The 144,179-nt window shown below is 37.1% G+C and overlaps 1 protein-coding gene and 1 pseudogene across 1 annotated transcript; both read right to left on the bottom strand.

The window, feature by feature from the left end:
* Nucleotides 1–4,919: 4,919 nt before the first annotated feature.
* Nucleotides 4,920–95,298, bottom strand: Pdk3 (pyruvate dehydrogenase kinase 3). Its single transcript, XM_047536851.1, has 12 exons — nt 94,997–95,298; nt 58,906–59,047; nt 53,578–53,649; nt 48,290–48,474; nt 46,543–46,632; nt 23,355–23,432; nt 16,605–16,681; nt 15,068–15,169; nt 14,397–14,507; nt 11,542–11,655; nt 9,909–10,048; nt 4,920–5,618 (listed from the first exon to the last, which is right to left on the bottom strand). Exons 1-12 carry the CDS (start codon nt 95,100–95,102, stop codon nt 5,588–5,590), a joined length of 1,248 nt encoding a protein of 415 aa, XP_047392807.1. The 5' UTR covers nt 95,103–95,298; the 3' UTR covers nt 4,920–5,587.
* Nucleotides 27,437–27,703, bottom strand: LOC124972188 (small nuclear ribonucleoprotein E-like; annotated as a pseudogene).
* Nucleotides 95,299–144,179: the final 48,881 nt, after the last annotated feature.

Consider the following 144,179-nt stretch of genomic DNA (forward strand, 5'->3'; position numbering starts at 1 on the left):
GTTTGGAAATGCTAAATAGGATCTCTCCCAACAAGCAGCTATTTTAACTGCAGCAGCAGCATTCAGGTGCTTTAAAGCTTTTACTGAATGATTTCAGAAGTTTAAAAACATATATTTGGAACCTATGGTAATCATGTTTTTGGTATGAGGACACTGCAGCCCACATCATTGGATGAAATTTGATTATAAAAGCTGGCTCTTCGAATTTGACCATTGCTCCCGGTGGGTTAGCAAGATCCTGTTTCAATAACTGAAACAGGGTCAGTTCCCTTAATCTACCTGAAGCTGCAATGCTGGGGTCTCAACAGTGTCCCCCAAAGAGCTGAGCATAGAACCAGGCACAGAAGATGAACACTCCAAATGGAGATCAATAGATACAAAGGAGAGACCTCAGGAACCACCAACACTTCCTCCTCTGAGGAACACACCTACCTATGATGAAAGCAAACCTGAGAATCTTTGGTTCTGTCCCTCATTTCATTTTTTCCATAGCATTCATCTCCCAACTGAACCATAAATTCACCTTATTTTGTTTCTAGACTGTCTTCCCTGCTAGAACGTGAGCCCACATGGCGGGGATTTCTGTTTGATCACTGTCATGTGCTTACAAATATTATGGTTTATAACATGTAGTGGACACTGGATATTATTAAATGAACATTAAACACTGTTTTTCTCCCTATGACTCCCTATGTGCCACTTTCACTTCATTAGTTTCCCTTACCTGAGGGTACCTGTGTTCAGTTCTTCATTTTACACCAGCACAGACTAGGGCAAAGGCTCTGATCTAGGGGAAGGTCTTGCCTTGAGTGGAGTTTGTTGTATACAGCAAGGCTGTCACTTGTTCTCCCTGATCATTATGTGGGAGCTCTGAAAGTAATGAAAGTTTGCTGCTGGTTTTCTAGTGAAATATGCTGACCACTGAGGCAAGGATGCTTCAATTCTATCAACAGGCCAAATAAAACCCTACCCCATGATCGACCTGCAAACGTACTTTTGAAACATTAAACTATATGCTTTCAGAATAGGACCCAGACCTACAAACAATTTGAATGTCTAATCATAAATAACAAAAAAATCCTGATTAAAACTTAATACCTTTTTATTTCTTAATGAACCACATTAAAAAAATGGGTTGACTGAAAAGATAGGTAAGAAAACCTGTGTTATAGCAAAGCTCTTAGAAGGGTTAACTGTCTCAGTGTAGCTCGACTACAATCTGTTAATAAAAAGAGCTCATGGCTTCTCTTGACAACTCTGATTACATGCTAGTTTCAAACATTCTATCATATTTAATTAACTAATTAATCATTGTTAATGACCAATAACTTCTCGAGTTCATTAAAATGTCACATGTCCCCTATTTTCAAACCAGAAGGTACTGATATCTCTAATTGATGGAACAGGAACCTGAGTTAAAAGTTATCTTTCCACCCAGAACAGTAAACAAAAATCTTATATTGATTAAGTTGTTAATGGTGCTTTCCTGCTGGCAATATTGGTTCCTTCTGTTTACTAACATATAGATTATGAAGGACATTATCTTCAAAGTCAATGTTTAAGCACCTGGACCACTGGGAAGGATGGCAGAATAAATGCATGTTTATATAAGTGCTCCTGCCTCTAATACACACATCCAAAAACTGAGCAAGAAGCTGTTTATAATGAAACTAATAAAAGCCACGACCCCATACCATGGACTCCAGGAGAGTGTCTGACAGATAAAACGAAAGGCACATAAATACAGTCTGGATAAAGAATCATTTCAGAAACCATGATAAATGTAGACAGAATGGTTCATCCAAGAAGTGAACTAAGAAATCAAAGAGGACAATATAATGAGCTAGGGGAAGAAATAGATAAAAAAATTAACAGATGCGAAAACCACATTACAAGCAACAAGGCCCAAAATAAACAGTATAGAAAGCTGAGTCAGTAAAATGGAGAATAAGGCTTCTGAAAAATAAAATCACAGTATGAAGGAAGACAAAGTGGTAAATAAAATCACAGTATGAAGGAAGACAAAGTGGTAAAACTCATCAAAGGAAAGATAAATGTGAAGGACAGATAACAGAGAGCCAGGAGAACAACAAATGCTCAAAGAGAACAGAAAAACCAATACAAAATGCAGTAGGGCCTGAAATGTCAATATATAATGCTCACTGTGTACCAGAAAAAGTCATCAGACAACTATCAATTCTGAGATATATTCAAATGAAGCTACTGAATTTCAAGGATAAACAAAGAATCACATGTATCCAGGGCAAGCAAGCAGGCCATCTACAAAAGGGGAAGAAAACTCCATCTGGACTTCAGACCTCTCAGCACCATCAGCTGGAGACAACCATAAAGTAATATCCCCAAAGAACCAGGGAAAAAGGATGTGATTCACAAATATGATAGCCAGCCAAGTTATTGTTCATAAGTTATGGCAACAGAAATACATTTATAAATATGTGAGAGAATCTAACTGAAGCTGTAATCCAGTCCATCAAAAGATAAAGCATTGCCTCTCAAATGTGGAGTCTTTGCATAAAAGGCCTGTAAATGAGCACTTATTTCACTCAAAAAAGAGAATTAAGTCCAAATAACTCTAGCTATATAACCTAGAGCTATACACTTTAGGTTGCCTGTCTTTGTAGGTATAAGCTGCCAAGTCCATTTGATTATCTCCTCTAACTAACTATGCCAAAATAGAAACACACACAAAAGAAAACCTCTCCTGAGTGGAATTACCTTGTATTGTAGAAAATTTTTGGTTTACAGCTTACCCTTGAGGATTAATATAGCCAAGAAAATCCTCAAAAGGGATAATGCTAATTACCTGATATATTGTTCAGAGCACTAATCCAGGAATGAGAAGACCCAGCTTAGGTTCTTCTATTCACTTACCATGCCACATTGGCAAAGCACTTAACTGCTTTGGGATTCATATGAAAAGTAGAGATAGTCCTGTGTGGTCCACCTCATGGCAACGTAAGGATCAAATCAGCTGCTCAATGCAAAAGTTCTTTGGAATATATAAGCAAAGCTATAAAACCACGTAACTGTTTGGAGGAAAAGAATCCCTGTATTATGGGCCCAAAATTATATATTCAGAGACAAAAAAAAGGATCAGGTGACTCCTGTGGATCCACCTCTACTTCCTGCCATTCCTCTACATTTTAAATCACTTCTTAGCACTATAGAAAGGCAATTCAGTACTTCCACAGCTCCTGACCTGAACCATTATTCATTTGGAGACAAGGACAATTTAAGAACTTAGAAAAATATCGCCCCCTGCCACCCAAGGTAAACGTCTCTCAGTTTCATTCTTTGATTCTATGGCCAGGAACAATTTCAAATAGTAGACATGGTTCCCAAACACTTGAATAAGTAAAAAGGCATTTCAAAGGAATGGGGAAGAATTTAGCCGAGAAGGGGTCAATGTCTATTATATTATAACCTATATGTAGAAATCTGACCATCTGCTTATAGACAAACCAAGCAACCAGCTAGAGATATGGTTAAGTTTAGAGCATCATGTATAGCTAACAAAAAGAATAAATGAGTACTTTGGTAAAGGGGCTGATAAACTGTAAGAATACAGTTCTTGTGGTTATTTAGGAATAAAGTTAAATTCTTAATGAAGAAAATGAAGATAGAAGTCCAGATTTTACTGGGGTCAGATGGATATGAGTAAGTCCCAAAGTATATTTAGTAAAAGACTACCCATTAAGTCCTTAAAATGTCAAAATAAATTTTTATTTTGAAAGACTTATAAAGAATGTGGTATGATTTGTCTATGCCATATTTTCCATATCCATCTCTTATGTGGTGATTGTTGTAAAGATATAGCAATCAATGGATGTTCCTCAAGCAATAAAAACTCTGCTTGAACAAGGCAGTAAAACAACCCAAATCTGTTGCCTCCTTTTTCCTATAGGATAACACACTTGAAAGTGTAAATGAAAATGGTTGGAAATTAAGGCCTAGTAACATATTGATATATACTATTTAATGTCTACAAGGAAGTTATGGTTTTTAAATGTAAAGGATAGTTATTTTTACATATTTTATAGCACAAGAAAATAATCATATGGAATAGCCTCACCCCCAAGACACTGACCCTGATCTCAGGTCAAGTTCACTGGTTTTTCTTTTATCTGAATGATTATATATGACTTCTCTAATGAGATCCTTCTAAGCATGGAATAGATCTTTCTAAAGATGGTGGTATAATAAAATAAATGCAAATCAGATTCACTGCAACTAAGAGAAGCAGAGATGCAATTGAGCCACACGCAGCTGGTCAGAGCACAACCTCGCTCAGGGAAAAATCTCACACTGTGGTGACAGTGGGGACAACTGCGCTGTTAAAAAATTGGACTGAAACATTTATATGGACAATAAAAGAGGGCAGAAGTCAGATATGATATATATTAAAATTATAGAGAAGAGAAACATCTTGTGGATTTGTGTAAAATGCCAGTTTTAATCTGGACTCTCAGATAACTTCTATTACTAAGGGTAAATAAAACGCCATTCCTCTTCATTTATCGCAAGTCTCTAATGTCCACTTCCAACTTCTAACAAAACATAATGATTTTGAAAATCAAACTTAGCTTACAATTCTAAAACCAGTTAAAATTAGTGACAATGAAAAATTAAAAATATCTACAGGATTTTAATAAACCAGAAAGAACTTTTCCCTTTGATGGCCGATTTTACAACTAGTAAAGTGCATTACACATAAACTTACAATTCCTTAGAAGACCACAAAGGAATATAATATGACAAAGGTACAGTATCAGATTGGCGATACTTTATAGAGCCATAAAAACTCCACTTCCCACTCATTAGAAGCTTGATATTGGCCATAAGGCAGTTTTTCACTTAAGATCTTTGAAACCAAGTTGTTAAGTGAAAAATTCCAACACAACTTTTGGAATGCTTTAATCAATGGAATGGAAGTATACAAATGAATTTTAAAATAAAACCAACACATCAATTAAGATCTAACATGAAAAGTATCATACCACACAATGAGAATACAATTAGAAAAGGCAAAAGTCTAAATCAGAGAAAGGAGGAGGGATGTATATGAGAGAAGAAAGGACCTGGGACTGAATTATCAAGACATGTTCAGCTGATGTCTTCCACTTACAGGTTCCCTGGACCCTAGCAGGAGGTTTGGGACAAATATGGTATTTGGTCACAAAGAGCAATAGCAGGATCTGCTGTGTCTGGAATGGGGAAGGAGCTCAAAATCTTGGAAAGACTTTAGACATTAGACTCTAACACACTGAGATAGAGAATATGAGGGCATGAGAGCTCTAAAGAGGCTCTGTGCTCTTTTGTGACAGGTGCCAACCACATCACAGCAAGATACCATGAAAAATTACTCAAGTTACTACTTCAGTGGAAGATCTGGTTGAAGTAACTACAGGAAGGGCTCCATGAAAAGGTCCGGCTGGTGTGGAGAAAACACACATTCAAGCACTGGGAATAACTATGGTGCCACACTCAGAGTTGGTGAAAGAAAGTTCTCTGGTTGACTTGGAGAAGACAATCTTTCTTCACAGAGAGGATCAGAGCATTCAGTTCTCTAGAAAGTTCTATTAGTCTTGATCTTGTCCCTATAAAGAAAATATTGGGAACATCATAGTGAGTTTATGAGTACAATCTCTATTTTAACCAACACTTACAGCATTTAAGTTATGGTGGTTAATTCAAAAACTGTTGCCTTAATTCGGAATTATTTGCTATGGCTACTAAAGAAAAATAATTATTATTAATTACTTATGTATACTTTAAAATAGTTCTTTACTCTCAGATAAAAACCTGATTAGAAATGGGGAGTGACTGCTAATTGACATGGGATTTCTTCTTGGGATGATGAAAATGTTCTGAAATAAGATCATGATCAGGGTTGTAAAAGTCTGTGAGTATACTAAAAACAACTTAAGCGTATACTTTAAAAGGGTGAGTGGTATGATACATGAATTATATCTTAATAAAGCTATTACTTAAAAGCTATCTAGAGAATGAACTTTCTCAGAATTCCTCATTTATAAATACCTACTTTCCCATATCTACTACTTTCCCAAGGTCTTTACCAATTACCCTATCTGTATAGTGTAATAATTTTAATTATCAAGTTAAGAATTTTAGAATTTCAAAAATTGTTTTCTGCTAAAATTCACTTTTCTAACAATATATTATAACTTAAGATTCATACTTACAATCTGTTAGGATTTTAAAATTACCTTGAAATCAATATTCAATTAAAGCTACCTTTTCATAATGGAAATAAACCTTATTATTTATAAAGATGGCTTCTGTACTACCCAAATTACTCTACCTATCAGAGCAACAGTTTGAATTAACTGGTTATACTGATGCCCCAACATGCCATCTAGCTTACAAACACAATGAAATGGAATCAAGGGGAACTGATCCAATCCAGGTATTTCAAGCTGATTAGCTTAATTTTGACTGAGAATGGTAGATGAGTGTGTGTGAGTGGAACTAAAGGAAGCAGAAATGCAATCAAGCCACGTGCAGCTCGTCAGAGCACAACTCCTCCCAGGGAAAAATCCCCCACTGTGGTGGCAGTGGGGACAACCACATTGCTACTATCATATGATTAAATGCAAAAAACCAAACTCCTCTAAATTTCATCATTTAGATAAGTGGCATAGATGTCCCTCGTGATACTCCCGTGGAAAAATTAAACATCAGTATGGATACCCTTTATTTTTCCATATCCCTCAACAGGGAAGTAGTGTTACTATAATGGTACAAAATTGCAAAGTTATATAAACTATATTTGCATACAAATATCTTTCTGTTGTATTAAGTTAAAGATGTTAAGAATCAAAATTTTCAGGGTAAGAAGAAAACATAATAAAATATATTGGGGAGAAATAATACCATGTTAAAATAGAAAAATATCAATATGAACTTATGTATGGATGTATAAGTGTGTGTGCATGTGTGTTCACACACATGTGCGCACACATACAAGTCATGTCTCTGTCAGAAAAAGGGCCTAGAAAAGATGCAAGAAGAGGGTCTCTCAGAAGAAGGCCTCTATTAGCCATTAAAAAGAAATAGGATTCCATGGGGGAAATGGCTGAATACAGGACAAGGAGCATGGAAGGTACAAGATGAGCCTAGGATATCATCTTGGACCAGAAAAAAGGAAAGCTTTCAAAGATTAGCAGGTTTTTGTCAATGGAACAGAAAATCCAGCTCAAAATAGCTTCCACTGACCAAAGGTGTGCTAATTTAAGAAGCAAAAAGGATGATAGCCACTATGTACAATAACATGAATGAATCTCATGGAAGGCAAGACACTAAAAGAGTATATGCTATACATTCCTTTTGTTTTATGTTTAAGAAGAGTACCTCTGGTGACAGAAAAATGGTTATATGTGGAGAAGGGGAGGGAGAAAAATTTGACAAGGAGTCATTTTTTTTTTTTTTTTTGCAGTACTGGGCATTGAATCCAGAACCTTGTGCACGCTAGGCAAGTGCTCTACCAGTGAGGTACATCCCCAGCCCAAGAAAGGAGATTTGGGGGCGGTGGAAATACACATGTAAAATATATCAAGCTATAAACTTAAGATTTGTGTACTTTGTGTTATACTTCAATAAAAATAAGTAGTGATAATAGTATAGCAAAGCAATAAAAATCTATTAAATCTATAATGCTCATAAAGGACAAAGCCAGAAACTCATTTGTCATCATTTAAGGAGGCTTTTAATCCAACCTCTTAGCTTGAAATTAGTCATTTAAAGGGGATTTAATTTTTCCTTTACATTTAAAGGGAAAGAGTTAAACACTCAGTGGATGAAGTGTACTTCAAGGTACCTAAATGGTCTGAGTTAGAGAAAGAGCTTAGCTTTATAGGGGAATGTCAACTAATAATTGACAAAGGAGTTTTCTTTTAAAAAAACATTTTACAAAGAGTAATAAGATTATTGATTTAGGGACAATTTGACTTCCCCTTTCCAATTTTAAAGCCCTTTATTTTTTCTCTTGCCTAACATCTGGCTAGACTTCCAGTACTATGTTGAATAAAAGTGATGAAAGTGGGTATCCTTGTCGGGCCAAAATGATCAATTATGGTAAAAACCATTGGGCAAATGGCTGATGGATAAGTATACATTTGTAAAGTGCCAAAATAACACCACACAAAGGGTTTTCTAGTGAAATGGAAAAAAATATAACTATACCATGAAAGACTGGACAACCAACACTTAAATTATGGTCTATCTTAACATCACTAATGGTAGATCAGTGAGATATCAAGTAATTCTGCTACACATTGATGGAGTATTCTAGAAAACAAAAACAAACTCCACTGAGACTTTAGATCACAGGAAATATGGGACTGGGGAATAAACTAAATGATATTTTGAAGATGAAATCAACCAAATCAAGGCAGGGCATTTTTCAGGACAACTGACAAAGACTCAACAACAACAAAATTTTCTAGATTAAAAGCAATTTAAGACGACCCTGATGTGTTATGTGGTGCTGAAATGGATCCCAGATTGAACAAATCAAGAGAATTTTAATGAGATGAAAGTTTACTGACATGGAAAAGTAGGTATTTTTAAATAAAACAAAGGCAGGTTACAAACAGTATTAATTGTATGATCTGATCTTGGGAAATATGTATATAATACAAGTAGCAAATTATCTTGGAGAACATACACAAGACAGTAACAAGTAGCTATCTCTGGGTTGTGGAAATACAGTGATTTTCTCCTTTTTTTTTACTTATTTATGTTTTCTAATTTTTTACAATGAATATATGCTGCTTTTCTATTAATAAAAGGTTATTTTAACTTAAATAAACAGAACCCCTACTCTTTTTAGTAAAGTTGGAGATTAAGGGTAGTCAGAATAAAAAAAATGTGGAAACCAAAGATTGGAATATTTTCCTTATTAACATAAAATAATAACAGTTACTATTCTATGACAACTTTTTTAATTTTTAATCAAGATAAACTATACATAACATATGACTTAATCTTCTTAACCATTTTAAGTATATAGTTCTCTGGCAGTAAGTTGTGCAACCATCATCAATATCTTCATCTAGAACTTTATTACCCCAAACTGAAACTCTACTTATTCAACAATAGCTCCTCATTTCCTCTTCCTCCCACTCCCTGGCAAATACTGTTCTTTTTTCTGACTGTATGAATTGGATTACTCTAAGAACCAGATATAAGTGAAACCATATATTATTTGTCCTTAGGGGTCTCACTTATTCCCCTTAGCATGACTTTAAGGTTCATTCACATTGTAGCACATAAGAGAATTTCCTTCCTTTTTAAGGTCAAATAATATTCCATTGTATGGATATACCACATTTTGTTTATCTTGGTGGATAATTTTAACTTCTTTATTTTTTCAGTTTCAATCCATAGAATTTCTCTGAACATTCTTCTGTCTCTAGGGATGGCAACAAAACGCAAACCTATTGCTTTTTAAATAAAATTCAGCAAGAATGGAGCAAGGAGTGACTGTATAGAGGGAAAAGAGGGGTGGGAGGGGTGGGGGGGGAGGAAAAAAATAACAGAATGAATCAAACATCATTTCCCTAAATAAAATTCATGGCAGGATAAACCCTTGTTCACTGTTGCTAATACCTCTAACTACAGTGAAAGATTTCCTAGAACAGCAGGACCTCTACTGAAACAGTGACTCTGGCTACCCAATTCTTGCTATCCTTCTGTCTGAGGTGAATAGTCTGCTCCCATCACTCTTTCTCTTGGGATTGCTTTGCTTTTCCAGTGATAAAACCTCAAAGAATATCTGGCAGAAAGTATCACTCTATCATTTTCTGGCTGGTACATTCTAGGGACAAATCAGATTCTTTATAATGGAAATCAAAGTGCTACATTACTGTTTAGCCTTGTATTTTGATGCATCCCTGGGTTCGCTGCTGGGATTGCTCCAGTCATCAGCTTCAGGCATGGTCTTGTAATGGCGCCATGCAGACTTATTGAAAACTGGCAGCCTCTCAAATGATTCACTTGAAAGAGCCTATTGGAAAAAAATATATATATATACACATACACATACCCCAAAGGTCTAGGGTGCAATTTTTCTCACATGAAATACTAATCCAAATTTTACCATTTAAAACATCAGAGACCACAGCATATACTTTTGGAATTATATTTGAGCAGCTTACTTAGACTGGCAAGGAAAAAATTAAAGACATTTTAAAGGAATGAAAATATTGGCTCATTTAAAGTCAGTATAAAGTACACATGACTAGAACAAAACACATTTTAATTCAGCTAATAATGCTTTGAGATATTCAAATGTTTTGACTGTATGTTCTTAAACCAAGACTATGGCTCACTAGGCAGCTATTTCCCCAAAGGGCCCAAGGAGAAATTAAGTCTCAGTTCTACCAGATTTATAAACATATGTCATCAAGTAATATCAAACATCACATCATTTAGGGGCTGAGAATGTAGTTCGATGTGTGCTTAGCATTCAGTAAGACCCTAGGTTCAATTGCCAACACCAAAACAAACAATTCACATCATTTAGATGCATTGGAATCTAAAAAAATACTTCAAGTAAATGGGTAAATTATGATATAGTAGCATATTATGCCGCAGTTAAAAAAGAATGAGTCACTCTTTCCTATTCTTCCCTTCTCCCCTTCTTGTGGGTTATCATCCATATATCAGTCAAAATATACTCTACTGTCATGTATATATAAAAAGAAGAAATAAAATTTTTAAAAAGAAAGGTATTAAGGGGGGGAAAATGAGCCAGTTCTATATGAACTGACAATGAAAGATTTGTAAGATATATTGGAAAATAAATAAACAAGGTGCTAAAATTTAATTTCTGTGGAAAAAGATTAGATTTGTTTATAAATACAGACTCATCTCTAGGAGGATCCATAAGAAAATAGGACCTCCTCTGGGAAGCAGAAATGGTGGCTTAGGGTCCTTAGCTTTCCCTTTTGTAGCTTTAATTTTTTATAATGTGCCTATATCACCTATTCAAAAATACTCAAAATATTCCAGAGTTTAGAAGTAAAAGTCTAATACCACCAACAAATGAGAAAAGCTATTATAGAGAGCTTTGCTATTAGATCAGCCTTTATTATATAAATATATTATTGAATTTTTATAATTAGGGAAAACTAGCAAATTTTTAAAGCAAAAGACAACTTCATATTATTAAAAGTCTGTCTTCTTTTAGATTATGTCTTTGATGGACATGCAATTCTGAAAAATCAAAATTTAGAACTATGGTTTTGAAAATCAGTATTTTATTTTATTTATTTATTTTTGAAAATCGGTATTTTAATATTTACATCTCCATGTTGTATGTTTTGCTGTGTCTAAGCATAAAATCAAGGGTGAGGTATGACATGATTTTCATGTGAAATGGAGGTAAATCTGAGTTGATTGTAAGAGATGTTACAGTACTAGTCTTGATAAGTTATTAGAATATAGAGTTTTAAAAAGTGAAAATGCCTTCATACTAACAGAAGTAAAATGCAGTACCTTCAAATAAATGACAGCATCAGTACCCACTCCTTCCATGGAATACAGTTTTAGATCTCCCTGAAAATATCTAGCATACAGACGAGAAATTGGCAAACCATAACCAAATCCAGCCTATCAAGAAAAGAAAATTAATGCAGTGAGACAAGCACAAATGCTTCATATGAGTACCACTGAGAGAAGATGAAAATAAATTACTGATTCAGATTTAAATCAAATGAATTATTGATTCAAACTTTACAATGATGTATATGCTTATCTATGGCAAATCTCTTTCACCCTGCCAAAACATGGATAATAACAGAAATGCTTCAATTTTTTATTAAACTTTTGGCATTTTAAAGTTTTTAGCACTTTCTAAATCTGATATGGAGTTTTCTCTAATGACAAAACTAAACCACATTAATTTCAAAGTTCCATTATCAGATTTCCTTGCTCTGTGAAGTGAAAATTAATAGCACCAGAGTTCACATCTACCAGTAACAAGACTAAAACTCTGAAAACAATTTCCTGAGGGGCTACTTCCTAAGGTTCTACAAATGCTACACTATATTAGTATTTTGTAGTTCATATATTTTTAGAAATAAGAAAATATTTTAGTACCTTCCTGTATCTCTATGTCATGAAACCCAGATGGTCAATAATAGGTAATTTTTAGAGACCTCAGATATTGGTGAGAACAATAAGAATAACTGAGACTAAATTCGATAACTTTTGTGTTGGTCATGGATGGCTGGGGGGAGATGCTATCCCACCCAGCTTCATCACCTCTGATTAAATCCATAAACCTAATTAAGGAAGGAGGGATGTAGAATAATGTACACATACAGTCATGGTTCCATGGGCTTTATATTCAGACCAAAGTTGAAATCTATTTTTTTGTTCAACTGAACAATTTACTCAATCTCTTTAAGACTATTTTCTCATTCAAACATGTAATAAAAAGCTTACCTGCTGTAAGGATTAAATTATAAAATAACTGTAAAGTCTTGGCACAGTGCCTAACACATAGCAAAAATAAAGAAATGGAAGCAGGTATTATGGCTACCAAGATAGAAATTTAACTGTTATGTGGCTTTCTGCCATTTTCTAACATTTCAGTATCTTCCTCATGGTTGGGTCTAACTGAAAGGGTGGGGTAACAGAACACACCCTATCATTTAAATAGAACTGGCTGAATATGATCACTGAAGGTGACCTATCCACAGTGACTAAAGAAACCATAGCAAAGAAATCAGTATACTACAGGAGGAGAGCCAAGGGAATGTACTTCTGTGTTCAAGCAAGGCCCAGTGCTTACCCTCAGGTCTAATGGGGAACAACAGAGAACCCAAAAGACTCTGAAAGGAGGTAGGAAAGCCCAGAACCCCAGAGAACACAAAGGAGGGGTCTTTATCTTGGATTTGCAAAAGTTCAGGGAAGAGTGTTAAAGCATCAATAGGAGTTAGCTGGGTGCATGCTTCCCCAACCCAGAATGCATGTGTCAAGGGCAGAGAGGTATAAAATTCTAAGTTGTTCAGGGAGGAAATTATGTTTTATAGTAGTCCATATCCATGAACCCACATTAAAGCTGAGGAGTTTACTAATTGGGAGAGACACTTGTGGAAATATTTCCCCAAAAGGAGAAGCCATATAGTAACACCAGAAAGAACACAGATGTAACCAGAGCCAGTTCTACCGTTAACTAGCTCAGTGACCTTGGGCAAGGTACTAACTTCATTTCCTTATCTATACAATGGGAGGGTAGGTACATATTTTAAGGCTTCTTGTTTCAATTCCTCAGTTTCATGAAGAAAACTATGACTTAATAGCTGTTCTCAGGATGCTATTTTAAGACCTGGAATAGACAATCTATATTCCTTTTAAATGATTGGGGAAGGTGATAGGTTTGCTTCGTTTGATATTTATTTAAGTAGGTACCAGAACCTGGTCAAGGCAATGCTTTTGATCTTTAACAAATTTTCCTGAATCCTATATAAATGACTTCCTCTCTGCTTTCTTCATGCTGAGTTAACAAATTCTGTCTCAAATAAACAATGCAAAGTGTTTGATTTTATTCATACGAATAAAATATAATCTTATGTGCTTATCAGTCAGGTAGGACTTTAAAATGAAACTTAATTTATACCCTGAACCATTTTGTAGACTGATAGATATGTTTCTGTGTTTAATGACAAAGGGTTCAACTGTTGTTTGTCAATTAGAAACACTCGGCAGGGGAAGAAAGTGTGGCCCTACCAGGATCTAACTGCTACCATGGTAACCAGAGGCTTTTCTCACTGCCTTAATAGGGCTCAAGGTTATTTCCAGAGTGCAACAGAAAAGGCTCTGAAAATACATACACCACCTATATGTTTTGTGCTTAGGTTATTTAATATGAAAATTTTAATGTTTTCATAACTGAACATTTTAATTATATAAACAAATTTGATGGTGGAGAGTCAAAGGCTTTGGGTGACTTGGACCTCTATGGTATATAGCACCAAAGTGCTCAGGACCAAACTGCAGCTATACACCCTGGATAGTCCCCTCACTCACCCGCTGGTAGCTTCCAACCCCTCCTAGGACAGTGACAGGTGGTAAATGATGCTCCAGCTGCAGTCTTAATACAGCAAAATGCTTTTTCACTCTCTTTGGGAGTTAAGGCACTCAGCTCAGAGTGTCTTAAACAAATTAGAGAAGTAATCTAAGTCCAAAGGACTCACAGAAAGCCAAGAAAGTTCCCTTCCTCCAAGTCATATGGGAAGCATCCTAGTTCAATAAGGCTAGTTCAACAACCTGGAGAGACAGATAGCTCTCTCTCTCCCTCATGTTAATTACCATTCCTTCAGCAGTGGTTTGCAACGCTTACTTACCAAAGGGGCAGCTCTTGTAGGCTCCAGACTAGGTCTAGGAGCAGTTGAATACATGTAGTTAAAAAGACGATCTATTTTTCGAAGTGGGACTCCACCACCTTGGTCACTTATCTGTAGTATAGAAAATGTTAAAAAAAAAATAGGAGTCAATCTATACTTAGTAGGAGGCAAAGAGTTTGTTAAATAAAGGACATGCCAGAGTACTCTAAAAGTATAAGGGCTTTGAACTTCCACTGAAATATAATTCCTTTGGGAACAGTATAAAACAAAAGAGATATAATAGTGCAGTAGCATCCAAAAGGCTTGAGATTGAGGTCTTGTTCAGTGAAGTTTAAATGAGGTAACTTAAGCCAAGGATCCAGCACAGTACAGTAATATGTCACTTAAAGACAGATACATTCTGAGAAATGCATTATTAGGTTCATCATGTGAACATTATAGAGCATGCTTACACAAACTAAATTGACTACAAAGTCACTAGGTAATATAATCTTATGCAAGTACCACCGTATATGTACATAGTTATTGATTGAAGTATCATAACGTGCCTCAATGTAAACACATCTACGTATTTTCAAGTAAGATGCTCAAGAAATGTCAGTTTTATTCCATTCCATCTAATTTCTCAATGTCTACATACTATTAAATCAACTGATAAATAAAGCAGTTACCTTAATGGACAAGTCTTCTTTACCCAAAGTAACAAGAGTTTTAACAGCTGGGTAGCCCTCTTTTCTGTCTTCATATAGTTCAACTGTTGCTCTCATTGAGTTCTAAAATAATAAGACTCTTTTTCAACAATACTGATGACTCATAAATCACAATTTTATTTTTTATTTATTTATGTACTCATTTGGTACTGGGGATTGAATCCAGGACCTTGAACATGCTAAAAGTATGCACTCTACCACTAAGCTACTCCCCTAATCCCACAAATCACAATTTAAATAAAAGAAACAAGCACCAGATAGTCACCTGGAAGTTCTTCTGTGGGGGCAAATATAGTTGGATTTATATGGTATTCTTCCCTCTAAAGAGCTTAGCTAAACAAATGTGTTCAGCTCAAGAAACATTTCCTGACACTTTATTTTGCATGGATTTTTAGCTGTATCCATCATACTAAATATTTATTTTTCTTTCTTTCCTTCCTTTTTTTTGCTTTAGGGTATTTAAATCATTCAATTCAACCCAGAGAAGTGTTTTTATCACAACTAATGAGGTAAAGATTAGAGGCTGATTTGTGCACTTTAAGTCCTATTTATCAGTCTGCATTTATAGAGCACCTTTCCTCTGAAGAAGGGAGACAAACTGAAAAGATTCATGCTTCCCACAAAAAATTAATCATTTGACTGAAAAAAAGTAGATTATCAGTTAAAAAGAAATTCTGAAAAAGCCACAGCTGTTGAAGAGAAATTCACAATTGAATGCCCATCTCCACCTTAAAGTGTTACATCAGTAACATTCTAATTTTTGGAAGCAAATCAGCATAACTGATTTTTCAGGTGTTCACTTTAGTATTTTACACATTGGAAGAAATAAAATTTTAGCTCAAATGTCTTGTGCCTGTAATACTGCCACTGTAAATGCCATTAGCTACTGAGTAACGAAAGCAATAGCTTAGGCTGTAGAGTCTAAAGAGGTGATGGATTTTTTTCTGTTTGTTTGTATGGTTTTGTTTAGTTTTGTTGGTTCTTTTTATCCTTTTTGGTTCAGCCCATCCACATCTTTCTCCTCTACCTCTGGAGGATCTTCTGAATTAATTTGAATATGTAAAAGGGTTACAGGATCTCTCAGGACTGGAACAACTACTAATACACCAACATAGTTAATACTCAGAAGCATACATATGCATAAATATGTTTTTATTTTGATCTGGTTACTACCAATAAAGCCTTTGCCAGGTATGCAAACTAAAAAGCATCTCTAATCTCATAACTGAAGAAAAACAGTATGGATTTTATGTAAAGTCACTAAAGTATAATTAAGTTTCAAAATCAATATGTACTAATATTCATGAAAACTATACTGTACACAGCAATTTTTCATCTCACAGTGTACAAATTATAAAACCCACAGGATATCAGAAATAGAATTTTTAAAATGGTTATGCAAAACCTTTTTCTTATGCTAATCTAATGAATCCATTATGCCCTGAATCGAAGTAATTTAAAATGAAGACTTCTTTCCATGTTTTTAAATTCCACTTACCTTGAACAACTCAAATAGCATGTGAAACAGATGTGAGGGCACATAAACTACCTGAATAGGTTTATCTGGAGCTTTGGCTGAAAACAGAGACAAAACCATCAATGAATAAGGACCAAAACTAGAATGATGTTTGCATTCTGTTTTCTGAGTACATAAAAAAGAACTCTATAAAAGACTAATTTAGGTTTCCTCCTTTAAAGGTAGCGATGAGCAAAAACATGTGCTGCAGAATCAAACAAACCTGGGGTGAAACCCAGTTCCTTCACTTACCAGCTATATAACCTTGGATAGATCATTCAAGTTCTCTGAAATTTAGTTGAGCAAAACTGGAATAGTATCATCTATTCCATGATGTTCTGCACATTATGTAAGATCATTCAAATAACACTTGGTATTTTTTAAATTAGGACACCCTTGCCACCAACCCATGGTCATTTGGGTTGACCACAGGAGAGAAAGGGGTGGTGAAGTAGACTAAATAGCAGCACTAAATTGTGTTAAGTTATGATAAGCAGGGCATATTGTACAGTAAAGTGTAAGGTTCATATAACTTCTCTACTAGTATCTAGCAGCTAAATGCCAGGAGACCTACAATCTTTTCTCCTTGCATCAGTGACCTTCTGAGGAAAATCTGAGGAACACTGAATCCCAAGTCAAGCACAAAGAACAGCGTGGGGTAGAGAGGAGGTGCTCAGAAATGTAGTCCTTCCTCCTCCTCATGACCTGAGATCACTTAAGAGATTAAAACTACGTGAACTTTCTCAAGAACACAGATATACTCATCCATGTTATAAATTCAACCTAACTACTTCCTCTAATTATGTAAATAATTAACAATAATAGAAACAGAGTTAACATTTGTTTGGTTCTTAGCAGTATATGAAGCGCTAACACACACATTATTCAACTAAATACTCATGACAATGCCTCATGGCTCATAGGGTAGGTAGTATTATTTACAGGTGAACAAATAAGCTTTGAAGAGGCTGCTCAGGGTAATAGAAGTGATGCTTAAACTGGACACCTGGCCCAAGAGCTTTTATGGGGAGATTAAACATAGGGTCTTGCTCAAGCTAGGTAAGTACAGTACCAACCACTGAGCTACGTCTCCAGGTCCCAAGAGCTTTTGATTCTAAACCCTGAACCCTTTCATAAGTTATTTAGTGTTACATACAATTGGTTTAACATTTCATAAAGAAGAAAAGCAGTTAGTAGTTCTTCTACGCTCTTCTATCTTACCCCTGTCTATGCCCAGAGGCAGCTACTCTTTGCTATTTCTGCTGTAATCTTTTGTTTGACATTTACATTATGTTTTGTAGCCCTAAATAACTATTTTGTATGTCATCTATAGGTTAAGATAAAGTTCAGTAGTGTTGGTCAAATTATAACTACATAAATGTCAATTGCTGCAATGCAGCCACAACAATGTACCTGGATGGCATTTCCTTCCCTTGCAAGTCCAATGATATGACTTGTGTCAATTGGAGGACAATGCTCTCAGCCTTAAGGTGACATGGATTTTCTTTATACTCTTCCTACTGCTCAACATCATGCTAGCCTTTTTAGGCTGTTTCATATTCAGACTTCGTCTTTCTTACACAGCTGTGTATTTTTCCTAGCATTTTTAACCACCTCTCCTCTTGGGCAACTGGACAAGAAACATGCTTTCATCACTACATCACCAAAATCTTCCAGCTGCTTCTTCTTTTGCATACTATCCATCCATTCGTAAGATTTGCCAAATTAGAATTGATTGCTTTCCAAACTTGCTGCATAGCTGCCATCCTAAAATTGATTTTGACTGAAGTTCTAGAATGTACCCCCATTTCTTATATCCATCTTATATACTTCACTGAATCAGTCAGGTAACCTATTTCAGAAAGATGTATATGAAAGATACATTTCTCAATCCTTGTGATTTACCTGCTGGAAGGTTTGACTAGGTACAGAATTATGGGTTTGAAAACATTTTCTCTCAGAATTTGGTAAGGGGAGGGTTTTCTGGCAATAACAGTACAGTTGATAAGTTTAATGACACTTATGTTTCATTCATGCTACTGACTTTGACCATGACATATCCCAGTTGTAATGTTCTTGTTTAAGAATCAAGAACTGGATTCGTCATTCAAGATAGTTAGTGTTCATTTCCTATGGGGCTCTCCCCTAGGTGGGAAAGCTGACTTGGAACTCTGTGGACCAGATGAAAACATTTCAATGGCTTCAGGACAAGCAGACAGCAAATGAAGAAGGCTTTACTTTGAAATAACATCACTCACATTATTTCTTTTGGGACTAGGGACTGAACTCAAGGGCACTTAACATCTGAGCACATCCCCAGCACTTTTTATTTTGAGACAGGGTCTCACTAGGTTGCTTACAGCCTCATTAAGTTTCCAAGGCTGGCTTCAAAACTGCAATCCTCCTGCCTCAGCCTCCCAAGTCACTGGGATTATAGGCATGAGCCACCACACCCAGCTCCCAGGTTGTTCTTAAACAAAGTACTCCTATTTGGCTGTTGGCAGGCAGAGCCTGACCAGGGTCAAGCTGCTCCCCATTATCCCTCTATGCTCTTCCTTAGATCAGCTTTCAGCTAACTCCTATCCTGTATCTTTCCCTTCCCATTCTATTTCTTTGCACTATCAGCACGGTTACCAGGGTCCCCTCAGGAAAACATTTGGCAAACTGATTTCCATCTCTGCTCCAGCCTTCTCCTTTGTGGTTGTTTTGCTCTGTCCCATCAATCAGCATACCTCCATCTGGTTACCCTTCTGCAGGAGATGGAATCAGTGGTTGTCATGGACTCAGTATGTATCCCCCTCAATTCATATACTGAAATCTAATCACAAAACTGATAGCATTAGTAGGTAGGGCCTTTGGAAGGCGGTTAGGTCATGAGGGTGGAGAGCTCACAAATGGTTTTAGTGCTCTTATAAATGAGACCCCCAGAGAGTTCCCTGGCTCATTCCTCCATGTCAAGACACAGTGAGATACCATCCATGAACCATGAAATGGGCCCTCATTAGACACCAAATTCACTGGCACCATGATCCTGAACTTTTTCACCTCCAGAACACGAGAAATAAATATCTGTTGTTAAAGCCATTCAGTCTCTGGTACTTACGTTAAAGCAGCCCAAAGGGACTAAGACAGTGGTCCACTGATAAAACCTCCTGCTTTCCTTTGGTGATTTTCTTTGGATTCCTTTACTGTTGTTTTAATGGGGTTCTGAGGAGCAAACTGGTGCTTAAGTCTATCTTGTACCAAAAGCCATGATTAGTTATATAAACAGCCTCTGAATTCAACCTTTTCATTCTAAATCTCAAGGAAATGAAAATACCTTTTACAGTATGATTTTCTTAGTTCAAACAGCATTCTCTAGGAGCCATCTAAAGGCCTGCTCAATTACTTGCACTTTTCTTTGGGAATATTATGGTTTAGATTTCTTTCTTTCCTTTTAAAGCCTTGTCAAATGTTTCTGTCCATGACTCTTTCCTTATTCTGGGTCTAGTAGCTGTTAAATATTGAATGCTTAATAGATGTTTGTTGACTTTCTAAAATAAGAGACAAACAGAATATGAATTTTCCATCTAAGGGTACATTTTTAAAAGTCAATAGAAAAATGTTTCAGGTTTTTCATGCTGAAGACTCAAGAAAAAAAATAAAGTGTCTATTTTACATAGTCAATGCTGCAAATACCATTAGTTGAAGTAGCACTTAATAAATACCAACTTGACACAGACATAAGGAATTTTATTTTCAGATAGTTCTACAGCAAGAAAAAGGAAATGGAGGCTAAACAGAAAAAAACGGTTTAAAAGAAAATGTAGCAGTGTGTTTAAAACTGGCTAATCATTTCCCAAGGTCAATGGATAAGGCTATTCATAACAGCATATGGTAGAGTTCAGTCACAGTGAGATCAAGTCCCAACTCTGTCATTTGATAGCTATATTAATATGTATTTAACCCACCTGGGTTTCAGTACTCCATCTCTGAAATGGGCCCAGTACATAGTTCATTGGGCAAATACAAGGATTAACTGAGATAATAGTGATAAACCGGTATATACAGAGTCTTCCACATAGTAAGTAGTTGATACATGTTGGCTATTGTCATTACTAATATTAATTTCTCAATATTAACAGCAACTACTAGTGATAGTTTTTGTATTGTATGGAACCACTTGATTCAAAGGAACCACAGAAGTATTCGATATGAGAAAACTAGAGGTAAAAGGTTCTATGAAAACATTACATACAATATAAATTCAATTTTCATGTTTCCCACCAAACCTGAAGCTACAAATCAGTCTCTTAATAAGAGTCTAATGTACAAATTGTGAAGAAATGCAAGGGACCTTAAATCTTATCTTTCCAAAGTCAATCTTCACTTCAAGTAGCTACCCTTTACTAAATATCCAGTGTGTCCCAGTATAATATTTGAGGAACTAGACACATTCTTCTACCTCCATACAATGCAAGCTAACCAATGAGGAAGCTGGGCATTAGAGAGCTGAAGTGGTCTTAAGGCTCATGCTACTTAAGTGTTAGAACCAGGATGTCTACCACCTAGTGAGCTACAAAGCTCACCTTTTTCCTAAGTCATGTTGCCTTATCATATGGATGGAAAAAGCTAAGGTAAAAATGTTTATTTGCTTAAGGTTTTGGCAAATGAATCAGAATAGCAAAAGAATGAGAACCAGAATGATAAAACGCTTCTGGACTTTGGAGAAACTGATCATGGGCTGCCACAAGTGGATAGTGAGAAATATCCAAAGCCATGATGGGGATGTGGCTCAGTGGTAGAACACAAGCTTAATTAGTATGTGCAAGGCCCTGGGTTTGAACCCCAGCACCAAAATAGAGAAAGAAATATCTGAAACTTGATCAAAGATAAACAAAATTGTTATTTTGAATGCTCCTGTTAAATGCACTACAAAAAGGAAAATGAAGGAAATTCACCATAGCTTGTTCCCAATATCCAGAATTATAGTGAATACTGATGGTGTTGCCACTCTGGGTTCTACATAACCCTAATTACTACTCTTTTAGAGGTCACACTGGGTAAGGGGGAAGTAACTCCCAAATTCAGAAACAAAAGAAAATATACCAAACTAGCAGAATTTCAATTTTCAGGGAGCAACAAATTGCTCTTTAATGGCAGCCTCATTCACTCTGAAGGTCAGAGCAGCAAGCACTATCATTCTGTGGTTATAGGCACCTGTTGTGTAATGGAAGCATCCTGATAGGCCATGCTATAGTTTAGATGAGCTCCAAATGTACATCCATATGAATCCTGATGTGACTCATCCCTAGAAAACAGTCAGCTGTCCTACTGTGGGAAGCACACACACTGTTTCATTATAAAGCAATGAAGGTGATACTTAAAGTGTTCAGGACTAACCTACGACCTATATCTCTAACACAGAACTTGTTAGAGCTAATGCACATTCCTTAATCATGTTCACTAAGAGCTTTGGCATTTAAGAAATTATAAATAAAAATCATAGCTACATTATCCAAGGGAATAGAAAACTAGAGCTACCTAAAACCACCAGCATTCATTTTTCTTAATGATTAGAAAAAGGGCCTCAAACTGTGATATAAAAGGGGTTAGATGATCCATGAGATAGTGCCAAAAGTAGTTTTCAAGCTCCTATCATGGTGGCTGAGCTGCCCAGTCTAACAGATTTGGCTAGGGAGGAATGTGCTGATACAGCTGGCTCTGGGAAAGCAAGAACAGGCCTGCTGCTCCAGCCTGCTGAATAAGTAAGGTTGCCATACACAACCAAGGAGACATTTGTTACTACTTGTGATTTAGGTGTCATTGTTTGGCCAATATAAATAAGGACAATTAGGTCTGGTCTGGCCTCGCCAGTAGGAATAAATACAGAGAATATTAAAATGTTTCCACTTATAAATACCAAGCCAAGTCCACTCAGTTCTGGTCATGTATTTACTCAAAACAGTCACAACTGTTCTCAGAGAATCCAAGGGACTTTGAAAGTATTTCTACTTCATACATTCTAGTAGAATGTAGGGGCAACTGTCCTTCAAGGGTGAAGTCTTTTCCCATTTTCATCTCACTGTAAGAGAAATACACTTCTGGTATTCCTTGAGAGGAAATTTGGTTTATCTTTAATTGTAAATGCTCTATGGTCATTCTTGTACATAAATTTCTGTACATCTCTATTTTCTTATAATCCATTTCCTGAAGTTTAATTTACTGTACTAAAGAAATATGCTCATTATTAATTTAATTTACTGGTCCAAAGAGAAAGGACATTGTTAGCATTTTTCAGAAAGACTAAACCAATTTAATTTATATAAGAAATGTATGTGTTGGTGACAGTGTTTTTCTGGGCCTAAACTCAAAGCACTATAATGTTTTAATGATAGTTATTTTGAAAGACAAACGTGGCATTTGTTTTTGTTTGCACTTCTTTGATTAGTAAAGTTATACTCCTCTTTTCCACATATTTATACACTGCTGTTTTTCAATTTGAAAACTACCTATTTATAACTTGATGCATCCTCTTTCTGGATTACTTCTGTTCCAAGAACTTAGCAGTCTAATACATTACACATAACTTTCAAAAACTCCCAGTTGACCAAAGGTATAGAAAAAGGTTTTGAAAGATATCAAAAAAGAAAAAGTAGCATAATTTTAGGATCTCACTAAAATATACCTCATGTATAATCAGTTTTTGAGTCAGTTTCTTTGTATTTAAGGTTAAAAGAATTTTTCTTTTACCATTGAATTCTTCAACTTCTAGCTCTGGAGCTACCAGGTAATACTGCTCACACAACATCTTGGCTGTTTCATACGCATCTGCAAAGAGAGAAGAGTTTAGCTGTCACACTTATGAGAGGCACAAATGCACAATTATGTATGTATGTATAAAAACTGTCTAAAGTGACATTTAAAATTAATCAACTTACCATTTAAAATAGCCTTTTTGGCTTTAATAAAGTTATTATGGGACTAAAACAAAATTTCTCTTTCCTTAAAGTTTCAAAAGTCACAACCATGTCATAATATTAGATTAATAAATATAGCTAGCTCTAGGAAAACCAGAGTTGTTTAACTTTTAATCATTCCTAAAAGGTATTTTTCATGAAAATCTACAACTTAAGACTATACTCTAAATACCATGCAATCTGACTAAATTGTAGCAAAAAGACATTTGCTATAATTTTAAAAATAATAATGTCAATGGTCTTATGATTTGTCTGTTACTTCTAAATGAAACATCCATTAGTATTTGCTGAATGAATGGGTTTCTGTGAGTCACACAATTTAAGTTGTTGGAGACACCACTATCACCTTAAAATGTTCTTTAAGTTAGTTAAAGGTGCCAGGTTGGGGCTAATATTTATCCAAGTCGAAGAGCAAGAGTTTACCTTTGAAAGGAAAAAAATAGGACTTAGGGAAGATCAGGGTCATTACAGAATAGCTGGAAGAGGGAATTCAGGGGGTTCAAAAGATTGGGAACAAATTCAGAAAGCAAAAGTGCCTCATGACATTGCTTTTTCTCTTGTACTACAAATAATCTTTACAAAAGAAACAATAAGAAAATAATCTGAGTCAGGATGCTTGTTGTATAACTTGCATAGAACTTAGTATAGTGCCTGTGTAGATGGTCAATAAATATTCCTTGGTTTGATAAATTTTAAACATTTTGATAACTCACTTGAAAAGTTTATTGAGCTATAATTCTCATAATTTACAATTCACCCATTTACAGTATACATACAATCCATTGGTATTTAATATATTTGACAAGTTGTATATCCATTGCCACAGTCAAGTTTACATCATTTTCATTACTGAAAAAATGAAGCCTCATGCCCATTAGCAGTCATTCACTTCCATCTAACAATTGGTAACAAAGGATCTACTTTGTCTCTAAGACATGTGCCATTCTGGACATTTTATATAAATGGAATCAGATAATGTGAGTATCTTCTTGTACTTAGCACAATGCTTTCAAGGGTCATCTATGTTGTATAATCAGTACTTCATATTTAATTGCCAAGTAAATATTCATTGCATAAATATACCATTTTTTTATCCACTTATCAGTTGATAGGCATTTTGAGATGTTTTCACTTTTCTGGCCATTATGCATAATGCTTCTGTAAACATTCATGTCTAAGTTTTTGTGTGAACATGCTTTCATTTCTATTCATTTAGAAGTAGAAAAATGCTAGATCATATGGTAACTCTACATTTAAACATTTGAGGTACTGCCAGATTGCTTGCCAAAGCAAGATTTTTTTTGAAGTTTCACCTTTACAATTTCTAAAGATTAGATATTGAAATTACATTAAAATGCTTCACAGGTACATTTGCAATGTTCTCAACTATGTATAAGCTCCTGGGAGACAGGCTTGCACTTCTTTTATATCCTCACATCAATGCTGCACAGAGAAGATACTTGTTGGAAATTCAAGAAGTAAGGAAAAGAAGGGAAGAAAACGAGGAGAGAGGGAAAATAAGCTCTACAGAATTTAAATGTTAAAATATGGCATTATCAACCTAAAATTATACAAAGATAAGATCAGGATATTTTCAGACTGTAAATTTTGGTTCTTTATCTTTGTTTACCTCATATGGCTATCAAATTAAAATTTTATATATTATTTGGCCTCAGTAAAAATTCTGATTGTCCTATTAAACTTTAGAATTAGATCACTATAAAGAACTAAAGATAAAGAAATTAAAATAACTGAAAAGATGAAATAATGAGGGACAGAAAAAATGAACTGGCAATAAGAGGAAAAAACCTTTTTTAAAATAATTGATTAGTGTTAAAATAGACATTGAAGTTGTACTGAATTTCAATCCTGAAAAGAAAAAGTTAAAAATTTAAATTATACTAAATTTTCAAGTTGTTTCTTGTTTTAGAATAGAGTGAACCTCACCAAATACCTGTAAAATACTTTTGTAAAGAGAGGAGAATTCAAGACTCACTCTTCTTGCTTTGGCTATGCCACCAAACAATGCTACATCTCCACCTAGTGACGTGATAGCTACAAAGCCGACCACGAACTACCAAGACCACACTTTGAAATCGAAAAATAATGGTTTGCTGTATAGATACAAACCAATACATCACAGAACAATTCCTCTACGTAGTTAATAAAAATATTTAAATGGTGCTTTTCCTTTCACTTATAAAACAGAAAAATAAACTAAATCCACTAAATGTGCTAATTCTTCATCATATTAGCTTTCCCAGCAGCATGATTATGATAGCAATGAAAATGTGCTACACAAATAACATGTGGAATACAGTGGAGCCCAGACAGATGCAGTCAGCTTCAAACTCAAAGACCCAGTATAGCTCCTTAAATCACATATGACTATGAATTTTTAAAGCATCACTATAAATTATAGTGTATCGATGCTATAATCAAGAATTACATGATGATCTTTGAAATACTCAAGATATCACAATTTAGGCTCTCATACACCAGCCAGGCAAAAGTATTTTGGGGGCATTACTGGTAAAATCTATATTGCTAGGCATAAATTCTCATAGCATATCATACGGACGTGACACATTTAGTAAGTATGTGTTAAATGGAACAATCCTCTGGCCCGTGATAAAATTCTCAACATGCAGTCTACTACACTGATGGCAAATATTTTTTGTTGTTGTTAGGTTAGGAACTAGAGGCCTAGAGTGGTTCCCAAACACGGCTATGTATAGAATTCATTCAAGTTAAGAAGAGTGCATATTATGATATGAACCCCTAAAGATTATTACGCAGTAGCTCTGTGTTGAGGCCTGGGAATCTACATTTTAAAACCTTAGCAGGTAACGCTGAAGAGAAGCTATATTGGGGGACTAGTTGCCTGGAAAGTTAAGGCTGGGTTACACTTAATTCTGGCATTTTCTCTCTCATTAAAGAATGATCATGGGGTACTGGGGTGTTTGATAGCATATATGTACTGGAACAGGACACATCTGTTTAAGTAAATAATAAAAATCACTACTATAACAACCAAAATTCAACTATAAGCTTATAAATTTCTTTTATATCTACAGCAAAATGCAAGCTGTGCTTACAAGTTTTCTAATAAAATTTTTCTATTTTCTAACTAGAAATAAAAATTTTAAATGATAATTACCAAATTACTTGTATGTGAGCCAGTACTTACTGCTAATCTTTAAAACAAAATATTAGGAAAGTATTATTATTGCCCCTGAACATAAGTGATAGTCACTGTTTTAAGAATCTATTTGCAAAGGTAATAAGGTGTTGATCACAAAGCAACTAACAAAACTATTGGGTGTGGCACATACATACACAAGATTCAAAATTTTAAAGATTGAGCCATAAAGAGTAAAGTAAAAGTTCACACAGCAACTAGCCCAACAGATTCAACCTAGCCACGAATCAATTCTAAGAAACAGCACACAGGAAAATTTAATAGCCTCTGTCCTAAATACATTCATTTGTTTACAGATGGGACTTTTATAGAAGTCTAGACTAGGATGAATTTGAGTGCTGAAAAAAATTTAAATAAAAGATTACAAGGTCCCTAACTTTGAGTCTAACAGAATACAGAAAAAACACAGAAGCTCAGTTTAAGAAGGTAACCATAAGTGACCATAAAAGCATTACACAGTCATGGATATGCTGCTTTTAATTTTTACTTTTTAATAAAAACAATTCCATACCATTATTGTCATCTGGTAATAACAAAAGGGTAATCAAAATAATATGAATAAATGTTTTAGAATTATACTTCCAAACAAAAGACACCTTAAAACACAAACTACTGCCTTCTCAATAAATCATGACTTCATTGATCAATCATTTCTAGTTGGAGACGCTTGGTAGCAGAGTAATCTTATCTCCTTTTGGCACAAAGTGACCCAGTTCTTTTCCTGACTGTTTCTCAATCAATTTCTTCCGCATCATCTGATTGAAGTTCATATACTTATCAAAACCAATGATTCTGCCCTCAACATGTATATTCGCTTGCTCATAGAGCCAAACCTGAAACTGGAATCTATTTTGCATGTGTCTGAAGTTGATGGGTTACATCTTCACTTTCTGCACTTTTTGACAGTCACAGTACACCAAAATGGAAGTTCACAAAGACCACAATGACCAAAGGTTCCTCAGATAGGAACTTCCAGATCTGGTACACTATTTTCTGGAAACCTTTCCAAATTAAAAAGTAATTCTAATAATCCATGTTTATCATCATTTTTCTACCAAAAACCAATCCTGAGTATGAACCACCAGTTTCTTAAGGAGTACACCTTCCCAGATCCCCAAAGACAGAGCAGACTGGAGAAGTGGAACAGAACATCTAATGTAAGGGCACCAAGATCCCTAAACTTGTAGTCACAGACAAAAAAAAAAAAAAAAAAAAAAAAAAAAAAAAAAAAGATGAGTTGCACAAATTAAATTCATCTTTTGGGAATTTAGAATGGGGACACTCAGGATGATCAGGAAGGGCAGGAGCCAAGGGGGCACACTGAGAATTATCACGATCCAGGGATGCCTAGATTGCCCTAAACAAGCTGTACCTAAGTCAGCCAGGGTACAGAAAAAAACAGGTAAATGGAGCAGGCAGGGAAAGGTGGAGAGGACATGACTTGGCCACTACAGTTGCAAAGAAACCCAGGAAAACAATCTTGTTTTCTGTTTTCCAATTCCAGTTTGTATCACTCCAATTGTTAAAGTGCTTCCTATCCTTGGATCACCATGGGACCTACTAGGTTCTTTTAATAAATCTATTTCTTGAGCTAATGTGAGTGGGTCTTTGTTTCTTTCAACTTGAAGAGCCTAAAGTGAGAGCATAAGACATTATTTCTGAACCAGAATAATGCCACACTTTCAGGAGACCATTTGTATGCTATTACACTAAGCAATAATAGCATATAGGGACAACATGGGCAAGTTAACATCACTGTGAGAGCAGACTTTTCTACTGAGTATATAAGTTTATACCTTTAAAATGATCCAACCACAGGATTTTCCATTTGCTTCCTGGTTTCTTACAAAGAAAGGAGGGAAAGGGGTCAAAATGGAAGGCACCTCCCAAAGGATAATAGAACCTGCTTTACAACACTAATTCTAGCATTCACTACCCTGAGTCTATAATTTGAAGATGTGTAAAGGCAGATAATTAATGTGCTAAGTAAGCAGCAAGAAGGCAAGTTTCAGGATTCTGCACATTCAATTAACATTAGGCAGGATGCACCCCCACTTTTACAAGCTTATACAACTGTCTAGTCAAATATAAAAGTATTGTCTCTTCCACCCAAAAGTTTTCTGTAGTCTGTCTCAAGAGATTTAAGTATGGGATCAGTGTTAGTTCACTGAATATCGTGAAGGTTTGTAAAACACACCCATGTGCACACACAGGTACATGCACACACATGCACACAAGACCTTTGAGGATGGACATTTGACTATGTTTAAACCATGGAAGATCCTCAGAGCTAGACTATCATGTATAAAGCTATCATTAATATCCAGAACTTTTACACTTTCTACATCAAGCTTCTTAAACAAAAGGGAGGGAAAATATTGGACATAGAGATGCTGTGTGAGAAGATTAACTGACAGGTCTCGGAGGATGAGGAGAGATGGTAAAAAGTCAGTGTAAAAACACCAACTACTCTAAAAAGAGGAAGGGAGTTGTAAGACCTCACTAAGAGTGAAAGGAAGTTGACATACACTTCTTCCTGTCCTCAGCAACATTCGGGGGTACTGGGGAGAAGAGCTGGGGCCTGGGTCTTATGAGGCTTTCTGATAGTTGTTCCTGGGATGTTTAGGGACACAGACTCCAGGGATTTCAGCTAGAAGACAGAAGAACTTTCAGGCCTTTGACCTTTGACATCTCTGCCTTGTTTGTTCTCATCCAGTCTTATTTTGAGCTAGAAAGAGCTTCTTCTTAGGTATTTAGACACTCAGGAAATTAAGAGTAGGGCCTGTAGGAAGTGAAGCAGAAAGTTGACTGTCAAACTTAGCTTTAATCTACAGGGAGAAAAAAGACCTTCAGGTTTCCTTTTAGACTGCCAAGCCCATTTTTGCCATGGTACAAACAGTAATTGATTTAAGGCTAATCCTCCATTGAGGAATAAAGATTATATATGCTTGACTGGAAAAACCACTTGAATAGAGATGATGAATATCACAGATCAAATGTAGGAATAGAGGACAGGACAGAGGCTATTACCGTCAGGTCTTGAATGCACCCAGAAGGTTGTATGTGATAGGCATTAGTGATGGAAATGGGGAAACACAAATACTATAAATTTCATAGAGACAAAGTATTCACAGTATTTGCAGTTGCACACTGACCCACAGATATGAGTTCAAATGCATAAAATAGTGTTCTCACTAGATTTTGAAAACAGGTAATTTTTATTCTCTTCTTTTTCCACATATTCTAAATTTTCTTCGCTGAGCACTTTCATTACTTTTGCAATATGGTATTAGTACTCTTAAGTGCCCCAAATGGGAACAGAAGCTGGATGACTAACAAAAGTATTGGCTAAACTGGGAAATCATAAACATTATCTTAAAATGTAAATTCAAATATACAATTTAGTCTGTCAATATGGTCATATAAGCCCAAAGCCTTTTCTTTGAATACGGACCAGTTTGGGCTTTCAGGTTATCTTTCTTGGATAAACACCACCACATCAATGAATTACAATTTCTATTTCTTTATAGTGTTACACAATTATAAATACTCATAAGGTAACCTGATTATGGATTTCTTCTTAAGATTTTAACTTTTTGTTGGCCTATAATTTAATAAATTTTCTTGTTCATGGTAGTTTCATTTCATTTTAAGAGAATTTCCTTTATTGAGTTTTTCCAAAGCATTCGACTTGGTTTTAATGTGAAAAGTCACTTTTCTTTAGTTTACATGACATTTAAATAAATTATGTAATCACAAAAGGCACTGTAACTTACACCAAGTTTGGATACAAATAAGTGACCCTTAGTACACACCTTACCAGGTAGAAGCAGAAGTACAAAAGCATTATAGAAAATATATACCAGACAAGAAAATTTAATGTGCTATGTGTATCAGTATGCATGATTTACAAAGGGAAAGATGGGTGTCAGAAAAGTTAATTATGTGGATGTTGCTTTATAGCATTTATGTTCTTTTTGAATCTGAAATCATCCTCTACTGCTTTTTCCCCCCCTTAAGGGAAGAAGTTGTTGAAAGATGAAAAATATTGAGAGATGCACAGGAGAATGGAAAGCATAACAGCCCCTTGTTCTTACCCCATGAGTGTGGGGGTAGAATTTACAGGTGTGCATCTGAGTGGAAATATGAGCTACAGAGAAATAGGTGAAGTGGCTTTCATTGAATGAAGTTTTGCCAGAAATCTAGGCTTCAGATACAGCAAACAAGCAGTAGGAATGATATACACAAGCAGAGTAATGCCCTTTGTTCATGGTATACTACAAGGTATAAAGTGAAAAAGGGCAGAAGGAATGACGATAAAATTGTGAAGAGATTTTAGTCCATGATCAAAACTGTGAATAAAAGAGACAAAGGTTTGGATCTTAAATGTTCCCTAAAGGCTGTGTATTGACAGCTTGTGATGCAATTAGGAGGTGGTGGAACCATTAGGAGGCAGGGCCTAGTGGAAGAAAGTTAGGTCACTGGGGGCACAATCTTTAAAGGGATATTGGAGGGATACGAATAGGAAAAGAGGAACTCAAGCTGTCACTATTTGCTGATGACATGATTCTCTATTTAGAGAATCCAAAAAAACTCCTCCAGAAAACTTCTAGACCTCATCAATGAATTCAGCAAAATAGAAGGATATAAAATCAACACACATAACTCTAAAGCATTTTTATACATAAGTGATGAAACATTTGAAAGGGAAATGAGGAAAACAACTCCATTTGCAATAGCCTCAAAAAAATAAAATACTTGGGACTCAATCTAACCAAAGAGGTGAAAGATCTCTACAATGAAAACTACAAAACATTGAAGAAAGAAATTGAGGAAGACCTTAGAAGATGGAAAGATCTCCCATGTTCTTGGATAGGCAGAATTAATATTATCAAAATGGCCATACTTCCAAAGGCGCTATACAGATTCAATGCAATTCCAATTAAAATCCCTATGACATTTCTCATAGAAACAGAAAAAGCAATCATGAAATTCATCTGGAAGAACAAAAGACCCAGAATAGCCAAAGCAATCCTGGGCAGGAAGAGTGATGCAGGAGGTTATCACTATGCCAGAACTTAAACTCTACTATAGAGCAATAGTAACAAAAATGGCATGGTACTGGCACCACAATAGACAGGTAGATCAATGGTACAGGATAGAAGACACGAAGTCATACCCACATAACTACAGTAACCTCATACTAGACAAAGGTGCCAAAAACTTACAATGGAGAAAAGATAGCCTATTCAACAATGGTGCTGGGAAAACTAGAAATCCATATGCAGTAAAATGAAATTAAACCCCTATTTCTCACTCTGTATAAAACTCAACTCAAAATGGATCAAGTATCTAGGAATTAGTCCTGAGACCTTACACCAAATGGAAGAAAAAGTAGGCCCGAATCTCCATCACGTTGGCTTAGGACCAGACTTCCTTAACAAGACCCCCATAGCACAAGAAATAAAAGCAAGAATCAATAACTGGGATAGATTCAAACTAAAAAGTTTTTTCTCAGCACAGGAAACAATAATGTGAAAAGAGAACCTACAGAGTGGGAGAAAATCTTTTACACACACACTTCAGACAGAGCACTCATCTCCAAAGTTTATAAAGAACTTAAAAAACTTTACACCCAAAATACAAAGAACCCAATCAATAAATGGGCTAAGGAAATGGGCAGGCACTTCACAGAAGATATACAGGTGATCAACAAATATATGAAAAAGTGCTCATCATCCCTAGTAATTTGAGAGATGCAAATTAAAACCACCCTAAGATTTCATCTAGGGGTGGGAGGGGAGGGGGGGAAGGGAAAAAATGGCAGAATGAATCAAACAACATTACCCTATGTAAATTGATGATTACACAAATGGTATGCCTTTACGCCATGTACAGACAGAGAAACAACATGTATACCATTTGTTTACAATAAAAAAAAAGATTTCATCTAACTCCAATGAGAATGGCTATTATCAAGAACACAAGCAATAATAAGTGTTGGCATGGATGTGGGGAAAAAGGCACACTCATACATTGCTGGTGGAGCTGCAAACCGGTGCAGCCACTCTGGAAAGCAGTATGGAGATTCCTCAGAAAACTTGGAATGGAACCACCATTTGACCCAGCTATCCCACTCCTTGGTTTATACCCAAAGGACTTAAAATTGGCATACTACAGTGATGCAGCCACATCAATGTTCTTAGCAGCTCAATTTACAATAGCTAGCTTGGGGAACCAACCTGGATGTCCTTCAACTGACGAATGGATGAAGAAACTGTGGTATATATACAAAATGGAACATTACTTGGCCATAAAGAAGAATAAAATTATGGCATTTGCTGGTAAATGGATGAAGTTGGAAAATATCATGCTAAGTGAAATAGGCCAAGCCCCAAACACCAAAGGCCAAATGTTTTCTCTGATAAGTGCATGACAATATATAAAGAGGAGGGGTGATGGGGGGAAGAGAAGAATAAAGGAACTTTGGAGGTGTAGAGGAAAAAGGGGTGGGAGGGGTGGGGATGAAAAAACAGTAGAATGAAACAGACGGTATTACCCTATATGTATATGTATGATTACATGAATGGTGTGAATCTACATCGTGTAGAACCATAGAAATGAAAAGTTATACCCCATTTGTGTACAATGAATCAAAATGTGTCTGTAAAAATAAAAAAAATAATAAAAAAGGGATATTGGGTCCTGTTAATGGTTTAAATATGAGATGCCTTCCATAAGCTCATATGTAAGACAATGCAAGAAAAGTTTAGTGTGAAATGAGCAGGTTATGAGAGTCTTAACCTAATTAGTGCATTGATCCCCTGATAGGGATTAACTATATGATAACTGTAGACAGGTAGAATATGGTTGAAGGATGTAGGTCACTGGGGGCATGCCTTTGGGGTATATATTTTGTCCCTGGTGAGCAGAGTTCAGCCTCTCTCTACTTGTCAGTTGCCATGTCCTGAGTAGCTTTCCTCCTCCTTGCCCTTCCATCATGGTGTTTGCCTCACTTCAGACCCAAAGCAACAGAGTCATCTATGGACTGAGACCTCTGAAAGTATGAGTGCCACATAAACTTTTCCTCCTGTAAAATTGTTTTTGTCAGGTCTTTTGGTCATAGTGGTGAAAAAGCTGACTAAAACAGGACTCCAGTCTCTTCCTCTCTCTTTTGCTTCCTGCCTGGCATGTAGTAAACAGGCCTCTTCCACCATGCACTCCTGCCATGATGTACTATGCTGCCACAGGTTCAAAGTGATGAGGCTAAGTGACCGTAGACTGAAACCTCTAAGACCATGAGCCAAAATAAATCTTTCCTCCTTTTTAATACCACAAAGTATACCACAAAGAGGCTAAGTGGTATACTACCAGCATAAACTTCTAGGCTTTCTTCACCTATCTATTGAACTGATCTATATAGTCTTCAGCCAGTTTTTGATACAAACTTCTGTCATTAAGAGGAGTGATGGGGAGCTGGAGTTGTGGTTCAGTGACAGAGCACTTGCCTACTATGTGTGAGGCACTGGGTCAGATTCTCAGCACCATATAAAAATAAATAAATGAAATAAAGGATTGTGTGCATTTACAACTAAAATATAAAAAAGAGAGGAGTGATGGGCAGGATGTGGTGGCACACACCTATAATTCCAGCATTCAGGAGACTGAGCCAGGAGGATCACAAGTTCAAGGCTAGCCTTGGCAACTTAGGGAGACTCTGCCTCAAAATAAAAAATAAATAAATAAAAAGGACTGGGAATGTAGCTTAGTGGTAAAACACCTCTGGGTTCAATCCCCAGTACCAAAAACAAACAAACAAAAAAATGAAGTAATGCAAAAGTATGTGAGAGTAATTACAGACCTTTAGATATTTACACCCAGGTGAGAAAGATCAACATAAGATCAAATAATGCAAGACCAGGTAATATGTACTAAATACAATAGAGGAATACAGACAGTATGTGCCATAAAAAATAGATTATTTTGGCCTTAAGCATCAAGTCACAGAAGATCCCTCCTTGAACTCTCCACAGGCCTTTGACTCATTTCAGCATTGCTTAATCTCTGTTCTACAGAAGTAGTCACAGTTTTGTAAAACTCTGGTTACTTACCAAGTTCTACTGGTTCTTGGTTAAAATCTCCCCTAAAAAATCAGTGAAAGACTTTATTTGGAAGAAACAATGAGATAATTAAAGTGAGTGTTTTCAAAACTTCATCATGAAGAATTTCAAACGTAAGGGCTGGAGATGTGGTTCAGTGACAGATAATTTGCCTACCATGTGCACATCCCTGGGTTCAACCCCCAGGACCACAAAAAGAAACCCAAAAAACATATACCACAGTACAGAACATAGTATAATGAATCCCCATGTGCTCATCAATAGCCTCAACAATTTTTAACACATACACAATCTTTCTTATCCCCCTCCCTCTGTATAATTTTGAAGCAAATTCCATGTTATTTTATATCATGCATAAATATTTTTAAATACCTCTCTCAAAGCTAGAACTCTTCTAAAACCAATATCACACCTAAAGTTAATATTTCTTTAATATCAAATATCCAGTACTCAAAATTTCAATTGCCTTCTAAAAGCCCTAAATTGCCATTTTATAGATGAAGAAACTAAGGTCCAATAGTTACATAACAGTCCAAGGTCACCCAGCTAACCCACATGCCCATCGACTGACGAATCAATACAATGTGTGACAGTCATTTTATGGAATATTTTTCAGACATTAAAAAAAGAATGCAGTGGGCTAGAGATGCAGTTCAGTGGTAAAGCACTTGTCTAGCATGAGTTTGATTCCTAACACTGCAAAAAATAAAATAAATTTAATGCAGTGCTGATAAGTGCTACAAAATGGATGACACATGAAAACATTATGCTTGATAGGAGATCCAAGACAGCAAACAAGAGGGAGGCTGCATTCCTTGTCCCTGTGACTCAGGATTTAAGCAGAGGAAACACTGTTTCTCTGGGAGGCAGCAGTTGCTGCCCTCTGATCCCCTGCTGTTTGCCCCCCAACACTGTTTGTCCACAGGGATTTACCCACCATCTTCCAGCATGTGGCCCACCTTTTGCTCACATATGGCTCACTGACCACCACTGACTGTCTGCCGTTTTGTCCACCTTTTGCCTGCCCATCGCCTACTGCCTGATATCTACCGGGCGATTGCCCATAGACTGCCTGCAGACCACCTGCAGAGTGCCCACTGTTGCCTGGAAGCCCACTATCAGAGTACCCACAAGTTTGGTTACAGGTGGCCACTGCAATCTTGGGACACCAGCCAGGGCCAAAGGGCCTGTAGGTCTGCCACAACCACAGTCACCAATGCTACCATCTATGGGCACAGTCACCTCAGTCTTGGGACACCTGCCAGGACCCGGAGATATACTGTCATGGTACCTATAGGTCTGGCTGCATCTGAGGTCTTTCTGCTGGGTGTGCTAGTGGCCACCATCTGGCTGCTGCTTTGCAGTTGATCCTTTGTGTGAATGCATCCCTGGGGGTCTCTCTGCAAGTTGGAAGGGCATTGAGATCTTAGGACTACAGCAAGGCAGCAGGGCCTGGGAAAGCTGAAACCCAGGTCTGTTAGACTGCAACTAAGTCTGCATGGGCCACTATGGGCCTGGCAAGTCTGTGAAAGTCAGAGACTGGGGGCAGTTTGAGGTGGGGGGGAGCACAGGTTGGAGAAACTGGAGAAAATCAGGTTCTCTCCAGCTCAGTGAGTACTGAAGTGTGTGGGGACAGAAGGGGTCAGTTACAACAGGTGGGAAGACTTGAAGAGGGTGTGAAAGCACCTTGCTATCAACTTGCCCAGCCACCAGGTCCAGTATCCACCAAACTGGAGGTGCTATTAAACTTCAGACAATCCTACCCATTGGCAGAGAAGGGAAACAGAAAATTTTTGAAAGTCAATGGAAGCAATGGTTCCATTTTCTACTGAAATTTTTTTTTTGCCTTCTCTCTCACATCTCGACTATCTTTGAATCCAAGTATTTTTCATTCATAAATTTATTGAGGAATGGGATATGTGAATAGTATATTACAGTTTTGTTATGTATTCTTATATTTTTACTTTTTAAAAAAATCTGTATATATTTTTCTCTTACTTATCTATCTTCCTGTATTCTTTCTCACTTCTCTCATACTAACAGTCAACCTCTATTAATTACTCCTTCACTCTAAATTTTCACATCTATTTTCTCTCCTTCTCCCTCATAAACATCACATCTTATGCTACTTCTGTTCCCTCATTGTCCATCATTTGAAACAATAAAACCTTTCAGCAAACTTACTGTTTATATTGTAGACAATAGTTGAACACATCATTTCTGTTTATGGCAAAAAAAAAAAAACTGTAGATGCCTTAACGGGAAATATTTGGTTTAAGGTTGTATATTGTTTGCACTGGGTGATGTTAATGTTGTTCTTCCCCTTAAAAGTGAGGTACTGGAAGACACTAAAAGATCACAGGGTAGAAACTGTACTGCCTCGGATCCATACCACTAGATGGGAAGACACACAAACAACATGAAAAAAGGGAATAAAGCACCTCAAACAAACCAAGATGATTCAACAATAGACTCTGTAGACAACACAGTAGAAGAAATGTCAGAGAAGGAGTTTAGAAGGTACATAGATTGATCTTCAAAATAAATGATGGTATCAGAGAGAAAATACAGGAAGTGAAAGATCACTTCAATAAAGAGGCAGAGATTATAAAAAGGAATCAAGCAGAAATCCTCAAAATGAAGGAAATAGTAAGTCAAATTAAAAATTCAGTGGAAAGTATCACCAACAAACTAGACCACTTAGAAGACAGAACCTCAGGCAATGAAGACAAAATTTATACTCTTGAAGATAAAGTCAACTGCACAGAGAAGATGGTAAGAAATCATGAACAGAATTTCCAAGAAATATGGGATAACATGAAAAAGACCAAATTTAAGATTTATTGGAATAGACAAAGGCATGGAGATACAAACCAAAGGAATGCACAATCTTTTCAATGACATAATATCAGAAAATTTCCCAATTCTAAAGAATGAAATGGAAAATCAACTGTAAAAGGCTTACAGGACCCCAAATGTACAAAATTATAGCAGACCCACATCAAGGCACATTATAATGAGAATGACTAACATGCAGAATAAGGATAGAATTTTAAAGGCTGGAAGAGAAAAAAATCAATTACATATAGGGGGAAAACCCATTTGGATCTCAGCTAATTTCACAACCCAGACCCTCAATGCCAGGAGTTCCTAGAATAACATGTATCAAGCTCTGATAGAAAATGGATGCCAACCAAGAATTTTATATCCAGCAAAATTAAGCTTCAGATTTGAAGATGAAATAAAAACCTTCCATGATAAACAAAAGTTAAAAGAATTCACAACTAGAAGCCTACACTACAGAACCTTCTCAGAAAAATATTCCATGAGGAGGAAATGAAGAAAAAAAAATAAACAATGAAAACCAGTAGAAAATAAGTCAAGTTGAAAACCAAAAATAAACCAAAATGACTAGGAATACAAATTATATTTCAATAATAATCTGAATGTTAATGGCCTACATTCATCAATCAAAAGACACAGATTGGCAGATTAGATTTTAAAAAAAGACCCAACAGTATGCTGTCTTCAAGAGAATCACCTCCTAGGAAAAGACATCCATAAACTGAAGGTGAAAGGTTGGGAAAAACGTATCACTCACATAGATTGTGTAAATGTTAGTCAGATGGGATAAAGAAGGACAGAAAAACGTATCACTCACATAGATTGTGTAAATAAACAGGGGTTTCCATCCTCATATAAGACAAAATGGACTTCAAACCAAAGTTAGTCAGATGGGATAAAGAAGGACATTTCATACTGCTCAAGGGAATCATACATCAACAAGACATAACAATCATAAATATATATGCCCCAAACAATGGAGCATCTACATACATCAAACAAACTCTTCTCAATTTCAAGAATCACATAGACCACAACACAATAACACTGGGTGACTTTAACACAACTCTCTCAACACTGGACAGATCTTCCAAACAAAAACTAAACAAAGATACTGTAGGACTAAATAATATGATCAATGATTTAGACTTAATGGATATATAGAGAGTATTTCATCCATTCTTGAGCTAATACACTTTCTTCTCAGCAGCACATGGATCCTTCTCTAAAACAGACCATATGTTATGCCACAAAGCAACTCTTACAAACACAAAAAAATTGAAATACTACCCTGCATTCTATCAGATAATAATGGAATAAAACTAGAAATCAACAATAAAATAAGAAACAGAAGCAACTCTAACACCTGGAGACTAAATAACATGCTACTGAATGATGAATGGAGAAATCAGGGAGAAAATAAAAAATACTTAGAGGTAAACAGAACACCAATACAACATATCAAAATCTCTGGGACACTAAGAAAGCAGTGCTAAGAGGAAACTTCATTGCACTGAGTTCATTCATTAAAAGACTAAAAAGTCAACAAATAAATGACCTAATATTATATCTGAAAGTCCTAGAAAAAGAACAAATCAACACCAAAAGCCGAAGATAGGAAATAATTAAAATCAGACTGAAATCAATGAAAGTGAAACAAAAGAAACAATTAAAAAAATTGACAAAACTAGGAACCCGCCTGACCCCTCACCTAGGTCGGTGCCATTACTGGTTGGTCGTAGTCGCGGAGCAAGCTGCCGCCTGAGCCAGGCTGCCTACATCTTGGAGGTAGCAGGCAGGCACCCAACGCACCTGCCTTGTGGAGCGGGTTGGCAGGTACCGCCCAACCACCAGGCCAAATAAAGACACCACCACTGAACAACGCCACCCGCGACCACCATGCCCAGGTTTGTCGCCATCATGGAGTTAGCCAGAGGCTTCTTTATAGGCTGGGGCAGGCATTTTGAATTACTCCTGAGGGCGTGGCCATCATCATTGGAAGGGTAACTCCCTTCCTGAGACACCTATAGGAGGCTAGAAGACCTTTGACAAGACCCAGGAGCCAAGAAGAGGAGGTACTGAGAGACACAGAACCAACTCAGAGCCACCAGGGAATATACCCCACCAGAAGGCCACCACCAGTAGAAGGCCAGCTTCCTAGAGGAGCACCGCATTATCAAGTTCCTCCAAGACTTCAGGCTACTGAAGGATAAGAGGTGAGTTATCTGAAATCTACAGAGACAATATTAGTCAATAGAGGAAATCTGCAATATCCCAGAGTTTCACTACTAGAGGGGTAGATACCTGAGCAATATGAGAAAACAAGGGAAGAAAATGTCCCAAACAAACCTAGATGGTATAGCAGGAATATCCAATGACAGTATGGTAGAAGAAATGTCAGAAAGGGAGTTCAGAATGTACATACTCAAAACGATCAGAGAAGCAAACGAGGAGATGAAAGAGCAAATGCAGGCATTGAAGGAGGAGATGAAAGGGCAAATTCAGGCATTGAATGATCACACCAATCGACAGTTAAAAGAGCAAATACAGGAAGCAGAAGATCATTTCAATGAAGAGTTAGAGATACTGAAAAAAAAAAACAGAAATCCTTGAAATGAAGGAAACAATAAACCAAATTAAAAACTCCATAGAAAGCATAACCAATAGGATAGAACACCTGGAAGACAGAACTTCAGATATTGAAGACAAAATATTTAATCTTGAAAACAAAGTTGACCAAACAGAGAAGATGGTAAGAAATCATGAACAGAATCTACAAGAATTATGGGATATCATGAAAAGGCAAAATTTAAGAATTATTGGGATTGAGGAAGGCTTAGAGAAACAAACCAAAGGAATGAACAATCTATTCAATGAAATAATATCAGAAAATTTCCCAAATCTGAAGAATGAAATGGAAAATCAAGTACAAGAGGCTTATAGGACTCCAAATACATAAAATTACAACAGATCCACACCAAGGCACATTATAATGAAAATGCCTAACATACAAAATAAAGACAGAATTTTAAAGGCTGCGAGAGAAAAGAATCAAATTACATTCATGGGGAAACCAATAAGAATATCAGCAGATATTTCAATCCAGACCCTAAAAGCTAGAAGGACCTGGAACAACATTTTTCAAGCTCTGAAAGAAAGTGGATACAAACCAAGAATCTTATAACCAGCAAAACTTACCTTCAGATTTGACAATGAAATAAAATCCTTCCATGATAAACAAAAGCTAAAAGAATTTACAAAAAGAAGCCACATCAATGTTCATAGCTGCTCAATTCACAATAGCCAGATTGTGGAACCAACCTAGATGTCCTTCAACTGATGAATGGATAAAGAAACTGTGGTATATATATACAATGGAATATTACTCCACCATAAAGAATGATAAAATTATGGCATTTGCAGGCAAATGGATGAAACTGGAGAATATCATGCTAAGTGAGATAAGTCAATCTCAAAAAACCAAAGGACGAATGATCGCGCTGATAAGCAGATGATGACACATAATGGGGGGTGGGAGGGGTTAGTGTTAGGGTTAGAGTTAGGGTTAGGGAGGGGGGGCAAGAATGGAGGAAGGAAGGACTGTATAGAGGGAAAAGAGGGGCGGGAGGGGTGGGAGAAGGGAAAAAATAACAATGAATCAAACAACATTACCCTATGTAAATTTATGATTACACAAATGGTATGCCTTTACTCCATGTACAAACAGAGAAACAACATGTATCCCATTTGTTTACAATAAAAAATAAAAATAAAAAATAAAAAATAAAAAAAATAAAAAGGGTTGCAAGGAAGCATCTGAGGATAATGAAAATGTTTTATGCTGATGTGGTAATGGTTTATATATTGTCAAATTTTATAATTTAAATATATGCATTTTGTTGGATTTCAATTATACTTCAATAAAGTTCACCAAAAAAATCATTAAAAAAAAGAATTTACAAAAAGAAAGTCGGCATTATAGAACATTCTCAGCAAAATATTCCATGAGGAAGAAATGAAAAACAATGATGTAAATCAGCAAAGGGAGGAACTACCATAAAGGAACAGCCAAATAAAGGAGAAATTAAGTCATGTCAAAAAAAAATGAGCCAAATGACCAGGAATACAAATCATAACTCAATAATAACCCTGAATGTTAATGGCCTGAATTCATCAATCAAAAGACACAGACTGGCAGATTGGATTAAAAAGAAAGAACCAATAATATGCTGCCTGCAAGAGACTCATCTCATAGAGATTTCCACAGACTAAAGGTGAAAGGATGGGAAAAAACATACCATGCACACGGACACAGCAAAAAAGCAGGAGTATCCATCCTCATTTCAGAAAATGTGGACTTCAAGCCAAAGTTAGTCAGAAGGGATAAAGAAGGACATTACATGCTGCTTAAGAGAAGCATAAATCAGCAAGACATAACAATCATAAATATCTATGCCCCAAACAGTGGCTCATCCATATATGTCAAACAAATCCTTCTCAATTCCAGAAATCAAATAGACCACAACACAATAATACTAGGTGATTTTAACACACCTCTCTCACCACTGGACAGATCCTCCAAACAAAAATCGAACAAAGAAACCATAGATCTCAATAACACAATCAATAATTTAGACTTAATGGACATTTATAGAATATACCATCCAACCAAGAGCGAATACACTTTCTTCTCAGCAGCACATGGATCCTTATCTAAAATAGACCATATATTATGCCACAAAGCTACTGTTAGCAAATACAAGAAGATAGAGATACTACCTTGTATTCTATCAGATCATAATGGATTGAAATTAGAAATAAATGACAGTAAAAAACAGAAACTACTCTAACACCTGGAGGTTAAATAATACACTACTGTATGATGAATGGATAACAGAAGATATCAGGAAGGAAATTAAAAAATTCTTAGAGGTAAATGAGAACAAAGAAACAACATATCAAAATATTTGGGACACTATGAAAGGAGTTCTTAGAGGAAAATTTATTTCATGGAGCGCATTCAATAAAAGAAGAAAAAAATCAACAAATAAACAACCTAACACTATGGCTCAAAGTCCTAGAAAAGGAAGAACAGAGCAACGCCAAAAGTAGTAGAAGACAGGAAATAGTTAAAATCAGAGCTGATATCAATGAAACTGAAACAAAAGAAACAGTAGAAAAAATTGACAAAATAAACAGTTGGTTCTTTAAAAAATAAACAAAATTGATAATCTTTAGGTACACTAACAAAGAGAAAGAGAGAAAACTCAAATTAAAAATTTGTAATGAAAAAGGAAATATCACAATGGCACTACTGAAAAACAGAAGATAATTAGAAAGTATTTTGAAAATTTATACTCAAATAAAATCTTGAAGAAATTTGACATCGACAAATTTCTAGAGACATATGACCTACCTAAACTGAACCAGGAGGACATAAACAATTAAAATAGATCAATTTCAAGCAATGAAATAGAAGATGCCATCAAAAATCTACCAACCAAGAAAAGCCTAGGACCAGACAGATTCTCAGCCGAGTTCTACAAGATCCTCAAAGAAGAATTAATACCAATAAGCCTCAAATTATTCCATGAAATATAAAAGGAGGGAACCCTTCCAAACTCAATCTATGAAGCTAGTATCACCCTGATACCAAAACCAGACAAAGACACATCAAGGAAAGAAAACTTCAGACCAGTATCCCTGATGAACATAGATGCAAATATTCTCAATAAAATTCTGGCAAATTGCATACAAAAACATATTTAAAAGATAGTGCACCATGATTAAGTGGGGTTTATCCTAGGGATGCAAGTTGGTTTAACATACAGAAATCAATAAACGTAACTAACACATCAACAGACTTAAAGACAAGAATCATATGATCATTTAAATAGATGGAGAAAAAGTATTTGACAAAATACAGTAACCTCTTCATGTTCAAATTACTAGAAAAACTAGCAATAGTAGGAACATACCTCAATAATGTAAAAGCTATCTATGCTAAGCCTAAGGTCAACATTATTCTAAATGGAGAAAAATTGAAAGCATTCCCTCTAAACACTGGAACAAGACAAGGATGCCCTCTTTCACCACTTCTATCCAACACAGTTCTTAAACTCTAGCCAAAGGCATCAGAGAGATGAAAGAAATTAAAGGGATATGAATAGGAAAAGAACTCAAACTATCACTATTTGCCAATGACATGATTCTATATTTAGAAGAGCCAAAAAATTCCACCAGAAAACTTCTAGAAAAATAAGTGAATTCAGCAAAGTAGCAAAATATAAAATCAATACCCATAAATTAAATACATTTGTATATCTCAGTGATGAATCCACTACAAGAGAAATTAGGAAAACTACTCCATTCACAATAGCCTCAAAAAAAAAACATACTTGGGAATCAATCTAATAGAAGAGGTGAAAGACCTCTACCATGAAAACTACAGAACACTAAAGAAAGAAATTGAAGAAGACCTTAGAAGATGGAAAGACCTCCATGCTCTTGAGCAGGCAGAATTTATATGGTCAAAATGGCCATACTACCAAAAGTGTTATACAGATTTAATGCAATTCCTATTAAAATCCCAATGGCATTCTTCCTAGAACTAGAAAAAGCAATCTTTCAATTCATTTGGAAAAATAAGAGACCCAGAGTAGCCAAACCAATCCCCAGCAGTAAGAGTGAAGCAGGAGACATCACACTACCATACCTTCAACCATACTACAGAGCAATAGTAACAAAAATGACATAGTATTGGCACAAAAATAAGCAGGTAGACCAATGGTACAGAATAGAATACAGAGACAAACCCACAAAAATACAGTTATCTCACACTAGACAAAGGTGTCATAAACATACAATGGAGAAAAGATAGCCTCTTCAACAAATGGTGCTGGGAAAACTGGAAATCCATATGTAACAAAATGAAATTAAACCTCTCTCTCTCACCCTGCAGAATAATCAACTCAAAGTGAATCAAAGACTTAGGCACTAGAAGAGAGATCCTGCACCCAGCAGGAAAAAAAGTAGGCCCAAATCTTCACCATGTTGGCTTAGGACCTGACTTCCTTAACAAGAACTCTAAAGCACAAGAAGTGAAATCAAGAATCAATAAGTTGGATGGGTTCAAACTAAAAAGCTTCTTCTCAGCAAAGGAAACAATCAATAATGTGAAGAGAGAGCCTAACGAATGGGAGAAAATCTTTACCACATGCACCTCAAATATAGCACTAATCTGCAGCACATTTGAAGAACTCAAAAAACTTAACACCAAAACAACAAATAACCCAATCAATAAATGGGCTAAGCAACTGAACAGACACTTCACAGAAGAAATAGTCAATCGACAAACATATGAAAAAATGTTCACAATCTCTAGCAATTACAGAATTGCAAATTAAAACTAAGATTTCATCTCACTCCAGTCAGAAGGCAATTATCAAGGATACAAGGATAAGTGTTGACAAGGATGTGGGGAAAAAGGTACACTCATACATTGCTGGTGGGACTGTAAATTGGTGCAACTATTCTGGAAAGCAATATGGAGATTCCTCAGAAAATTTGGAATGGAACCACCATTTGACCCAGCTATCCCACCCCTTGGTTTATACCCAAAGGACTTAAAATCAGCATACTACAGTGACAAAGCCACATCAATGTTTATAGCAGCTCAATTCACAATAGCTAAACTATGGAATCAACCTAGATGTTGTCCAAAAGATGAATGGATAAAGAAAATGTGGTGCATATACACAATAGAATATTACTCAGTCTTAAAGAAAAATGAAATTATAGCATTTGCAGGTAAATGGATGGAGCTGGAGAATATCATGCTAAGTGAAATAAGCCCAACCCAAAAGCCAAAGTCTGAATGTTTTCTCTGATAAGCAGATGCTGATCCATAATGGACGGGTATAGGGAAGAATGAAGGAACTTTGGATTAGGTTGAGGGGAGGGGAGGGGAGAGGGTGTGGGAAGGATGGTGGAATGCAATGAACATTATTACCCTATATACATGTATGATTACACTAGCAGTATGACTGCACCATGTACAGCTAGAGGAAAGAGAAGTTGTGCTCCATTTGTGTACAATGTGTGAAAATGAATTCTACTGTCATGTATGACTAATTAGAACAAAATAAAAAATCAAAAATTTTAAAAAAAGAAAATACAAATGTTGAGATGGATTGAAACCCTTATATATTGCCAGTGGATATGTAAAATGATAGTTTCCTGTTAAACAGTTTGACAATTCCTCAAAAAGTTAAACATTTCAGTTACCTTGTAATACATCAACCCACTCCTATGTGTATATCCAATAGAGCTTAAAACATATGTCCACACAAAAATGTGCACAGGAATGTCATTAGCAACACTGTTTTTAACAGCAAAGAGTAAAAACAACCCAAATGTCCGTCAACTGATTAATGGATAATCAAGATGTAGTATATGTATTGGTGGAATATTATTCAGCAATCAAAAGGAATGAAGTACTGATCCATGTTACAACACACATAAAGTTTGAGAACATTATACTAAAAGAAGCCAGTCACAAATGACCACATGTTGTAAGATTCCTTTTTAATGAAATGTCCAAATTAGGTAAATCCATAGAGGCAGAAAGTAAATTAGTGATTACCAGGGGTTGGGGTGCGGAAATGTGTAGTGACTAATAATGTATATGACGATGAATCAGCAACAAACCTAACAACATAACCCTATAACCAAGCTGCCTCCAATAAACTACAACACTATTTGAGTTACAACTGAAATATTGTATTAGTCCTTACCTTTCACCACATCAGCCACATTGCAAGTAGGATCAATACTTCCTATATGTTTAGGATGAGCAGGATTAGTGTCACCACCAAACAGAAGTGCTAAATGAACACAAAAGGGAAGAGAGAAGATTAAAACACAGCATTCTAGGATGATCGAGCAGGGAAATATAGGAGTTTATAACTGTTGAAAGGTTCCCTTTTATGTAAGAATCATTTTAGTATCCCTAGTGACTTAAAGTAATGGAATACATAAAACTGATGGAGGAGAAACTCCACCAGTCAATGAAGGAAGAAGGATGTGCTTTTAAGACTCATCAGTTGTAGTCAGCAGGTGACAGGTGTTCTCCCCCAGTCAGTGTGACTTGGATGAAGAAACTTACTTTCATCCTTAGCCAAGTTTATCCATCTTCTCAGGACTACTGCAGACATTTATCTCAACATTTGCTAAATACTTAGAACACAGTCTTTACCATTCGGACAGGCCTGTGATGTTCTTCACTGGCAGCATTTCAAAAGCTTTCATCATGGAGATTATTTTTCAATGTCGTATACACAAACAAATATTGTTCAAATATTTTTAAAAGAACATTCAGATAATTTCACCGTACTCAAGATTTGCAAAATTTTATTTCTGGACAAAAGCCAAAAGAAGCCCCAAAGAAAAAGGCAATCTCAATCCAAATGTTTTGTAGGTGCAGTTATTTTTAAATCAAGCAAAAAACTGAAAATAACTTAGATACCACAAAAAAGATACCTAAATAAAATAGGACAGATTCTGAATTATGAAAAATGGTAAATATGGGCATTAGGTCAGTATGAAAAGTTTCAACTGATTAAGGGGAAAAAAACAGATATACTATGATCTAAAAATATACACATATGTGTATATCTAAATATCCATCCATATTTAGACCCAAAAGAAATTGCAGTTATCTGAAGTACTTAAGCTGAGTAGTACTTAGGGTCTTTTCTCCTCTAAATTTCCTATAAATGTCATACATTTCTGCTTTTAAAAGATACATATTTATAATAAACCCATATTTAATAGGTATGTAACATGTGCTTATCCAAATAAATCAAATTAGTAAAATAAAGGTGCTCTGTCCATTTTCTGATTCAGCATCAGGATGAATTAGACTCTAGACATATTAATGCTTTTATTAAGAATTATGAAATCAGTCAAAGATTTAACACTAAAAATGAGCCAAACAGTTTTTGTATTGAGAGAATTTTAGTTTTCTTCATATCTGCTCATCACCTTAGAAAGAGGACTAAAACTCTCAATGCAGGATTAGGCACCTACAATTTTGCTTAATCAGATTTCACTGATAATTGTAAAATACAGGATTTATTGCTCATTCTGCCAACATGCTAATTCAATATTTCCCAGTACTCGATGTTCTTAAAACTAAAAAGGAAAACAGATAACAACTTGGACAAAGAGTATAACATACTCTCAGAGACACATAAAATTATTCAGAGATGAATGCACAACTGCCACCAAAGCCAATCCCTTTGTCCACCAGGAATGTAATGGAAAGGCTTAAATGGCAGGAAGTGGCCCTATCTCTAAGATGAACATCATCAATTAGTATTCAAGAATGCTAATTAACAGCATTTAATAGGATTCACTTAGGAAAAACTGAATTAGCAATGAAATTTCTATAGCCAAAAATGTAGGTCAGTGAAACAAAAAAACTTCGGGGAAAAATCCCTCTGGTTACCTCTTTAAAAGTTCCAACAAAACCCAACTTACTGTGCTGGTTAATAAGCATGCGGAAGGATATGCGATTGGTATAAAACCGATCCAGAAAATATTGGATGTTACTGCTAATGAAGGGGTCAAACCCAAACTTCTCCTTGTATTCAATCACTCCTTGAGCCATTGTAGGAACCACATCATTGTGCCTATTTCTGACTTTAATTAGAACTTGTAGAAAGCTGTATGGGAAAGAAAGAAAACACGGTTAGTCTTTACATTTCGTGGCTGATGCATACACTTCTCAACTCCATCCTCAGACCAGTTAATCTACTGGTATTTTTACAGATAGAGACATCATTCTCATCAAGGAAATACTCACAAGAAACTAAAGGTTTAACTAAGTGTTTGCTTGAAACTTCCTATAGAAGTCTTCCTTTCAGAGATGCAAAAAGTATGAGATCCTAGTAAGGAAAAAAATGCTCAACTACCTTATTAGGAATTTGCTGACTTTTAAAAATTCTTTTTATTTGTTCTAATTAGTTATACATGATAGTAGAATGTATTTTGACATGTTATACATATATGGAATATAACTTCTCATTCTTCTAGTTGTACATGATGTAGAATTACACTGGTCATATAATCATACATGCACATAGGATAGTAATGTTCAATTCATTCTACTGTCTTTCTTATTCTTATCCCCCTCGCTTCCCTTCATCCCCCATTTTCCAATCCAAAGTACTTCTATTCTTCCCTAACCACACTCTTATTGTGAAATTAGTATCCTCCTATCAGAGAAAACATTTGGCCTTTGGTTTTATGGGATTGGCTTATTTCACTTAGCATGATAGTCTCCAGTTCCATCCATTTACCTGAAAATGCCATAATTTCATTTTTTATGGCGGAGTAATATTCCATCATGTATATACAATACATTTTCTTTATCCATTCATCTGTTGAAGGGCACCGAGGTTGGTTCCATAGTTTAATTATTGTGAATCGAGCTGCTATAAACACTGATGTGGTAGCATCACTGTAGTATGCTGATTTTACATCCTTTGGCTTTTTGAGTAAGTAGTTACATATAATACAGATTCTATAAATGTTTGTTCAGTAAATAATTGCAGAACATGTCAATACTTATTTTGACAACGAGAAAATCCTAAAATAATCTCCAAGAATTTTTTAATGGAATTTCAAAGCAATAAATTTCATAAGACAGAAAGTTGAACTTTTTAAAAGTAAAACTTTGAAATAAATATCTTACAGTAGTAAAATATAATGAAATGTAGATTTTAAAAAGACAATTATGATAAATGTATTTGCTGGATACAGTGGTACATGCCTGTAGTCCCAGCTACTTGGGAAGCTGAGGTGGAAGAATTGCTTGAGCCCAGGAGTTTGAGACTAGCCTGGGAAACATAGTGAAACCCCATCTCAAAGAAAAAAGAAAAAGAAAAATGTATTCAAGTATTCTGGCATATTATCATAAACATACAGAAAAAATATGTTAAAATAGTAACTAAAATAGAAAGATAAGTCAATGAATGGAACCAAATAAAAAGTTTGAAATCAGGCCTAAGGTAAGTATGTATGCATAAAAATTAGCATACTGGGTAAGTGACATTGCAAGTCAATAGAGAAATAATCAAATTAATAACCAAAGTGGGCATGCACTCAAGTTAAAAATTTAAGTTAGTTCCAGTAACTTGGGAGGCTGAGGCAGGAAGATCACCCAGGCTCAGCTACTTAGCAAGACCCTGTCTGAAAATAAAATAGAAAAAGGGCTGGAGATATAGCTTGGTGGTAGAGTGCCCCTCGGTTCAATCTCTAGTAACCTCCACACACAAATAAATAATCAAATTAATTCAGGTAGCAGGTTAACAATTTAAGTCACATCCCAATTGCGAGTCTTAAACCAAATGCCAAAAAAGGATTAAAAATGTAAAAGGGTAAAATAAAAAATGATTAAAAAAAATAAAGTGAACAAGCATATAACCATGGGGTAAGAAAGGCTGTTCTAAGCTTAATACCAAAGGCAGCAACAAATGATATAAAGAAACAAATCATATGATGATGTAGGATTTCAATAATTCCTTAGGAACATACATTGTATATAGTAAAAAACAAACTGAAACCAGGAAAAATATATTTGCAAGAGTTATTACCCTTGATGAAGTAAAAGATGAGCATCCTATTAAAGAGCTAGGCAAAGGGCTGATAATCAATGGAAAATTTACCAAAGAGCAAACACAAGTGCCACTAACTTTGCCCTCACCAAAAAAAAAAAAAAAGTAAATTAAAACAATGCAATACTGTTTTCTATTTATCAGACTGGCAAAGGGTAACAAGTGTCAGTAGAGTGTGAGAGCTTAACTAAGAAATTTCTAAGGGTAATTTAACAACACATCTCAAAAGCCTGGATAAAATAATTCTAGTTCTAGGATTGATTCCAGAAAAGTAACTGGACAAGGTAAACAGCTGTTTTTAAAAACTGTTACTTAGAGCACTGTTTGTGGTTGGAAGAAATCTACAAGTCAGTCTAAGATTCAATAGCAGGTGGTCAAATTGCATGACTTATCTAAAGAAGGACTAGGAATATGAATAGTCAAACATCATGTAATAACTTTTGGTCACTGACAAAATGCATAGACAGCAGTGGTCCCATAAGATCATATCACCTAGCAATATCATAATCTTGGTTTGTGTAAGTACACTCTATGATGTTTGCATAAAGATGAAATCATACAATGATTGATTTCTCTTAATGTATCCTTGTCATTAAGCAATGCACAATTATATTATGAAACTAATGATGGTGTTCATCTATAATGTAGACACTTATTTTTGTAAAAAACTATTTTATATATACAAAAATATGCATGCTTAGGAAAAAGCATAGACAGAAGGAAAATGTTAACAGTAGTTTTCCCCTCCTAGTAGAAATTTGTGTATTTTTTTTATATGGTGCTAAGGATCGAACCCAGTGCCTCACACACACTAGGCAAGTGCTCTGCCACTGAGCTACAGCCCCAGTCCCCTAGTAGAAATTTGGAACAAGTTTTTTTATTACTTATCTGAATAGTCTTATTTTTCTCAATGATGAAATATCTTTGTAACAAATCCATACATACAATGATAGTAAAGATGAATAAATCAACTCTGAAATTAGGAGGACACAGATATTTACAAAAAATTTTACAATGGACAATTTGTCCTTCTGCAATACTCTTTCCAATGTATATACAAATTAAAATATAAATTAAATTAAAATTTCCTAAAGTGAAAGTTAATTATAGCAGTGTTTTGATTTATCTGAAGGAAGGAGACTTACTTCAATGGTTCAATTCCCAGAATACTTCCCCAATCTTCCAGGCTCTTCTAACCTCTATTATTATGATAAACATGCTTGTCTTCCAAGCTATTTTGACTTTACTAAAATGATTTCCCTGCTGGCAATCTCAATTAACCTCTCACTGAACAGAAATGGCTGCAACCATGACACACACTCACTTTTCACTCCTCTCTTCACCAAGATCATTGGGCTTCCCAAATCTCAACTCTAACTAGCTGCATGAACCTAGCAAATTACCAAAACTCACTGAGGGAGAGCTGCCATCAATATGACCTAGCACACGCTAGATTCACAGTGGCCATGTACAAAGCAGGCCTGTATACATAAATTACATCTGACTGTTAACCTCTTCCAGAAACTAAGACGGGACTCCAGAAATACACAGAAGAAATATAGTATTGTGTACTCCCACAAATTGACATCCTCAAATCTGGAGCTGGAAAGGCCAGCCCTAATTTTTAGGACATCAGTCAAAGAGTCATCAGCTAATGACTTGAGAAAATGAAGCTCCGAGAATCCACTCATTCAGTATCGACACATTAAATTATAGCAGTGGCTTGTATCAAAGAAACCACTACAACTACATTTCACGTATCCATTAGACAGAACACCAAAGAAAGTACAAAATTGGTCAGGGCCAGGCATGGAAAAACACACATGTAATCCCAGAGGCTAGAGAGCCTGAGGTAGGAAGATTGCAAGTTCAAAGCCAGCCTCAGCAACTTAGTGCAGCCTTAAGCAACTTAGTGAGACCCTGTCTCTAAGTAAAATACAAAAAAGGGTTGGGGATGTGGCTCAGTGGACAAACCCTCTTGGTTCAATCCCCAGTACCAAAAAATAAATAAATAAAAATAAAACAAGTCAGGAATTCTTCCCTTTTATACCTTAATTTTCAACTATACTTGAGTTACCTAGTTATGGCTCAAACTGCAGTTCTGGCAGTATGGTAGACTGTAAAGAATGGTGTACAAGGGAAAAGGAACCATGACTTACAGGTTCAACTCTGCTATGAACTCTCACAATCTTGAGCAAGTCATTTCACATCACTGATCTCAGTTCCCTTATCTGTGAATTCAGATGGCTGGGTTAAATACCTCCTAATGTTGTTCATATAATGTGATATTTCTCTAGTGCTTTTCATGGAACACCTGACACAGGTGCCTGTTTCACAACTATGTGGACTAGGTTTATACTTAGGAAATGCTCAGCACAACAGATGTGCCATGTGCATTCACTTCTGTATACATGAAACAGGAAGAAATTAATGTGAAGGAGATCATAATTTCTCTTGGAGAAAAACACATTCACATCTACGGTCACTGTTTTCCAGTTAAATAAAATGAAAAACTGAAATACTTTCCATCAGCATGAGAATTTAATAGTCTTTGTGCATAATGACAACAGAATTCAGGTTGCTATATAAAAAGTACATTCTTGCCAGGTGCAGTGGCCCTAAGCAACTTAGTGAGACCTTATCTCAAAATAAAATATAAAAAGGGCTAGGGATGTGACTCAGTGGTTAAGATTCCCTGGGTTCAGTTCCCTTTATGGAAAGAAAAAAGCACGTTCTTTTTTTTGCTTATCTAAAATACAGTTCCTGGGTTCAAATATAGTATCCCACTGAATTAAAAAAAAAAACTGGATAGATAATTCATGTATATATGAAGGTCACTGCATTCTTAAAACTACCACTAGATGGAACATTTACTGCAATGTTTAGAGTTAATACTCAGTTCACCTTGACTAAATGTATTAAGAATTGGGTCATGAAACATTGATTTGAAGGGTCATTATTCCTTGTACACTAACATTAAATTCTTAACTCAAAAATTTAAAAATTCAACCTGGAGCCATTAGCCCCTAAGAAAATTAATGCTTTTGTTCAAATTTTATTTCTTGGGTTTTAATGGCAGGAGTTCCATTTACCAAAACATCTTTTTACCTAGATTCTTTTTTTTTTTCAGTTAAGTGGTACCATACTTACTTATCTAAAACCTGTGGGTCTTCAGGGCTCTTATTTTCATATTCTAAAAGTTCAAGAAAACTCTGCATGTACCTAAAAAAAAAAGAAGAGTTACTGTGTTAGTTGCCTACCGGATATCCACTCCTCCTTTCCCTCTTCCCAAGAGCACTCCAATTTTTCATTCAGATTTCATCCCATTCCCACATGTAGTTCAAATGCTTCAGGAAAAGCTGATGCCTCCAAAGCATCCCCATTTTTCTCTGGGTAATCAATCCTATTTTTCTTGCTACTAGCTATTAATTAGTCCAACAATTGAGATCTAACTAAGCCTATGCTGTGCATTCCCCTGAATACAAGGACTAGCTCAGGAATGAGCATACTGCCTCAATTCTTATGAATAAAAGGAGAGAGAAAATTTGCTGGAGAAAGAAATAAACTTGCTTTGCTTTTATATAGTGTGTTTGGGAATGTGAAGTCTGGAACTGTGTAGCTATTCTGCCACCAAGCAGGAATCCAACCTGAAAACAAAGCTAACATTATCAAAAACAGGGCCTTAACAGCCTCATGAATCTCTTGATTCAAACCAAGTTCAAAAGCTTATCCTTCAGTTGGATCTTCAAATTACACAAGCCAGGTTCAGCTGCATTTTTCGCTCTTATAAACATATCCTAACTGATATTTTACAGATTGACTAACAATGTGCATATAAATTTTATCAAGCACCTGTGTGACACTCAAGTACACACCAAAAATTAAGAAACTAGAAGTAAAAAAAGCTCCTTCTCAGTGAAATTCATTTCATCAACATGTAATGGAGGAATGTACCGTAGGTCCTCAGAAACAGCTTCTGAATTAACAATGGCTGCATATTTCAGTAAGGGCCAGTACAATAAAAATGTATACAACATTAAGATCTGGAGCACACAGATAAACAGGATTCAGAAAGGCACATTAGTCTGGCAGTTATATCCGCCCAGAACTGGATGGATCTGGTATGGATTCAGATATTCCAATTAGAGGTGTGTGATCTCTGCTTTGAAATAATTATTCCTTCATTCTAATAATTTCTAACAATTAATTAGCACTAATCCTATTATAGAGGATTAGAACACTTCAGTGACTAAAAATGACATACAAACACACACATATATATATATGAGTATAAAAGCAGGTATGACATTTAATTCATCAGCCTCATATAAACTTTGTGATGATGCATCTGATGCTAAAGGAAGATCATTTCCATGTATATTTTTAAAAAGTTTCTGGGCACATAAGGTCAGGTAAGAGATATTAGAATCATTAGGCCAAAAACACCTTGAGAAGTCAAAGTTGGTCAGCCCCAGTGATATCCTCTTATATCCATATAAGGAAACTTTGGCAGGCCTCTTTTCCAAAGTATATAGTCCTTTAAAAAGCAAAGTCATATATGGAGAGGAATCAAGATTATGCTAAAAGTCCCAGCCTGAAAATCAAAAGAAGAACACCACACTGTGGCTCAGCAAGGGTACAGTCTGCTATAAATAAAATTTGCTTTTAAAAATAAATAACAACATACAAATACATGATACTGAACTGAATTCCTAAATTGGGAGATGGTCCAAAAAAAGGTACACTATTAAGACAATAAATGAATGATAACGAGTTCTACATATTAGGAATTATTACTGTGTCAATGTTAAAGTTCCTGAATATGATGACCATATTCTAGTTTTCTAAGAGTTATTCCCAGGAAATATATGCCAAAGTATTTAGGGACAAAGGGACATGATACCTACCTCAACCCAAATGGTTCAGGAAAAAAATGTATGTGTACAATATGGTAATTAGAAAATCAGAGAACAACAAATTCCATCAGTATGTACAACTATAACACACCAATAAAAAAGTAAAAAAAATAAAATAATAAAGTTTGGTTAAAAAAAGAATACAAAAGAAAATCAGAGAGATTCTCCAAAGAATACTGATGTTTATTTGGGAATAGCATTACAGTGGGAATAGTAGAACGCTGCAATGGGAATACACACAGTAAACTAGGGTGAATTCAAAGGAGTTGGAGGGCAAGGGGAAGCTTTTAAAGACAAAAAAGAAGAGGATTACATCAGATTTTTTCAAACAATAATCCTTGGCCATGATGGTTAATAACAAGATTTGCATCACTCTGAGGTTAAACAGTTGCTGGGCAGATGTCCTTGGAGAAGTACTTTTTTTTGTAAGGATGTAGTAGCTTCTATATAAGTTTATGGGTTCTCTTGTGGTAGTTACTATCAAGCACACACATAAAAACCCTTTCTTTATAACCTCCTAGCTTTATTCATTTTTGTTAAGGTTGACACAAGTGACTCTATTTTGATTCTGAAAACTTTTACATTTCTTTCATATATACACATGTATGTGTGCCATACATATGTGCACGCACGCGCGCGCGCACACACACATAGAGAGAGAATATGAATATGAATCATAATGGTAGAACAAATGTGTCCAAATGTTAACAATCAATTAATCTGAGTGAGAACATAGGGGAATTCTTTCTACTAGTCTTGCAACTCTTCTCTTAGGTAGGAAATTTTTGTTTAAGAAACAAAAAGGACAAAATGGCATGTATGTGTTTGGAATACATAATGGAAAAAGAATGGTGTAGAGATAAAAAAAAAGGAGTTGATGCACCAATTTGTTTGAGTCTATACTGTGCTGGTGTGGTGTGCTGTGCTGGTATGTATGTATAACACAAAAATACATTGGGGGGCTGAGGTTGTAGCTCAGTGGTAAAGCACTTGCCTAGCAAGGTTGAGATCCTGGGTTCAATCCTTAACACAAAATAAAAACAAATAAATTTATGATTACACAAATGGTATGCCTTTACTCCATGTACAAACAGAGAAACAACATGTATCCCATTTGTTTACAATAAAATAAATAAATAAAAACAAATAAATAAAATAAAGGTAAATTTTTAAAAAATGCATTGGGTATTTATCCCTGGTTCTTAGCACTGTTTTAAAAGCCTTAGAATATCCCGAAAGATAGGAGTATCGTTTGTTGTTCATTAGGAGCCCCTTTCAAACACACCGGAGTTTATGCTAATGAGGTTGACTGAGGGTGGAGCAACTAGATAGCCTCAGAATAGGGTTATCAGAAAGTTCAAGTAATTAGAGCACTGTCACTTTTAGACCCACCCTGGACTTCTGGGATGGGAAGGGCCAGGAGATTAAGCTCTATAAAAACTCTTGAAGGGGAAGATTCTGAAAGCCCCTAGGTTGTTGAACACATGGAGGTGCTAGAAGGATGATGAACCCAGAGAGGGTGTGAAAGCCAAACACACTCCCACCAAGCTCTATGCATTTCTTCCATTTGGTTGTTCCTGAGTTGTACCTTTTACAATAGACCTGTAAACATAAGCAAAGGACCTTTCTGAATTCTGTGAGTCATTCTAGCAAATTACCAAATCTGAAAAGAGAGCTGTGGAAACACAATTTACAGTCAGCCTGTAAAAAGTACAGGTGGCCCAGGGACTTGTGATTGGTATCTGAAGTAGGTGTCAGTCTTGAGGGACTGAGCCCTTAAATTGTGGGGTCTGTGAAAACTTCAGGTACTTAATACCAGATTGAACTGAGTTGTTCAACACCCAACTGGTGTCTGAAGAATCAAACAATTAGTTGTTAGTATTGGAAAACACGGCAAAGCCAGCAATTCACTTGGAAGCCACTGAAGTAACTACCACAAAAGCAATAGAAAATGCTTGACCATTACCACCACCAGGCAGATCTGAGAACCTGACCTTGCCTACCTAGAATACTGGAAAATCTCTAATAATTACCTTGAAGCAATAAAGGAGCCTTGTGCAAACTAGTACTTGCTGTTCCTTCCTTTTAAAACAAACTAAATCCAGAGCAGAATGTAGTTAACCATGCTATCAAAGCCACGGTCACTGGTCTGTCCTGCATTCAAAGGATTCTGCCTCACAGTCAGTAGCTATTGCTTTTTGGGGAAAGGAACTGACACTATACCTCTAATACTATCCAATATAGTGCATCTCAGATGATTCATTCTTAACCCTAGGAAATTATTACATTATTATTATTGAGAAATGACTGCTGAACGTGCATTCTCTGTTAGTAGCCTGGCCTCCATGAACCCTCTAAATGCAAGCTAATTACTGGTTCTATTCTCCTTATATTTGTCCACAGTATTCCCTTCTAAGATGTTCTCCCAGTCACCTTTATGGGTCAATTCCACCCACCCATCAAGGGTCAGTGAAGGACCACAGTGGGCAGTTTTTGCCCCTCCTCTGTGTTACCATAGCACTGAGTCTGCTCCAAGACCACTCGAGCCACCTAAGCTCCCAAACTCCAAACTCCTCCACCCTTCTCCAGGGACTTCTACCTTGCTTTTACAACACAGAGTAAACCTGCAAATGTTTATCAAATACATGCAAACTCCTCTCTAAAAATCACATCTTCTGTTCTTACATTCTACCACTCACTTATCTCACCCTGCTTACCTAGTAGGGAGTTTCATCACAAATTCAACTTCCTCAATTAATAACATCTGTTTTATTCACCAGAGCTATATTTGATTTAATTCTTTTGTGGGGATACTAGGGATTGAACCTAGAGGAGCTTTACCACTGGGCCACATCCCAAGCCCTTCATATTTTTTGAGACAGGGTTTCACTAAGTTGTCTGGCACCTTGCTAAATTGCTGAGGCTGGCCTTGAACTTTTTGCTCCTCCTATCTCAGCCTCCCAAGTTGCTGGGATTACAGGCATGTACCATGGAACCCAGCTATATCTGATTTAACTTTAAGTTATAGTCTGTTAAGATTTTTCATGCTTTTCACAGGGCAGATGAAGCACAGCAGGGAGTTGATATTTTTCCAATCTGAGGTTCCTCTTTAAATGACTTCATGTGTTCTACAAGAAGCCTTGCCTTCAAGGAACGTTGTTAAAAGGAAAATAAAAGCAGCAAAGTTTAAATCTGATAAATTTGGGAAATATCTTCCTATCTGAAAGAAGGCAGGTTCACTCTCACAGGCTATTGCCTTGCTACCCTTTATATTGTTCTCTACTTTCCAATGTTTTTCAATGACCAGTCACATCTGTAAGCAGAAAAATTAAATTTGAAAAGTCAAGAAAGTGTCTATTATGCCTTAGAAATATTTTTATTAAAGTTAATTTAAATTGAACAGTTCGAAAAGAACCCATCTTTTAATAGCACGGAAAATCCAGCTACCCTGAATGACTCATTCCCACATAGGCAGTATGTGTACTTTTATGGAGAATGGTTCCAAAGCCAAATGTTCAGAGCATTGTGGAAAGATCCATTTCAAGCCACATTATTTACTTACCAACTCTGAACCAATCCCACTGAAGGGCGGTTCAGTAAGTTATCTGGCAGAAGATTAACTTCTCTCATAGTGTTAGCCAGTCGCACAGGAAGCTCCTTTCGTAGAAACATGTATGAAGTTTTCTCACATGCATTATCTCTCCCTATAAAGAGATAAAAATGTTCCATGATTTTACAACTTAAGAAACGAAGAAATAAAGTATTTTCATGATAACAGTTACTACTAGTCAGAGAGGAAAAGTTAAATAATCTGCAGTCTCTAGTTAAAATTTTATCCTCTGAAATAGCTAGTTTAATAAAATAACTTAATTAGAAGAGAAAAAGAGCACTTATTCCATGAGGCAACCTTGAAAACAGTTTTTTTTTTCCTTAACACAAATATGTTCCCAATGTTTTACCAGCAGCAATATAAAAGTGACCTGGGATATAATCTGAACTTGTTTTCAAATAAACATTGTGGGAAAACTGCCAAGTACAAAAGTAGAACATGTAAATCTATCACTGTGCATAGGGGTTTACAGGAGGCAACAGATCCATTCATTCCGTAAATGTTCACCTACTGTGTGCCAACTGTTTCCCAATATTTTCTTCAAATTTGTTTCTTCACAAACCATAGCTCTGTCACTCTGAAAAATAGCCACAGACTCAGGATGCTCTGTGATTCCAAACGTGGGGCTGTGAAACGAAGGGTTCATATGTGCCAGAGAAACCAGCTCATGATGCCCCCGTGGGCAGAATGGTCTACTATGGCATGTTGAAAAATGGGAAGGTACAGTGTTGACTATAAACAAAGAGGCTGACAGTAAAATGAATCAGATATACTTTCCTATGTTCATATGTGAATACATGACCAGTGAAACTCCACATCATGTACAACCACAAGAATGGGAAGTTATACTCCATGTATGAATGATATGTCAAAATACACTCTACTGACATGTATAACTAAAAAGAACAGAAAAAAGAGGTTAGTGAATTAAGTCAGGCACAGAAAGACAAGTATCACATGATCTTATTCATATGTGGAATCTAAAAATATTGATCACACAGAAATTGAGAGTAAAATAATGATGGTTACCAGAGGCTGGGAAGAGTTGCATATAGGGAGGAATGGGGAAAAGTTGGTCAATGGATTGTAAGTTACCATTAGATAGAAGTAAGACATTCTGGTGTACTATTGCAAAGTAGGTCAACTACAGATAATGATAAATTCTACATTTCAAAAAGTTAAAAAAAAAGGATTTTGAAAGTTTTCACCATAAAGAAATGATAAATGTTTGAGGAGGTAGGTGTGTTAACATGATTTACAAAATGTATACATGCACTGAAATATCACATGGTGCCCCATAAATATGTATGGTTTCATGTTTTCATTTATCAGCTAAAATATAAAATAAGAGATCAGGGAGTCTTCAGGAGATTGCTCTGAGCTGGTTGTGCAAAAAACTAACATAAATAGGGCACAAGGAAAGAAAAGGTGCCTCAGTCTCTCTTGCCTGCTGCCATGTGGTCAGAGTAGTTCCAGAACTAATCTTGCCTGCAACCCTGCTATAAACTCAATGATGGCTATAGGATAGAAGGCATGATAGAGAGGACATAAGCTTTGGGGACAAAAATATCCTCCAGTTCCAACTCCTCCATCTTGGAAATATGAAACTTTTGTTAAGCTGCTTCTTCATCATTCCTCTGAATTTCAGCTGCCTTAATTTGGAAAATGGGGATCAAACTTCCTAAAAACTAAATGTGATACCATGTGTGGAGCCTGAGATGGAGCCTATGACCAATAAATTCTGGTGCTTCTCCAGCTTTCCATGATACTTATGGGTTCATCCAATCTTCCTCACACTAGTTAGGCCCCCACATGCTCCATGCTCCCTGGAAGCTGTTCTATAAGCAGAGCTTATCAATTTTTGTCTTCAAACTCACCTTATTCTTCCTTACATGACAAAGGCAGCAAATAAGAGATTCAGAAACTCAATTTTCGAATACTTTCAATTTTATTCCAGTTTCTTCTTTTCCTCTTCCTATCAAGTAAGACTTGCAGTAGACGAAACCCACTCTTGAAAATCATCTGGAGATTCTTTCCTCCTGTCCCTAGACCCGTTCTTCATTTTCAAAAAAGTTAGAATAAAGATTACAGTCTTAAATAATCTGTCCCTCATTTCCTTCATTCTGAGTATACTGAAGGCCTTCAATAGGTGTCTCTTTCAAATGAAGGATTCTTTTACTTAGACTATGATAGGTATTTTAATCTTTAAAACTCACTTCCAAATAAAGGGAGAAGGGGTGTAAGACTCCAGAAATAACCATCCGACTTTCTATATGATCCTGGATGTTTTGCTTCAAATAATATATATTATCTCTAAAAAGTTCTATATAAATATAATCTTGACTTTAAATGGACTAAAAATACAGCTATAGCCAGGTGCAGGGGAGCTTGCATATAATCCTAGTTACTCCAGAGGCTGAGGCAGGAGGATCTCAAGTTGGAGACCAGCCTCAGCAATTGAGGGAAAGCCTCAGCAATTTAGTGAGACTGTCTCAAGATAAAAAATAAAAAGGGCTGGGGATGTCGCTCAGTGGTAAAGTGCCCCTGGGTTCAATCCCTAGTACCAAAATAATTAAGCAAACAAATAATGCTAATATTTGTCACAGTAAATCTCATAAAATTAAAGGCTTACTATCTAAGTTAAAATATAAATCTAGATTTTCGCATGCCAGAAGTACTTTATGTCCTGGTTAAATAGACATTTTTTTAAAAAGCACCAAAAAACACACACAAAATAAATGTTCTACACAGTGGTGCATGCCTGTAATCTTAGCTACTTAGGAGGCTGAGGCAGGAGAATTACAAGTACAAGGCCAGCCTGGGCAACTTATTGAGACCCTGTTTCAAAATTTAAAAATCAGAGAAGTGTTGGGGATGTAGCTCAATGTTACAGTGCCCTTGGGTCCAATACCCAGTACTGGAAAAAAAGAAAAGAAAGGAAATGTTCTTAGTAGGGGAAAACAAAGATTCTCTCCTTTGACCAAACTTGAATCAGGCTCCTCTGATTAGGCACTGACCTTAAGTTCTAGTTTGACCTGTTTAAGCTAGTGTTATCAAGAATCCTGCTAGGGCTGGGGATAGAGCTTAGTCGGTAGAGTGCTTGCCTTGCAAGCACAAGGCCCTGCCTGCATTCAATCCCCAGCACTGCAAAAAATAATAATAATAATAATAAATAAATAAATAAATAAAATCTTGCTAAATCATTTTATCAAAACCCCCATACCCTCTGTATCTGATCACTTTTGATATCTGATTCTATTGCTCATCACCTACCTTGGATATCTAATCACTCTGGTCTGCCTTCAGCAAGAATCCAGTTGAACTGATCTACGAAGAATCTCCCCAGCCTTGATTCCCTTTATAATTTTTCACCCACTGACCCCCACCCAGGCTCCTTGGCTGTAAATCTTCACTTGTTCTGGATGCATTTGGAATTGAGCTGGATCTTGATCTCTCTCCCCTATTGCAAAGGCCCACTACAGTGGTCTATCTTGAAAAAAGTCTCCCTTGTCATTTTCAAAAAGGATCACTAATAATTTCATCTTTAGCAGGGAGAAGGAAGTTCTGGAATAGGGAAGAAGCACAAGAACCCTGTGGTGTTGAACTGAAACTGAGAGTTTCAATATGAACTCATGATTTTAAAAAATTATTTGGGTTTTTTTTAGTGGGGCAGTGAAAATCTACATGCTTAAATTTCTCTATCCATAGCTGACTAGCAACAGATAAAGAAGCACAGGGATGTGGCATGTGGCAGGAGAAAGAGGTGGTAAGCAGCAAGAGCAAGCTGGCAGGTCCATATCTTGTCTCTGAATCCACAGGGCCATATGGTTTCAGAAGTTAAAGGTTTTCCTACTTTAAGATGGTAAAAAGGATAGCAAACTTGTGTAATGCAGGATATTATAATACAGATACAATATAGCCATGGTGAAATATATGAACATTCACACTAAGCAGGATAGAGACTTTCACCTCAAGTTAGTTCACATCAAATTTGTCAAAGAATGAGTTTGAGCACCAGATATATGAAAAAGAAATTCAGTTTTTAGACCGTAGAATTCAGATAAATGACTGGTCCTGTAGGAGCATAATGATAAGATCAGACACTGGAGTAAGACTTGGGTTTGAATCCTAAGCACTCACTAGCTTCATAAACACAAAGAAGTTTCTTTACACTTCTGAATCTCACTTCAACCATCCATAAGATAGGAGCAGCACCTTCTTCATAGAGATTTGATGAGGGTTAAAATGTGCTTAACATTGGATATTGACACATTCTTAAAGCTCAGAAGAGAGGACTCATTAAATAGCAATCACTAAGGACGACAAATGATAATCAAGCTGAATGGTACATGAGGCCATATACAAGATCAAACAATCTGATACTTGGTCAGCCCTGAGAACAAGACTTCATTCTGGATTAGCATGGTCCTCTGGGCTCATTTGGTGCTTCTTTGTAATTAAAAAAGATGAAAGTATGCCCAGTGCCCCTACCATTCACTATTTAAAAATAAATATCCTTGATGATTACAGAGGTCAACTATGTACTATATGGAAAACTTAACCATTAGGCATGGTCTAAGAGAACCAACCTCAGGAAGCATTTTACTCTGTGTCTGTAGATTATCAGCCTGTTAAAGAAACATGAAAAGAAACTTTATCTGACTCTATATCCCTACAGTACCTGTTATAGTGCCTCGTCTATAGCTTCTCCATGATTTCTTGGGAGACTAGCTAATGCTTGCAGAAGTTTGTATTCTTAAAAAAGAATAGCTGAAAAATCCCAGGTTTTGCCTCCTACATTCTAATTTAGCTTTAGGGACAAATTCTTTGTACTTAGATACCTTAATTATATATCAGCTTAAACAGAAGGATAAGTCTTTTTTAGTTAGTTAATTAGTGAACCTAAAAATAAATCTGAAATGCTTGAATTTTGTAACCTTTCTGTGGCTTTCCTCATATACATTGAAGTATTTTATACTAGGTATTAATACTGAATACTCAATTTAAATCAAAGAGTTCTTACAATCTTTTTATAATAAACTAATCCAAAAAACTTTGAGTTTTAAATAAATGACCTCTCAAAAGGATTGTTTTTTATAAGTCTTCTGGCATACTGAATATTTTTCCATTTATTCTTTCCAATTATTTGACTTCATTTTTCCCCACTTACTTGGCTTCTCAACATTCCTTAATTTTGATTTTTATTCTGCATTTCTCTTTATACTTCCTCTTATTCAAATTTACCAATTCATTTTTTCCCTAGTATTTATTCAGAAAATAACAAAGAGGGAACAGGTGAAGGGGTTTGAACAATTCTGACTTAGTGAATGTAAATAAGTCATTAACTAAAATAACACTCTGATGTATTCAGTTTTTCTTGTTTGATGACCTTTTAATTCTCTTCTGCTTCTGTTTGTTCATTTGTTTTTGGTGCTGGGGATCAAACCCAGGGCCTCATGCATACTTGTTCTACCACTGAGCTATATCCCCAGTCTCTGTTTTCTATACTTTGCCCTTTCATAAGGAACTTGTAGATAGTTACTACAGGTACAAATGGTCTGATTTGCCTTGTCTAGGAAGGTTCCATATAGCTTCACATTCACCAAGACTCAGGATGAATAGACAGAAATACAAACAACTTGCAGTTTAACACAGGGAGCCCTTCCAGTGGTAGAACCAAGAGGTGACCAGCAGCATTTGCCTAGCCACCTGATGGCAAGAGTTTACAGGCTTAGGATTTTTTTATATTTTGTTTCTATAGTGGCTGGTATTTCTGGTGAGTCTTTAATCCTATTTTTAATTTGCAGAAGGTAGAAAAAATAATCATTTCTTCAGTTAATGAAATCACTTGCTAATAAGTATCTTATAATTAAACATAAGACTAAGGACATAATTTGCGCTCTCTTCCATCAATGGGGATAATGCCCCCTAAAATGTAGAGTCTCCTCTGTTTGGATTACTTTAAAGGCTATCTTCGTCCATATCTTTCAGCTTTCACACTTGGTGAGGGTTGATTTGAGAATGGCAGTAAGAGGACAAAGGAGTAGAAATGAGAGCAGTAAATGGAAAAATTTACTAGCACCAAAAACGAACAATGATCTAGCTCATTCTGATAATGCTACCTTTTTGTTAAAATTTGTAACTAAATGTTTGAGTTTCCCATGTATTTTTTCACTAACCATGTTAAAATGGATAATGTATAACTGAGAAAATACTATTTGGATTTATTTTCTCCAGTTGAATTTATAAGATTTCAAATCTTATGAAAGTAATGAATTTTAGATTCATAAATAATTAATGCTTGGATTTTCCAGGATTAAACAATGGTTAATTGAATAGTCCTTCAAAAGGAACAATCTAAAGTGTGGATGGAGAACTACCAGATGATTTGAAGGTCCTACAAAAGAACCACTTCATTTAGACTTTCAAAATGTTTTATTTCATTCCCAGTAGTGGTTATTTCACTATCTGAGAAGCTTAAGACTTTTCCTTTGTTCGGGAAAACTTATTCCTGAATTTAAGAAGAGACCATGACATTATGGAAAACAATACGGAGGTTCCTCAAAAATTAAAAATAGATCTGCCTCATGATCTAGGAATACCATTACTGAGTACATATTCAAAGAACATAAAATCAGTCTGTTGAAGAGACATCTGCACTCCCATGTTTACTGCAGCATTATTCACAATAGCCAAGAAATGGAAACAACTTAAGTGTCCATCAATGGATGAATGGATAATAAAAATGTGGGATATGCAATGGAATACTATTTGACCATAAAAAGAAGGGAATCTTGCCATTTATGATAACATAGGTGAACCTGGAAGACATTAGTTAGGTTAAGTGAAGTAAGCCTGGCACAGTAAGACAAATACTGTATGATCTCACTCATATGAAATGTAAAAAAGTCAATCTCATAGGAGCAGAGAGCAGAACAGTGGCTACCAAAGGCTGGGGAGGGAGAAGAGAAGGAGGGGAAGATGCTGGTTGATGGGTACAGAGTTGCAGTTAGATGAGAGGAATGGGGCTAGTGATGTAGCTCTGTAGTAGAGTGCTTACCTAGCGATGTGTGTGGCCCTGGGTTTGATCCCCAGCTTCAAAAAAGGTGGGGGGATGGATGGGTTCTGGTCATTCTATTGCATAGACTTACGGTTGACAATAATACACATTTCAAAATAGATGGGAGAGGGTATTTTGATGTTCTTACCACAAAGGAGTGATAAATGAGGTGATGGATATGCTAATTGCCCTGATTTGAACATCACACAATGTATATACATATAATGAAATATTACACTGGACCCCTAAATATGTACAATTATTATCTGTCAATTAAAATTTTTTAAAGAAGGAGATAAACATAGATAGCAGATTTGGGATATGCCAAATTTAGGGCTGCCTCCATTAATAGGTCAGACCATGTTTGGGTTATTATTATTAATTATTGACCCAGAATCTTCAGAGCCAAGGACTGAGGATTTCACATACATCTGATTCCCTACCAAATTCAATGCCCCAATACTATACAGATATTACCCTACTTCTTGTCAGCCCAGTGTCTACTTTATTATGCTCAAAGATGCTATGAGTTGGGAATTCACACAGGATACAGAAGAGATGGCTTGTCTTGACTTTATCTGATAAAAGTGGAAGGCTAGGAGGGGGAAGGGTTACTATCTTAGGGCTGAAAGCATCCCCAAACTTCTTCACTCACAAGTCTGACGCTCGCACCAAATTACCTGATGACTAGGATTGCCCAGCCAAGCAATTCTGGAGGGCTCTGGATGGGCTTCCTCAAGGATGGCAGTTTTTCGACTACTTGGATTCTTACATGGATTTGACAAGAAGGTGGAAGCTATGTGGTCTTTTGTTTTTGTTGTTGTTCTTTTAGATATACATGATAGTAGAGTGTATTCTGACATATTATATATACATGAATTCGCATTAGGATCCCATCCTTGTGGTTATACATGGAGTTTCACTGGTTGTGTATTTACATATGAACATAGGAAAGTTATGTCTGATTCATTCAACTGTCTTTCCTAATCCCATTTCCCCCTCCCATCCCTTCTTTCCCCTTTGTCTAATCCACTGAACTTCTATTCTTTCCTCCTCTTTTGACTCAGTTATCCCACTCCTAGGTATATACCCAAAGGACTTAAAATCAGCATACTAGGCTGGGGCTGTAGCTCAGTGGCAGACTGCTTGCCTAGTACATGTGAGGCACTGTGTTCAATCCTTAGCACCACTTTAAAAAATGAAACAAATAAGATAAAGGCATGCTGTCCATCTACAACTACAAAAAATTTTTTAAAAAATCAGCATACTACAGTGATGCAGCCACATCAATGTTTATTGCAGCTCAATTTACAATAGCAAAGCTATGTGGTCTTTTGTGATTCAGCCCTGGAAGTCACACAGCTGTTCAGGACCCTGGGTTCAATCCCTAACACCAAACACACAAAAAGAATTACATAGCAGGCCCACTTCTGCCACACCTGATTGGTATAACAGCCACAGCCCACCCAGATTCCAGGAAAAGAGAGTTAGACTCCTCCACTGTTAGAGGAGTGCCAAGGTAACACTGTAAAAAAGCACTGTCATGGCCACATTTGGGAAATGCAATCTTCCCTAAGAGGTTAACAAGGAACTGCAGATGATGATTTATTGCTTAAATTACATTTCAAATCACTCTTTAATGCCTGAATTTGTTTTTTCTGAGGTCCATTTGTCTTAGTTTCTCTCTTTCTCAGAGTAGCTTCCCTCAGATGTCTAGTGATCCTTGGTTGTTCAGTCAGGTTTGGCAGTAAGGTAGCCTAAAAGTTGGCTGGAAGCCTTATAGGGCTAAGGAGCATTGCACTCTCCAAATACCTGATCATATGGGGTTTTTTCAGTGGCCCCTAACATCACACCAGCTTCCTGATTCTTCTTAAATAATTTGTTGAGTGTCTAGAGAAGAACCCCCTTTTGTCCTTTGCTTTGTTTAGGCAGGTAACTGTCTGCTTCTAATGTCCTCATGGCCAAGGTACAGCTTGGCGCTTCTATTTGCAGACTACCAGTTCACTCTCCTCTTTACATCTATCAAGCTCTACTTGTCACTCCTACCCCCTGCACTGCTGAGGTGGAAGCCCTTTCTGGACTCCGCTATAACTTGCCTCCTTAGCCACAAAAGCTACGAAGTGTGTTCCAGGCTTGAGCTGTCCAATACAGGAACCAGTTGCCATTAGGGGCAATTTAAATACTCAGGTTTTGTTGAGACAGGATATCATGTTGCCTAGGCTGGCCTTGAACTCCTGGGTTCAAGCAATCCTCTGGCCTCAACCTCCCAAATACTTGGGATTACAAGTGCATGCCACCATGCCCAGGTGAATATTGAATTTTATTACTGTATCAATGATAAATTCTCTAAGTATAATAACTATGTTAGGAGACCACTCTTATGCTCAGGATATAAATAAGTATCTAAGGATAAAGAGACATGATGTGTACAACTTACTCTTAACTAGTTTGGCAAAAAATAAGCTTATGTGTGTGAGAGGGAAAAAGAGAAAGAGACTGGGCTAGGGATGGATAGAGGAAAGAGAAAGCAAATATGGCCAAGTAACTGGTGAAACTAGGTGCTAGACATAGGTGGTAAGTGTACAATTTTTTAAACTTTTCTTAAGGTCTGATTTTCTCCAAATAAAGGATTTTTTGGGGGGGCCACTGAAAACAACCTAAATGTTCAACAATAATGGAACTTTAAAATAAATATTAACATTGTATATTTACATGGAAAAACATGCAGCCATTACAAAGAATGTTTGAAAAAACTCTCCTCTAAAAATATCCTCCTAGAACTACAGTCATTCTAGTCTAAACAAGAAAAAACATACTATAGCCATTCTTTTTTTAAAATATTTTTTAGTTGTCAATGAACTTTTATTTTATTTATTTATATGTGGTGCAGAGAATTGAACCCTGTGCCTCACACATGCTAGGCAAGCACTCTACCACTGAGTTACAACCCCACTATTACTATAGCCATTCTATTCTAAACATTTTCAAAAACCTCATACAAGACATGCTGCCATATGCAGATCTTTCTAAGGGGGTCTAACACCCATAGTTCCTTTCATGTAATGATTTTTGTTCTTCTGATTAGGAAAAGGGAATACAAGGTAATCACAACAGGATTCTTAATTAAAGTAGGTGAGGGTTATAGAATTCTTCTCTGCATGACAGCATTGTGTCTGTTCTGAGAAAAAATAGTAATATCCACTAACACCTTGATCATCTCTCTTTAGAATTCCTGTTTGTTTGCTCTTTTTAAACATATATCTCCATAAGCAGACTAGTGAGAAACCTATCTCTATATCAGATAAAGCCAAAGTAAGTTGTGAATTAATTTCACTGTGGGCCCAGAAGTTGTGCCCTCGCCTTGAGGAACACCCCCTTTATCACTGTCCCAATCACTGAGTTCTATGTCCTGTGGGTCCCAGGATTCCTAAGAAAATTGAAGATCCATTAGCACAATACCTGGAACACTGCAGGTATTCAATAGTATTCTCTGATTGCAACTGAAAATTAAAACACCTAATAAGTTTAAATATAAACTTACCATAGCAAATAAGAGTCAGGGGTTCAAGATAACATTTGCTATGAATGGTAAATTTCTTTTGTAGATCAACTTCATTCTATGTATTTGTTTAAGGCTATTAAAATCCCTAAAATTAGGAGAAGAAGAGTCAAAAGGGAGATAGGAAAGTGATAATACAGTGACAGTAACATTGAATGTGGTGTGGGGCCAGAAAGCAGAAAGAGGACCCATGGATACATGTAGAACCGGTATCACAAACAGTTGTGACCAGATAGAGCACATAAGTAACAAATGCCACATAGCCAAAGCCACCACACATCTACATCAACCTAATTCTAGTAGGCAGTTAAAGATCTAGTCCTAACAGTAAATCGGTGAGTTACAGGATGCCTTATTGTCATGGAAGCAGGGATGGTCAGGTAAAGGTCACACTGTACCCATCTTCGAGGTTTATCAAGGCCAAATGTTTTTAGTTAACCATGTTAGTGAATAAAAGGAGTCCGAAGTCAGTCACACTCATAGCATGAATGTGCTGAAAGTGCTATATTTCTTAGAAAATGATCACTTTGTACAGTTGAGACCTTCAGCCAGCAAACTTGAAGAAAATTAACATTCAACATTAAGAGCTCCTCCCCAGTTTTTATTCTTAGCAGGAAGTAGATTTTATCCAGGAAACGCTGTGTCACTAATGATCAATTCATAACCAACATCTACTGAGTACCTACCTTGTGCCATCCATTGTGCTACATGTGTCTCATCAATGCAAAAATTCTTAGTACTATAGTTTCTATTTTGTAGCTAAGAGTACTAAAGTATAGTGGGATAAAGTTATTTGCCCAAACACACTGCTGGTAGGCATCTGAGATTAAGACCTAAAAATCAGTCTGCATTTACTGCTTCTCACATTCCTAGAGACAAGAAGGGAGACTAACAAGTAGTAGTCTTCGGATTCAGAAGAATTGTTTCAATGTAAATACATCTCAATCTAATGATCTTGAAATGTTAAAAAAAAGGTAAGTATTACATTATGTCATTTCCTGATTGTCTAACAGAACAAATTCAGACCAAACCAAATCATAATGGAGATATTTGCTCTAAAGAACTGCATTGGGGGTAATGGTATATTATATTGAACTGAAAAGAGCATAGGTGCAAAAGCTCCAACTACCTGTATTTTAACCATGGTTTTGCCTCCAAGTTTGCTCAGGTAAGAGGTTTAAACCACTTAAGCAAGCTTCAGTTTCTTCATTTTTCAAAAAATGCAAACATCTACTTCATATGGATACTGTGAAAATTACAGCTAAATCTACTATTGTTTCTGGCAGAGAATGCTACACAAACATAAGTTTGTTTGACCTCCTAGAAAAAATAAATTCTGGTTCCCTTTGGAAGAGGAGGCCAAGATGTTATGTCAACAATCAGCTGGTGGTTAGGACATAACCATCATTATTCAAGATAGACCTATCACTATTCAGGGTTTCTACTTTCTCCCACATAACACTAGGAAGTTCCAGATAAGGTTTAAGCTCAAACTTCTACTGAAAGAAGCTAAGAAGATAAGTTTTGGTTTTTGTCTCTATGCTCACAGTTATTTATCCTACACCAACCTCACCTACTAAAATAAAAGATAATTTTGGAGAGCAGTGTTAGGAGTAAACGAAACAATCAAGGAAATAAGGTGGAAATCAAGAAAAACTGCATACACATTCACATTTGTTCTTTGTGTATTCATCTAGAAAGCCTCCAACAACACTTGGACAAAGTACAAAAGGGTCAACACCTCCCACATTCCCAGACACCACCACTATTTCAAAAACCTTTAAGGTAGCAGTAAGGACAGAAAAAAAAAAGTCCCATAAAATCACAGGATTCACAAATTTTGGCTAGCACATATAAATTTATGTATTTGTCTCAGTTTCCCATTTACCTCTGAGCTCCTCAAAGGCAATGACTGCGCCTTGGCAATTTCCCAGTGTTTCTCAGTTTCCATTTCATTCCAAATCCAGAATATTCAACTAATGCTGACAGACTCCTTAACGACTTGTTAACCTTCGGCGTCTCAGACTGCCTCCTAAAGTGATTCATGGTTCTTGGGCTTGGGCAAAACCCTTGCTGGATTTAATACTGTGGTTAACTCTGGAAGCACACTGCAATCACTGGGTAACTCAAAAGTACCAGTACCTAGACCCTATCACCAGAGATTAAGTGGTTGATGTTGGGGACAGGCATTGCCAGTTTTTAGGAACTCCCCAGATGATTGTCCTGAGCAGCCAGGACTGATAACCACTGGCTAGCATCTAATAACAGACAATTAAATAAGGGAAAACAAATCAAAGAATTCCTTAAGCTGAAACAGTATCTAGTAAGCATATTCCAAATTTTTTCTATTTTCTCATGTGTTTTAGCCATCGTTTTCATGATTTTGTTTCAGGCTCTTATAAAACTGACCACAAACACCTTCAAAGTCTGCTAAGACTCTTTTTTTCCTTTCTCTTTTAGATGATCCTAAATGGAGAAGATTAAAAACTGAACAAATTCATGAAGGAAATGGCTGTACTTCAGGATGTGGGAACACTTCACAAATGGTGACAATGAAATTGTTAGTTCTTTCCTCAAGTTTTGTGCACACACTGCACCCAATCTATCACCTAATTTGTCAGGTAAGATGACCAGATAGACAAAAACCTGACACCCTACTATGTGAGGGTAATTTTCACCTTCTCAGAACTTCAGTTTCCTAATTTGTAAAATTGGCAACACTGTCATGAGAATTAAATGATACCAGATTTTATACCAAGCATTGGTAAGTACTCAGTAAATTATAGTACAATCTATTGAATCTTTTCCAGTTGCCATATAGGAATCATTTTAATTTCCTTCTCAGCTAGCTTCACTGAAGCCAACCTCAGGTCAAAGCAGCAGAAAGACTGAGGTATGTAGCCCAAAGATGACATCTATCCTGTGTAAAGAGCACCAACCAAAGAAGTAGTACCACATCCAGGAAGGTCAGTTTCTAGAGAATAAGAGACTCACTGTGAAGCAAGCAACTCCCTCCCAGAAGGATTTATTATAAATAACGTATTCACTTGAGCACATTATATGACAAGTATGAAATGGTAATATAGCAATAACCACTTTTCTCTCTATTTAACTGCAGAATCAGGAGAGAAATCAATCCAATATATACAGTCCCCAGTCAGGTATCAAGAAATATCTGCTACCAAGCTTAAGAAAACATTGTACTCTACTAGAACAGATCCAGGAAAAGGTCACATCCTAGAAAAGGTTTAGATAGAAGCCTGAGAGTGCTCTGGTCTATGAAAATAAAACAGTTATTGGAGAAAGATATGTAAGTTACAAATTTCAAAGAGCTCAACTGTTTTCTGGCCAACAACACATGGGAAAATATTTAACTTCATGATGTGGGAAAATGTTAGCGAGCTGATCATTTATTCTCAACAGTAAAAAGACTATTATGTACTGACCTCCATTCACTAATAAGAAAGAAAGCAACACTGGTATAACTCAAATGTTAAAGCAGAATCCTAGATCAAGTATAAGAATGAAAATAAAATCACAACTAGTGGTAAAACCCTTAGGGAAATAATATACTACTGTGTTAGAACATAAAATATTCAATTAGAGGGAATATAAATATTGACCTGTGTAAATGTAATTGTTTACTATAATTTTTATACCATTTGTATGGCAGATGGTACATTTTCAGAGTCAAAATGAAACAATGACCTAGCAGCAGGATTCTCCTTGACATATATGAAGGACACCTACCATGGGTCATAATCAAACCTGGTTCTACCAGGAAGGGAAATATGGAGGTAAAGTAGCCCTCCCTAGCATAAAAGCCAAATAGGCTAACTGGAGAAACTTAAATGCTAGTTTCAATGTCAGTTTACATGAAAATGGTGGAAAGCCTAGGAACATTAGGTAGCCTACCCACAACACCCTTAGCACATTTTTGATAATGTGCTAGTCAATAAGTTCACTGACTAATTTATCAGTATACACAAGGAATTCAGGCAACTGATCGTCCAGGGCACTTTACACACAACAAAAATGCGGACAATAACCCTAAGCAGGAAAAAAGAACTTCTAATTTCTATGTTACCTATTATACAATTAAGATAATAAAACCTCATTTTGGTAGGGCTGTGGAGAAACTGGTACACTTACACTTTGCTAACAACTTTTTAAAGTTGTAGAATCCCTCAAAGCTGTACACATGAATTTCACCTTTATGTCTGTCTATAATGCACTAATCTTAAAAAACTACAAATATAGAAGAAAGACTGGTAGAACAGAAGAGAGAGAACGGGGGAGGGAAAAGGGGAGGAAAATTAGAAGAACTGGGGACTGAATTGGAGCAAATTATATTCCATGCTTACATAATTATGTCAAAATTAACCCCAATATTATGTATAACTATAATGCACTAATAAAATAACTTTTTTTAAAATGAAAGAAAAAGGCATGGTGGCACATGCCTATAATTCTAGGGGCTCAGGAGGCTGAGGCAGGAGGATTGTAAGTTCAAAACCAGCCTCAGCAACTTAGTGAGACCCTAAGTAACTTAGTGAGATCCTGTCTCTAAATAAAATAATTTAAAAAGGGCTAGGGATGTGGTTCAGTGATTAAATGCCCCTGGGTTCGATCCCTGGTAACAACAACCAAAAAAAAAAATGCAGAAAAACACCACACCCACATTAAGAATATAGTACAGCATGATCAAGTGGGTTTCATCCCAGGGATGATTCAACATATGCAAATCAAGAAATGTAATTCACCACATAGAGTTAAGGACGAGAATCACATGATTATCTCAACAGATGCAGAGAAAAGCACTCATTCATATTTAAAATACTGGAGAAACCACGAATAGAAGGAACTTACCTCAACAGTATAGAGGTTATACATGACAAATCCAAAGCCAACATCATCCTGAATGGAGAAAAACTGAAATCATTTCCTCTAAAATCAGGAAAAAGACAAGGATGTCCACTCTCACCACTTCTATTCAATATAGTTCTTGAAACTCTAGCCAAAGCAATCAGGCAAGAGAAGGAAACCAAAGGGATACAGATAGGAAAGGAGGGAGTCAAATTATCTCTGTTTGCTAATGTCATGATTTTATATGTAGAAGATCCAAAAATCCTAAAAGAAGATTTTCAGAGGTGATAAATTCAGCAAAGTAACAGGATGCAAAATCATCATACAAAAATCAATAGCTTTCATATACTTCAATAACAAATCTGCTCAGAAATCAGGAAAACTATCCAGTTCACGATAACCTAAAAAAAAAAAAAACAACAACAACAACAACAACAACTTGGGAATAAATCTAACCAAGGAGGTGAAAGAACTGTACAATGAACACCATGTAACACTGAAGAAAGAAACTGAAGACCTTAAAGGATGGAAAGACCTCCTATGTTCTTGGATAGGCAGAATTAATATTGTCAAAATGGCCATACTACCAAAAGTATTGAAGAGATTCAATGCAATCCTCACCAAAATATCAATGACAAATGACATTCTTCACAGAATTATTAAAAAACAGTCTTAAAATTCGTTTGGAAGAATAAAATACCTGCGATAGTCAAAGCAAGAAAAGCAATGCTGGAGGTATCACAATAACCAATCTCATATGTCACTACAGAGATATAGTAACAAAAATAGCATGGTATTGGCACCAAAACAGACATGAGGACCAATGGAATAGAAGAGAAGACACAGAGACAAATCCACATAGATACACTCATCTGATACTCAACAAAGGTGCCAAAAACATGTTGGAGAAAAAGACTTTTGAACAATTGGTACTGGGAAAACTGGATAGCCACATGTAGAGGAATAAAACTAGATCCCTTTCTCTCACTCTGCACAAAAGTCAACTCAAAGTGGATCAAAGACCTAGGTATTAGACCAGAAACTTTGCAACTGCTAGAAGAAAGCACAGACTTAACACTTCAACATATTGGTTCAGGCAGCAAGTTCCTTAACAAGACTCCTAAAGCTCTAGAAATAAAATCAAGAATCAATAAATGGGGCAGCATCAAATTAAAAAGTTTCTGTACTGGAAAAGAAACAAGAGAGCCTACAAAATGGTAAAAAAAAAAATCTTTGCCAGCTATTCCTCCTACAGGTGATTAATACCCAGAATGTATGAAGAACTCAAAGGACTGAACCCCCACCCTGCAAAAACACCCAAATAACCCAATCAATAAATGGGCAAAAGAACCAAACAGACATTTCTCAAAAGAAGAAATACAAATGGGCAACTACTACATGAAAAATGGTTAACCGCCCTAGCAATCAGGGAAATGCAAATTAAAACCATACTGAGATTTCATCTCACTCCAGTCAGAATGGCAATTATTGAAATTACAAATAATAATAAATGCTGGTGAGGATGAGTGGGAAAAGGCACATTCATATATTGCTGGTGGTGTACTAATTTTGATTAGTACAATCACTTTGGAAAGCAGAATGAAGTCCTCAAAAGATTAGAAATGGAACAAGCATGTGACCCGGTTATCTTTTGGTATTGGTATTTATCGAAAGAACTAAAATCAACATACTATAGGTATGCAGCCACATCAATATTTATAGCAGCACAGTTCACAATAGCCAAGTCATGGAACCAGATGACATGCCTGATAGATGAATGGATTAAGAAAATGTGATATATAAACAACGGAAGTTTACTCAGTCATAAAAAAGAATGAAATTATGGCATTTGCTGGTACATAGATGAAACTGATCCATGAGAACATCAAGCTAAGTTAAATAAGTCAGACTCAGAAAGTCAAGGACAGGATTGAATATTTTCTCTTATATGCAGAAGCTAGAGAAAAATAAGGAAAAAAGCCAGGGGGTGGGGGACTCATGAAAATAGAAGGGAGATCAGTGGAGTAGAGGAAGGGGATTGAGGGGGAAAGAGGAGGGATGGGAAAAGGAAGGAACGGATGAATGAAACTGACCCACATTATGTATGTACATATATGAACATAGCACAGTGAATTCCACCTTTAGCTATATCTATAAAGTGCAAATAAAAAAACAATAAATAGAAGAAAGATACAAAGCAGAGAAAGGGGAACAAGGGGAGGGAGGAGAGAAGGGAAAGAGGAAGTACTAGGGGCTGAAATGGAGCAAAGTACATTCTATGCATGTATGACTGTCAAAATGAAACCCCACAATTACATATAACCATAATGCACTAATTTAAGAACAAATTTTTAAAAATCTTACATGTGGACTCATGTTGCCAATTTTCATTATGATTTTCTGAATAATTTTTAAAAGCAAAAAAGTCTACTAATTGAAAAACAAACAACAAAAAATAGGTAGCCAGGCTTTTCATCTCACATTCTATCCTAGACAGAGGTACTCCTCAAAAAAGGATTACAAAAATAAAATAACTGAATGCTTACACAATATAAAGGAAAAGGAAAAGTAGTGATATTTTATGATTCCATCCAGTAATAAAACCAGGATTTCCCAAATCTTGCCAAGTTCTAATCAATTTCCCAAAAGATTTAAGGGAGGAAAACACCCAGACATCAATGGGTCAGTAAGTGTAGCTATATCTCCCCTTCAAAAGCACAACAACTTGGAAATAAATCTAACCAAGGAGGCGAAAGACCTAACACAGTCAAAGACAAAATACAGTCAAGTCCTGCAAAGGCTGTGAAGTCAAGGCTACAATTTCAGATGTCTCAAAGATGCTCTAGAGGCTGATAAACCAAGTCATATGGAAATCCAGTCCTATCAGACCTTAAAGGTCCAAATGGCCAGCTCTTTGTTTAAATGTAAATACTGATCCAAGATATAACTAGCCAAGTTAGATCTCTTTATCCTCAATAAATTTATTCTGTTTCATTTTAATTCTGAATAGTTGGCTTCTCTCTCCAAAGAGGTTGGTCTAATTTTTGGCAACTCCTCACAGTTGAAAAACTTCAATGCTTACAGAAAATGTATATTGGGTACACATGTAAAGGTACAAAATAAATATACTCAGAAACAGAATAAGATTGTTTTTCGTGGGCTGAAGTTGTGGCTCAGTGGTAGAGTGCTCGCCTAGCATGCGTGGGACCCTGGGTTTGATCCTCAGCACCACATAAAAATAAAATAAAGGTATTGTGTTCACTCACAACTAAAAAAAAAAATATTTTTTAAAAAGATTTTCCCTTTCCTAACATAATCTTTTTAAAAACTTCTTCATCTTCTCCAGGAAGAAAATCACTCTTCTTCCAAGTGGTAATTGGGCATCAAGGAGCAAAATGACATAAAAACTGAGACTTTGGAAAGAGCAGTCCTTTAGAACTAAAATCAACTTTTCAGTGGGTATTAGAATCTTCCTTACTTTCAAAAGGGAAACAGAAGGTAACCGGGCCCTTAAATCTCAAGAATAGTAAGAACAGGGGACCTGGCTGCTGTCTCCTAATATCTAAAGGCTCTGAGGTTCAAAGAGCCAGCATGATTAGGGTAGAAGTAAAAATAGGAGGTTCTGTGAAAAGATAGCAGGATGGTCAAACAACCTGCCTTCTGGGGGTTTTATCTGGGAGATCTATATTTAAATGTGGGGACATTATGGAAGTTTAAGTTTATATAACAACTGACTAAATGAAAGTGTCATAATGTTTAATGACCTCTATATGGAGTAACTGCCATTTATGGAGTGTCCACTCTGTGTGCAGAGCAAAATGAGCTGAGGAAGCTGAGAGAGGTTACAAAAAGGTGAGTGCTCCCCCTCTGGAAAGAGATGACTGAGGATGAAATAAAAGGAGACAGGAGCAAATAACTTTAATATAAGTGATGCTATGCAGAAGTAACTAGGAAATAAAACAAGTGGGAAGTAAGCCTATACAGAGGGGATGAAAGTATAAAAGTGGTTAATGAGAGAATCAGAAGTGGACAAAATGAGGCTGAAAGATGAAAAGCAAGTACAAATGAAAATATGAATCATTTCCTACCAACTCATTCAACATTCAAAAGGTTCCATCTTTAATTTATGTCATAAAAGTCCAAGTTCTCATTTTTTTAAACCTCTGAGTTATATCCCCAGGACTTCAGGTGTGCTAGGCAAGGGCCCTACCAATGCACTACCACCGCCAGCCCTTTATTTTTTATTTAGAGTGTCTTGCTAAATAGCTGAGGCTGGCAGGGAGTTGAGGATCTTCCTGCTTCAGGCTTTGAAGTTGATGGGATTACAGGTGTGCATCACTGCACCCAGGCTCCTTTTCTTATATCATTAAGAGAACTTTTTCCAACTGTCCGGAGGATTCAACCCAGGGTCTCACACATGCGAGGCAAGTGCTCTACCAATGAGCTTTAGCCACAGTCAAGAGAACATTTAGTTCACAGCGGTGACATAAGACAAAGACAAAACTCAAATTTATATAAATGTAAAAAGGAGCCATCATAACATTAACTGCTATTTATAAACAATAAATTGGTCCAAAAAGTCAGAGAGCTTTATAGAAGAAACAATGGAATAAGATATGCAAAAGTTATATTAAAAATAAAATCAAGGATTGGCAGACTAGAGGGTGACTGCATGTCCTGTCGCTCCAAAACTCAGGATTCAAGAAGTGGAGGTATTGAGAGACTCACACCAACATAGAGCCGCGGGGTGAGACTCTCCCATCGGGTGAAGCTTGGCCTGGGTGGCAGGCCTGGACAGGGGCAGCTTCTCAGAGCAGGGCAGGGCAGCGAGAGACTTCCCCAGACAGCCCTGTTCCCTCTGGCGGCAAGCGGGGTCCACAGCCAGGTTCTCAGAGCAGGCCCGATCAGTGAGAGCTTTTCCGCACAGAGCCGACCCCAAGCCCTGAACCCAGCGGCGGGCCCTGGACTGCAGGCAGCTTCTGGGACCAAAGCAGGACAGGGAGAGGCTTTCCCCGAGCAGCGTGGCTCCCTCAGGCGAGAAAAGGCCCTGTCTATAGCCAGCTTCTAGGAGCAGGACCGCCCAGTGAGAGGATTTCCACGCAGAACCACCCCAAGCCCTGGACCCAGTAGCGAGCTAGGGGAAGCTTTCTTCGGAAGCACTGCATTATCAAGTTCCCCCAAGACTTCAGGCTACTAAAGGCTGGGAGGTGATATACTGATAATCTACAGGAACACTATAAGCCAATAGAGGAAATCTGCAATATCTCAGAGTCCCACTGATATCTGATCAATATGAGAAAACAAGGGAAGAAAATGTCCCAAACAAACCTAGATACTATATCAATAAAACCCAAAGACAGCACAGCAGAAGAAATGTCAGAAAGGGAGTTCAGAATGTACATAATTAAAACTATCAGAGAAGCAAACGAGGAGATGAAAGGGCAAATGCAGGCATTAAATGATCACACCAATCAACAGTTAAAAGAGCAAATACGGGAAGCAAAAGATCATTTCAATAAAGAGTTAGAGATACTGAAAAAAAAAACCAGAAATCCTTGAAATGAAGGAAACAGTAAACTAAGTTAAAAACTCCATAGAAAGCATAACCAATAGGATAGAACACCTGGAAGACAGAACCTCAGACATTGAAGACAAATTATTTAATCTTGAAAACAAAGTTGACCAAACAGAGAGATGGTAAGAAATCATGAACAGAATCTACAAGAATTATGGGATATCATGAAAAGGACAAATTTAAGAATTATTGGGATTGAGGAAGGCTTAGAGAAACAAACCAAAGGAATGAACAATCTATTCAATGAAATAATATCAGAAAATTTCCCAAATCTGAAGAGTGAAATTGAAAACCAGATACAAGAGGCTTATAGGACTCCAAATATACAAAATTACAACAGACCCACACCAAGGCGCATTATTATGAAAATAACTAACATACAAAATAAAGACAGAATTTTAAAGGCTGCGACAGAAAAGAATCAAATTACATTCAGGGGGAAACCAATAAGAATATCAGCAGATTTTTCAATCCAGACCCTAAAAGCTAGAAGGGCCTAGAACAACATTTACCAAGCCCTGAAAGAAAACGATGCCAACCAAGAATCTTATACCCAGCAAAACTTACTTTCAGATTTGACGACAAAATAAAATTCTTCCATGATAAACAAAAGCTAAAAGAATTTACAAAAAGAAAGCCAGCATTACAGAATATTCTCAGCAAAATATTCCATGAGGAAGAGATGAAAAACAATGATGCAAATCAGCAACGGGAGGAACTAGCCTAAAGGAATAGCCAAATAAAGGAGAAACCAAATCATGTCAAAAAACAAAAATGAGTCAAATGACTGGGAATACAAATCATATCTCAATAATAACCCTGAATGTTAACGGCCTGAACTCATCAATCAAAAGACGCAGACTGGCAGATTGGATTAAAAAGAAAGAACCAACAATATGCTGCCTGCAAGAGACTCATCTCATAGAAAGAGATACCCACAGCCTAAGGTGAAAGGAAGGGAAAAAACATACCATACACACAGACACAGCAAAAAAGCAGGAGTATCCATCCTTATTTCAGATAATGTGGACTTCAAGCCAAAACTAGTCAGAAGAGATAAAGAAGGACATTACATGCTGCTTAAGAGAAGCATAAATCAGCAAGACATAACAGTCATAAATATCTATGCCCCGAACATTGGCTCATCCACGTACGTCAAACAAATCCTTCTCAATTCCAGAAATCAAATAGACCACAACACAGTAATACTAGGCGATTTTAACACACCTCTCTCACCACTGGATAGATCTTCCAGACAAAAATTGAATAAAGAAACCATAGATCTCAATAACACAATCAACAATTTAGACTTAACAGACATATACAGAATATACCATCCAACCAAGAGCGAATACACTTTCTTCTCAGCAGCACATGGATCCTTCTCTAAAACAGACCATATTTTATGCCACAAAGCTACTGTTAGCAAATACATGAAGATAGAGATACTACCTTGTATTCTATCAGATCATAATGGATTGAAATTAGAAATAAATGACAGAATAAAAAAAACAGAAACTTCTCCAATACCTGGAGATTAAATAATATGCTATTATATGATGAATGGATAACAGAAGACATCAGGAGGGAAATAAAAAATTCTTAGAAGTAAACGAGAACAAAGACACATCATATCAAAATCTCTGGGACACTATGAAAGCCGTACTTAGAGGAAGATTTATTTCATGGGGCACATTCGACAAAAGAAGTAAAAATCAACAAGTAAATGACTTAACACTACAGCTCAAAGCCCTAGAAAAAGAAGAGCAGACCAACACCAAAAGTAGTAGAAGAAAGGAAATAGTGAAAATCAGAGCTGAAATCAACAAAATTGATATAAAAGAAACAATCAAAAAATTAACAAAATAAATAGTTGGTTCTTTGAAAAAATAAACAAAATAGATAAACCCTTAGCCACACTAACAAAGAGAAGGAGAGAGAAAACTCAAATTACTAAAATTCGGAATGAACAAAGAAATATCACTACAGACACGAGTGAAATACAAAACATAATTAGAAGTTATTTTGAAAATCTATACTCCAACAAAATAGAAAACCTCGAAGACATGAGGACATCAACAAGTTTTTAGAGACATATGAATTACCTAAACTGAACGAGGAGGACATACACAACTTAAATAAATCAATTTCAAGCAATGAGATAGAAGAGTTCATCAAAAGCCTACAAACAAAGAAAAGTCTGGGACTAGATGGGTTCTCAGCCGAGTTCTACAAAACCTTTAAAGAAAAGCTCATTCCAATACTTCTCAAAGTATTCCATGAAATAGAAGAGGAGGGAACCCTCCCAAACTCATTCTATGAAGTCAATATCACCCTGATACCTAAACCAGACAGAGACACATCGAGGAAAGAAAATTTCAGACCAATATCCTTAATGAACATCGATGCAAAAATTCTCAACAAAATTTTAGCAAATCGCATACAAAAATATATTAAAAAGATAGTGCCTCACGATCAAGTGGGTTTTATCCCAGGGATGCAAATATCAGTTTTAAATTTAACTTAAACTAATTCAGTTTCTCAGCTACCCTAGCCACATTTCAAGTACCCAAGAGGCTCATGTGGCTGGCAAGTTTTGACTATACCCAACAAAGTCTAAAGAAATGAAGTAATAATCATAAAGCTGACTGCTGGAAACAAAAGTTCAAATCTATTTATTAAAAGAAATATGGTAAAACAAAGACAATATATAACATCGAGAAAAATAAGATATTAAAAACAAAAACAAAAGGTAACTACAGATGCTTATTATCATTAAAGATGGCAAATATATCAACAAGTATACACAGGTTAAATTTATCAAATACCTCCAGGTTTGGTTACATGTGGCCGCCGCCATTTTGAGACAACAGCCTGGAATTGTAGGATCCCTGGCTGGACTGACTGAACCCCGTCTCCAGGAACCCTCAGCCCAACTGATCACTCCCTGCTTCCGGGGTCCTCACATCGACTAACTGCTCCCTGCCACCAGGATTCCACAACCAGACCGACAATACCCCAACCCAAGGACCCCTGCCCAACCAACCGCACCCTGCCTCCAGGACCTCCAGGCAACCACGCCCACACCCCAAGTTACAGTTCCCCATTTGCCGACACATTTAGAAGGTAGAGTGGTCATCTTGGATAATCCTGGAAGCTTTATCTCCCACCTTTAGGTGGGGCAAATCCCATCCTGAGACGCCTGCTGGAGACTGGAAGCTCATTGTCAGGTACCTCTCATACATCAGACTACTGAAGACTGGGAGGTTTGAAGACTATATGACTGTTATAATGTAGATTTTCTTTTTTCTCCTTATTGAAAAATTTTAAGTTTTTATTTCTTTACTTTTCTCCCTCTTTTTTCCTTTTGTTTACCTGTTCCCTCAAAGTCTCTTTCTCTTTTCCCATGCTAATAATTGACTTCTTTTGATAACACTATCATGCTTTCTAAGATGTAGAACTTCTATATATTCTTTCTTATCCCATTAACAGCTACATCCTACACCCCTCCCCATCCTTTGTCCTCCGTTAGAAACTGTAGACCTTATTGGAAATCTATTTGTTATACTGAAGATAATAATTGAACTCATTCTGTTTATTACCACAATATTGTTAACGTCCTCATAGGGGCAATTTGGTTTCAGGTTGCACACTGTCTGAACTGGGCACTGCTAATATTGATCTCCCCCTTAAAGAAAAGGTTTTAGAAACCTATAGGGTCACTATAAGCCTATGGGGAGGAACTGCAATATCCCAGATCTGCACTGCTAGAGGGGAAGATGCATGAACAACATGAAAAAACAAGGGAAGAAAAATGATCCAAATAAATCTAGATTCTATATTAATAGAATCCAGTGACAGTATGACAGAAGAAATGTTAGAAAAGGACTTCAGATTATACATGATTAAGATGATTCATGAAGCAAAGAATGACATAAGAGAGCAAATGCAGGCAATGAAGGGTCATACCAATAAGCAGTTGAAAGAGCAACTGCAGGAAGCAAAAGATCATTTCAACAAAGAGAGAGAGATTCTCAAAAAAAAAAAAACTAAATGGAAATCCTTAAAATGAAGGAAACAATAAACCAAATTAAAAAATCAATGAAAAGCATCACCAAAAGACTAGACCACTTGGAAGACAGAACCTCAGACAATGAAGACAAAATATTTAATCTGGAAAATAAAGTTGCCAAAATAGAGAAGATGATAAGAAACCATGAACAGAATCTCCAAGAACTATGGGGACATCATGAAAACACCAAATTTAAGAATTACTGAAATTGAGGAAGGCACAGAGATACAAACCAAAGGAATGAACGAACTATTCAATGAAATAATATCAGAAAATTTCTCAAACCTGAAGAATGAAATGGAAAATCAAATACAAGTGGCTTACAGAACACCAAAAGCACAAAATCCAACAGATCACACCAAGGCACATAATAATGAAAATGCCTAACATACAAAATAAAGATAGGATTTTGAAGGCTGCAAGAGAAAAGCAATCAAATTACATATAGGGGGAAATCAATATGGATATCAGCAGATTTTTCAGCCCAGACTCTAAAAGCTAGAAGGACCTAGAACAACATATTTCAAGTTCTGAAAGAAAATGGTTGCCAACCAAGAATCCTACACCCAGCAAAACAAACCTTCAGATTTGAAGACGAAATAAAATCCTTCCATGATAAACAAAAGTTAAAAGAATTTACAAATAGAAATTCTGCGCTGCAGAATATTCTCAACAAAATATTCCATGAGGAGGAAATGAAAAACAACAATGTAGGTCAGCAAAGGGAGGAACTACCTTAGAGAAAAACCATTCAAAGGAGAAACCAAGTCAAGTTAAAAACCAAAAATAAGCCAAAATGACTGGGAATACAAATCATATCTCAATAATAACCCTGAACATTAATAGCCTAAACTCATCAATCAAAAGACACAGACTGGCAGATTGGATTAAAAAGAAAGACCCAATAATATGCTGCCATCAAGAGACTCATCTCATAGATAAAGACATCCACAGACTAAAGGTGAAAGATGGGAAAAAACCTACCAAGCACATGGACTCAGTAAAAAAAAGCAGGGGTTTCCATCCTTATTTCAGATAAAGTGGACTTCAAGCCAAAGTTACTCAGAAGGGATAAAGGAGGACATTTCATACTGCTTAAGGGAACCATAAATCAGGACATAATGATAGTAAATATTTATGCCCCAAACAATGGTGCATCCATGTACATCAAACAAATCCTTCTCAGTTCCAGGAATCAAATAGATCACAACACAATAATTCTGGGTGACTTTAACACACCGCTGTCCCCACTGGATTGATCTTCCAAACAAAAACTAAACAAAGAAACCACAGAACTCAATAACACAATCAATAACTTAGACTTAACAGACATACAGAATATTCCATCCATCAACGAGCAAATTCACTTTCTTCTCACAGCACATGGAACCTTTGTGAAAATAGACCACATATTATGCCACAAAGCAGCCCTTAGTAAATGCAAAAACACAGAGATACTGCCTTGTGTTCTATCAGATTATAATGGAATGAAATTAGAAATCAATGACAAAATAAAAAACAAATTACTCCAACACCTGGAGACTAAATAATATGCTATTGAATGAAGCATGGATAACAGAAAACATCAGGGAGGTGATAAAAAAATTCTTAGAGGTAAATGAGAACGACAATACAACATATCAAAATCTCTGGGACACTATGAAAGTAGTACTAAGAGGAAAATTCATTGCATGGAGCACATTCAAGAAAAGAATGAAAAGTCAACAACTAAATGACCTAACATTACAGCTCAAAGCCCTAGAAAAAGAAGAACAGAACAATACCAAAAGTAGTAGAAGGCAGGAAATAATTAAAATCAGAGCTGAAATCAATGAAATTGAAACAAAAGAAACAATTCAAAAAATTGACAAAACTAAAAGTTGGTTCTTTGAAAAAGTAAACAAAATAGACAAACCCTTAGCCACACTAACAAAGAGGAGAGAGAAAACTCAAATTACTAAAATTTGTGATGAAAAAGGAAATATCATGACACCACTGAAATATGTAACATAATGAGAAGCTACTTTGAAAAACTATATTCCAACAAAATAGAAAATACTGAAGAAATTGACAAATTTTTAGAGACATATGATCCTCCCAAACTGAACCAGGAGGACATACACAATTTAAACAGATCAATATCAAGCAATGAAATAAAAGAAGCCATCAAAAGTCTACCAATCAAGAAAAGCTCAGGACCAGACGGATTCTCAGCTGAGTTCTACAAGACCTTCAAAGAAGAACTCATTCCAATACTTCTCAAAGTATTCCAGAAAATAGAAAAGGAGGGAACTCTACCAAACTCATTCTATGAAGTTAATATCACCCTCATATCTAAACCAGGCAAAGACACATCAAGGAAAAAAGATTTTAGACCAATATCCTTGATGAATATAGACGCAAAGATCCTTAACAAAATACTGGCAAACTGTATCCAAAAACATATTAAGAAGATAGTGCACCACAATCAAGTGGGGTTCATCCCGGGAATGCAAGGTTGGTTCAACATCCGTAAATCAATAAATGTAATCCATCATGTCAATAGACTTAAGGATAAGAATCATATGGTTATTTCAATTGACGCAGAAAAAGCGTTCGACAAAATACAACACCCCTTCATGCTCAAAACACTAGAAAAAATAGGGATAGTAGGAACATTCCTTAACATTGTAAAGGCTCTTTATGCTAAGCCCATGGTCAACATCATTCTTTTTTTTTTTGGGGGGGGTGCTGGGGATCGAACCCAGGGCCTTGTGCTTACAAGGCAAGCACTCTACCGACTGAGCTATCTCCCCAGCCCCCCAACATCATTCTTAATGGAGAAAAACTGAAAGCATTCCCTTTAAAAATGGGAACAAGACAGGGATGCCCTCTTTTATCACTTCTATTCAACATCATGCTTGAAATACGAGCCAGAGCAATTAGACAGACTAAAGAAATTAAAGAGATACGAATGGGAAAAGAGGAACTCAAGCTGTCACTATTTGCTGATGACATGATTCTCTATTTAGAGAATCCAAAAAGCTCCTCCAGAAAACTTCTAGACCTCATCAATGAATTCAGCAAAACAGCAGGATGTAAAATCAACACACATAAATCTAAAGCATTTTTATACATAAGTAATGAAACATCTGAAAGGGAAATGAGGAAAACAACTCCATTTGCAATAGCCTCAAAAAAATAAAATACTTGGGACTCAATCTAACCAAAGAGGTGAAAGATCTCTACAATGAAAACTACAAAACATTGAAGAAAGAAATTGAGGAAGACCTTAGAAGATGGAAAGATCTCCCATGTTCTTGGGTAGGCAGAATTAATATTATCAAAATGGTCATACTTCCAAAGGCGCTATACAGATTCAATGCAATTCCAATTAAAATCCCTATGACATTTCTCATAGAAACAGAAAAAGCAATCATGAAATTCATCTGGAAGAACAAAAGACCCAGAATAGCCAAAGCAATCCTGGGCAGGAAGAGTGATGCAGGAGGTTATCACTATGCCAGAACTTAAACTCTACTATAGAGCAATAGTAACAAAAATGGCATGGTACTGGCACCACAATAGACAGGTAGATCAATGGTACAGGATACAAGACACGGAGTCATACCCACATAACTACAGTAACCTCATACTAAACAAAGGTGCCAAAAACTTACAATAGAGAAAAGATAGCCTGTTCAACAATGGTGCTGGGAAAACTGGAAATCCATATGCAGTAAAATGAAATTAAACCCCTATTTCTCACCCTGTACAAAACTCAACTCAAAATGGATCAAGGATCTAGGAATTAGACCTGAGACCCTTCACTAAATAGAAGAAAAAGTAGGCCCGAATCTCCATCATGTTGGCTTAGGACCAGACTTCCTTAACAAGACCCCCATAGCACAAGAAATAAAAGCAAGAATCAATAAATGAGACAGATTCAAACTAAAAAGTTTTTTCTCAGCACAGGAAATAATCAATAATGTGAAAAGAGAGCCTACAGAGTGGGAGAAAATTTTTTCCACACACACTTCAGACAGAGCACTCATCTCCAAAGTTTATAAAGAACTTAAAAAACTTTATACCCAAAATACAAAGAACCCAATCAATAAATGGGCTAAGGAAATGGGCAGACACTTCATAGAAGAAGATATACAGGTGATCAACAAATATATGAAAAAGTGCTCATCATTCCTAGTAATTAGAGAAATGCAAATTAAAACCACCCTAAGATTCCATCTCACCCCAACTAGAATGGCAATTATCAAGAATACAAGTAACAATAGGTGATGGCGAGGATGTGGGGAAAAAGGCACACTCGTACATTGCTGGTGGAACTGCAAACTGGTGCAGCCACTCTGGAAAGTAGTGTGGAGATTCCTCATAAATAGCTAGGAGTAGCTATCCTACTCCTCGGTTTATACCCAAAGGACTTAAAATCAGCATACTACAATGATGCAGCAACATCAATGTTCACAGCAGCTCAATTCACAATAGCTAGGCTGTAGAACCAACCTAGATGCCCTTCAATGGATGAATGGATAAAGAAACTGTGGTGTACATATACTCAATAGAATATTACTCAGCAACAAAGAAGAATAAAATTATGGCATTTGCTGGAAAATGGATGAAATTGGAAAATATCATGCTAAGTGAAATAGGCCAAGCCCAAAAAAACCAAAGGCCGAATGTTTTCTCTGATAAGTGCATGACAACATATAACAAGGGGGGTAATGGGGGGAAGAGAAGAATGAAGGAACTTTGGATGGTGTAGGGGAAAAAGGAGTGGGAGAGGGTGGGAATGGAAAAACAGTAGAACAAAACAAACAGTATTACCCTTTATGTATATGTGATTACGTGAATGGTGTGACTCTACACTGTATGCAACCATAAAAATGAAAAGTTGTACCCCATTTGTGTATAATGAATCAAACTGTGTCTGTAAAAATAAAAATATTTAATTAAAAAAATTTATCACATAAAAGAAATGAATTGATTCACAAACCTAAACCCAACTTTATATTTAAAGACATATTTAAACCTGGGGGTGGGAGGGAGGCAAGAATGGAGGAAGGAGGGACTGTACAGAGGGAAAAGAGGGGTGGGAGGGGTGGGTAGAGGGAAAAAATAACAAAATGAATCAAACATCATTACCCTATATAAATATGATTACACAAATGGTATGCCTCTACTTCATGTACAAACAGAGAAACAAGATGTATCCCATTTGTTTACAAAAAAATAAATAAAAATTTAAAAAAGACATATTTAATCCAAAATAATTCAAACAGATTGAAATAAAAGGATAGCAATCCTGTACCAGGAAAGAGAAACAAGAAAAAGATAACTAGATTTCAATGTCAAATAAGGTAGATCCAGGCCAAAAACACATTCAATTAGTAAAAGGGCAGCACTCTCTAATGCTAAAGGGTGCATCTCACAATGAGGACATAGCAGTCAATGAACATCAAAAACAATATTAATGGTCATAAAATAAAAACCATAAGAAATATATGGAGAAATAGAATCATATTTTTAGGAGACTCTGACCTCTTATGTTTGACTCACGACAAATCAAGTGGATAAAATATAAAGGTATATAAAACCTAAGTAACATAATATGGTAGATTTGATGTAATAAACTCTATAATCTGAAAGCATAATCTTTTTTACTGCCCAAGGAACTTTCGCAGGAAATGATCACATAGGGGGCTAAAAACTGAACATCAATAATTTACCAATTATTTTCTGATAACAATGCAACCAAATTAAACAATTAAAATACAAAACGTGCCTTTGTTTGAAATTTTAACATTTAAACAACCCTTAGTTTATGTAAGAATAGACATCTGAAAATGCAAAAGGGGGAAATCATCAAATACATACATCAGTTGCTAAAGCAGTGATCAGAGGAACAACTCTAACCTTAAGTACTGAAGTAAACAAGAAAACAGAAAAGAAACTATCCAATTTTTTAAAAAAGAACAAAATAAACCTGAGGCACAGGGAAATAATAAAGGCAAAGACATTAATGAACTAGAAAACAACAGCCATAAAGCTAAAAAATAAATCCAAATAATCCATCAACTAACCTAATCAAGAAGTGGACAGGGAGAAAAAATTCAAAATTACAAAACAAAGGAGAAATGCCCACAAGGATAATTTAAGGCTGTCAAGAAACTACTATCTCAGCTGTCCATACTGACTAAAAACCTCCATGACCAGGATAATTTTCTGGAAAAAAAATATTAAAACAAACTCTAGAAGGAACCGAAAACCTATATAGAGAAAGTTGTCAAAGAGCACACTAATCTTAAAAGGTTTCATACAGATATTCTACCAAATCTTTAAAGAGCATATAATTCAAGGAAAAAATTCAAAGAATTGGTATTAGTAGAGAAAAAGAAAAAATTTATCTTTCTAAAATAAATGTGACTTTTATATGGAAACATAAAAGCCTGCACTTAAACACATATCTATAGACAAATAACACATGGATACCAATATAATGAACACAGGATGAATAGTTCATCAAACCACTCTACTTCTGTATATGTTTACAACTTTCCATAATAAAAGCTAAAATATAGAAACATTTACTCAAGGAGAAAAAAATTCTAGAAAAAAAATGCCAGATACCATTTTTTCACCTATCAAAAGTTTAACAATGTGGTAAAAGTATTTAAAAAATAGGCACTCTCAGAAACTTCTATGGAAAGCAATTTGACAGTGTTTATCAAAATTATAAATGTACATCCCCACTGATGTAGAAATCCCATGTTTAGGAATTTGTCCTATATACACTTAGACATGCATGAAATTACAATGCACATAATGCATTGTAGCACTGGTTGTCATAGTAAAGACTAGAACAATCTACTAGCCATCAATAGGGAGTCGGTTAATTATATTAAATCCATATAATCAAGATCTCAGAAGTCATAAAAAAGAAAAAGGAAGTTCTATAGGCACATATGTGGGAAACTCTCTAAAGTAGTAAGTTTAAAATACAACATACAAAGGTATAAGCTGCCAGGCATGGTGGCACACACCTGTAATCCTAGTGGCACAGGAGGATCCCAGGTTTGAAGCCAGCTTCAGCAACTCAGCAAGACTGTAAGCAACCTAGTGAGACCCTGTCCCAAAATTAAAAATTAAATGGGCTGTGGATATGACTTGTGGGTAAACACCCTTGAGTTCAATCCCTGGTACCAAAAAAAAAAAGAAAGAAAGAAAGAAAGAAAAGTAAAGAACAGAAAAAAAAAAGAATAAGCTGCCATTTATACAAAAAAAAGAGGCTAGCGAACAGAAGCAGGAAGCAGGGTTTTCTGCTTATGTCTTTTTACATTTTTTGGAGTAGGAACCATATGACTATGATCAGTGGCCAAAAAAAGAATATTTCATCTTTAAAAAATCCCACCCTTTGGAATATACTACTGTATTATCTCTATAAATTAATTATCCATTTAGAACACTTGCTATTCTTGATACAATTGCTGGGTGGCAGGCCATATTTCTAAAAAAGATTTGAGTTCAAGAAACTTATTATTTAAAGGGCTTAGAAAAATACTGCATATAGATGAAAGGGGGACTGTAGATTAGAGCGAAGAGTATCTAGTTAGTAGTTTTCAATGCTTTAGAATGACCTGAGGATCTTCTAAAAACACAAATGCCTTGCACCCCACTCTCAGACCATGACATCAGAAATTCCTGGTGCGAGTCCTTGCCCTAAAAAACCACTGATCTCAATGCTTTAAAACAGTGCATCTCAACAAAGAACCACCCAGGCGACCCTTTGCTCTCCAGCAGACATTTAGCAATGACAACATGTTTGGTTGTCAAAACTTGGGGTGGGGGCATCGAGCGGAAAGAGGTGAGGAATGTGGCTAAACCTCTTACAATGCACAGGACAGTCCCCCACAACATTATGAGTTGACCAAGGATATCAAGAGTACTGAGGTTGTGAACCCCTGCCTTAAAATAAAATCATTCTAATTTACATGAATATCACTAAAATACATATTTTAGTATATGTATGTAACAGTATATTAAATGGACTGGAAGGATGCATACCAAATTATTGGTAGTGCTATCTCTGGCAGGATATTAGTGCAGTTGATTAAAGGGGGTCTTTGGCTTTACTTGCAATTTTTATGCCTTAAGAAACTAGTAGCATATAAATAAATCTTAAAAGTTAGTGATACAAAAAATTTAAATAAAATAAAATCACTGCTTCTGAAGTAAAAGTCATTTTCAGTCCTCACTCTTAAATATAAGAAATAATCTCCTTATTTACTAATGTGGGATACATTTACATAAGAAAACTATTTCAGTGGCCATAGAAACTATAATTTATTTGTTAATATGGTTATAGAAAATACTATAAACAAAAATTCTATGCACATCCTTTCTATGGTCCCTCTCTAGTTACTCTAGCCAAAGCTTATGCCCCATTTAGCTATAAACTTCTCAAGGAGAACAACATAAAGTTCACAAACTAGAAACCTGTGGCCCAGTGCAGTTCATCCACTTTGTTTACACCAAAGGTCTTTTAAAATATAAACCAAACTGGTGCCAATCAGCTGCCCTTTTTAGAGCCAGCCATATACCAGGAGTTTGCCACAATCCCCACCTGGCTGGTTTAATTCTTTCACCTACTGCTGCCCACCTGGTCCTATAAGCATTTGAGTTGGCCCTCCCCTGCAGATTTCTTCAATCATACAGGGAGAGGATCTCATTACTCCTCTCTCTCCTCCCTTTACAATTATCCGTACATCCATCCTAAATGTTCACCCAATCCCCTGTCAAAACAGAACTTCTATCAAGAGACAAAATTAAAGAGAAAAGTAGAGATGGACTTTTTTGACAACTCCCTTCTTTTAGTTTTCATGTCATTAAAGCTCAATGCCACCTGATTTGTCTCTGGATGTTACAAAGTTTTAGTTTCTAGAAAAATCCATTATAAGTATATATAGCACTTCTGTGTGTCCTTATATGGAAAAGACTTAAAATTATTATGCTTCTCTCAAGATCCTGGATGAGTGAATCCCTCTATCCCACCCCCCCAAAATAGGTCAGAAGACTTTTACAGGTAAATCAAAAGATTTCTGCAATTTTCTCTTAAAAAGCACATCCCTTTTCCTTGAAATTATCATCATATGGTTTTGGAGCTGTGCATTAGGGATTATCTGATACAATCAACACATTTTATAAATGAGGAAACTGGACCCCAGTGAGGTTCAGTCACTTAGTTAAGGCCAAACTCTGAGTTAGTGGCAGAGACAGAACTAAAATATTCATTTCCAGACACTGGCCCCATAGATATTCCACTATAACACTAACCCCCACTGTGTTTTACCTACTCAAGTAACATCCTTGCCAAAACACCTATTAACAGGGGTAGAGAGTCCCTGCCACAGAAATAAATTAACAGAAAATTCAGCCACACTTTTAAAGTTAGCACAAACTGAGGGTGGAAGGAATTGGGATTTAATTCCAGGTTCCTGTCATTGTGAATTAACATGTCCCAGTTAACCCTACCAAAAGGTTGATACCTTCAGAATAATTTTCTCTAAACCATAAATTAGAGATGGAAAATATGCCTATTTATTAGCAACAGCAACACTTTCATTCTAAACTCTGAAGTCAGGACCTGCCTCCAACCTCTAAAATTCTACAAGTAGGTAGGGATGGTAAAGTCTGACATTGAAAAGCTCTGGGGAGACAAGTTTTAGATGCAAAGATCAACATCTCACTGAATTTTGACTCTCATCATCCGTCTGTGGCAAATTGGTTTCTAAAAATTTAATTTGGTCTCAAGTTCAAACTATTCCTCCCTTCCTATCCCATCTTGTTTAAGTATAGACACCACATTTTGCATATTCCAGGTCTTTCTGGAATGTTCTACCTACTCTGTACTTTAGTTTTTATGCCCAACAGATACCATCCCTTGACATTTATATAAAATTCATTAAATGAACATTATTTTCCCTTGTGTGCTTAGCACATCTTTGCTGCTTGATTTTACTTTCCTTCAGGGATGTCAAGCTCCATTCTGATACCTGGGTGCACACTTCTGTTTTACTTTCAGGTGTTGCACAACCGCATTTAGCTGCGGTTGGAATGGCACCCTCTGGGGAAACATGATCCAGTTAACAGAGGGCGGTGGAATCTATTTCCTTCTCAGCTAGGCCTAAGGCAGGTTGGGGACCAGGGTCTTCTTTGCTTCCCCAATCTATGGAAGATGACTGCCTGCCCATTTGATGGGGGAAGATGGATGAAACTCCAAGGTTAAGGAGCTATGAGAGGTGCTGGAACCGAGGCCACAGTTGTCACAGGCAGTGCTCGGACACTAGGAACCCACACGTCGGCTCCTTCCCAGCATCAAGGAATTTGCAGTCCAGGCCTCTGGCTGCTCTAATATAACATAATGGAGACTACAGTTCGAGTCCTCCCACTCTGGCTACACGACAGCAACACCTCAGAGCAGAAAAGGAACAAAATGCCACTGCATAATTTACTCAACCTCAAGGTGTTTCTAAACAGCTCTTCGCCAAACAAAAAAGAATCTAAAATTAAAAACATTTCAAAGTCACACACATTTCGTTCTGAAGTTTTATGGGCGGTGAGGTTTGTGTCACGTACATTTAAAGCTAATGACGGCAGGTTTGGGGAGTCCCGCCTGAAATGAGAGTCCTTGAACGCAGCTTCTGTGTCTCCAGGTTAGCCCTCCGCTGGTGTGCGGGTGCCAGGCCCTACCCCTCCGCGCCCCGAAATCCAAGCCTGGAGGAGAGCTCCTGGGCATCCCCTAGCCCCGCCCGCGGTTCCCACGGACTTTGCCCAGAGGCTGCGGAGACCCAGGAAGCTGGCCGGGATGGCGGCAACCTCACATCCCGGGATCATGGGGGCCTGTGGCCCCGCACTCACCAAAGTCCAGGAACTGTTTGATGGAAAGCGGCGACGGCGAGAAGCGCGAGTAGCGCTCGATCTGCTTCGGCACTGGCTGCTTCAACAGCCACTGGAACAGCCGCATCCTCACCACAGCAGTGCACAGACCCGCTGAGACTTCCGGACCGCCGCAAGGGCTGGCACAGCTGAGCCGCGCGGATCCAGCAGGTTCGCCAGGGGCACACCTCGGCCTCTCAGTCTCAGAACCGAGGATTGCAGCCACCGCAGCAGCAGCAGCAGTAGCAGTAGCTCACGGGCCGCGGCCGGCCGCCCGCGGCTTCCCTAGGTCCCGCCCTCCTGGGCGGGGCCGGCCGCCGCACGTACACGCCGCGCGAGGGGTGCGGGGGCGCGAGGGGCACGCGGCTGGACGCGCGCGGCCCTGATTGGCCGCCGCCACCTCACAGGCTCTCATAAGCCGGAGTGAGGCATCTGAGCCTCTCTCTCTTGCTGGTGGGACTCAGCCTGCACTGGCAAGTGTCTCCGCTCCCGTCCCTGCCCCCGGCCAAATCCTCAGAGGCTGAAATGTAGACAAGGCGCTAGGAGACCAGAAGGACATAGGGAACCTATGCCCTAAACACTACTCTATGCGCCGATCAGGGCCTTTCTCAGCCCAAGGTGCCTCTTCCGGGAAGCCTTCCCTGGATCGACTGTTGCACTTTACAGTGCTTGTTGCATCCTTAAACTTTGATTTTCATGTTCTGTTTATTACCTAATTATAATGGCTGTTTCATGCCCTCCACCATTATTATCACCTTTTGACAAAATAAAATGTAAGCTCATGGTTTCTGGTTCACGTCTTCGCCCCACTATTGGACAGTATTAATTGTAATGTCACTGACTCCTTTGTTTCATGTTCTCCAACGCCCCCCCACACACACACACCTTTGGACAGGATTGTTAGGTCACTGACTCCTGCGTGGCCCTGCACCCCTTGGTCCCACCTGGGCCAATATCTTCAGATGACATTGTGAGGTCGCCTGTTCTGTTTCACGCCCCCCAACCCACCCACTTAAGTGCCATCATTAGACATGATCCATTGTAAGGTCACTAACAGTTTCGTGCCTTCCCGCCACCCACTCTCAACCCCATTGGACAGAATTACTTGTAGTCACTGGTTCTGTTTCATGCTCCCTGCCACCACTAGTACTGTTGGGAAACACCAACTGTTTAAGGTCACTTACACTTTCTTTCATACCCCCTTACCAACTTAGGACACGGACTTGATTTTGTTTCATCACCATCATATACCGCCACTTTTGGACAGGAACTTATGCTTACACTGTGTTGGGTATTGTTTGATAAGAATGAACTTGAACTCAATATGAACTCAGCATATGAAATCATTATTTCCTAATATGAATACAAGAAATAATGCTTGCTTAAACCATTTTCACCAAAACTTGACTTAATTTTTGGTAATGTGAAAACATCAACTAAAATGAAAGGTAAAATGTTCTTTAAGGAAAGTTAAAAATACAACTAGAAACCACTCCTTTGGTCTGATTGGGCTGGTTTTTCTCATTGAATAAGATTATTAGTATACAGCTATTAAGCTTTTGTGACTTCATTGGATGTTTATGCACCTAATTCTTTGCTTGCATCTTTACTCCCCTAAAGAAAAGTTACATACTGAAAGACATGCAAGAGTCTCTCCACATTTATGGATTCTCATGTACAACTTGATCATCTTGGTGGTGGTTTGTGGACTACCCTCTTTACCTTTCACAACAAAACCTAAAAAATACCAACAACCTTTTCACCTGGCAGCTCTATCAGTACAGGTAAGTACTCCAGTTCGTGTGCATCGGCAGACAAAAAGAAGACCATGGCCTGTGGTTTCTCTACTGATTTTCTCAGGTGATACCTGCAGGTGGAATGTAATTGGTATTAGTTATGGTAGTCAGTAAGCAGGAAGAAATTGGATATTGATGGATAAGGAATTTTCCCCAATCTATGCAATGAATCATTGCCAAACTTCCTGAGCTTACAAATCAGTTGTTTCATGTCTTCCTTTTCCATTACACAAATGCTACTTTAAATATATTCTGTTGATTCGATTATTTGAACCTTCATGTGCCTAATTGTATTTTTGTTTCTCCAGAAGGTGGCAAAGTCCTGTAAATTGGAAACAATAGGAAAGAGCCTGGTATAATGGAAACTTCTGGGCCAGGGCTCAAATGACCCACTCTGAAGCTTAGTTCTATAATTAACTAGCTGTGTGACCTTAGATAAGTCACTTAGCCTTTCACTTAGCTCTTTTTTAATTTTTTAGGTTGTAGATGGACACAATACCTTTATTATATTTATTACGTGGTGCTGAGGATTGAACCTTGTGCCTCACCTGTGCTGGGCAAGTGCTCTACCACTGAACTACAACCCCAGCCCCTGTGTCCCAATTCTTTTAATGTAAGATAGAGATATCTCATTTTTTCTCCCTGGCATTCAAATGAAATAAGTGACGTCTAATGTATACATAAGGTATTGTACCTCTTTTGTACAGCAATACATATATTTTTACCTAGTAGTTTCATGATAACTGGCAAAGTTTAGAAACTAAATAAATATGTTGATTTCAGTGGTGATTGTAGTTATTAGAAAAGGTCTCTTGAGAGAAATACATCTTGAACTTTTTCCATTTCCTTGTATGTACTAAGGTCTCCACTCCCAGTGGCTCCTGAAGTGAAATTCCTGGGCCAGCAAATGGCAGCATCATCTGGAAACTTTTTATAAATGCAAACTCCTGGACCCCACTGCAGCACTACTGAATCAGTCTGGGAGTGGGGCACAGAAATCTGTGTTTTGCCAAGTTTGATGGTCTTAAAGATGTGGGTACAAATTTCTTAATACTTCTCCCCTTAAGTGATATAACTTAATTTACCTCCCTTGAGAGTGGGCTAGATTCACTTCCAACATATAGAATATGACCAGAAGTGATAGCATCTCACTTCAGAGGTTAGGTTATAAAACAACTGGGATTCCACAAAATACTTGCCCAGTACTCTTCAAAACTCTCAAAATCATTAAAAACAAGGAAAGTCCAAAACACTGTCACAGCAAAGAGAGATATGATAACTAATGAGATATGATAACTAAATATAATGTGTTATCTGGAATGGAATTCTGGAACAGATAAAGGGATATCGGGTTAAAACTAAGGCACTCTGAGTAAAGTATAGGCTTTGAACTAAATTTGTTTAATAATGATGTATCAATATTGGTTCACAAGCCAGCTGCAGTAGGGTACACCTGTGATCCTTGCGACTCAGGACACTGAGGCAGGAGTATCTCAAGTTTCAGGTCAGCCTCAGCAATTTAGAGAGACCCTGTTTCAAGACCCTTGACTCAAAATGTCAAGTATTGAATAATTTCTCTCATATGCAGAAGCTAGAGAGAAAAAAAGATATAAAAAATAGATTCTTGTGAAAATTTAAGGGATATCAGTAAAGTAGAAGTAGGGAACCAAGAGGGAGGGATAAGGAGAAGGAAAGAGGAAGAATTGGGCAATGAAGTTGACCAAATTATGCTGTGTGCATGTATGGATATATCACAATTCACTACAAATATATATATATATATATATATATTTGCACAAAATATATATATATATTTGCACAAAAAAATATATATATATATAATGCACAAAATAAAAAAGTATATGAATAAATAGGAAATCCAATAGAGGAAAGGAAGGGAAAGGAAAAGTACCAAGGATTGAAATAAAGAAAATTGTGATATATGCATTTATGAATATATCAAAATGAACCCCACTATTATCTATAACTATAATCCACTAATTAAAATACTTTTAAAATTAAAATAAAAAGGGCTTAGGATAGAGCTCAGTGGTAGAGTGCTTGTTTAGCATGCACAAAGCCCTGGATTCAATCCCCAGAAGCAACATATATATCATACTAATGCTCTCCTGCCATCCCTAGCTCCTTCTCTCTCTTGTGTTATTGGAAGCTTGAAAGCTACCTGCAACTGTCTGTCATGCTGTGAGGCACATCTGTGAAATAGGCCCACCAGAGCTAGCTTGGAAACAGATCCTTCCCCTGTGGAGCCTTGAGATGATACAGCTCTGACCAACACCTTGGAGAGATCCTGAGTCAGAACCACTTGACTAAGGAGGTCCTGGACTCTTGACCCCCCCCCCCAGAAATCCTCAGAGTTTGTTGTAATAAGTGTTTGTTACTTTTGGTATAATTGGTTATACCACAATAGTTAACTAACATACAAGACCTTCAGGTGATTCTAATGCACACTCAGGTGTGAGAGCCACTTTCCTACCCCATGAAGATCTCTATTCCTTCTAGAAAATAACTCAGGTTTCAGCATAATCACTTAAACATCAAGGGAGGCCATCCCTGAATGGAAAGTCTATTCATTCCCCCTGCTATCCGACTTTCTGATTCTCTGTATCTGGTACTCTGATTCTCTGATTCTTCCTACCATAACCCTCCAAATTCCTTTTTGCAATTTAACTAATGCCTGTCTTCCACACTAGACTTAACCAATATCCAGCATAAGTGCCAGTTACCATGTAGGTTCACACCAAATATTTATGAAACACACACACATGCGCGCGCGCACACACACACACACACACACACACTCACACACACCAAAACCTACCCCAAACCACATTCTTTGTCTATAGTTCTAAATGGGGGAACAAAGGCAATGGTAGTTTTCTGAGTAAACAAGCAATAATGGAGACTGTGTTAAATCATAATATAATACAGACAAAACCCAAAGTTTAGAATGGAACAGATAAGGAAAAAGAACCCATGATTATTTCATCATTAATCAGTAATTGGTGGATCTTGTTACAAAAGACCTCCATCATCATTTGACAGGGCTGTGAGAGACTGTTTTCCCTGTCCTTTCCTCCTCTTTCCCTCATCACACTCATCTAACATTTTTGAGTACCTGTTGAGTACTCTGTGAATATACTTATGTTGTCTCTTCACAATAAATATGAGATAAATATTATACTCATTTTACAGGTGAGTGAAATAAGATATAGAAGCCTTAAAATAATTTAAGCCTATCCAGCTTGTAAATGAAAACCTGCACTTGAATCCAGGTCTCCTCACAATTCTATGGTCTTTTATAATCAGCCTGACATAAAAAACAGACCTTATTTTTTAAAGCACCTTTAGATTCACACCTAATTTACTGGAAAGTACAGGGAGTTCCCACATACCCCCTCCCCACACACAGTCTCCCACACCATCAACAACTCACACCAGTGTGGGACACTTATTATAATTAATGAACCTTCATTAATTGTGACTAATCGTTATCAAAATCCATAGTTTACATTAGGGTTCACCCTTGGTGTTCTACATTCTGTAGTATGGTATACAATGTACAAAATGACTTGTAGCCACCATTATAGTATCCTACAGAACAGTTTGACTTCCCTAAAAATCCTCTGTGCTCTGACTATTCAATACCCCTCCCCCACTGATCCCTGGCAACCACTGACCTTTTTACTGACTCTGTAGCTTTGCTTTTTATAGAATGTCATATAGCTGGAATCATGTAGTATATAGTCTTTTCAGATTGGTTTCTTTCATTTAGAAATATTCATTAAAGTTTTCTCCATGTCTTTTCATGGTTGCATGTTAATCAACTTTTTGTCACTGTCACCAAAATACTTGACAAGAACAACTTAGAGGAGGAAAAGTTTATTTTGGGTTCACAGTTTCAGAGGTTCAGTCCATGATCAGCCAACTCTATTGCTGTGGGCCTGCAAGAGGAGCCAGGAACAAAATATAATCCCCCAGGGCACACCCACAGTGACCTCCTTCCTCCAGTCATGCCCCACCTGCCTACAGTTACCACCCAATAGTCCATTCAAATTATTAATTAATCAAATGGATTTATCCAATGATGAGGTTACAGTTCTCATAATCCAACCTTTTCACCTCTAAACATTCCTGCACTGTCACATGAGCTTTTCAGGGGGACATCTCATATCCAAACCATAACATTCTACCACTGGCCCCCAAAAGCTTATGTCCATCTCACAATGTAAATAAAATACATTGCTCAAAAGTCCAAGTCCAAAGGCTCCTCTGAGTTTTAAGGCAAACTCTTAACCATGAGCCCCTGTAAAAATAAAAAATCAGGTTACATGCTTCCAATATACAATGGCACAGAGTAACATCCCCATTCCAAAAGGAAGGAATAGGGCCTAGAAAGAAAGAATGGGACCAAAACAAGACTGAAATTCAGCTGGGTAAAAAGTCCTGAAGCTCCATGTCTGGAATTCATATCACATGGTGGTAAAATGCAATCTCCAAAGGGCTTGGGGAGGTCCACCCCTCTGGTCTTGCCAGTTGCAGCCCACATGGCCTTTCTCTTTGCTTGGTTCTGCTCACTTTCTGCAACTTTTTTCAGCAGACAGTCCACATTCCTGGCATCTCTTAATTCCAGGAGTCTACCCTACAGCTTTGTCTTCATTATCACAGCTTCATGCATTACTCTCTCAGGGCTACCCACAAGGATTCTGACCCTGTACACTCTGCCTTGCCTCCCAGGACTTCCTTTGAAGTCTTGGTGAAAGCTTCCATTACCCCTTAACTCCAACATCCTGCAGAACCAGTACCACATAGATAGGCCAAGGTCTGCCACCAGCTCAAGCAGTAGCAGGACCCTCTTGGACCATGGCTGTACTGGCCTCTGAGTTCCCGGGTAACTGAGTGTGGTAAATTGAATACTGGGGAAATAGCTTTCTAGGCTGCCTAGTGCTGGTGCTTTTGTTGTAAAGCAATGTCTTTCAAACAAGTTTTCACTTTTACACCCTTAAGTCTGCCATAGGTGAGGTCTTGCCGATTCCTGAGATGCCCTCGAGGTATCTTTTCTATTGTCTCTGTGAAAAGTACTTATCTTCTCTTTTAGCAGTAAACTCTTCAGCAACCACATCTACCCTGGCCCCAATTTTAAATGTGCTTTTCTGGTCAAACTGCAAGTTTTAAAAATCTTTCTTCTCTGCTTTCAGCTTCTGATTATCAAAGTAAGCCTGGTCAAAAGCTGTCAGCAATATCCAGGCTGCTGCCTGAATGCTGTGATGTCTTGACATTTCCTCTACCAGATTAATTAGTACATCACCTTTAAATTTAGCTCACACAGTCTCAGGACATGGGCAACATGTAGACAAGTTCTCTGCCAAAATGTAACACGTATGACCTCTAGTTCAGTTTTCAATAGAATGCTCATTCATATCTGAAACCTCATGAGCACAGTTTTTATGATCACTGTCCTCATTCCTATTGGCATTCTGGTCTTCTGAGCCCCAGTCAGAATCACCCACCAAGTTTTGCTTACAACGTTCTAAGTTTTCTCCAGCCTGCATCTCCAAACTTTCAAATTCTTCCTGCAAACCAGTTCCAAAGGCTTTTGAACCACATGGTCAGGTGAGTCACAGCAATGATCCCACTTCTTGGTACCAATTTCTATGTTACTCAGCTTTTCATCACTATGACCAAAATGCCTGACAAGAACAACTTAGGGAGGAAAAGTTTATTTGGGGCTCACAGTTTTAGAGAGGTTCAGTCCATAATTGGCCAAATCCATTACTCTGGGTCTGAGGTAAGGCAAAACATCATGGTGAAAGGGCATGGCAAAGGAAAGTTTTTGTGAAAGAATCTTTCTTAGTATTCTAAGGAAGCCTCTGAAAATGCCTCTCTCAATCTCTCTTCTTCTCTCTCTTGACCTCCTCCTCATTTCAGAGTGCATACAAAGAAGCATGAAGAAGTTGGCAACCATCTTGTGACCAGGGTGAAGCTGACTTTGCAGAAAGTAGAGTAGAAATGAAAAGAAAATGGGCCCTTGATGACATTGTCAGACTACTAAATTAAACCAATCCTGAAGACTTCCACTTTTTTTAATTTTTTAAAAATATTTTTTAGTTGTCAATGGATCTTTTGTTTAATTTATTTATATATGGTGCTGAGTATCAAACCCAGGGCCTCATGCATGCCAGGCAGGCACTCTTCCACTGAGTCACAACCCAGCCCCTAAAATTCCACTATATGGGCCAGCATATCTCCTTTATGGTTTAGGACAAAATGCATATACTTGTATTACTTAAAGTAAAAAATATCCTAACTTTCACACCAAGCATTCTCCAGATACTCTATACAGGGACAAGCCCCCCAGTAATGCCTGCTATTGGGTGTCTTTGCCAGCCATGCACATGTGAATTCAAATCCAGATTTTATTTTATTTTAAAAAATAAACTAATGCTTCTTGTGCCCAAGGGTTATGAAACAAAATCATATCCTATAGTATCCAGAAGAAGGAAAACAATAATGGAAAATAGTTACATAAATCATGGCACATACATACACTCAGTGGACCATTATACTGTGATTAAAGATTCATTGTATGAAGTTCATATTAAAACTTGAAAATGAAAGTATTTTAAGTGGGGAGATAGCAAGATACCAAATTTTTTATTAAATTTTAGCTCACCTATGAAGAGATCACATAAACTTTTTAAGAAAAAGGTGTGGAAGAAAATAAAGGAAAATACTAAAAACACAACAACCACTAAAGAATGCTTTGAGTGATATCATGGTTAGATTTGACATTGAGGAAATCCTAGAGTCCCTAGGTTGGAATGTGTTCTAAAAGTACGGCCACCAATAACCTTATTCAGTTCTCCTTGACCCCAAAAGATGAAGGTTAATTATACAAAGATTTGTCAGAATCCACTGCTCTTTTGTTTTTATCCAAAACTTAATCTTAGCAGTTTCTACTACTACTTACTTAGCCCCATAATTAATTGAACAGGAACCATTATTTACCGTGAACCTAAGATGCCACCAATTATCTAGAAAACTTGGCTTTTCTCACATTTGCAAGTCTGGTAAAGTCTTCATCCATCCAAGCTCTTTTCCAAGGTGCAGTCTCTGCCCCCATCCCCAACCATCCTGTCCACTGATATTAAACTCAGTATGGGTCAATTTCCACCTTAATATGATTTCCATCAGAGAGGGTTGTGTGGCTACCAAGAGGGCCTTATCCCCAGACCACTGAAGTTCTATGTCAGCCCCAACTCTTCACTCTCCCAGCCCTCCACTTACCTTAATTTTATATAGATTTGAAAGTATTAAGAAAAAAATAACTATTCCTTACAAGGAATTTTGGAGTTCCTGCTCTAGCATAACCCATCCCTTGTGTTATCTGATGCATGGAACAACCATAATTTAGTGATATTAAAGGAACAAAACTGGAACTGTATATCTCCCACAGTTTGTAATGTGCCATAAAATAGAATAGAATAGAAAAGGCTGGATTTCAAAATCTAAGGAGGTTCAACCTTATTATAAGTATTAGAACTGCACTACCCAATACAGTACCATTGCCACATGTGGCTATTGAGGTCTTTAAACATGGCAAGTTCTAATGGAGATGTGTTATGCATGTAAAATTCACACTGATTTCAAAGACTTCACATGAAAAAGAATGTAAACTATCTTAAATTTTATATTGACTACATGTTGACATGATAACCTTTTGTATATGTTAGTTTAATAAGGTATGTTTTTAAAATTGATTTCATGGGACTGGGGTTGTAGCTTAGTGGTATAGTGCTTGCCTGGCACATGTAAGGCACTGGGTTCAATCCTTAGCACCACATAAAATTAAATAAGATAAAAGTCTTTGTGACCATCTACAACTAAAAATTGATTTCATTTCCTTCTTTTACCCTTTTTTAAGCATGGTTTCTAAAAATGTAAAATTATGTCTGTAAATTGCATTTCAGGATCACATTGGAATTCTACTTGACATTGCTGCAGTAGATATGTTGCAGAGTATCCCTTATTCTTCTTTTATATGGGAAAATAGCTAACACTTGGGCTTCTTTGTGCCAGGGTTATGTTAGTACAATTACTTCTTTTAATCCTTATATTAATCCTGTCAGTAAATTTAACACTGGATGATTGTTCAGAGTGTTTTTCAGTTGCCAAGCCTTTTCTCTCTGCTATGATTTGAAGACATACACATGCAGAAAAGACGATGCCAAACAAAAAATAAATGAGAGGAAATAGGTTATCTAAAATTAAAATTGCTTTGCACAGAAGAACCTCACTAAAAAAAATACATAACTACACCTTCCTAGTCCTTAATGCTAAGTTAATGAACATATGACTGGTGATGAGTTATGTAGCACTGCTTTCATTTTTATCTAATCATAACTTAGAACTTTTGAGTGGTACTGTTGGTTACCTGGATTCTCCCCTACTCAAGAAAGAAAGATTCCTGTAAGTATTTGTCTATAGTTTTAGATGTGGTGGGAGGAAAACTTTTTCTAGATAGTCCTCTAATTCCATTTTTTTTCTCAAAGAGCATCTTGGATAAGCTTAGATATACAAATTTGGGATTGGAGCTGTGAATAGAAGAATTTGAAGCCCCCAGGGTGCTCATGGAAGGGAGAGAGGAGAAACAGAAACGGGAGGAATAATTAGGGTGGGGTGGGGAGCTTTAAGAAGAGTTCAGTAGCAGCCATGTGAAACAAACAGCAGGCAGCAGGGGAGTTTAAGAGGACATAATACTGAAAACTGTGATGGGCTTTAGGATTTGAAGGGAAGGTGGGAAAGGGCAAAATAGTAAATGGGAGCAGGATAGGACACTTTCACCTCAATTCCTCAGGACATGAGGAACCTCTAGCTAACACCTGTATGATACATAATACTGAATTATTAGTGAAAGCAACTAGGTGAGTGCCTATTTTAAATGCTTGAAACTGGCTCTCCCATTAGTATTTCTAGAGTTCCATGTGTCACACTGAAAATATCACCATTAGGATCTTAGATATGAGATTAGTTTGGTTTTTCCCTAAAGCAGACTACTGTATCCCACAGAGGCCAATGTTTCAAAGGCTTAGTCCTCAGCTTGTGGCATTATAGGGAGATGGTAGAGCCCCTAGGAAGTGGGGCCTAGTAGGAAGAAGTTAGGTCACTGAGGTCATGCCCTCAAAGGAACCCTGATCTCTTACTTTCTTTCTTTCACTTCCAGTCATGGGGTGAGGTCTTTCACCATCAAGCATTCCTACCATGATGTACTACCTCACTGCAGGCCCAAAATCAATAGGCCAACTGGCCATGGACAGAATCCTCCAAATTTGTTAGCCAAAATAAACCTTTCCTGGGTTGAGGGTATAGTTCAGTGGTACAGTATGTGCTAAACATACACAAGGACCTTGGTTCAATCCCCATACCTCCATAAACTTCTGACTTATTTATTTTGTGGTGCTGGGGATTGAACCCAGGACCTTGGGGATGCTAGGCAAGCACTCTACCACTGAACTACATCCCCAGCTCACTTCTCTTCTTTAAAAAAATGATTATCTCAGGTATTTTATTACAGTGATGGAAAACTGACTTAAAGATTATATGCTATTTGTTTATTTAAGAGATGAAGCCAAAACACCCCTCTAGAATAGTAGAGGGACAAGTCAATTAAGGGCTTGTGATCACACAAGTTGCCAGAAGTAGCTGGAGCGTCACCCTGCCAGGGAATACACAAATGTACATCTCAGAGTTATCCTACCCAAGAGGCAAGAAAACCGGGATATTTGTACACCAGGTTAGTGGTTAGGGTTGCTCCTGAAAAGGAGAGGCAATTGGCTAGCAACTCTGGCCTGCCATGTACACTGCCCTGAATTTTATCCTTCTCTGGATCTTCTGAATTATAATTTTATCACACACATATGCATGCTTATATTATTTCATTTCAGTTATTTAGAACTTAAAAAGAGAGTATTATACTATCAGAAGACTTCTGGAACTAGTTTTGCACTCAGTATTTTATTATAAAGATTCATTTTATGTTACATGTGCAGATGTAGGAGCATTTAGGTTGTTTTTGGTTTTTCCTCCCTCTCTATCCAGCTCTCTCCCTCTCCCCTTGTTCCTCTTTCTTCCTCTCTCTCTCTCTCTCCATTCCTTCCTTCCTTTATCCATCTTTTTTTTTTTGCTACTACAAACAGTAAACAGTGCTGCTGTGAACATTACATTTTAGTATTTTAGTAGATTTATGGACCTAGAAATTGAATGGTTATATCAGAAGATATAAGAATATTTAACTTTTAAAATTGATTAAACTTACTTCTACTCTGACAGATAAACAAGAGTTTGTTAATCCATATCCACTCTTGAAAACTTGGTATCGTCAGATCACTTTATCAAATGCTCTAGTTTTTGGTTTGGATGTTGAATTCATGGGTATTCATATTTATTTGTGTGTTTATTTATTTAAAAAGGGGTCAATCCAGGCATGGTGGCACATGTCTGTATTCCCAGTGTCTCAGGAGGCAGAGGCAGGAAAATCACAAGTTTGAGGCCAGCCTCAGCAACTTAGAGAGGCCCAAAGCAACTTAGTGAGACCCTGTCTCAAAAATTAAAAAGTAAACGGGCTAAGGATGTGGCTCAGTGGTAAGGCACCTCAGGGGTTCAATCCCCAGTACCAAAAGAAGGAGAAGGAGAAGAGGAAGAAGAAGAAGGTGTCCAAGTATGGACCTGTTTCCCAAGCCCAGGATTACTACCGATTTAGTTCTATGCAACTATGAACTCACTTTCCAAATTGGATAAGTTCTATAAATGCATGCTATCAAGTTGCATAAATACCACAGACCAATTAGGGAGCTCAAGATCCAGACTCATTCTCGAGACAGTTCTGAGGGGGGCAGGGTCTGGTTCCACTTTTGCACTTCTTTTTCCAGAGACCTCTTTTCTTCACACTGCCTCCACCTTACGAGTATCATCCTACTTGGACTGAAGAGTTTTCCAAGGACTTCTGATAATTCCCCTTCCCAGTGCTAAGAAAAACATAACTCTTCAGTGTCCCATTCCCACAAGACTTTGCTTTTTTCTAGCAGTGATCCAAGTGCAACAGCTACAACAGAGTTAGATCCATCATTTCAGTTGGGTGGAACTTTGGGCATTCTTTAAGCCGCCAGGAGGCTATCACCAGATCAGCCCTAGATACCCACAATCCCTTCTTGGTCATCTCTTAAGATTAAGTAGTTCTTCTACTTACTGACTGTTTGGTCTTCGGTGAGTTATCTAACATCCTGAGGTTTGGTTTTCTCATCTGGAAAATAGGATATTGGAGTAAATGAAGCCCCCTCTATAGGTTAGTTGTAAGGACTAGAAATAGTACCCTTCAGGCCTCAGTCAGATTTCAATTAGAGGAGCCACTGCTGTTTTAATACATTCAAGCATGACAATGTAATGTAGATAGACACCTAACCTTGAAATTCCAGGCCTAGATCTGCCACTCACTAACTCTGCAAATTTGGGAATATTGCTTCATCCTGTTCCTTATATGTAAAATGAGAGGGCTGGACCTCAGCTGATCTCTGCAAGGGAGATCATGAGTCTATGAGAGGAGCATTAGCTACAATAATAAATTATTCATTCATGCCAATGTAGTCACCCATGGCTTTTGTTCCTCAAGTACTAACTTATTTGGTAGATCCTGAGGGAAGACTTAGGACAAGAACTTTCCCAGGGAACAAGAGGAAATAATTTTATTTTACTTGAGAGAACAATTTCCAAATCTGAAGGGCAAAGGAAATAGTAAAAGAGGATAAAATAATACTCTAAAATTTACAAACAAAAGCTGTGTTTGTGTTCAAAACATTATTCAAAACTGAGTTCAGAACTCTGATGTTACTCACCAATCACTCCAATTATTTTTTCACCACCTAACAAAGAAAGCTTATTACATGAGTCAGGACTGTATTCTGTTTCTGTGTATGACTTGTTATATAACCCTTTTCTTATTTTATTCCTGTCCCTCAGAATGGCTTCATTCTTTCACTGCAATTTTTTCTTCTCAGCATTCCTGTTGTCACTCTAGTTTCAGTGAGCAAGTCACTTTGGTCTTAGGTAAGTTTTATTTGGCAGCATAACCTAAGGAATACTTATTTTCATTCTTATGTTGTTATTTCACAGGGTAGAGAAATTTTTACTCCTACATATACCTCATAAGAATTACATCTGAATTAGGCATAAGCTAAATTTCAGCAGTCAATGAAAAAGCAGAAGAACATTATCTTCTTGTTGTTTATTTATTTTACAATGCTGGAGATCAAACCCATGACTTCACACACAGTAGGTGAGCACTCAACCTACTAAGCTACATTCCCCATTCCTCTTCTCTTAAACCTTCAACCCAAGGCAATTCTTATCTTTACCAATAGCCTTCCTGGATTCTCACAGATAGGAGGCTTACCTGAAACCTCTTACACTTCTGTATGAATTCACCTGTCTAATACCCTATTATCCTCCATCTGCTCACAGGACTGGCTGTATCCATTATGAGGAACCACTGCATATTCATTGGATGAAAAGCAATTGCAATGAAATTTTGATCAACTCAGATTCTCTGGAGATACAAATCTCTCCAACAACACTAGGAGAATAAAAGAAAAAAGCAAAGGAAAGAGTGATATGAGGCAGAATAACCAAGATCTGAATCAGAGATGCTCGAGCAAGGACTGGAGAACTAAAAAGAGTAAGTGATGATGGAAGGACTCTGGCTAAAGGTGACAAGTGCACAGGAGTTGTGCTGTTATGGTCTGAATGTTGGTGTCCTTCCTCTACCCTATCCCCCACCAAAAAAATTCACATATTGAAATCCTCACCCTCAGTGTGATGGTAGGGGCCTTTGGGATTATTGCTCTTATAAAAGAAACCCCAAAGAGCTAGTGCATCCCTTTCATCATGTGAAGACAGAGAAAAAAAAGTGCCATTTATGAGAAAGTGATCCCTTACCAAATACCCAATATGCTGGCACCTTGATCTTGGACTTCCAGGTTCCAGAACTATGAGAAATGAATTTTCTGTTGTTTGTAAACTATCCAGGAAGTTAGTAGTACTTCGTTATAATAACCCAAATAAACTAAGACATGAGGTTAAGACCCAGATGGCCAGGAGTCAGATTTGTGATCTACATTTGTCTTTCTGGAATGACGTGTGCCTGTGTGTGTGTGTGTGTGTGTGTGTGTGTGTGTGTGTGTTAGAGAGAGAGAGAGAGAGAGAGAGAGAGAGAGAGAGAGAGAGAGAGAGAGAGAGAGAGAGAGAGAGAGAGAGAGAAGAGATAGTTATTGGTGGGGGTGGTGCATGTATTTCATCCCTCCCTAACCACAAACCTTTTCCTGAAAACCCCATTCTCATTAACATCTGCCAAAAACACTCCAACATGACAATTCCTCAGTTCTGTCTCCATTCCCCAGTACAACAAATTCCTGCTAAATCATCAATGATCTTCATGTCCTAGGGATACTTGTCAGTCCTATGACTATTGACCTCATGTGGGAAAATAAAAAAAACTCTTTGAGTTTAAGGTCTTCATAGCCTCCATTTTACTCTCTGCCTTTCTGGTCACTGCTATATCTCTCTTTCTGACTTCTGCTCTTCTTAAAGATCCTTAAACTTCTATCCTCATTCCTTTTCTTACTTGTTTCTCTCCTTCACTATCCTCCTGGCTTCATTTTTCCATTTCAATTCTGGCTCCCCTACATATCCGAATGTCTTCTGACCCTTTGTACTTGAATTGAATGCCTCAGTGATCCTTTCAAGTTATACATGTCCATAATTATTCTATTATTTTCCTGCCAAAGTCCTTTTATTCCAGAATTGCTTCTTTCCTTGGGAAATGGTTGTTCTGCTAACAAAGTTGCTTAAAATGAGAATCTACGAATCACCCTTGGCACCTCACTTGCTGTCATGGCTTGCATTCTATCTGTCATCAAGTGTCTTGATTCTTTGTCCTCTCTTGAATTCTCTGCTTTTATACATCCCAACTACCACTATCCTTGCCAGGACTATCATTAATTCTCATCTGGATATTACAATGTCATTATAAAGGGTCTCCCTGTATCTTCCCTTGCCTTACTCCATTCTTTCACCCACTGCACCCTATGTGATCTTAAAAAATGTAAACATGGTCATGTCACTCTCTCTCAATGGCCTCTAAGGTTATACCTGTTCTCCCCTTAGGCACCCCATTCTCTCCTGTACAACTCTAGCTCTTATTTTGTCTAATCCAGTAATATCGGATTTAATTCCTTTAAATGTAATGTTTTACCTGTCCACAGCTTTTGTCTGTGTTCTTCCTTCTGTCTGAAACACCCTTTCCACTCCTATTGACCTGAAATAACTAATCCCTACTCACCCTCAGAGTCAGCTTTAAACATCACATCCTCAGGAAAACCTTCCCCAATCATCTGGATGGGACAAGGTCTCCTTTTAATCACTCTCATAGCACCAAGCACATTGTGTACTTGAAGTTAATCCTTTATAGCACATTGTGTACTTGAAGTTAATCAATAGCAATTTTTGGTTTAATGCCAGTATTCCTCTCATGGCTATAAATTCCATATTGGAAGAGCCCTTGCCTATTTATCCACCACTGAGGGCTCAGTTGCTACCATAGTTTCCAGTTGATAGCAGAAAAATCTGCACAGTGACTGGTTCTCTGAACATTCCTCCAACTGTTATCTCCAAAGCTCTCACCAGGCCATGCTAGTTCAGTTGAAAAACACTCTGTTGAGTCCTCTTGTTTTTGTTTCCTGTTGCTGCTATAACAAATTACCACAAACTTAGTGGCTTAAAGCAGCACAAATTTATTATCTTACAGTTTTGGAGGTCAGAAAAACTAAAATCAAGGAGTAGTTGTGGGGGTTGGACAGGAAAGGAGAAAGATTGGTCAATAGGTGCAAAGTATAGCTAATAATAATATATCGTATATTTCAAAAGAGCTAAAAGAGAATTTTAAATGTTCTCACTAGAAAGAAGTGATAAATATTTAGGGTGATGCATATGTTTATTCATCTGACTTGATCATTCCACAGTGCATACATATATAAAAACATCACAATATACCCCATAAGTACATACAACTATTATTTGTTAATTAAAAATAAAATAAAAATTTTAAAAATAAAATCAAGGAGCAGGCAAGGCTGCCTTCCTTCTGGAAATTCTAGAAAATAATCCCTTTCTTCACCTTTTCTGGTTTCTGGAGACTGCCTGCACTCCTCATAGCCCTAAATCACTCCAACCTCTGCTTCCATTGTCACATCTCCTCTCATTCTTACCCTTCTGCCTCCTTCTTTATGATTACATTGTGCCTATACAGTTAATCCATGATAATCTTCACTTTTCAAGATATTTAATCATACCTACATAGTCCCTTTTGTCATATTAAGGTAACACATTCACAGGTTTTGGGCATTAAAAGGTAAACGTCTTCATGGGGTGCTATGGTCTGAATATGTCCCCCAAAATTCATGTGTTAGAAACTTAATCATCAATGCAATAGTACTGAGAGGTGTGACCTTTTGGGAGATTTTCAGGACATATGGGATTCAATTTTATGAAAGGATTAATGTAATTATGAAAAGGGAAATGGGTTTGCTGTCTCCTGCTCTTCTATGTCACTAGGACACAGTGTTCATCTCTTTTTTGCTCTTCTACTTTCTGCCATGTGAAAATGCAGCAAGAAGGTCTTCACTAGACATCAGATGCTGATACTTTGATCTTAGACTTCCCAACCTCCAGAACTATAAATGATAAATTTCTGTTCTTTATAAATGATCAAGTCCCAGATATTTTGTTATAGCAGCACTGAATGGATGGAGACAGGGAAAGGACATTATTTAGCCTACCACACCTCCCACATCCCAGATGGTACATTTTGGGCAGTTTTATGGGCCAAATTCTGAATTTCACTACCATTCACCCTTCGTATATATCATGGTATGAACCACATTGTAACTCTCTCTTATATTCTTTTGTAAATCTTTCCACTTCCATTAGTCTTTCCTTGAATGTGTATATATTCTCCACAGAGTCCACATATACACAGTTTTCAGGTACACTTCATGTATTCTTCCTGATTTCCTGTCCCCTTGGTGAGGAAGTACTTGGCATGAATGGTGTTTGTCCCCTCTAAAACTTATGTTGAAATTTGGTTCCCAATGTGACAGACCTGAGAGTGGCAGAAACTTTGAGAGGTTGTTATGGTTTGGATGTGAGTATGCCCCAAACACTCACGTGTGAGACAATGCAGGAAGGTTCAGAGGAGAAATGATTGGGTTATGAGAGTCTTAACTCATTCAGTGAATTAATCCTCGGATAGGGATTAACTGAGTGGTAACTGAAGTGGTAGGGTGTGGCTGGAGGAGGTGGGAATTGGGGTGTGGTTTTGGTATATATTTGTATCTGGCCAGTGGAGACTCTCTTTGCTTTCTGATCACCATGTGAGCTGCTTCCCTCTGCCACACTCTTCTGCTATGATGTTCTGCCTCACCTCAAGCCCTGAGGAATGGAGCCAGTCTTCTATAGACTAAGACCTCTGAAACTGTAAGCCCTCAAATAAACTTTTCCTTCCCCAAAATTGTTCTGGTCAGGTCTTTTAGTCACAGTGGTGAAAAGCTGACTAAGACAGAGGTGTTTGAGTCAAAGGGGCTTCACTTTCATATAGGGTACTTTCTAGGTTAATTCTCATGGGAGTGAAATCTCATTCTTGAGGAGCTGGATTAGTTACCTAGACAGTGGGTCATTATAAATCAAGTCATCTCTCATGTTTCACCTCTTTCACAAGCACACATGTCCACTTGCCTTTTCACCTTCCACCATGGTATAACACAGCACACCAGATGCCAAGCAGATGCTAGCACCATACCCTTGGACTTTCCAGTCTCCAGAACTGTAAGTCAATTAAACTTCTATTCTTTAGGAATTACCCAGTTGTAGGTATTCTATTATAGCAACAACAAATGAGCCACAGGAAGGGAGTGAGGCCCAGTCAAACCACTGAATTAACCCCTTTGTCTACCTTCCCAACTCCAAGTTTCCTATCCAGGTTGTCACTTTTTCAAGAAACTGGTTGAGGAGATGGTCACAAGGTGACTATCAAGAAGCTGTGGTTAAAAATTTTGAGATAATTTTATAATTTGTAGGACAATATTTAACAAGTGCACAGCTACCTCTTTGGCAAAAAAGGGGGTTCATGATGCAAATAATTTGCATTTTAAATACTTATTTGGCTTGAATGTTGAGGTACCCTGATCCTCAAAGTGCTATCTATGAAACGGAGTGGTCATTCATCCCAGAGTTAGGGTGAGTGAAAGAAAACATTTAGCCCTAAGAACAGTCTCATCTCACATTTCAGCTGCTATGACATGCTTTTCTGACAGCTGTGGACATCAAACAGAAGACATAACTTTTGGCAGCACTGAATGTACCAACTGGGATTGAATCTCTTGTTCCCATCAGGCACATTCTGGATATTTGTAGAAGCAAAGACAGATGTGGCTTTCTCTCATGGCCTCTACTTTCCTTACAGTAATCAACTTTAATTCTTTTAATTCTTTATCCCTTGCTCCCATCTAGAGGTTATCACTTTATGGATATTCTGAGTTTTTCCCAATTTCTGATTATTTTATGCATGAAAGATTTCCAAGGGAGCAAGAAAGAATTGAAAACATTTCTCTACACTCTTCTTGCCTTTATTTATTAAAATAAAAATATCACTTTCAAGGAAAACTTTAGGTAGGTTGTTCTGGGTTTTCTCTAATCCTGAGAAATGGATACACCTATGGTGTAACCTAGTTGAGATATTTTAGAGCTTGGAGAGAACTTAGAGACAAGTGATCCAACTCTGATTTTGTAGATGAGGAAGCAAAAGCCTACTCAGTTGAATGAATTGTCTACTACATAGATCAGAGCTGTTGACAGTTTCATACAGCCATAAAAATATCAATCAAAAGTCTGCATATCCAGCCAGTAACAGTTACACACACACACCTTCCATACAAGTTGTTTGATTTGGTGTTCATTGTTTTAAGGTTTTATCATGATTTGACCTGAGCTAGACGAAAGTTTACTTGAAACCCCTATGAAAGAAAAGCTTACTAAACAATTAATGGTATAAAAATATCACAAATAGTTTACCTATTTCTAGGAGTAACCTGTTTAAAGGACTTTTGCCTTTAACTATATTTAACTATTTTCTGGTTTAAAAATAAACCATTAAAATAGGCCTCAACTTAGAATCATTTTGTTAATTATTTAATCCTCATTATATAAATAATAAAAATTTTGCTTCAGACTTTTTCACTGATCTGGCCTGAGTAGTTCTTCTACTGACTCAAAATAAATATCATTACCCTATGTACATGTATGATTACACGAATGGTTTAAATCTACATCATGTATAACCATAGAAATGAAAAGTTGTACCCATTTGTGTACAATGAATCAAAATGCAGTCTATAAAAAATAAAAGTTTAAAAAATATTGAAAATATCAACTAATAAAAGACAAAAAAAGAACTAGAATTAACTGCAGGGTTTCAAAGGAAAATCAGAACCCCTGTGATGGGGCTAACTCTGCCAGACCAACTGCCCCAGTTCACCTTGAATGAATCTTGAACACACTTGCACTGATGAATGGGAAGGATGGAGTGCTTAGAAATGTGTTTTCCTTTACCAGCACTAATGTTGTACTTTTAATGGCAACCCCTATTTACATACATCAAGGATTTCCTCAGAAGAAAACTGAAAATAGGGAATTTAGTACAAGGCCTTTCAGAAGTACTTTGTCTCTCCTTTTTGCAGCCCACACACTGTTATCCTAGGCAGTTTCTGCTACCCAACTCTCTGGGAAACAGTGTATGTAACAGGGTTTGGTTTAAACTCTGAGCTCCTAGCAAGACATCCATAAATAGGCTCTTAATTTTTCTATCAACTGTAAAACAAAATTGATTTCTAGTTGGTGTAGTTTGGATATGTCCCCTAAGGGCTCATGTGTTGGAGGTTTGGTCCTCAGTGTGGTAGTGCTCAGGTGGCAAAACCTTTAATAGGTGGGGTCCAAATGGAAGGTAATTAGGTCACCGGGGATATTGCCCTCTTGAAGGGAATAATGCTGACCTCTCAGAACTGAGTGAATTTGTTCTCATGAGAGTGGATTGTTATAAAGGGAGGCCACCCCACCTGCTTGGCCCCTTCAGTACAGGACCATTTCCCTTTCTACTTTGCAACTATGTTGTGTTGTAGCCATGGGAGTGCTCATCAACAGCTGAATAGAAGGGTATAAAATTTCAGTTTTTTATTATGGAAAAATTAAGATTTGTTTCACTACAATTTGAATATACTTAACACTGCAACTGTTCACTCAGAGAGGGCTAGGATGGTAAATTTTATGTTAGATATTTTTGCCACAATAAAAAGAAATACATTGCCAGACCTCATGTCCCTTCCCAGTCACTTCCTCTTGTATAAGATAATCAATATCCCGACCTATAAAAATAGTTCATCTGCTTTGAAAAGATTCTAGTTACTAAAGGAAGAAATGTATTAAACCCCTTTCCTTCAGATAGGAAGACAGCTTCAAATACAAAAATAATTTGATAGTGCCTCTCATAGTGCCTGGCATACAGAAGCAGCTCAAAAATGGTTACTAATTCCATGTTGACTGAAGGTCTCTGGCTTGCAGTTGTGAGAGGTGCTGAGGAAAGAAAGGGCCACCAAAGAAAGAAGATGGAAATGGTGGAAAGAAATACCAACTACTTTGCAATCTTGCCTAAGGTCAGCCCTGAATATTGATTACAGGTTTAGTCACTGATGATGCATTTTTCCTTCAATGTGTTGACAACATGATCTGTAGGTTCATATTTGAATCCAACTCAAAGTATATATTTATTTTTGTTACTGTGTGCCTAACACTAACTGCTTATTTTCTATCATGGTGTTTATTGCCAATGTATAAGGCATATGACTAAATAGATGTGCTTGTTAATGCTTGCCTCCAAATTTCTCAGGGGAAAATTCTCAACTTAAAGAAATTTGGGTTCACTTCATTTTAAAACAGCCTTAAAGATTTGATTCACTGGACTTTTTTGATTATGTGCTTTTCCAAGAGGGCACCCAATGTTCCAAAGAACAAATGACAAAACTGTAAGCATTGTGATCAAGGAAATGGATAAAATTGTTATTGTAGACCACAAATAGTAGTGACTAGGGCAGAAATGAACAATCTTTTTATCATCTTAAAACCAAGGGAATATGATACACTACTCTGATGTCAAATGATAGGCAGATACACTAGGAGCCTAAGAAACATATTGTCATATGTTAAGGATTGATTATTTAGATTACTGCTAATCTAAGAAACTGCCAAAACATACAGTTTGAAAACATATAGTTAGTAACCCCCCCTTTACTAGCTGGAAATGAAATTCATAGATGGTACCACATACTTTTGCATGGAATTATTAAAAAAAAGAATGTCCTAGTTGAAAGGAAACTAATACATAATAACATACAAACATCTAAAAATACAAACTCTCAGGCATAGAAATACTAGAAGACATAATAAAGTAGTTATATGCTTATATTAATCATGGCATCACTGTGAATGACAGCTCAAGATGCAGACTGACATAGGTATGCTTGGCTGGCAATTCCAACCACAAAGCTGGACTTCCCAACATGGTGAACACTCCTGGAAAATTCTAAGCAAAACTAAATGCAAGCATCCTTCAATTTGTAAGGCACCTGTGTTGTTGGAAAATTGGGTACTTATTTTCACTTGCATGAATGTTAAAGCAGGACATTTGAAGGTCATTCAGAACATGGGACAATTTCTAATTCTAGAATTGCTGAACTTCACACTTCAAATGTCAATAGTGCTCCAAATAATTCTGACAACCAAAAAAAATGTGGATTTCTTTTTTTATCAGCAAGAAAATTTTTATAATGAATCAAGATATCCCATGAATAAAGTAGTATTATTCATTATATTATACAAAAGGATAGTATAATAGTATATATTTTTGCAATTTATAAGTTTATGTTGTTACTTTTATATCATGATTTATCCCTGTTACATTTTATAACTAAAAATAAATTTAAGGAAACAGTTTTATATCTTAATTTTTTTCAGTGCTGGGAATTGAACCCAGGGCCTTATACATACTAGGCAAGAGCTCTACTACTAAGCTATATCCCTAACAATATTTTAGTACTTTTGGGGGGAGAGCTTATACTTTTTTATTGTTTGTTCTATTTAGTTATACAAGACAGCAGAATGCATTTTGATTCATTGTACACAAATGGAGTACAACTTTTCATTTCTCTGGTTGTACACGATGTAGAGTCACACCATTCATGTAATCTTACATATACATAGGGTACTGAAAAACATGTGGATTTCTAAAATACCTTCCACCTCAGATGAGGCTACCTTCTCTTTAGAATCTCTAATTTAGAATAAAAAATAATTTGCATGTCATTTTTTAAATCTTAAAACATAACATCAATAAAAGAATACATAGTGAGCCCTCATTTGTGATTCATGTTTCCTTGCAGTTTTTAAACATTTTGATCTTTGATTTTTATAATCCTACCAAAAATGAGTTTCACAACATCTGAGGCAGTAAGATCCTGGGGTCAATGAACAAAATTACATGCTTATTTTTTTCTTGGAAACACTTTCTAAATATTTTAGTCATTAATATAATAGGTTGACAAAAGGAAAAAAGGAGAGCAAAACCTTTAAGGTTCTCATCAAGAAAAGTAATCTAATGAGAAGAAGGTGTCATACAGATCTAAGACAGCAATACATAACGTAATTATTGTTTTGTTCCATTTTTGTGTTCATTCTGTATGGTCATGCTTTTTTAAAAAATTCTCAATTTGTGAAAATTTCTTATTAGCAACATAAATATAAAACAAATATCCTACAAAAGTTCTCAGTTCCAGTCAATGGAGCACTTATCTCAGGTGGGGGTTTCATATGTCTTGGGGCCAGTGGTACTCTGAAGCTGGTTGGTACTTGCTCAAAAGAGATGACTTGACTACATGAATTTCTTCCAAACTCTGTATTCGATGAGGTCAATAGGTAGCCTGAAATCAGCAGTAATGGGAGTACTCGAACCACAGAAATGGGTAAATGCTAGACATCAGCTCCACCCCTGCTTCTGGATAGCCTATTGTTATATATTTACCAGATGCCACTGTATGGGGTGACTTGTAAGAAAGAGCAGCTTGATATAAAAGTACAAAAAAAGACAATGTTACAAACTCTTTGGAAAAGATGCGTGTACAAATTTGGTCCTTAATGTTTGATCAACTTCTATTAAAGTACTGAACAATCGCTCCTAAATGACCAGGGAACTGAAACTAAACAGAAAATGTTAATTTATTAGTATTCAAATATTTATTTAGTATCAACTGTGTGCTAAATAATCTCCTTAAATCTTTTCTGGAACAAGGCAAGATATGAAATAAGTAAGTACATTATGTACAATGGACCAATGTATATACTGCCAGTTTAAAAGAGATAAACACTGATGCTAAAATTTTTTACCTTTATCAAAAGGGATACAAACAAAATAAGCATTATGCCAAGTATTAAGCAAATTTTATCTTGTTTAATCCTCATAATCACCTATAATGGTGCTTATTAGGTTGAGCCATGCAAAATTGCCAATATTTGACCATATTTTACCTCTACAAATGGCAATGCTATAAGGTTCCACTTAATATTTTCTACATTTTAAGCTGACATCCCACCCCCATCATAGTGTCAGGTAAAATTCATCAGCTACACCAGCCAGAACAGAGGTTTCTGTGCCACAAAAGGCCACATAGAGTCTATCCCTGCAGCACCCAGGTTGCAAATGGTGTGAGGTACTTGGATTACAGCCCCTAGGAGATCACAGCAGAAGGGATCAGATGCCTGCAATTCACAGCCAGAAGGCCAACCAACTCTCTTTCCCAGTAACATATATTATTCTGAGCAGAGGTTTCTGTGCCACAGATGGCCCACACAGAGCCTGCACTCATGGACCCCTGATTGCCAGTAGCCACCAAGTGTTCAGATAGCAAGTGTTCAGATAGCACCACTCCAGGAGAGATCAGTGGAAGGGAGCATGCACCAGTGATTTACAACTGTGGTGGAAACTCACTGATGAAGATGGGCCAATTGACTCTATATCCCAATCATAGGGACTTGCCTGAGCAATATACATCAATCAGTGGATAGGCTTCTGTGCCACAGACAACCCACAATCAGATCCCACATTTGTAGACAGACACCAAGTTCAATGACACTTTTTTAAAATACCCAGTAGAGAACAAGTGCACAGCCATTGGTCAGCAGAACAGCCCTAAGAACTGCATCCTGTGCTTGCACCCAATAGAAACAGCCAACAGACACAACACAGTACTCTCCAAGCATGCAGCCTCAGCCCTATGGGCTGATCAGGAACAAAAACTGGCAGTTGAGAAATCCATAGAAACTAGAGAAGAAATTCCTGTGTCCCAGCACCTCTAGGAAGATCAAAAGCTAAAGAGTGATGGGGATCTTCTAAAGGTCTCAAATCCTGATGAAATACAGCCCAGGAAGACTCGAAAAGAATTTTCTTTCACCTTGGTGTGGTTTACTATAAATAGCTCTAATGTCAGTTTTGATCTTACATATATTACTCTTCATATAGATTCCATAGTTGTTCCCCTAGCATTCAATATTTGTGCTCACCCCAACTGATTATATTTCTTTTTATGTTTTAAAGCATTAACTAGAACCATTCTCTTTGTTTTCCTAGCCCAGGTTTACACTTGCTCCTCTTAGCCCCTCTTTTCTCTCTTATATTACCTGCTACTGCCTCAGTACACCTCATTCATTTCTTCTTTTTACCTTGGTTTGTATTATTCTTTTCTTTCTTTTGCCCAATTTTTCTTTCCTCCTCTTTTCTGTCCTAATATAATGTAAGAGTGATTTTACTATATTTAACGACTAATTTTGGAACCTATTCCAGAACATTATGACAATCATATATTTTTTATACTGGGTATTGAATCCAGGAGCACTTTAACACTGAGCCACATCCCCAGGATATTTTTATTTTTTATTTTGAAACAGGATCTCACTAAGTTGCTGAGAGCCTCACTAAGTTGCTAAGGCTGGCCTTGAACTTTTGATCCTCCTGTCTCAGCCTCCCAGTTGCTGGGATTACAGATGTACACCACCGTGCCTGGCTACAATTTTATATCTTGATTAGGTGGATTGTGGAGAACATTACAAACAAGCTTTTTGTTTTTCCTAAGGTTGATTAGTATGTGGCTTTGCTCTAAAGTGATTGTAGTTAATAGAGTTCAGTGTCTTCTCACAAAATGGTGCTAATACTGGGAATAGCAGAGAACACATGTTGAATGAAAATATCAATGCCTGGATAGTCACCCTGCCTGGAGTTCTTATGAGAAAGAAGCTCATGAGATAGTCCCTTCCATAAAAGTATAAGTGATAACCATCCCAGCAAATGAGTAGACATGCAAGCACTATGAACAAACAAGGGAACAAATCACTTCAAACAACCCACAACACTTCCACAATTCTAATTCCATTGACACCACAGTGGAGGAAATGTTGGAGAATTTAGAAATTTCATAGTTAAAATATTCAATGAGCTAAAATAAGATGTAATGAATGGACATAAAGAGAAAATATAGGAAGTAAAATATCACTGCAATAAAGAGATAGAGATCCTGAAAAATAAGCAAACAGAAATGTTGGAAATGAGCCTTAATAAATTAAAAATTCAATGGAAAGCATAACTAATAGATTATATCACTTTGAAGACAGATTCTTGGGTCTTAAAGACAAAATATATAATCTTAAAAATAAAGTTGGCAATACAGAAAATATGTTAAGAAACCTTGACCAGAATAGTCAAGAAGTCTGGGATAATATTAAGAGACCAAATCTAAGACTTACTGGTGTGGTTGAAGGCTCTGAAATACAAACTATTTTCAATGAAATAATATCAGAAAATTTTCCAAACTTTAGGAATGAGATGGAAATCCAAATACAATATGCATAAAAAGCCCCAAATAGGCAAAATCAAAAAAGATCCTCTCCAAGACACATTAAAATGAAAATGCCTAAGATACAGAATAAGGATAGAATTTAATAACCCACAAGAGAAAAGTGGCAGGTCACATTTAGAGGTAAGCCAATTTGGATTTTAACTGATTTCTCAAACCCTAAAAGCCAGGAGGGCTTGGAATAATATATACCGAGCCTGAAAGAAAACAGAAACCAACAAAGATTACTATGTCTACCAAAACTATCCTTCAAATTGATAAGCAGAAAAAATGAAAAATAAAAATGAAAACCAGTGTAGGGATGAATCACATTAGAAAAAATAGTCAATAGTCAATTAAAGGAGAATAAAGTCTGAATTAATCTTTAGAAATAAACCAAAATGGCAAGAAATTAAAATCATCTCTCTATAATAACACTGGATGAAAGTGATCTAAACTCTCCAATCAAAAGACACAGATTGGCAGATTGGATTTGAAAATAAGATTCAACAATATGTTGTTTACAAGAGACTCATATTACAGGCAAAGACATCCACAGACTAAAGGTGAACAGATAGAAAAGGATATACTGAAAGCAAGCAGGAGTAACTACTCTCATATCAGACAAAGCAGATTTCAAGCCAAAATTAATTGGAAGAGACAAAAAAAAGGTCACCTCATATAGTTTAAGGGAAACATTCAACAACACAATATAATGATTATAAATGCCCAAACAACAGTGTACCTGTGTGCATTAAAAAAAATCCTTCTCAATATAAAGAATCAAATATACCACAATATAATAATAATGGGCAATTTCAACACACCTTTTCTCACCATTGGACAGGTCAACTAGACATAAACTAAGTAAAGACATTTCAATAGACACTAAAAAGACACTAAGAAATATTGTTAATAAAACAGACTTAACAGATAACAATAGAATATTTGATCCATCAACAACTGAATTCACTTTCTTCTCAGAATAGAAATAGTACTTTCTTCTCAGTACTTTCTCTAAAATAGATCATATTTTAGGGCACAAAGCAAATATTAGCAAATAAAAATGGAGATAATTCCTTGCACCCTATCAGATCATAATGGAATGAAATTAGAAATCAGTGGCAAGATAAAAAAACAGAAGCCATTTTAACACTCAGAGATTAAATAATACACTTTTGAATGAGGGATGGGTCACAGAAGGAATCAGGGGAGAAATTTAAAATTTTTATAAGTAATATGAATAGAGATAAAGCATACCAAAATATCTGGGACAGTATGAAGGTGGCTTGAAGAGGAAAGTTTGCAGTTTTGAATTCCTACATGTAAAAGATAGAAAGATCTCAACAAAATAATTTGTTGTTATAACTCAAGGTCCTAGAAATAGAGGAACAAGTTACTTCCAAAATAAGTAGAAGACAGGAGATAAGATCAGAACCAAAATTAATGAAATTGAGAATAAAAACAATACTAAAGATCAATGCAACAAAGAGTTGTTTCTTTGAAAGGATAAAATTGATAAACCCCTATCCAAACTAACCAAAAGAGAGAGAAAAGACCCAAATCAACAAAATTAGAGATGACAAAGGATATATCACCACAGACACTTTTGAAATCCAGAGGATCATTAGAAACTGCTTTGAAAATTTATACTCTAAAAAACTAAAAAACCTGGAAAACATTGAAAGAATTCTAGACACATATGACCTACCCAAATTGAACCAGGAGGATACAGAAAACTTAAAGAGACCAATATCAAGCAATGAAATTGAAGCAGCAATTAAAAGCCGTACAACAAAGAAAAACCCAGGACCAGAAGGATTTTCAGCTGAGTTCTACCAGAGGTTTAAAAAAAAAACAAATGCCATTCCTCCTCAAATTATTCCATGAAACAGAAAGGTAGGCAACACTGCCAAATTCATTCTATGAAGCCACTACCAGGTGAAGACACATCAAGGAAAGAAAACTTCAGACCAATATCCCTGATGAACATAGATGCAAAAATACTTAATAAAATAATTGCAAGCCACAATTATGCACATAAATGATAATACCACAGTGCATTTCACCTTTATGTATATTTATAATGCATAAATTAAAAACTATAAATAAATAGAAGAAAGATCAGTATAATAGAGGAAAATGAAAAGGGAAGGAAAGGGGAGGAAAATGGGAAGTACTGGGGACTGAATTGGAGCAAATTATATTCCATGCTTGTATAATTATGTCTAAAAGAACCCCAATATTATGTATAACTATAATGTAGTAATGCACTAACAAAGTAACTTTAAACATGGAAAAAAACCCACATTAAGACTATAGTACACCATGATCAAGTGGGTTTCATCACAGGGCTGCAAGGTTGATTCAACATATCAAATCAAAAAATAATTCACCACATAACTAAAGACAAGAATCACATAATTATCTCAATAGATGCAGAGAAAGCATTCAATGAAGTCCAGAACTCATTCATGCTTAAAATACTGGAGAAATCAGGGATAGAAAGAACTTACCTCAACATTGTAAAGGCTATATGTGACAAACTCAAGGCCAACATCATACTGAATGGAGAAAAACTGAAAGCATTTCCTCTATAAGCAGGAACAATACAATGATTTCCACTCTTATCTCTCCTGTTTGATATAGTTCTTGAAACTCTAGTCAGAGCAATCAGGCAAGTGAAGGAAATTAAAGGAATATAAATAGGAAAATGAGTCAAATTTATGTTTTCTGATGACATGATCCTATATTTAGAATACCCAAAACTCCACTAGAAGACTCCTAGAGCTGATAAACACATTTGGCAAAGCAGCATGATACAAGATCAACATACATTACTCAATCATTTCTCTATATTCCAATAATGAAAGAAATCAGGAAAACTATCCCACTCATGATAAACTCAAAAAAGTAAACTACTTGGGAGTAAATCTAACTAAGGAGGTGAAAGACCTCTACAATGAAAGGTATAGAACAATAAAGAAGGAAATTGAGGAAGACCTTAGAAGATGGAAAGACCTCCCCTGTTCTTGGATAGGCAAAATTAGTACCAGAAACGTTATACAGATTCAGTGCAATCCCCATCAAAACACCAATGGCATTCTTCATAGAACTAGAAAAATCAGTTCCAAAATTCATTTGGAAGAAGAGACTCAGAATTGTCAAAGCAATCCTGAGTAAAAAGAGTGATGCTAGAGGCATCACATTATCTGATCTCAAATTATACTACAGTGCTGTAGTAAAAAAAACAGCATGGTATTGGCATAAAAACAAATATGAAGACCAATGGAATAGAAAAGAAGACACAGAGACAAATCCATATACATGCAGTCATCTGATACTCTAAAGTTGCCAAAAGCATGCTGGAGAAAAGGCTTTTTAAAAAATGGTGCAGGGAAAACTGTTTACATATAGAAGAATGAATAAATGAGATTGTACACTATCTCTCACCCTGCACAAGTCAACTCAAAGTGGATCAAAGACCTAGTGATTAGACTTTGCAACTGCTAGAAGAAAACAGACTCAACATTCCAACATACTGGAACGGGCACCAACTTCCTTAACTAGACTCCTAAAGCACAAGAAATAAAACCAAGAATCAATAAGTGGGATTGCCTCAAATTAAAAAGTTTCACAGAAAGGAAACAATTAAGAGTATGAAGAGAGAGCCTACAGAATGGGAGATCTTTGCCACCTGCTCCTTAGACAGGGGATTAATATCCAGAATATATAAAGAACTAAACCCTCCCAACCCCCCAAATAGCCCAATCAAGATATCGCTAATAAGTGGATGATGACACATAATGGGGGGTGGGAGGGGTTAGTGTTAGGGTTAGAGTTAGGGTTAGGGAGGGGGGTAAGAATGGAGGAAGGAAGGACTGTATAGAGGGAAAAGAGGGGTGGGAGGGGTGGGGGGCAGGGAAAAAATAACAGAATGAATCAAACAACATTACCCTATGTAAATTTATGATTACACAAATGGTATGCCTTTATGCCATGTACAGAGAAACAACATGTATCCCATTTGTTTACAATAAAAAAAGACCCACCCTAAAAAAAAAAAAAAAAAAAAAAAGAAGTGAGCAAAAGGGCTGAGGTTGTAGTTCATTGGAAAAGCACTTTCCTAGCATGTGTGAGGCACTGGGTTTGATTCTCAGCACCACATATAAATAAATAAAATAAACGTCCATCAACAACTAAAAAATAAAAAAAGAAGTTGGCAAATGAACTAAACAGATTTCTCAAGAGAATAAATGCAAATTGACAACACATATATGAAAAAATATTCAACATCCTTAGCAACCAGGGAAATGCTAACCAAAACTACACTGGGATTCATCTCACTCCATTTAGAATTAATAAATGCTGTAAGGCTGTGAGGAAAAAGGTACACTCATATATTGCTGGTGAGACTGCAAATTAGTACAACCACTCTGGAAAGCTGTATGGAGAGTCCTTAATAAACAAGGAATGGAATCATCATATGATTCAGCTATCCCAGTCCTTGGTATTTATCCAAAATAACTAAAATCAGCATACTATAGTAATACAGGCACATCAGTTTTTATAGAAGCACAAATTATGGAACCAGTCCAGACACCTGTCAACTGAAGAATAGATAAAGAAAATGTGTTATATGTACACAATAGTGTTTTACTCAGCCATAAAAAGAATGAAATTATGGCATTTGCTGTTAAATGGATGCAACTAGAGAACATCATGCTAGGTGAAATAAGACAGACTCAGAAAGTCAAGGGTCTATTCCTTTTTCTCATATACAGAAGCAAGACAAAAACAATGGGGGAAATAGGGGAGGTAATCCTATGACAATAGAAGAGAGATCCGTGGAGCAGAGGAAGGGGATCAAGGGGGAGGCAGGAGGGGTGGGAAAAGGGAGGAACAGTGGAAAGAATCTGACCAAAGTGACCTATGTACATATATAAATATACCACAGTGAATTTCACCTTTAAGTTTATCTATAAAGAACTAGTTTTAAAAAAATCTATAAACAAATAAAAGGAAGACCAGCAGAATAAGAGGAAAGGGAACAGGGGGAGGGTAGTGGGGAGGGAAAGGGGAAGTACTGGGGACTGAACTGGAGCAAATTGTATTCCATGTTTTATGATTATGTCAAAATGAACCTCTATTTTATGTATAACTATAATGCACTAATAAAAAAATTTAAAATTTTCTTTTTCCATTTTACAGACTAGGCGGCTGAGGTCCCAATATAGCAACTTGCCAAATGTCAAAGAGCTGGTAGGCAACAGAACCAGGATTTCTGGCAGACTGGCTCCAGATTCCCCACCAAATACTTACCAAATAAGAGAATTATTAAATGCATTTGATGTGCTGCACCTACCAGAAGAAATCTTAGAACTGAGCTGTTTTGAATTAATTCATAGTAGAAGAATTTAAACATGCATTTAACCACATAAATAAAAATGGGCTTCCTGGGTTTTTTGTTCAGAAATTATTAGGAATAATCATAGTTGCTGAAATATCTGAGGACTGAAAAACATTTTAATATAGATTACAAACATTGTTCATTTGTTAAGAAATTAAACTAACATGTATTTATACTTAAGAAACTCAATTAATGTTTAATTTATATTTGAGAAATTTTCATTTGGACTTAAGTGACTTTTAAAGAGCTATGAGGTGATGGATATGTTAATTAGTTTGAATATTTCTATAATGTATATTGTACATAGATGAAAACATCACAATGTAATCTATAAATATATACAATTATTTGTCAATTAAAAATATAATTTATATTAAAAATATAATTTAAATAATTATAATTTAATTATAATTTAAAATAAATTATAATTAAAATATAATTTATAAAATGCTATACTACTTATAAACTATCAAAGGTCTTATATTTATAATCTGTGATTTTTTGGGCGGAGTAGTAGAGATTGAACCCAGGGGTGCTTCACTACTGAGCCAAATCCTCAGACCATTTTTATTTTTTCTAAGTTGCTTAAGGCCTCACTAAGCTGCTGAGGCTGGCCTTTAACTTGCTATCCTCCTGCCTCAACCTCCCTTGTCCCTGGGATTATGGGCTTTGATTCTCAAACCAATAGAATGATTTATGCTTCAGAAAAAAAAATTATAGTCATAAATGTTTGAACCAGAGGGTATAGGAGTGTCTCTTAAATTTTTAGTGAAACCAACAGTAAAATCAAGACATAATACACATATACATATTGGTTTAAACAAAATTTCATGAACATTTTTACTCTCACTATGTGTAACATGCTCTGATCTATTCTCTTTCATTAAAAAAATACTGGTTACTCTCTATTACTATCAATCTCTAATTTACTTTCAGCAACCACTAATCTAATTTCTGCCTCTACATATTTGCCTATTCTGGACATTTCATATAAGTAGAATCATATATCTTAAAATATATAGTCTTTTGTGACTTATTCACTTCACATGTTTTCAAGAGTCATCTATCTGGTAGCATTAAATGAATATACCATATTTTGCTTATCTATTCATCAGTTGATGAAGAGTTGTGGTATTTTTACTTTTGGGTTTTGAGTAAAGCTGCTATGGACATCTGTATACAAGTTTTTGTGTGGACATATCCTTTCATTTCTCTTGAGCATGTACACAGGGGTGAAATTCTTGAGTCATGTAGTACCTCTCTGTTAAACATTTTTGAAGAACTGCCAAACTATTTTCTAAAGAGCAACACCATTTTACATTCTTCCCAGAGTGCAAGAGCATTCAAATTTCTCCATATCCTGGTCAATACTTATTATTTATCTGTCTTTTGATTACAGCCATTCTAGTGGATATGAGGTAGTATCTCATTGTTTTTGTTGTTGTTTGCTTGTTTTTTGGTACTGGGGATTGAACCCAGAGGTGCTTTACCACCGAGCTACATCATCAGCCCTTTTAATTTTTGTTTATTTTGAATAAGGGCCTCACTATGTTGCTTAGGGCCTTGCCAAGATACTGAGGCTGGTCTCAAACTTGCAATCCTCCTATCTCAGTTCCTTGGTTGCTGGGATTACAGGCTTGCACCACTGTGTTGGGCCTCGTTGTTGTTTTGATTTGCATTTCTTTGATGGCCAGTGGTGCTGAGCATCTTCTCATGGGCTCATTGGCTATTCATTTATCTTCTTTAAAGAAATGTCTGTTCAGATCCTTTGCCTATTATCATTAGGCCATTTATATTCTTTTTATTGAGTTGTAAGTGTTCTTTATATATTCTGGATACAAGTTCCCTCTGAGATAAATGTTTTACAAATATTTTCTCCAAGTCTGTGAATTGTCTTCTCCCTTTCTTAATGATGGCCTTTGAAGCAAAAAGATTTTAATTTGATGAAGTCCTAACACCTTTTCTTATTCACCCATCCCAATTTCCTCTTTAACTATTACTTTCATTTCACCTAAGTAATGGACCTTGACATCACCCAAAGTTACTGGAACTCTGTTTTCCTAAACCCCAGTGTTCTGCTCTCAGAGTCCAATCCTTCATCCTTATAGATTTCCCTCTACCTTGTTTCTATTACATCTGCTTTGTAATCCCTCTAAGATCTCCAAACCTCCAATCCCATTTTCTATTTGTCACACCTACTTCTTCCCAAACAGTTCAACTTCTACTCTTTCCTTATCCAGCCTAGACCTTACAGTATAAACTCTCTACTCCCAGAAATTCTATCCTTTTGCCTTATTATATTCTTGCTGCACTTGTTCTGTAACCTCCAACCATCTATACATCCAACCATACTCCTTTACTACTATGCTACTTAGCAGTCTTGAAAGTCATGTAATTTATACATTGATGTCACTCAGGTTTCATGGCCTTTAACATCAGCTGAAATCTCAAACTTGCCTTTGGTTCTTTCATTTGACCCCCTTTACTTCCCTCCTCCATTTCCTGGTCAACTCTACTATTCTCCCTTTCACTCATGTCATTTCGAACACACTCTTTCTTGAACAAGCCAAGATCCAATGTTTCCTTTGTGCTTGGTGTTCCTCTGCCTTGAACGCCCTTCCATTGGATCATTGAATGACTGGAAACTTCTTGTCATTCAGATCACAATTCAAATGTCATCTCTCCAGACAGTTCTTCCTAATCCACACTGTCTTCTCTTATGGTTCTTCTCCTAGTACTTTCACATTACTCTGATTTCTTATTTCCTTTATGTGTGCTATATGTCTGAAAAATTCTTTGTTTTTCTCAAACCTCTCTCTAGCTAGAGTTAGAAATTTACTCCTCTATGCTTTCATAACAACCCATGTACAGCTCTGCTAGTGGGCTGCTATTGTTTGTATATTACAGATTTGCATTCCCCTTCCAGATTCCAAACTCTTTACAGATAACTACTGTATTTATTCATCTTCAGCTCCCTTGAGGTGCCCAGCACAGAGCAAGCACTCAAGATGAAGAGAGGGTTAGGGATCAATTTCCTATGAAACATGGGATCTATACATCATGAATGAGAATGAACAATTGTTGAGAAATAATAATGGGGAAACAATGTGACACAAGCTAAATTTGCTTGGCATTATTTATAACATCAAAAAATAGAGGGAAGTGTCTGAACAGAAGGAACTAGATATGTAAACTATGGTGTATCTGCTCATTTGTGTTTCATGTTGCTTTTAAGATAATGACATCCAACAAGAGATAATAATATAGAATGTGCTTATGTCATGATAATAAAAAACAAATAAGCTGTACATATGAAGAAGAATAGGAGAATATAAACTAGAATGTAATGCTAAGTTTCTTCATGCAGTAGATATACAGATGCTTTTTTCTTTTTTCTTTTTCTGAATTCTTCTACTTTCATCTGTGTATACATTGCTTTTTTTATGTACTGGGAATTTAACCCAGGTATCTTCAACCAATGAGCCACATCCCCAGCTCTTTTTCTTTTTAATTTTGAGACAGGACCTCACTAAATTGCTCAGGGCCTCACTAAGTTGCTGAAGCTAGCCTTGAACTTGCAATCCTCCTGTCTCAGCCTCCCAAGTCCCTGGGATTGCAGACACGTGCCACTGTACAACAGTTCTATTGCTTTTATACTGAAATAAGTTCTAATATTTGTTTCTAAGATAAGAATATAGTCCATTCCTTCTTTACTTCATACAACTTCAAAAATTAATTTATTATTCAATATGCTGGAAAAACTTAAGAATGCAGAGTCAGAGTGACTTATCCAGCATCCCTCGACAAATTAATGACAGAAAAAGAAATATTGTAGTCCTGAGGTGATATTTGAAAACAAAATAATTTCTTATAGGGTGTATAACCATCAATATTGTACTTCAGATAGTTTTCTATAGACCCTTGATAAAAGGCTAACTGGCACTAGTACAAATAGCATTTAAAAAGGGAAGAGATTACAGGTGACATTTTATTCAAATGTGAGATTTAACAAGGAAATATTAAGGTGGGTATAGTTCACTTTAAGAAAAGAAAGTATGTAAAAATTCATACATGTGGGCTGATTTTACAAAATGATTCACAGGAGAGTTCAAATTCTAAATTCCCCTAATCTATTTAAAATGTGACCCAATTGATAAAACTTAACAAAAATGCATTTACCAAGTGAAAGCCTGCCAAGACCTGCTTATGATTCAGATATCAGAACAAATACCTAATACAATAAATTCCAGTCTACCAAAGAATTGGGAAAGTATCTTACAAACACAAAAGGATCTTTAAAACTTGGATAATATGCCTTGTAGCATACATGTTTGTTGGATGAGAAGCCACAAGAAGCCATACATGTTGTTTGGATGAGAAGCCACCCCAACTTTGTATTGACTTTCAAAATGAATGATTTCAAGGAAAACTAAACCTGTTAAACAAGGGAAGACAGAACATTTTTAAAAAATAGATAAAGGTTGAAGGACGTGATGGTTTGGATTATGCAAAAAGTAAGAACTGATGTAAGGATTCCATCCTTACATCAAGTAGTAGTAGTGCAAATAGTTTATTTGGGAGATTTCAGGAAACATCATTGGAGCAGTGGGGAAGTGAGACAAGGAAGAGAATGGAAGGAAGCCACTTAAGGATGTGTTGTCAAACAAGTTAGCGTCCTGGGCAAGTGCAGCTTAATGGTGTTGGGAAATTCTAGGTGACAAGTTAGAGTTTCATATGAGAAGCAAGGGCACTGTTTGAGGGCTATTCTGGTGTCTACAGAAGGTCTCAAGGCAAAGAGTAGTAGTTGCTAACTGTTGGAGATTGGGTCAGTAAGTATGAAAATGGTACCTGCTGGAGGCTGTGAGTGGGGCACCAAAGCATCTGCTATAGATGGCAAGAACAGGCCTGGGTATGAGGCTTTAGTTTGCATTAGTCTTTTTCTTCTTGGATAGTTTTGGTGAATTACATTTATGTTTGAAATTCCTTAAGGCTGACTTTCTACCTGCCATCTTCTTTTGAGTGTATGTTCATTGATCCTACCCTAATACAGGGGCTGTGCCCATGCTATCAACACAGGCTTCCTTGGTATACTGCCTTCCTGGAGGTTGTACCTGGTTAACAGCAGGGTGGGAGCCTCAGTGTTAAAGGGACTTCTTTTGGTCTGACTTGTAATCTGTTCTTCATGGATGTGGTTCAGGACCGTTGAAAACAGGGACTGGACTCCTATTATAGCAGAAGGGCCTGGTATCTTCAATGCATTTCCACAAACAACCTGATCCAGTCTTATACTTGTCAAACATGTTCCCTGGGCAAAGAACAAAAGACAAATGCAGTTAGTCACTCTAGAATGGAAACTGGTGGTTTCTGTTCCCAGAGGACTTTGTCTCCTCCTGTTTTTTTTCTCCACCCCTCGTCTTCCCACATCCTCTCTTGAGATGAAGTATTCTTTCCTAAGCAATTTTCAAAGTCCAAAGAATGATTTCACAATTTGTTACATGCAGTTTATGGCATGACAACTCTTGGCAGAGGAAGCAATAGCAGAGCCAATGCCATCTTGCTCATTCTGTTCAGTTTTATAATAAAAGGTCAAATTGCTGTCTCATGCAGAGCTGGAGAGGGCTGGGCTAACAGCTCTGCACACATCTGTGCCCTTCATAGCTCAAAGGGTGGGAGAGGTCACACCCTTCTAGGTGTCAGGAAGCTTTGAAACTGGCTGTTTTGGGATCTCTCCTCTCTATCAATCATCTGAAACTAAGCCTGTTCCTGCTTGTCCTTAATGAGGACTTTTAAAAGTGCCCCTTCCTCCAGGAGCATGTAGCCCCATGCTGGGATTCATAGCTTGGCAAGTGGGGCACAGGCTGGATTTTAGCTCCTCTGGGTTCCCTCTGCCAGGTGTCCATGTGCAAGACACAGCCCAATACTGCACATGGGAAATCTGTCTGGGACTGGAAGAAACTAGCCCCCAATCCTATCCCAGCCTGTTACTGGCCACTCCACCCCAGGTCAGTGCTACAGTATACTCTGTATCTCTCTTCTCTATAAGTGTTTGGTTCAGGATCCTAAAGAATTATTCTTTCCACTTCAGACAACATCTAACTCTTGCTTAAACTCACTTCCTTCACAAGTTATCTGAAATCCCCTGCCTCTTCATTTCAGTTAGTTTACCTAGATCATTTGGCCAGCTGTAGCAGCATCCCCACTGCAAGCTACACTGCTCCACCCCCTGAAAGTGGCATCACTTGTTGCAAGATGTCTGAGAAGGTAAATTTCCTTTAAGCTAAACAAATAAAAAGCTTAAAGGCAGAGAATGGTCAGATTCACACAGAGGTAGAGAGGGTTGGGAAGCTGTATAAGAAACCCAGGTACACTCTGGAACAAAAATAACTAAGACTCCAGTTCTGTGATTCAGTTCAGTGATTCAGATGACTCCAAAGGAGGGCCATAGGCCAGGGGGAAAGGCATAAGGAAAATGGGGTTGGCCCCCTGCACTGGATCACACTGTTGAAGGAAAGTCAGTAGGACATAAGTCTAAAATACAGCAGACACCAGACATGTGCCAACTAGGTTCTCCTGACAGCAAGCCACCATCCTCAGGAAAGAGTTGTATGGGCAAATCAGGAAGGTACCCTCTCTGTAGCTGGTTCAAGTATCATTGCCTCGGACATAATCTGGGGATCAGGAAGCGACCACTGGAACCACTGACTTCACAGTCACCCCAGGCCTATTGTAACCTACACCTGCAAAACAGAAATAACTTACCATTCCTCTTTCCCCATTTAAATAAGTAAATTCCGAATTTCTCAAATGACTGCATCTGATTGGTGGAGCTTAAATTACACAGCTACGACTGGGAAATGTAGTTTTTCTGTTCCTCTAGCCTTCTATACATAATGGCACACTGAAAATAAATTGAAATATGTGCAGAATAATCATTTCTATCATGGTTCTCTGTTTTGGAAAACTTTAGTGATTCTCCATCTAGATAGACTTGTTGAAGGGAAGCAGGGCCTGGGCCCAGGAACACAGCAGACATCAGCAATGATTTTTGCTATAGTTTGCCCCTCAAATATTCTCCTGCTGGAAACTTTGTCTCTAATGTGGTGGTGTAGAGATAGTGGAAGCTTTAAGAGGTGAGGCCTGCTGAAGGTAGTTAGATCCTTGAGAATACTACCCTTGGAAAGGATTAATGCTGCTATCATTCAGTGAGTGAGTTTTTGGGAAAACAGATAGTTATAAAAGACCAGCCTGGCCACTGAATCCCTCTCAGGCTTCCTATCTCACTGTGTGATCTCTCCCTCTCACATTCTCTCCCACCATGATGCCATCCACCATATTGCGAAACAGTCAGGAGCTCCATAACTAGAGCTGAGCAGAGGCTCTCACATCTTCAAAACTGTGAGCAAAACAAATCTCTTTATTTTTTATAAAATACCCAACCTCAGGTATATTGATATAGCAACAGAAAAAAGACTAATAAATTTACAAAAATGTGGTTTCTAGACATTGTAAGATGTTCTTGAACCTCCTTACTGAGGGCCACTTTTGATAGACTGAAAAAAATTGTGGTTTCCATATATGCTTTAAATATGTTTTCAATTTTTCAAACAAGGAAGCATTGTGAGTCAAAAAATGCAAAATCACTTAAAAACTTCTCTTCCACACACCTAACCTACAGACTCCTCTCCTCTACCTAGAAAGGGAATACGGTCTCCCTCCTCTCATGTTAATTCTTATTCATCAGCTAAAATTCATGCCAGGCAACTACTTCCCCTGCACTTGGGGATGAGTCTGTTTTATAAACTCAGGTTGGAATAGAAAATTCTCATCTGTACCCATGTAATATTCCGGGAAGTTATACTAATGATAATATTGTAACAAAATAAAATCCAGTGTTTATTGTCTTACTTGTGCCAGGTTCCATGAGTATGTATTGTATTAACCCATTTTACAAATGAGGCCAGATTACATTACCTGCCCAAAGTTACTTACTAGTCAGTGGCAGCAACGACTCAATCCCAGGCACACTCTGACTTCAAAGACCACGCTGTTAGCCACACTCTTATTTCCTGTCACCCTATTATTGCAGTGCTCACCATTCTATCTATCTATCCATCCATCCATCTCCATTTTTATCTTAATCTGTACATCTGTCTCCTCCACAAATACCAGTGTCTTTCTATGATGCTAAAAAGTTTTCCTCCCTATCAAATACACTGAGAATTCTGGGACCAGGACTCACATTGCTTGATCCTTCCTTCTCTCAATTCTCAGCTGTGTGTTAACACAGGGACTATTTTCTCTTTCAGCAAAGAATACCCGACTAAATTACAGAGCAGGCTACGAAATTACTACCCTCTGCTCCCTTCTTTGCCTGTTTTCTCTAAAATAGGTTCTTTCTGTTGGTTATATAAATATAAGACAGAACCCACCACTGCTTTGAAATCACGTGGTAAAATGTATCATCGACTCCAAGCTCTATTGGAGCAGACCTCCTAGCCAGTATCTACCAACACTCCTAAGGAAAAGATAGGGTTCCTGGGAACTCCAGCCCATGCATCAGCTTTCTCATGTGAATGTTTTGAAGAGTATCACTGGGAAGAGCCTTACATTTTCCAGGGAGTCAGGAGGTATTGTCTTACCTGTGCCTCTGCCTTCATTGTTTGTTGTCCTTTCTCTTCCTTTTTGGTTTTAAGTGTCTGATTTCTGTTCAACCCATTTATTTGGCCTCAAAAAACAGGCATTCTCTTCTCCTTCTTGAAGGTAACTTATAAGAGAAATTTTAAATCATCTTTTAATTCTGCTGTCTGGTCCCCTGTTTGGGAGACCATCCCCCATCCCCATCCACAGAGTACTCTCTAGCAAAGTCTCGTATCCTCTGCAGGAACAGCCAGGGAACAATTCAGATGGGTCATACATGATGACTTTGCAAACCTCTCATGTAATTTACACATCTGAAACCATCATTTCTTCCTTAATAAGCACACTATTTTGTCAAGGCATAGAGTCTACAAGAGAGGTAGAAAAGCACACCAAATATCATTAAGGAGTAGTTTTTACAACTCATCATTGTTTGAAATCATCTTAATTCCCACTCAGTCTAAATGACCCACTCTATCCACAACCATCTTAGAGATTCTCACCTTAATCTATGAAAAGACTGGGATATTGACACAACAGTGTTACAAAGGCCCTCTAAGGAGAAGTCAAGAAAAAGTTGGCACGAGTTATACAAATATTATGGAGTCATGAGACATGGCATTTAATCCTCAGTTAATGTTGACACTGAGTAGCACACCCACAAAAACCAAGGAAACTCTGAATTGAAAACAGTGGTTCTCAACCTTGACTGCACGTTTGGAATCACTGGGGTATTTAAGAAATCTCATGTCTTATTGCCGTACCTCAGGCCAATTCAAACAGAATCTCTGGAGGTGGGTCCCAGACATCATTACAGTTTTCTGTTCTCCAAGAATTTCAACTTGTCACCAACTTGGGATCCAAGAGTTTAGGACACCTGGCCCTTGTTCCCAACTGCTTAGGCAGACCCTCCTTACCAGCTTCCACCAGGTGTGTGTGGCCAGGGAGAGGGTACCACATACCTGGTCAGGCCCCTCACCAAGGCCAGCCTTCCTCTGCCACCAACTCAGTTACTGAAGCTACTAGGCAAATGGTAAGTTGACACCCAAGTGAGGGTTAAGGTTACCAGATATCAGAGCACTGTAAGTGGGAGAGTTAGACACAGAGAACAGAGAGCCAGCAATACAATTAAGTGGCACCTGTGAGGTCTTTATTGACTGCTTCAAAACGAAGTGTTGGATTTGCCAATTTGAAATGTTGCCAGCTGATATTCATTTGAAAAAGAAAAAAAGACCTGGCAAGCAGGGGGCACAAAGGGGCCTCTGAAGTGTCAATCATGTTGTTTCTGGAGTTGAATGTTTATGAAAATGTGTCCGCTTACCATATGTGCACTCTGACATACGTACATTGTGCTTTGGTAAAAAGTTTGAAACAAGAGACCCTACATTGATCACTGAAAAATGACCCCAGATGCTGTCAAAATTTTTTTAAAAGCAATTCACTGGCCTCTTTATAGCAGTGAGTTTATTAATAGCCCTATGTTAGATCATCTAAATAAAAAAACTTGGTAAATAAATTAAGGTTCAGCCATGCAATGGAATATTAGGTAGCTATTAAAATTTGTATGTTGTTAAGGATCATGACATGACACAGAAAAGTGCTTACAATCTATTTTAAAGTTTAAAAAGTGTGTTGCATGTTACATATTCCTAAGCTTTTTCCTTGCACACTTTTTCTGAGGTAGGGTTTCACTATATCATCCAGGATGGTCCTGAACTCATGGGTTCAAGTGATCCTCTCACCCTCAGGTCGCCCAAGTAGCTGGGGCACACTGATATTTTGTTTGGTTTGGTTTAAAACCAGGAACTGAACACAGGGTTGCTAACCACTGAGCATATCCCCAGCCCTTTTATTTTTATTTTGAGATAGGGTCTCTCTAGGTTGCTCAGGGCCTCACTAAGTTGCTTAGGCTGTCCTCAAACTTGTGATCTTGCTTAGCCTCCTGAGTTGCTGAACTGTTTTAAAATAAAATAATCATATTAGCATATTTGAGATAGAAAGTCAAACAGAAAGAGAGTGTGGAGATGAAACCTCAGCTATTTACCAAAAATAATTGTTCACCCTTGGACAGAGGCTGAACTTTGTAAAAACAGCTTTATTGAGATATAATTCACATACCATACAATTCACCTACTTTAAGGGTAAAATTCTATGTTTTTCAGTAGATTCACAGAGTTTGTGCAACTATCACCAAAATCCAACTTTAGAATATTATTACTCCAAAGAGAAACCCCATGCTCATTAGCATCACTCCCCATTCCCTAACCCTACTATCTACTGTCTGACTTTGTGTGTTTTATACAGTAGCCTCTTCAGGAGATTTCCTATAAATGGAATCATACAGTTATGTTTTGTGTGTGTCTGGAGTCTTTTCAAGGTCATTCACATTGTAGCATGTATCATTTTTAGTACTAAATAATATCCCATTGTATCAATATAGCACAGTTTCCTTGTCCATTCATCAGTTGATAGACATTTGGGTTGTTTCCACTTTTGGGCTATTATGAATAATGTTGGTATAAACCTTCATGTACAAATTTTTGTGTGGATGTATGTTTTCACTTCTCCTAGGTCTATACCTAGGAGTGAAATCATGGGATCATACAGTAACTATGTTTAGCCTTTTGAGGAACAGCCAGATTGATTTTCAAAGCAGATATACCGTTTAACATCTGGCCCACTGCAGTGTATAAGGGCTCCAATCTCTCCACATCCTCATTAATATTTGTTACTGTCTTTTTATTGCAGACATTCTAGTAGGTTCTGAGTGATGTGTCATTGAAGATTCATTTAGAATAATGCTTTTCTTTCTTCTTTTTTATACATGCTTATTTTATTGTCTGTATTTAAATTCTACATGTTTTTGATATACATATATATAATAAAGGTTATTAGTATAGTCAACCAATTCACATATCCATCACATAGTTATATTTACTTGTGTGTGTTAAGAGCACCTAAAATCTACTCTCTCAGCAAATTTCCAGTACACAATACAACATTATTAGCTGTAGTCCTCAAGTCCTCATGCTGTTTGATTTGCATTTCCCTGATTACCATGATGTTGAGCATCTTTCATGTGCTTATTGGCTATTTCTGTATCTTTGAATTACATGATTTGTAAATAGTTTTTTCCCAACCATGATTATATTTGACATTTTTGATGGTGTTCCTTGAAGCGTTCAAAAAAATTATTTACTTAATTTCCAGTGCTGGAGCTACATCCCCAGCCCTTTCTACTTTGTTGTGCATGCTAGGCAAGCATTATACTATTGAACTATGCCCCAGCCCCAAAGTTTAAAAAAATTGTTACTAGGGGTCCCCGGGGTGCCTTACCACTAAGCTACCTACCAAGTCTGTTATGGTTTAGATGTGGTGTCCCCCAAAAACTCACATGTGAGACAATGCAAGATGTTTTGGAGGAGAACTGATTGGGTTATGGTCTTATCCCAATCAGCAAATTAATCCCATGACAGGGGCTAACTGACTGGTAAACTGAAATAGTAGGGTATAACTGGAGGAAGTGATTCATTGGGGGTGTGGCTATGGGGTATAGGTGTCTGGCAAGTGGAATCTCTCTCTGCTTTCTGATTATGATGTGAGCTGCTTCTCTCTGCCACACACACCATCATGATGTTCGGCCTCACCAAGGAATGGAGCCCACTGAAACTGTGAGCCCCTAAATAAAACGTTTCTCCTCTTCATTGTGCTGGTTGGGTCCTTTAGTCACAGCAGTGAAAAGGTTGACTAAAACAAAGCCTTTTTATTTTTATTTTGAGACACGGTCTTTGCTAAGTTGCCCAGTCTGGTCTTGAACTTGCAATCCTCATGCCTCTGCCTCCCAAACCACTGGATTACAAGAATGCACCGTTGTACCTGGAAAAAATTTTAATTTTGATGAAACCCAGCTTAATTCTCCTTGTATTGCTTATGCTTTTGGTGTCACATCTAAGGAGTTTTACAGAACTACATCTTTAAACTCTGTACTCTTGAAACAACCACAAAGCCTGGCATATAGCAGACACATAGTATTGAGAAATGAGATGACACATCTTTATCTGAACTTGAGAATTAATTGGGCACTATATTAGTTCTCTATTGCCATGTAACAAATAGTCTCAGTTTAGTGACCTAAACTGCAAACATTTATTTTGCTAATGATTTGGTGGGAAGTTTGGGCAGATCATCTGGTCTGGGCTGGCTCATGCATCTGTGTTCAATTTGCAGGTTAGTAGGTGGTTGGATGATCTACAATGACCTCATTCCCACATCTGGTGATATTGGATGGAATACCTTAGGTTTTTCCATGGAGCCTTTTACCCTCTGGTAGGCTATCTCAGTCTTGTTCACCTGGTGGTCTTCAAGTTCCACATCCAAGTTCCAATACTCAAGCACTTTTTAAGTCTCTGCTTGGATCACATTTATTCATGTCCCGTTGACCAAAGCAATTCACATAGCTGATCCCAAACTTAAGGAATAAAGTAGACTCCAGCTCTTAGGAGAAGGGAAGAACTTATAACCATTTTTGAAATCTAACAGAAACATCTTCTATGGTGTCCAGCACTGTGAGGCTTTTATGGAAGATGTAAAAGGAGACCCTCTCCTACTTTCAAGCAGTCTATGACATTACTGTGGACATCCATTCATCCAACAAATATTTATTGAATATTGTCTCAGTCCACTTTGTGTTGCTATAACAGAATACCACAGATGAGGTAATTTATTATGAACAGAAATTTATTTCTCACAGTTCTGGAGGCTCATAAGTTCAAGATTGAGGGGCTGACATCTGGTGAGGGACTTCTTGTTGTGTCACCCTTTACAGAAGGCAAGAAGGTGGGAGGGAGAAAAGGAGGCCAAACTTGTCCTTTCACAAGGAATTCACTCTCATGATAACAGCATTAATCCATTCAAGAGGGCAGAAACCTTATGACTAATTACCTCTTAAAGTCCCACCTTTCAATATTGTTTATAGTAGCAATTAATTTCAACATGAGTTTGGGAGAGGACGAAAAAAATCAATGAGCGAATATCTACTATGTGTCAGGCACAGTTCTGGATGCTTATATAATTCAGTTAGCAGAACAAAGATTCTAACCCCTGTGGAATTTACATTCTAATGAAAATTACAAAACGAAAAATTGAGAATAGACCTCCCAACAAGTTGTTCTGGTAGTAATAAAAAATTTCTTTCATCTTACCTACTTACAGTCAAGATTCAACCCAGGGCCAGGCATGGTAGCATATGTCTATAATCCCAGCAATTCAGGAGGCTAAGGCAGGAGAATCGAGAGTTCAAGGCCAGCCTCAGCAACTTAGCAAGGCCCTAAGCAACTCAGTGAGAACCTGACTCTAAGTAAAATATTTAAAAAAGGACTGGGACTGTGGCTCAGTAGTTAAGCACTCCTGGGTTCAATTCCTGCTACCAAAAAAAAAATATTCAATCCAGGACTCAGTCCTTGAGAGAAGAAGGCAAGTAGTACCCTAAGAACATATGGCAAAGGGAGAAATGACTACAAAAGTTCATAATAAACAAAACAGACTGCTCTAGCAATGGAATTTTGTTTTATAATTTAAAAAATGGGTCTCTATCAGGTTCAACTAAAGAAATATAGTTAGCAGAAGGTATAACGATATCTGTTGCCAGGAATTTTCTTAAGCAATTGTAGGGCTGGTGAGGCAAGTGTGAAATCCATAGGGCAGGCTGTCAGAAAGGACAGGCTAGACCTCTTGAGCATGAGCTAAAGCTGCAGTCTACACACAGAATTTCTTCTTCTGGAAACATCAGCTCTGCTCCTAAACCCATCCATCTAATTGAATCAGGCCCTCCCTGATGATCCAAGATAATCTCCTATATTGAAGTCAATTGATTATGAACTTCGACCACTTCTACACAATGCTTTCACAGCAACACCTAGAGGAGTGTTGAATTTAATCACTGGGGACTATAGCCTAATCATGTTGACATGTAAAACTGACCATCACAGAGTTAATTCTGTGAATATACTAAGTGAGTGAATATACTTTTAGTGGGTGAGTTATATGCTATGTGAGATATAGCTTAATAACTGTCTTATTATGAATGTGTTGACTCAGCCTGGGAAGTCAGAACAGAAGTTTAATGCATGAGAGACATGAGCTAACTCACTCTGAGCCTGATACAGTTCTGTCCTCTCAGTGAGAAGTTAGTTTCTCCAAGGCTTCCTTACTGCCTCTGTGCCATAAACCAATTAAGGTTTATACTCCCCAACCTGTCACCAGAGGAGGCAGATCTGGGAGACCTGAAGAGCCGTCTGTGTTAAGAGTTCAGGAGGCTCCTCAGATCCATGGGCTGGTTTTGGGACACAGGACCTGGTGCCACCTAATAAAATCCATGTCACCTCCAATAAGCTTTCTGTCTTCTCTGTGCTTAAGTAGTTCTGGCCTGTGAACAGCTATAGAGCTCAGCTACAAAGACAAATAAGTAACTGTGGTGAGGGCTAAATGTGTGCCAGGGATTTAAAGCAGGGTGAGATCATTCTAGTCAGGAATAGCTTAAAGGAGGCTCTTGGGAAAGAAGGATAAACAAAATATGAGTGAAAATGGGGCAGGAAGATACACACCAGAACTGGGAACAAACAAAGGCTAGAGGAGGGAACAGGTTGGGCTGACTGGAGAGGTTGGGCAGGTACAGGAAGGTAGGTACAGGGCAGAAAGACTCTTGAAGGAATGGTACTGCATCAAGAAAATGTGGGTCTCCAAGTAAGGGGTGCATATCTTAAGGAGTGGTTAAGATGGTCCGCTGGTGCCAGGGAAGAAAGATGGTAACTTCTGTTGTATTTAATTTGTTCTAAGGAATCTCACCTAGTAGGTAATACTAGATTGGTGCTGTCCTCATCCTCTATTTGTAGGTCAAACAGTCACAAGACAAGAACAATACTGAAGTTATCTTGAAGACAGAAATTTCTCAATTGAGGAGATAAGACTCATCAGTTGCTTTTTTTCTTCTGCCTGGTTAAATGTGCTTACAGATTCTAGTATACAGTTACAATGAAACCAATCCTCAAGAAAAGGACCAGTGACTTTGAATAATACCACAAAGGAACTTCTGTTTGAAAATATACTGATAAGGCAAGAATAATCAAACAACCAGAAATTTAAGGTTTCTCCTTTTGATAACACCAACAAATGTGGCATTTCTCCTTCTTCTAGAACACTCTTTGTCTACCACAGTTAAGCTACACCAATGACAATCTGCCCTTTCACCACAGCAACCATGGGCTCCATGCTACCCCATAACCATGAGTCTCAAAAAGGGCATTAAAGTTACCAAGAACATGAGGAAGCCCCATTTGCTGCTGCCTCCCCAAGCACAGCAAATTCACACAGGACTTGATCTGAGAATTGTGGCTTTGCCTCATGCAAGTAGTGTACCGTGAAGCTGTGTAAGGTCCCCAAGGATAAGTGGACTGTCAAGTTTATCAAGAAAAAGGGATAATGATACACATTCATACCAACAGGAAGCAAGAGTAGCTGAGCAAATGTCCTGGCCATCATCATCAGGCAAGTAGCTGGTAAGGACTGAGTATCTTCATAATAAAACATTTACAGGAGGTTTCAAGATGGCGGCCTAGAGGGTGGCTGCATTTCACGTTGCTCCAGGACGCAGGATTCAAAAGAGGAGATAGTGAGAGACTTGGGACCACTCAAAGCCGCCGGGTGGAGTCTCTCCCATTGGGAGGTGTCCCGGATGGGGCGGTAGCCCCTGAACGCAGGGAATTTGTGAAGTGGAGTTGCTCGGCAAGATGCCCCTCCCCCCGCTGGAGCGGTAAACACGGACAACTGGGATCATCATAGAGGAGGCGGCTCAGCACAGCGCTTGGACTTGGAGCAACCACTGGGGCTCCGGGTGGCTGCCTGAGGAGGAGCTGCGTGGTGAGCTGTTTAGACCCAGAACGACTGCTTCTGAACACCGGGGGGTTGCCCGGAGGAAGAGGAGAAGCGCGGCGGGTCGCTTGGTCTAGGAGTGACTGCATCAGAGCCACAGGCAGTTGCCAGAGGAGGATCTGCGTGGCGAGCCGGTTGGACTCAGAACGACCGCTTCCTAACACCGGGGGGTTGTCCGTAAGAGAGGAGAAGCGCGGCGGTCGCTTGGTCTAGGAGTGACTGCATCAGAGCCATAGGCAGTTGCCAGAGGAGGAGGCGAGTGGTGAGTTGATTGCACCAAAGCGACCGCT

This window comes from Sciurus carolinensis, chromosome X, assembly GCF_902686445.1.
Source record: "Sciurus carolinensis chromosome X, mSciCar1.2, whole genome shotgun sequence".
NCBI classification, from domain to species: Eukaryota; Metazoa; Chordata; class Mammalia; order Rodentia; family Sciuridae; genus Sciurus; species Sciurus carolinensis.

Excerpts from the sequence above, each read along its gene's own strand:
- Pdk3 (XM_047536851.1), bottom strand. The coding sequence starts at position 95,102 with ATGCGGCTGTTCCAGTGGCTGTTGAAGCAGCCAGTGCCGAAGCAGATC. Across the intron at positions 46,633-48,289 it reads CATGCTTATTAACCAGCACA|CACTTCTGTTTGGTGGTGAC; the intron begins GTAAGTTGGGTT and ends GTGTTCATTTAG. Across the intron at positions 10,049-11,541 it reads ATGCTGTCATTTATTTGAAG|GCTCTTTCAAGTGAATCATT; the intron begins GTACTGCATTTT and ends TTTTTCCAATAG.